A 144,051-nucleotide genomic window follows, 5' to 3' on the forward strand; every position below is an offset into this window, starting at 1 on the left:
AAAACAATAATGACTTTAACTAGGATAAAAATGTTCCACACTGCAAAAATGTGTCATACCTGCTAGTTTTTATTCCCCATAGTTTTATTTTTTCCATATTTCATAAACAGGTCTGACTGATCAGCTGCAAAGGTACGTTGTGGTCTTGCTTCGCTGGGATGGTCTTCATGAGTTTTGGAAATAAAATTGACAATACTGTTCTTGCAAAAACTTTTCCAGAACAGCTTACCTTTATGTTCTAAAAAACAATTGTCTGTTGTTGTTCCTTAATTAACTAATGAAACATGTTTGTGTGTTGTTTCATAGTTTTGAAATCTCCAACTATAACTATTGTTCTAGAATGTAGGGAAAAATAATAATTATATATATACAGTTACACCTTGGATCGCAGGCATAATTTATTCAGGAAGTGTGCTTGTATATTAAAGCATTCATATATCAAAGTGAAATTCCCCATAAGAAATAAGGGAAACTTAGATGATTCATTCCCCAACCTAAAAATATTCATATAAAAATAATTACTTCAAAATGTAAAGTAAAAAAAAGACAAATTAAAATAAATTAATGTTTGTTTGTGTGGGTGTAAGTGTAAAGCTGAAGTAAACCGAGAGGAGAGGAGGAGGGAGGGGCTTACTGTGTTAGACGATTTTTTATACAAACACACATGCGTGCATATGTGCGCACACAAACACACATACACAAGCATGTGCATGCACAAACACACACACACACACACTAACCGAAACACTGCTCTGTCAGAAAAATTTAATGACACTTGCGCGGGCACACAGAATGTAAACAGAATCACTGCTTTCTTACAGCGAAAGACTCTTTAACAAGGAACTTCTCTTTTGCTTTATGCATGTGCACACACACATGGTCACAATGTTATAATAAACAGCACATGTGCGCACGGATGTTGACTATATGAGTGACTCACGTACACTGAGACTGATCATGGAAGATGATTACCTTTAATCCCATAGTGCGCGAGAGAGAAGAACCACTGGCTCAATTGTGATCAAATGAAGTTTTACTACTTTTTCCGTTTTACTACTCGTATATCAAGTCCTCGCTCATTTATTAAGTTTATTTATTTATTTATTTATTTATTTTGCTCATGTTACAAAGCGCTCACAGACCAAGGTACTCACAGTCCAATGCTCCACTGTACATATACAGTATATGTACAGTGTATATAAATATATAGCAAACACAAACACCATGCCCCATGATTCAGTAGAATAGGATAGTCAGTAATTAATAAAATACAATGAGAAATAACCAGTAACTGTTATGATTACAAAATTACACACTCATAATGGAGCTACCTGTCATCAAGTAAAAATTCTGATTAACCTCAAATAAATGTTTGTTTCTGTAGAATTTTTCATATATTTCCTTCTGTTTAATCCATATCCTGGAACCATGGTCCACAAAAATCAATTACATTATCTCCCTGTCAATGTTTATTAATCATGAGAAATAAAAAAATAATTGGCAGTACCATGAAAGACTATCCTTAAAAAATACAAAAAATGGGAACACCCTGTGACGTTACTAGAAGCATGCAGTAGACATACTTTACCTTCCTATAGACAAAGGGGGGGGGGGGGAACTATAAAGGAAGGCTGCCAAGGGACCTACAGCAACATTATAGAAACTGCAGGAATATCTTTACATGAATAAACACTCTTTCTAAAAAATCTCTCATATTCTTCATTTCTACCTTAAACCACACTGCCTTGCCAACATGCAATTTGCACACTAATATTTCGTTCAACTTCATTAAGCTTTACCATATGCAATGTGGTGGCCAATTCATATGTAAAACTAATTCCACATGCTCTTAGAATCACTCTGCACCCAGTTTCAGTCCTGGAATGCACATGCTATAAGGAAAGAAAAACTCCATGAATGTGAAAGCCTAATTAGGTGGTCAGCTGACTTAATTTTATTACCACTTATTGTGGCAACTGAGCCTAGACCTGACCAATTGACAGTCGGCACTTTGCATGATGGTCCATAAAACTTCTCTTATTACTAATGCCTCCATCATTCTGGAAAAGGTTAAATCTGGACTCAACAGAGCACATTATATTTTTTGGCACAAAAATGTCCAATCTTAATGCTTTCTAGCAAACTGGAGCTTTTTTTTTTTCCAAATAGTCTCTCTAACAAGTGGTTTTCCAATAGCCACATATCGTTTAGTACCAATCCAAGTTCTCATTGCATTGTGTGTATGGAAATGCTGTTAATTTCACTATTGGTGATAATAGATTCAACTTCACCAAGCATTTAAATGATATCACATCACATTTTTTACCCACCACATTTCTTTCACTAAGTTGTCAAATTATTTAAACCTAAATTGTTTTGTTTAATTGACGAAGGTCAGAAAAGATTTTATGTCCTCTGAAATTTATACCTTTTGTGTAAATAACTGAGGTATGGTCAAATATCTAATACTCTAATTAAGCACAAATCTGCAAGGTTTTTTATTTTTTATTTTTTTTGCTAGTTAAAAAAGTTTTGATCCAGATGATAGTGTTGTTTTCCAACAGTTATTATCAGGCATAACATTAAAACCACCTATATAATATTGTGTAGATTACTCTCATCTTGGCATTGACACCACAAAACATCCAAAGGTGTCTGGCAACAAATCATTAGCAGCAGATCCTTTAAATCTTGTAACCTGTGAGGGGTCCATGGATCTGAACAATTTTCTCCATAGTGCATCCTTGTCTCTGAGGTAAGTGATGCACGAGTCCTGCCACTACCACAATTCTGTAACCTCCTAATCTAGCCATCACAAATCTGGCCCTTGTCAAAGTCATCCAGATCCTTATGTTTGCTTATTTTTCCAAAAAATCTGTGAGAGCTGAGTTTTCCTGATCATGCCTAACATCTTGACGTCCCATTGGAACAAGATAATCAAAGTTATTCATTATTAATAGTAAATAAGTGTTTTTAATTATGTTATCAATCGATCCTAATAATTACATTAATTATATTAGGATTAGTAAATAATATTTTTGGTAGTTGTTACAATGTTATCAAAGTTATTACATGAATATGATAATGTTTAGATCAGGATAATTTTTACAATACTTTTACAACTATAAACTATATAATAACATTTTATTCCGATAATCAAATTAGCCTTGATATGCAGAGGGGGTATATAAAGCAGTAGTATCAAGCAACTGAGATCACATAAAAGGCAGTTCATTGAACTTTCACTGATTGACTGAGGTCAAAATTGTGGGTTATGGGAAACATGTAAATACACATAAATACTTTAAATAAAAAATCTAATGTGGTAGCATATATATTTTTTATCGGAATGCCTACATAAATGTGAATTTGTAAAGAGTGATACCAGATAAGCTGATAAAATATGTCAGAAAGAATGGATTATAATGACATCAACATTTACTAAAAGTATTTATCACTATGGAACTATTGACATATGATGTCTGCTGTGATCTTGTCATTGCATATTGTCATATATATATATATATATATATATATATATATATATATAGGACTGTATGATCATTCTCTGGTAAAAAAATAAATAAATAAAAATACTTGTGGTTTGAGCTTCATTGGTAAACATTAATATAGTAGCCCATTTGTAAACACAAGTGCAGGTGCAGACCAAAACTCTGGCACTGTTGTCCCCTCCTGCTCTGGTCCTTCACATTGTTCAAAGAGTTAGCCTGAGAGGTTTGTAGAATAGGATCCATTACAGAGCGGTTCCTCTAAGTCCAGTATCCTTTGTATCTGGATGGAGGGGAAAGGCATGAAGAGTTTGTTTGAAGTTAAAGAGATGGTAATTCGCTTGAAGTTATGAAGCACATCAGAAACTCCCACACTTCTATGAGCTCATACACTGGTTAAGACCACTGTACACTTAAAACTTAGAAAATAAAATGTATCACTAGCTTGTAATAAATGAACCAAAATAATATTATTTAGGTCACAACATATATTCTGTTTTTTAAACCAATTGGTTTGGTGAATTAGCACAGTTTATATGATGCAAGTTATATTTGGAGTACACTTCGTGTCAGTAGAATAACATTTTAATGCATGCCTTACTCAACAGGTAATTTAATGCTTTTAGTCATATGTTATAAAGAATGGGTCTATTCGTTATTTTATCAGTGCTCTTGTTGTAACTTTTCCAAGAATTATTCTTTTTCTTTCACAATTTTACACTCATACAGCATGAAGAAAAGGGTCATTAAGCAAATTTTCTTACCTTATATTTGTTACTTTATCATACCTTCTTGTAACACTGTAGGTCAACTTGTCCTAGCATTAAATGTATTTAACATGTTATTACTGTTATTCATGAATGAACAGAAAAAGAAACCAAAATATGTTTGTGCTTTGTAAAATGTTTGGGTATACACACAAACAAAAACATTGTTAAAAATAATTAAAAATTATTGGCTATATTCACATATTGTCCTGTGATTGTTTTTACCATTATATGTTTTTATTATAGTTTTCATTTATTTAAAAAAAATTCAGTTTGTTAAAAGCTCATAGCCAATGATATTATAGTAATTATAATAATTATTTATTACATAATAATAATTAATATTTAGTTTTTAAATTGTTTAAAATAAAGCCAGAATACTGATTTATTCAGAATACTGTTTATTAATAATGGTAACTCAAACCTAATGAACATATTAATAACAATGTGTTCTGTGAGTCAAAAATAAAAAGCTATCAGACACTGTAGACGTTGTTTTGATGATTTATGTAACAGGGTTTATATAGCCTAAGAACACAAATGTGTGTTTAAACATATACTGCTGGACCAGTTTTACTTTGCCAGTATCATGCTTAGACATGCTAAATACAGACATTAGAAAGCTTTAGTAAGAAGTGGGGCTCGAATAAACGTTACTTTTTGGATAAAGTATATCTATAAAGTAATAGCAACTGCGTGAATAAGCCGTTTTTTTTTCATGAGAAAATGGCGGTTTATTGAAACCGTCATCTTATTAAAATCATTTATTACAAATCGAAAACATAGTTTACAGTGGATCAGGGATAGTCTAATGCATATAATGATTAGAAAAAGGAATACAATACTACCAACTCATTTTTGCTTATCTTATTTGGATTAAGCTATGCTTAATCACATTTTCACTCTTCGCGCCGTAACATGTATAGTCTATAAGTAAACGGTAAATTGCAATCTACACCGAGCAGCCATAACATTTAAGCCCTTAGCATTAAAATTTAGGTGTTTAATACTATGTCCCGGCAAAAGGGATGTGCGCAAGGTTCTGTGGGTGTGCTGTGATTTCTGGTCCCAGGATTTTGGCCGCGGATCCTGAGTTGAAGGTGGACCCTCGGTAGACAGTCCGGAGCATCCTATGGGTGCTGGACTGGATTAGGATCTGGGGGGTTTGGGTCGGTGACCTAGGGCTCTTTGCCTGCTGCTGGAGGGCTGTGGCGGATGTACTGGTGCCATTTTATCATTTGTCAGCCTTTTTTTTCGTCGATTTGTGCTGTGAAGTTTTTTTCTGTAGGATTTGACCAGACAGACATAGCATTGGGTGAGCCTAGAACCCATGATCCTGTCACTAGTTTCTGATATATAATTGATAATGTTAGTGCACCTGTCCGTGGTCATAATGTTATGGCTGATCAGCGTATATGTAACTTAAGCGCAGTAAGTTTATACAAGTAATATAAAATATCTACCCAGTCGTCTTTTATAGAAATGATGGGAAATTTGGGTCTTGTAACAAATATGTCTCTTGGTGTAAATTCCGGCTTTGAAGGGCAAATTTGATGTGATGTTAATGTGGATTATATCGGCCCAGGGAAAATAAATGCAGAATAATTGTTTTGCGATTTTTTTTCTGAAGACTGAAGCTTCACAAACTCCCAGTTGTAGAAAAGGGTACTCATTGTTAATATGATGAATATGTAGTAATTCAGTGCAGTAGACCAGAGAGGAACTTGTCAGTGACTTTCAAAACGAGCTTGGAAACAGGAGTCTAGCACAAACATGATTATGCATAAGAATGGACTTGTTCACTTTGACATATAAGGGAAATTGCCCACAAAGACCCGTGTGAACCATGGTGTTTCTCCAGCACATAGCCCTCAGGACTTAAGTTGGAGCCGAAACAAAGAGGGGAGTCTTCATAAATTATGGATGTACCTTCATTTATTACTATGAATTCCTCTAGGGATGAAACATACAGCACTAGCTGCATGGAGCACTGCTGCTCACCCCAGTCCCTGTCCTACATCCTCTTTGCTTTGGCGTTACTAATGCATTTCTTCCAGCGTGGCATCCCTGCCAAACTGCCTTGAGGTCTCATTTCATTGAGCTAGCGGCACCAAGCCGACTCTGTTTGTACTTATACTGTGTGTGTGTGTGTGTGTGTGTGTGTGTGGAGGGTGAAGAGAGCGTGCAAACGTCTATTATATTCCCTAAAGCTATTTTAATTAGCAAAAAAGTCTACCAAAAAACGCTAATGCCGGTACTAAGCAACATCATTTAAATTTATATTTCTCCGTCAACACTAGCAAACATCAGAAAACGGATTATAAACAGTGCATTAATAATAATAATAATAATAATAATAATAATAATAATAATAATAATAATAATAATAATATGCGCTTTAGTTGTATTATGGTGTTGTATTATTGTATTTACTTACTACCAGGAAAACGGAACATTTTATTTAACAATTTTCTCTAGTAAATAGCCGCAAACTCAGCAGATACTGAGTATGATGCTTTGCCTTTCCTAAAGATTTAATTTACAAATTGAAATAATATAGTTTAATAAGTACAAATTTCGCCCCTTCTCAAATAAAAAATAAATAAACTTAGGTTTGAGCATAAGGCATTTTATATAAAGTTGCGCAGATGTCTCTTTTAAAATCGCGAGTTTTTCCTTGTATTTCTTTTTGGTATAGAGAGACGTTTCATAAACAGTTAATAGGGGGAGCAGCAGAATTGTGAAGGTCGCAAGGAGCACTCGCTCGCGCTCACATCTAAGAGGTCATGACACGCGCGTGACAGGTCCAGACTCGAGCGCCATGCTGCTGCACAGCGCGAGCTAACTGCATGTAAGACACAGAGCCGACACAAACACCGGCCTGCAACCTTACTAACATGGAACTGATGATTACTAGATTATTACTAGCATGATATTAAACCTTAACAATACAAGCCTGTCACATGGCAGCAGAAACTGACAGTTTGTTTGAAAGCATGTTTCATTATTTAGGAATAGTACGGCTATTTTCGGCATTATTTTACGTAATATCATATTTTACTAGATGGGTGATTGTATGTGTTGGTTACCAAAGATTATAGATTATAGATGATTAATGAATACAATATCGATATATGTAGCAGAAACTAAATATAAATAGATCGTAAAGAAAAGAAAAAATAGACGGTAGATAAATGTCTAAAAAATCTTAAAAACAAATTAAAAAAAAAAAAGTTGACAATGTGAATACTCTCGACACTGTTTTTACAATGGGAAAAAGTCGTAGCAATTTACACTTTCGTTTAATTTCACAGGTCACATACATTTTCCTCTGTATATTATTTGCAAATCTCTTTTTTAAGCGCGACATTCATATACTGCATTCATATGCTGTTTTAATAGTTAATTTCCATTGTACATATAATGTATATGAAGTTATTTCAAATTTCACACGTTTCGAGAATGTATCACAAAAAGGCACTGATAAAAGAGAAACTCGTTATTATACTTTGATATTATTAGTGTTACTTAGGCTCATTATTCTGAGACTGGTACTCCCATCGTTGCCCCAAGTATGCTTCGTTGTAACAGTAGCATATAAGACACTGGGGCGGTCCGATTTTTCCGCAGCGTCCTGCTTGGGTCCTCTTTTCAATGAGTCTCTTTATTCAACTCGGGACGCGGATTTGCCTTTTATTCAGCTCGCTATGGTAACGCGGATCGGGAGGGAAAAATGTGCGTCTGAATAAAGGGCCTCGGCCTGAGAGCAGCATCTGTTACACTTGGAAACTTAGACTATGGCGTGAGGACGAGGCGAGGAGCTCGGTCTTGTTCATTCCCATAGCTTCATTTTCCTCTATTTATCAAATCTTCTAGAATATCACAATATGTGAATAAAATATCCGTATCTTGGTCGGTATTATTTCCACACAGACCTTCACCTTTGTACATAAAACTCGAATATTTTACTTAATACCTCGCAAAACCCATTATTAACATTAAAATATATATATTTATTTATTTGAAGTCTACGAGACATAAGACATATATACATTTCTCTCACCACTTTAAAGGTTTCCTAAATGTTCTGTGCTTTCGTAAAGCCTATAGGATGCTGTGATAAAATTTAAACATTATAAAGGATACTGACTTCTTAAACATAACAACAAAACGGTGCCAGAATTGAAAAAAAAAATCTAGCAATGTTTATATAACACTGCCTTTAATTTCTTTTCACTGTTAAACTATTAAACATTGTATAAGTTCATTTGATGAAATTGTTACCTAGCTTTTAAATTATATGAATTTCAAGTGTATCTATGCATTTTCCTTTTCCATGCCCTCTGTACACACTGTCACACAAATGTATGTAAGCTAGGATTTGTCAGAGTGCGAAACGCTCACCTGTTAGAAGATGTTAGGTTCCTCACTATTTCCTCCTGATCTCTCTCCTTAGAGAAACTGCAGTCTTTAATGACTTTCTGGTGGCTGGTAGCCTTCTTTTATTTCTGCTAAATGTATGAAAATGTATGCAAATTTAAATCAAGCTTAACCTGGGAGCTCTTGCAATATATTTAATGGAATTTCAAACCAATGAGGGGACTCCAGTGCAGTCTTCTAATGGCAAATATAATTACGCAGCTAGGTAACCTCTGAAATATGCAGAGACGTATTTTTTTTTAACTCGGTGAAGACTTGCCGAGATTCCTAAAGACCTATATACGAGCAAGATTTCTCAGTGTTGTCATTTATAAGGCACTTAAAAAAAAAAATTAAAATATCCCCCAAAAAATCTAATATTTTAAGTATTTTGCTATTTATTGGATACATTTTTTTTTTGCAGTCAAATTTCGTCTACATTACTAATTTGATATATACATGAGACTTATTCGTAAGTGTAGCTTAAAAATGAACGGAACCATCAAAACCTTCTGTTTTTCTTCTGTGGAGCTTTTATAGCTGCGCTTCTAAAAATATTAACTTTTCTAGAAAACAAATTACATGGAAAATTAGCAATCAACGTCTTCAACGAAGCAAACAATTGAACACAGTTCCAAGTTAATGTCTGTAAAAGTGAGCGAGAGAATCAGGGTAATGACAAGGCCATAATACTACAGTATACAGGGGATACTACAGTAAATACGAGACGTTTTGGACGACATCTCTGCTCTTCAAAACACAGCATATACATGGATTCACTTCCTGTTTTGTGTCGTTTTACTCTACAAATGCTCGGGTATCGTCGGGATTTAGAGGCCTCCCACTTCTCCAGTGGCTGTGACACACCAGAGAGACGGTAAGCCTCGTTTCGATTGGCCGTCGGGGCTGCCAGTCATTTTGCAGGCTGCCGCTTTGGCTCCAGAGTCTGGGAGATGTCAAAGGCTGAAGCTGCTCCCTTAGCCACATTATAACTAGTAGGGGGGATCTCTGGTAAGCAATGGCCACAGCTGCTTCGAATCCCTACAGCATTCTCAGCTCGGCTTCCATGGTCCATCCGGACGCCTCGGTCATGCAACAAGGGGGGAGCCCTTTCCGAAACCACCAGAAAGTGCTCCAAAGCGATTACCTACAGGGCGTACAGAGCAATGGACACCCGATCGGGCACCAGTGGGTGAGCAGCTTAGCTGAGGGCAGTCCTTGGTCGGCGGCGCTCGAGCAGCAGGACGTAAAGCCGGGACGGGAAGACCTTCAGCTCGGGGCGATCATCCATCACCGCTCGGCGGCGCATGTGGCGCATCACTCGCCGCACACGAATCATCATGCGGGCGTGTGGGGCACGCCCGCGTCTCACAACTCGTCATCCATCAACCTCTACCCCCAAACGGGTTTCTCTGTTAACGGAATACATGGTGGTTTAACGCCGCCGCCACCTCCACCGAGCTCTGCACCGACTCAGAGTTTGCATCCCGGACTACGCGAGACGCCCGAACCCGGTGAGCTGGGCACGCACCACTGCCACGATCACTCGGATGAGGAAACGCCGACATCCGACGAGCTCGAGCAATTCGCCAAACAGTTCAAACAGCGCCGGATCAAACTGGGTTTTACGCAGGCCGACGTCGGACTGGCACTTGGCACGCTTTACGGCAATGTCTTCTCACAGACCACGATCTGTCGCTTCGAAGCGCTGCAGCTCAGCTTTAAAAACATGTGCAAGCTCAAACCGCTCTTAAACAAATGGCTCGAAGAGGCTGACTCCTCCACGGGCAGCCCGAGCAGCATCGACAAGATCGCCGCACAGGGCAGGAAGCGCAAGAAAAGGACGTCGATCGAGGTGAGCGTTAAGGGTGTGCTCGAAACACACTTCTTGAAGTGCCCCAAACCAGCGGCACAGGAGATCTCATCTTTAGCGGACAGCCTGCAGCTGGAGAAGGAGGTGGTTCGCGTTTGGTTTTGCAACCGACGGCAAAAGGAGAAACGCATGACGCCGCCGGGAGAACAGCAAGGACACGAGATTTACTCACACACCGTAAACGCGGACAGCTCGTCTTGCCGTGATCTCTGACCAAGATTGTTCTCAAAAAACGCAGATCTTGGCTTTTCATCTTTTATTTTTTTACGGTGGCTTGCTTCTCCAACTTTTTTGCCTTTTCGCTTTCGTAATACATTATTGACAAGAAGCGAAACTCACTGAGCCCAAAAAACAACGAATGAGATGTTGCCCTTCAGCTTTTGACTTCTCTGAGACTTGGGCATTAATACGACAAATAAGAAACAATGTTTATTTGAAGAAAATGGACGTTATTTACCAAAATGTTTTCTTTTGTATCACAACAAGAATATAAAAAATTGTGCCTATTACAAAAACCTCCCAGCGCCTTGGTTTAAAAAATAGCCTACAATTAATACATCAGGTTGAGTAGGCTGGTCAGTTTTACGCATATTATCGCGTGGCCTTTGTTTTAGATAGTTTTCCATGCGCTAGTAGTTAATTTGCACATTTCAGTAACAAGAAGACAGCTTACAGTGATTGTAATCTGATTATTAATTTCAATCGATTTTTATCGCTGATGTCTGAATTCTGACGACGGCCATTTTATGCCTCGCGCTTTCATCTCAAAGCATTTTAACACTTTTGTTTCATTTTAGTCGTGTCACTTCGCTGCAATCATTTCGATATCGAGTACTTTTATTTCCGTGCGTTATTACAAGGCAGAAATAAGTACAGCACTTCAGAAGCACGTCGTTAGTTTATAGAAATGTTGCTCTAAAAAGCAACGCACAAACAAGTAATAGCTATTTTATGGTTGTGTGGGTTGTTTTTAGTCATCCATCACTGACCACATTACTGTGTACTGAACGCTAAAATCGAACAGAAAGCTTGAAAGCGTTGCGCTACACCTATAGCCTAGACTTATTTTATTGTACACGTTCAGTATCTAAAGTTTTATAATCTTAAATACTCCTGTTATTTGTTCGTTTCCTAAATATTTTTTCCAATACTGTACAGTTTTGTATATTACAAACTTTTTTGAATTTATTAATTTAAACGAAATACTGTTCACTTATTCATGTACTTAGTGATATAAGAAAAGATATTTTCATTAAAGAAATTGAAGACATTTTCGGCAGTACAATTCCAAATTTAAGAACATGTCAAGCGATTATTTATTTTCAGTATAAAGCTTGTATAATGTTTTTGGAGCAAACTGTATAATGTTTGTTGGAATAAAACAACTTGTTGGTATAATTTGACTTTACCTTACTTTGTAGCAGTGATTCGTTACGGCATCGGAATTATATAATCATTTAATCAATTATCGGTAGATTGGATTTGCTCAGGTTAACGTATAAATGTGAGTTGGCTTACTTAATAATAATAATAATAATAATAATAATAATAATAATCTAAATTATTATTTTTACCAGTAGTAGTAGTAGTGTTTTTGTTGTTCTTGTTGCTCTCTTATTGCTTTTTAACTCAACCGTCTGTCATGCGTTTTAAACGAGGGGAACTGTATTTTATACTGGGAATTGAAATTACCTAAAATGATATAAAACTATATTTTTTATTAAAACTAGAGCTCTAAAGCACACGTGTTAAGGGTACCGTGGCCGTAAGACTAAAATAACTACTTTTCACCAAAACTGAGTCCTAATGCCGAAAGTCAGTATATTTGTGTGTGTGTGTGTGTGTGTGTGTGAGAGAGAGAGAGAGAGAGAGAGAGAGAGAACGGTTGGGGGGGCGGGGGCGCTTTGCTTGAAATGCAGCGCCTGACTTGAATACTAATTCAGACTAATATATGCATTTTCTCAGCCTGCAACCTTCAGGCCCATGGGAAGGTTCGGATATGGAGCCAAGCAGCTTAAAAAGCATAGTGTATTTGGTTAGGAGAAAAATATGATACATTTCATTTGCTCTTTCGCCTGAAGGCCTGCATTTATTATTATTATTATTATTATTATTATTATTATTATTATTATTATTATCACAGTAGTTTTGGTTAGAACAAGTGACCACAAATGACCCAAACGCAAGAATTTCATTTGCAGACTGTCTGCTGTGCAGAAAAGTTTACAGGCTTGTTTACAAGCGGAAAGTGATGTCTGGGATTTGCATAATAACCCTTCGCGCGCTGCGTCCTTCCGGCTAATTTGTCCAGCGCTTACGGAGTGTGAACTTCACCACAGGAGGTCGCGCCTCGCGCGCCCCAAGCCAAAATTAGTAAGATTATCTATATGTTAAACTCAGATGTACTTTAAATCAGGGTTAAGAAAAATAGTCTAGGAAGACTTGCAAATTCCGTAACTCTCATGGATGTGATCCGGAAAATTGTTTAAATAGGCTAAATAAATAAACAATCAATAAAATTATAAATCAAAATATAAAAAAAAAAATATAATCCCAGTGTAGTCCCTTTAGGCATGTTAGAAGTATAGCAGTAAAAAGTATTAAGTGATTGTACATGTCTACGTTAAATAATACACCAAATAACTATTCGTGCATTCCAAATGATTTATCCTAGACCTATTTATAAGATTTCTGTTGGCTAGCAGCTTTTGTGTACTTTGAAGTACTCAACTCAGTTGTTAGGCGATGCTGTGTATGACTCTTTTCACGCTTTTCTGCGTGAGACGCCCGTCACACGTGACAGTTTACACTTATGCTTCCTTATTAACAAGAGTTATTTACACTCGTGGAATAGATACACTTAAACGGTGGTCTGTGCGTCGTGTTGCGCACGCTGCCGTTTCGATTTTCCACACTCACGCGTCAGTGAAGCGAAGTGTCTGTAGAAATCCTCTGCATTACCGTTTTCACTTCTTATACACTACGAGCTTTTTCTTAATCTGGGTCTGACGCCAATGTAATCTATTGTTTTTTATACAGATTGTGCCACTTTAAATATGCATTTAATATATACAAAATATTTGATCTAATTTGTATATGAAGTTTTGAAGTTGATTTAAATCAAACTGGAACTGTATTTTATCAATTGAATTCGTTTACAAGGTTTCACATTCAATTTTTGAATAACCATGCATAGAATGTTCTTTTTATATATAAAAACTAATTCAAGTCTTTAAAAAGTTTTTTTTGTTAGCACAAACAACAAAACTTCCATTTTTTGTATTTTAAACTTCCATTCCATTAAAAAATAATAATAAAACATGCAATCCCGGGACTAGAAAAAAGTGAAGGAGCACATCTCATCACCTTTATTTCAGCCCGTGAGCATAGCAATAATCCAAGCAGAGAGCAATGCAGGAAGTTAAGTCGAGCATTATCATAACTGTTACTTTAAATTACACACCATCAAATATGTCAAATTCAATTTACAATATAAGACCATTAAAACTTTTATCTGAATTAACAGATTCAGTGCTTTTTAACATATTCAAAAAGGAAAAAAGAAAACCAAACATGTAAACTCACCCATGGAGTATAACTTTATTTTGATTTAATACAACTTATTTAACATTTTTTTTTTATTTGAACTGCAGCAGCTCAATCAACAGTATTAGTTATGTATTAAATTTGATTCTTTGAAGTAAATACAGCAAAGTAAAAGGAGCCTGTGAAACATTTGCAATATTAAAAAAAGCAAAACTCAGACATAGACATACCTTCCAAAATCAAACCTAGCCGATCAGCCACAAGGATAGTTAAAATTGAAGTATACATTATCACCAAATTTAGACCTTAAAAAATAGAACACAAATGCTGTGCCTATATAGACTGTATAAACCCAGTGCAACAGTATACTAAGCCTACTACTCTTGTGTAGCATTCAGTAGTAAGCCTGGGTGACAATCAGGACTACATAACCAGGATAAAAAAGGGAGTCCAGAATGTATATTGCCTATTTTTTGTCAATTATATAACTGATGTGTTCATTATTATGTAGACCAATCAGCCATAACATTATAACCACCTGCCTAATATTGAGTAGATGCCCCCCTTTTGCCACCACAGCACTAATTAAATTTCATTTGTATAGCGATTTTAACAATCGTCATTGTCGCAAAGCTGCTTGAATCAAAAGAAAATGTGTATGAAATGTGAGAAGATCTGTATGAATCAAAATTATCAGATTGTCTCTGATCAGCAAGCCAATGGGGACAGTGGCAATAAAAAACTCCCTGAGATGGAAATAGGAAGAAACCTTGATAGGAACCAGACTCAACAGCGAACCCATCGTCATTTTGGTGATAATGGATAGCAGAAATTATTTTGCCATCACACTGTGTATTAGGCAGCTGTAAGTTCAATATATTTGATGATTAATGCATTGTGTTTCCTGAAACCTTTTTTTTTATAATAACCAGCATTAACCTTTTCCTCAATTTGAGCTACAATAGCTCTCCTATTAGATCAGACTAAATAGGCCAGACCCTGACGCTTTTCTTCCTTGGATCAATTTCTGGTATGTCCTGACCACTGCAGACCTGGAACATCCCATGTCCTGACCACCGCAGCCTAAGAACATCCTAAAAGAGCAGCAGTTTTGGAGTTGCTCTGACCCAGTCCTTTAGCCATTACAATCTGGCCCTTGTCAAATTTACTCAAATCCTTACACTTGCCCATTTTTTCTGCTTCCAACCCATCAACTTCAGGAAAAAGGTTTACTTACTGCCCAAAAAATCCCACCTACATGTACTTATAGCTGCCATTGTAATGATATATTCAAACTGTAGCTATTGTGGGGAGGACCCACCCACAAATTGTGATGGCTAAACAACTTGGTCAAATTAACTCCAAAACTGCAGCTCTTTTAGGACCTTTCCAGGCTGCAGTGGTCAGGACATAGCAAAAGTGATTCAAGGAAGAAAAAACAGTGAATTGGCGACAGGATCTTGGGCAGCCAAAGTTTACTGATGCACATGGGAAGTTAAGGCTGGCCTGTGTAGTCCAATCATATAATATAAAGATGTCAAAACACACATATCATTAAGGTTTTGGTGGCAAAATGTGGGGCTACTTAATATTAGATGGCTGTGTTATGCTGTGTGATGTTATATTCACAATGAACAAACATATGCAACAATCTAGAGGGATAAAAAGGCTAGGTACAGTATTAAGAAAGTAGTGTTTACATTGTAACTAAAACAAATGCTTTTTTTATGCCTCAAGCATCTGGTGTTTACCATGTAAACCGAAACTAAAGTTTCTACAGGAGGACTTTAAACATAGTGAAGTTACCACAACCCAGACCATAGTGTACTAAAACTAAACATTAATACATTTATTTTGTTTATTTAAAAAATTTTATCAAATTTATTTTGTGTTTTTCCACAGTTCTATGGTCCTAAATACTTGAACTTACAGTTTTTTTCCCCTCTCACCCAGAATGATAGTTCTACATCTTAATCTTAATAAAGTTGTCAACATTGACACCTGCTTCATGAATCAAAATCAAAATCAGTTGCTGTTCAACCAGTACACACCCTACTGAGGAGTTGTCTAGGGTGGAAAAGGGGAGGAAGATACGGAGCAAGCGGTCCACCGGCTTTATGCAGCGTCTCGCAGCTTTACACAGCCCTGAATGCCAACAACACAAAGCCGATGTTTTAATACAAGTGTCCACTGAAAAAAATGTCTTTAAAAGGTGTCCTGTCTATAAATGATACTTTTTAGGTTTTTGGCCTTATTTAAGAACCTCCTCAGCAGTTTAGCTGTCTAATCGGTAATAAAATGTCATGTGCACTTTATGTTGTCTTTTCTGTATAAAAATGTAGACAGTTCCCTGCTATCCAGCTAATTAGGTCTCTAAGTTAGCTAGTTAGTTTTTTGTTAATTTATGTTGTTAATTTATGTTGTCATGTCAATCTGTCTTGTCTCAGCTAGCCAGCTAATTAGGCTTCTTAGTTAGCTAGTTAGTCTTCTGTTAATTTATGTTGTAAATTTCTGTTGTATGTAGCACCTTGGTCCTGGAGGAACGTTGTTTCGTTTCACTGTGTACTAACTGTATATGGTTGAAGTGCCAATAAAGCCTACTTGACTTGACTTGACCTTCAAACAATTGCTCTAAACAAATAAGTTGCCAGCTAGCTTACTTTCTTGCTAAAGTTAAAATGTAATGCTCCCATGTTTAATGCTGAGTTTCTCTACTTGTTCTTAATTTCAGTAGGTGTACATATGTGCTTATGGTGTCTTGCAACGGACAGAGGTCCCATCAGGGGTGAATGGTTGTGCTGCCAAAACTGATGTCATGAGGCATGGACTCCATATTTTTCACTCCATATAATTGTGCAGGTCCATGTAAGTCCTATGAAGATGTGCCATGGTATCTCGCACTTTGATGCAAGACATTAAAAGCAGATCTTTGTAGATCGGTAGATGCAAGGATGCAAGAACTTATTTATACAGCACATCCCACAAACAAAACTCTGAAGCTTCCTTCTGGAGGCCATTCAGGCCTTCAACCAGATTACCACAAAGTACTAAATTGATTACATTTGCTTTTTTTTATACTACACACACCCTACATTCCTACTAATAAACAAGAATCATGATGTAGCACATTTCTCAACCATTGCACATTTGTACATAAGATGAAGACTGTCTTGAACTTTAGGCCACTGACAATCACACAGTTGCTGACACACATATCATTCCAGACTCCCTGTTTCAAGTCATACTATAGCTGTTGTAACCACACTATACTTTTACATTTTTTTATATTTTTAAAATACTTTTATACTTCACAGTTTATACTTTAATTTTTTAATTACGTTCATGTGTAAAACTCTTTTTCATTTTGTAAATTAATTTTCAGTTAAATAATTTTTTTATTATTATTTTTTTATTTTATTTTGTGGTGTATTTTTTCTTTTTTTAATGCACCGGAAGTTATATAAGCAGTTTATTGCATATCATTCTGTTTATGGTTGTGTACAGTATGTGACAAATAAAATTTTAATAGGAATTTAAGATGCTTGATCAGACTGATATCTGGGGAATTTATAGGCCAAATCAATATTATAATCTCTTTGTCATGTACCTATTGTGAAATCATTTCGGAACATTTTTTCCCACTGTAGGACGGTGCTTTATCTTGCTGAAAAAGGTCACTGCCATTTGAGTAGTTCCTTCAAGTCAAAGTAACATACACATGAATGCCAGGACCCAAGGTTTCCCAGCAGAACATTGCTCTGAACCTCACACTGCCTATGCGGTTTGCCATCTCTTCCAACCTAAGGAACACACACACCCATGGGCTTACACTATGTAGAAGAAAAAATGATTAATGCAGGTCACTTTCTTGTACTGTTCCATGATCCAGTTCTGATGCTTGTGTTCCTACTGTAGATGCACTTCTATTTGCAGTAAGCTGCAGTGTTCTGACTATGATTTCAACACAAACTTTTTCAGCATTTTGTGTCACAGTAACACTTCTGTAGGATTAAAACAGACAGGCTAGCCTTCACTCTTCACCTACATCAGTGGAGCTTGACTCCATTGACCCTATACCTAGTTCAGCAGTTTCCCTGCCTTGGACAATTTTGATCAGTAATAAACAATTCATACTAGGACCACTTCATAAACCATGCAGTTAGCTAGCTAGCATAATTCAGCCCAAGTTGCTCAAATCCATATTCTTTCCCATTTGTCGTCCTTCAATTTGTCAACTTTCAAAAATGTCTGTTTACTTAGTGTGTTATTTATGCCACTCCTTGACAGATGTTATTGTATTAAAACAATATTATTAATTTTACCTGTCAGTGATTATGTTATGGCTGATCAGTGTATATCGATATAATTCACCGCATGATGTTATATAGCAATAATAAATCTAAATGCATGCGTTAATTTACACTCAGCGACTGCTTTATTCTGATTAAGGTTGTGGTGGATCCAGGGTCTACTCTGGGAACACATTATGAGATCAGAATAGACCCAAGATGTGATGCCTGGAGGAAACCCATGTGGACACATAGAGCACATGCACAGAATCTCTGCATAAACAGAAACCCAAAACTTAAAGTTGAACCAGAAAACCTGGAGCTTTCTTCTATACCTTCTTGCCATGTCTATCATTATATTTCATTCCGTGTTTAATGAGCATTTCTTAGATTTTGCAGCTGGATTATAACATGCTGTATACCCAAAGTGTAGAAATAAATATAATAGGTGAGGTAATGTAGAAATAGTGTAAAGCATGCTGATGACGTATTATATGCTGCTGATGTAGCTTTATTACAAATGCTGCATTAATGAATGCACATGTCATGTTTACAGATTGAGTGGATAGTTAATAAGGACCTTGATCCTATGATCAAAACAGGTTGGCAAGAGATGCAGCTTATGTTCTTTTCCCAAGAGAGGTGAACAGGTGTTTTTATCAATCAAAGTGTCCAAATGTTGGATCCAAGTTGCATGTGATGATAGTTAGTATTGTTTATATTTAAATTTCCTTTTTGGCAATTGCTATGACTAATGGTTCTCATGGGCCCCCTTTTTATTTATTACAAAAATGTTCAGGGCAAAAAGTAAAGAGAAGGTAATCAAATGATTTTAGGCAATGACAGCTTTTCTAAGGTAGTTATTTATGTTGGAGCTAAAGATACTGTATGTTTTTATCAGTCAGAGCTTACCAAGAGTTATTTTGCAAAGGTCGATGTTGCTGTAATGTGTTCTGGCCCCATCCCTATGCAACATGGCAGGTTGTGGTATAACTGCTGGAAGTTCAGGTGGTGCACGAAAAACTATGTGGGCTTTAAAGATAATTGCAGTAGGTTTTAGGGCAAGGCTGGCCTATTAATGTGGATGGTATCCATCCCACTTGGAAAGGTACTGCTCATTCCTTAGCTCGTAGTCTCTGAATAGGTCTGTGACAATCCAGAGTAAGAGCCAGGGAGTACACAACAAGGCTAAACCAAGCAGCTGTTAGTTGCACTCAGTAATCACTTACAGTAGGTTCCACCATACTGAGACTGTGTTTCTCTCCTAAACTAATCACTAAAATAAAAAGAAATAAACAAGAAATGTAGTAAAAAGTAGTTTTAGTAACCTATTCTACATGAAAATTACACCATAGCGAATGCACTGGCAGCTTGTCTATTCCCAAGTTAGGACTGTTAAATCTTAGAGCTACATCTAAAGTGCTTATTGTTAATAAAAGTGTCACTGATCAAGCATTTAATGTGCTATGTTTCACAGAAATGTGGATTAAACTTATTTAGTAAGTAGCATTAAATGAAGCTAATTCTCCTGGATATACAGTGGTGTGAAAAACTATTTGCCCCCTTCCTGATTTCTTATTCTTTTGCATGTTTGTCACACTTAAATGTTTCTGCTCATCAAAAACCGTTAACTATTAGTCAAAGATAACATAATTGAACACGAAATGCAGTTTTAAATGAAGGTTTACATTATTAGGGGGAAAAAAAACTCCAAACCTACATGGCCCTGTGTGAAAAAGTGATTGCCCCCTTGTTAAAAATAACTTAACTGTGTTTTATGACACCTGAGTTCAATTTCTGTAGTCACCCCCAGGCCTGAGTACTGCCACACCTGTTTCAATCAAGAAATGACTTAAATAGGAGCTACCTGACACAGAGAAGTAGACCAAAAGCACCTCAAAAGCTAGACATCATGCCAAGATCCAAAGAAATTCAGGAACAAATGGGAACAAAAGTAATTGAGATCTATCAGTCTGGTAAAGGTTATAAAGCCATTTCTAAAGCTTTGGGACTCCAGTGAACCACAGTGAGAGCCATTATCCACAAATGGCAAAAACATGAAACAGTGGTGAACCTTCCCAGGAGTGGCCGGTTGACCAAAATTACCCCAAGAGTGCAGAGACAACTAATCCGAGAGGCCACAAAAGACCCCAGGACAACATCTAAAGAACTGCACTTAAAGGCCTCACTTGCCTCAATTAAGGTCAGTGTTCACGACTCCACCATAAGAAAGAGACTGGGCAAAAACGGCCTGCATGGCAGATTTCCAAGGCGCAAACCACTTTTAAGCAAAAAGAACATTAAGGCTTGTCTCAATTTTGCTAAAAAAAACATCTCAATGATTGCCCAGACTTTTGGGAAAATACCTTGTGGACCGACGAGACAAAAGTTGAACTTTTTGGAAGGTGCGTGTCCCGTTACATCTGGCGTAAAAGTAACACAGCATTTCAGAAAAAGAACATCATACCAACAGTAAAATATGGTGGTGGTAGTGTGATGGTCTGGGGTTGTTTTGCTGTGATAGATGGAACCATGAATTCTACTGTCTACCAAAAAATCCTGAAGGAGAATGTCCGGCCATCTGTTCGTCAACTCAAGCTGAAGTGATCTTGGGTGCTGCAGCAGGACAATGACCCAAAACACACCAGCAAATCCACCTCTGAATGGCTGAAGAAAAACAAAATGAAGACTTTGGAGTGGCCTAGTCAAAGTCCTGACCTGAATCCTATTGAGATGTTTGAACCCTCAAAAAAAGCTGAATTACAACAATTCTGCAAAGATGAGTGGGCCAAAATTCCTCCAGAGCGCTGTAAAAGACTCGTTGCAAGTTATCACAAACGCTTGATTGCAGTTATTGCTGCTAAGGGTGGCCCAACCAGTTATTAGGTTCAGGGGGCAATTACTTTTTTACACAGGGCCATGTAGGTTTGGATTTTTTTCTCCCTAAATAATAAAAACCATCATTTAAAAACTGCATTTTGTGTTTACTTGTGTTATCTTTGACTAATAGTTAAATGTGTTTGATGATTAGAAATATTTTGTGTGACGAACATGCAAAAGAATAAGAAATCAGGAAGGGGGCAAATAGTTTTTCACACTACTGTAGTTATATAAATAAGTATTGTTTAACTGGCAGTGGAGGCATTACAGTTATATACATTATAACGATAATCTAACCATCATATAAAAACAGACACTTTTTAAGATCTTTATACTAACATAACATGCATACTCCAAATATAAGTCTGAATACCTGAGGGAAATTTTGGTATTCTATTATCCACCAAATATACTTCAGTCAGAAGGTGCAGGCTACGCGTTGGTATCTCATATAATGAAGACTACAACAGGGGCAAAGCTTTTTCTTACAAATCTCCAAATTTTCTAGGTGGACAAGCTGTTTGTTTAGTCCTTTTTGTGAATCAGAGCAGATCTGATTCCCAGGGAGCTCTCATGTCTGTGCTTCTTTTTGGCTTTCTCCTTTTATTTATGCTGTAATAGCTTGACACAAACAACTTAAGTAACCTCAAAAAGTGTAAGCATTTCCTGTTATAGAATTGCAGTTTCTCCATAGCACCATATTTATTTATTTATTTATATAAATATTTACAATATTTATTGTACATATGTATGTACATACATATTTTGTATTATCCAAATAAGAATGGTTCCTCTTAAGATTCCTTCTCCATCTCAAGGACATTTTTCTTGCCAACGTCACCTCTGGTTTACTAAGGGGGAAAACCAAAATAATAATAATTAATCAATTAATGAATTAATGTTTCCTCTTTTTTTAATTCAAAATTTTTATATTTGTAAAATTGCTTTGCAACAATATCCATGTCATAAATTGGATAGAAAAGCATTGAAACCAAAGCAATGTTTAGTATAGCTTTGTTATGAAAAAAAAAAAACATCCATAACATATGTATAACAACATATAACATATGCAGGTGTGGCCCTAAGGAAGAAAGGGTTATTCGTTGCTGTGTAATTTCCAACAAGCATCAAATGTACTTGAAACAAAACTATTTACTACACAGCAAGAAATATTTTCCAACAAACCACTGTCTCAGTGACATCTCTATTTAAGGTGCCAGACTGATCAGTCTTTGTCCTTTATGTTCCACATTAAGTCATTATCTATGCTATTCACTCCATTAATTTTGCTGGTTTTATTAGCCAAGTGTTCTGCCTGTATGTACTGTTGACAGGCATTTCCAAAAGCTAATCTGACAGCTAATGACTTCATTACGCTCAGCACATTAATTGGCTTACTTCAGGGGCTCATCTTTAATTGGCATAAATAGATTCACACCTGAGCGCACCTCCATCTAAGCTTTATTGCAAACAGGAGCAATTTCACAGTGAAGACTCATACTATCCATTAAACAGTGCACAAAGCAAATAAGGTGACTCAAAAATACCAATGCACAAGCCCAAATATAAACAGTAGTCTCTAGAATACTGCAGTAGACATTATAGAGTAATTAATGTGATGAGACCCAGAATGAAGTGTCTGAAAGTGTAATTAACACCACTGTTTACCTTGCCATACTGTGATCAGTGGCATCCTCAGTGGGGGTTTCTCAGATTGAACTGACAGTAGCAAAGGTTAGACATACCGAAGGTGTGCGTCTCAGCAGAATGTATTTTAGCACAATACAGGAAGAGTTTGTGGTGAAGGACTAAGGCAGATATTAAATAAATTGGTGAATGGAAAAATTGGTTAATGAACTTACTTGTCTTGGAACTAAGGAACATAAATTTACTTAACTAAGGTAGAGCCTGAAGATACATTGCCATCTAGGGGAATCTAGTGACGTCTTTGCCACTGGAGACAGTCTGTGTGTGTGTGTGGCTCCTAATTAATTATGACTAATGAGGCCTTCTTGGATTCTTCTTAGAATATTGGGCCTTAATTAAATCATACTGCTTCTGGTTGTTTCTCTTTTTTTTCTTGGGCGTCTACATTACAGAAAAACAATTTCTCCTTTTATTAGCATGTGTTATAGATGTAACCGAACAGAAACACAGTATTCAGAATAAATACTGTGCTTGAGGAAACATTTAGCCTTTTTTTTTTTAAATAAATCTTTGCAAACCATATAATTAAAAAGGGTCCATCAGGACTGTGACTGAAGCTATCCTGTACTGTAGAAAGGAGGCTTTTATGTGGTCAGATATGAAACAATGACCAGAATCATGGTGGTATAAGGCAATTAGTTTAGTATAGTATTCTAAGAAATTAAAATGAAAACTACATTTGTTAGAAATAATCATTTTAAATAAAGTACGATACCACCCATGCCACACAACTTAGAACACGCATATTAGGGGATCGAATCCAAAGCCAGATATGCATATTTGTCCCACAGATGTTATGTTTTAAGTTTTATGTCTTCTTTTTCTGGTCAGGACATTTCTCTCTCTAAAACAGTCACCAACCTTGGTGTTATCTTTGACCCTTATCTTACTTTTGAAAGCCATATCAAGCACATTTGCAAAATTTCTTTTTTCCATCTTAGAAATATTGCTAAACTTCGGCCTGCACTCTCCCTCTCTGATGCAGAAAAACTGGTCCATGCCTTTGTCTCGTCCAGATTGGATTACTGTAATGCACTTCTTATCGGGATTCCTGGCAAAAATACACAAAAACTTCAGTATGTGCAGAACTGTGCTGCCAGGGTTCTGATGAGAGTGAGGAAACACGAGCACATCACTCCTGTGCTACGTTCCCTTCACTGGCTTCCTGTTACTGCACGGATCACCTACAAAATTTCTTTGCTCACCTTTCAATGTCTGTATGGAGATGCGCCTGTATACTTAAAAGAACTCCTTACCACTCACTGTCACCAGCGTACTCTACGCTCCACTAACACACACCTCCTTTTACTCCCTAGGACTCGCTCCCGTACCACTGGAGATAGAGCCTTTTCTTGTGCTGCCCCACGGCTGTGGAATGCCCTTCCTCCTCATTTAAGGGCTCCACAGTCTGTGACATGTTTTAAGACAAACCTGAAAACGTTTCTTTTTAATCAATGTTTTAACTGATTATTTAACTGTGTAATTACTGCTGTTTTTAATGTGATGTTCTCTTAATTGTTTGACTGCACTCTGAGATTTTCCTTGTAAAATGTAAAGTGCATTATAAATTAAATTCATTATTATTATTATTATTATGTTTAGGAAAAAAATGCCAGTTTTGTTACATGCTGATTATTTGCAACTATCTGATAATGTATTCAGTAAAGCAGTATGCTTGTTTATAAAAGTCTACAATTGCAAATTCGACAGAAAAAAAAAGCTAGGTACAAAACATGAATATATTATTAAGATGACAGGCAGGAACTGAAGTCATGAATTCAGTCAAGCCCCAGAGTAAATGAGTAAAAACCATTGATATTAAACCCACCAGGGCAGCTCTGGCCAATTAGGACCTCTGGGTTTGCTGTGGTATCTGGCATTGGGACATCAGTGGTGGATTCTTTGGGTGTTGTGTATCGGGCTTGTTTGTCTGGTGCATCCCATTGATCCTCAGTTGGATTGGAATCTGGTGAATTTGAAGACCAGGTCAGAACTCTTTGCCTGTGATATGTTGAGGTTTCTGATACCTTTCTGTAATGAGTAACGTTGGCTTTGCTGTTGGAATGGGTTGGATCTCATGAGAGCAGCTGGGCCTTAAGTGACCATGATCATGTCACTAGTTTACCGGTGTATAGTAATTATTACTGTTAATAAACTCACCTGGCAACTATTATGGCTAATTAGTGTATTTTCTTCTTAATGTATTTTGGCCTTTGTACTTACTATTCTTTTACCTATTGTCTTAGATCCAAAAATATTTTAAGATAATTTTTTCTTTACAAGCAGAAATTGACACTGTTGCTCAATACACCTGACGTGTGTGTGTATATATATATATATATATATATATATACACATACATACACACACACACAACTCCCACAACAATAATATGCTTGAACCAATAAATAAAAGTTTGTATGTACATTATTGCTTCTTAATCTGCACTATTTATTACAGTTTTTTGTCAAGAATATATGATATGTATTGATTCTATCTAATCTTCTTGACTATTGTACATAGTTGACAGTCAGTACAAACAAAAAATCTGAAAAAATGAACTCCAAATCAGAGAATGCATGTTTTGTGATCTTTAATGCTAATATATACAGAACCAGAAAGAAAAATAGAATCTTAAAATTTAAATGAAATAAATACAATATGATACAGTTTCCACAATTTCTTTTTATAGTTTATATATATATATTTATATATATTTATATATGGATAATCTGCTGCTCTGGGAGATTAGGTTTGCCTTCTGCAAATCCCATGAGTCCTTGGTTTGCCCCAATACTGGATCCAACACTATAAATTCTGGTCCATATTCACTGACCTTTGATGGTTTCTATTATTTAATCTTTAGCTTATTTTTTTATTTAACACAAATAAAAAACTAAAATAAGATCAAGGTGGGGTATGGGTGAAAAAAAAGCAAATGCAACAACCTGACAAGCTTCAGTGCAAATGTGCTTAAAAAAAATTGATATGATGAGGGTTGATCAGGTCGGTGTGTTTAACAATCTCTCTGGCGCTAAATTCTATATACACTCATTGAACTAATAAAAATGTCTTCGCTCTCAGCTCTTCAACTCATCTTGAGGTAACATTGAGTGGTTCAGATACACCGATTCCTCCAGCCGCATGCTAAATGGCTTTACAAGACAAGAAATTTCCCAAACATATTTTCCCTCCCAGATAAACTGTCAAAAGAAATGAGATGGCAAGACAGAGTAGAAAAAGAAATCGCAAATGAAAAAATGTTTTAAACTAGGGAAAGGCAGAGCACAGTTTACTTAAAGCAGCTTTAGGTCAGCCAGTCACAGTGAATGAGAGTAGGCGCTGGTGCTATTTTTCCACTTAGCGGAAAAGAGGAAAAGAGAAAATGAAAAAATGACTGAGAAAAGACAAAAAGGATACTTCCAGAGAATGCATACAAAAGGAAATGGGAGAGACAATGTCACATTTCAGCCTGCAGCAATTTGGATTTTTGGATTTTTTCAGCCATGTTCAGTTCAGTCCCTCAGTCTGTAGTTTGCTAAACAGCGTCCCTGATGTACATTGACCAATAAGACTGTACACCTAATTATAATGTGCAAGAGCTGAGGAAAAAATGTCAAACAGTTGGGAAAAGAGCAAACAAATAAATAGACAAAATGGGACAAGAGGGCACAGTGATATGAAGACGCCTCGGTTCACAACATGTCAGTGGAAGTTAATTTCTTCATGCTTCTGCGCTGAGCCAAACTGGAAGCTGCCACAGGTTCCAGGACTGGCTGGCATGTTTTATGATTCAATGCTGAGTATGTGGCAGCCATTGCTCCCTAAAATAACAAAACAAAAACAAAAAAAAGTTTTTACTTCAAGTGCAATAACTTGAAACCAGTAAGATCTGAATAACTTTTTTCCAACAAATGTAATATTTAATCTTTCTTATTTTAAGTTAAAGGTAAAATAGTATAAGAAGCTGAAATAACATTATTTAAAATGTACTGTGAACCGATGGTCTGCTGCGTACTAAATAACGAGCGAGGTTTTGATACATGTGTAGTATGCATGCGCTTTGTCTGCGGCGTGTCACATGATCACCACCGAGCCAAAGATTCTTCTCTTGCACGCAGCACCATCATCCATGTTCAGTCTCGGTGCATGTGGGTCACTCGTATAGTCAAAGTCCGTGTGTGCATACTGTTTATTATAACATTGTGACCACGTGTGTGCATGCGCATAAAGTAAAAGCAGGTGTCATTAGCGAGGCTCATTGTTAAAGATCCAGTTTCCAGAGGCTCTCTGTAAAAATTAAAAAAATTACCCTGCACTTTACCTTTGAAAGAATCACGACAGAGCAGTGTTTCTGTTAAAGTGTGGTTGTGTGTGTTTGTGTGTGAAAGTCGTCCTATACAGTAGACCCCTCCCTCCTCCAAACACACACACACACTCTTTTCAAAGTTAATGTGCAGGTTATTTATTTTATTTACTTTATAATTTGTAATTATTTTATTTAAATATTTTAGGGCCCTGGAACAAATTATCAGAGTTTAATGGGAAAACTTGCTTTGATGTACCAATGTTTTGATATACAAGCACGTTTCCAGGACGAATCATGCTTGCAATCAAAGTTTGACGGTACCTGGTTCCAGATGAATCTACACAGAATGTGTTTGGTCTACATAAATAATGTTTACATCGCAAAAAGCTCTGAGAAATAAAATCACTTATTCTTCAGGGCTAAGGTGTATCTGGAGCCTGGGACACATTCTAAATTTGGACACATGTCCATGCACACACATTAACACCATCTTATTTACAAATGGGGCAATTTAGCAAGGTCAATTTGCCAACTAATAAGTTTTTGGGATGTGGGAAGAAATCAGAGAACTTTGTGAACACTCGTGAGCAACCAAACCTGCCTACCCAGAGTCACATTAATTTGTACAGTGTACTATGTGTACAATGCAATATCAATGTGCACAATTACTGCCCAAGGACCTCAGTAATGTAAACAACTTGGGCTCTGCATGACCCTGTACAGAGAGTATCGTGAGCTCTGGCTTGAAGAGGAGACCCTAGAGCTGTGAGCAACACTACCCAGTGCATCACTTAGCAGCCAGATTACACAATGAATGTTCTAAAATAATATCCAAGAGGTAATATGAAAGTAAACAATTCACTAGTTCTTAATGTAAAAAAATAAGTATTTTTACAGCAGTCCATTATCTCATCCATAAGGATCAGTTTTACCTTAACAAGATGAGGTGCATCGTGTCGGGTGAGCTGGAAATGGGGCAGCTGGTCTCGGCAGGCAATCCACGAATGCTTCAGTACCTGCTCGGCCGAATACCGCTGATGAGGGTCCACATGAAGCATGTGAGACAAGAGATCCTGCAGGTGAAAAAAAATTGACACTGCAAAGTCTAATCATCATTTGTACACAAATAAAGCTTAATCAAAACAAAAAAAAAATAAGACATTGCTAATCATTAACAAGGCATGAATAATCAAAATAAGCAAAAACATATTTTATTAGGTCAAATTTTTTTTTTTTTTTAAGGCTGGTTATATTAGTACAGGTATTCACCCTCCCAATGCGAAATTTCTTTTGTAAGATCTATTTAAACAAAAATAAAATTACATTACACATTTTGGTACATATATTAAATTATTATTATTTTTTTTTAGCTCTTTGGCATGTTTACACACTTAATACAGAGACACACATGAGTCCTGTCTCTGAGCAATGTAATAAGCATGGTAAATGCTTATTGGGTCACTCCCTGATGGCAATTACATCATTAGGTGTCAAAACTTGGTACTGAATAGCAAGGCATTTTTTTCCATAATCAATAGTATTCAAGTAATTTGGTCTTGGTCATAAAACTATCATTGTTTGGTATCCAGCCCTAGCTGATGATTTTGGGAAAAGAAAGGGAGTGTTTATTAGTGATAAGATGATTATTGCTCTACCTTCGAAGAGTCAGATACGGCGTCCCAGTTTCCTCCACTGAGAGAGAACTTGCCACTTCCAATACGTAATAGAATCTCCTCTGGGGTGTCATTTGGGCCATTAGCGAAGGGGGTGTACCTACACAAAGCCGAACCAAAAGATATTAACAGAAGCTAATGGGTACTGGCTCCTTTTTGCATTAGTGCCATAAAACTTTTCAACTCATTACACATAATTAATGCTAACCCCAATGAAATCCTCAAAATATTTTTAAAGGTAGAATATGATGATTATTTGTTGTTATTTAACTTGTACCCTATCATTTAGGCTGCCTTACAAAAGAACAGTCAACGGAAACTATACTCCACACAAGCAAGAAACATTTTTACTTAGATCAACTCTATAAATGACCTATAGATATTACTTTGGTAACAGCCCACTATATTAGGCCCCATGCCACTGAAAATGACATTAAGAGATCTGCTACAATTTCCAAGAGTGTGTTTCTTACTCACCCAGCTAACATTGTATAAAGAAGAACCCCCAGACTCCAGATGTCACAGGCTGCATCATAACCCTGACGCATCAATACCTGCAATCTCATACATACACACAAACAAAAAAAAAGATTTATTTAGGATGGGAAAATTGTTACCACTGTAAGCCAGTGTTCAGACATTTCTATAGTACTGTATATCCAGTTTAGGCTGAAAAGTCATCTGCATATTTAAGGGTTGGGTTGTAGGAAAAAAAAGTGCCAGATTAAAATAATGTAATAACATATCAGCTTTTAACTGAAACATTTGCCAACAGCTTGGGGACCCTTTCTTGAGGTTGCAAAAATTATGTTCTATGTTAAAAACTAGATAAGAAGAGGAAACGTACTATGGCTGCATTGCCATAATCTCCTTAGTGATTAATAACTACATTATATAAAATAAGTCAATATTAAAGCACATAGCTTACAGAAAGTAGTACTCTTTAGTGAGTAGGGGTGTAATAGTATGCAAAAGTCACAGTTCAGTGTCTACTTGGGTTTTAAAGTTATAGTTTGGTACATTTTCATAAGTACAGTGAAGTGAAAAACAATTCTGTTCAGTTTCTGAATTTACTTTTAAACGAGTTGCACTACTGTATATAATCAGGGTCTGAAATTAACACCCAAGAGCCAAATGCAGGTAGATTTTCTATTTGAAGAGTACATTCTGGAGGGCTCCACTCCACATGACGGGTAAATGTTTGTACCAAACTAGTTGTGTTCTAGTTTGGTACAAACATTTAGTTCTGTGTTTAAATTCTCAGTTTGGGGAAGCTGCAGCTTATTTCTACTGCACCTGTGCTGTCTGTACATTGGAGATTTGTAGTGGTGGGCGGACACAAACACAAACATTGGAATGCAAACAAAGTGTTATAAGAAATGGTGGTTTGGAGATGATTGCAGTTACAGTACAGAAACTGGTTACAGTGTAATGCAGAGGCTGTGGTGAAGAGCTGTTCCCTGTGTCAACAGTATCCAAAAGACAAAAACTTGCATTCGTGACCCAGTGAGTCTATTTCCCGGGCTCATTCTGACCTCTCGACACCCTCTCCAAATTGATCAGTAAAACCAATTTTGCCTTAAATTTGCTACGACTTCCTCTTTAAGTTTCCAACATAATAAGTTACTATATTTTTGGACCCAGTATACAAGCACTAGCTTTAGATTAATCAATATAAAACATTTGTTAAATCTAAAACACTAAGACAATGCATTTAACTGTTTGATGAAGAAAATATACATCACTTATCCACATTAGTTGCCTGGCTAGTTGCTAATAAAAACCCTTATGGTGGCGTCCAGTTTCCCACTTCATCTGTCTAATCTACTCAAGTTGGAAATGGCTAACTGTTAACTACAAATTACCACTCTTAATTATACTGTAAAGCTATATAGTATCTTTTAAATATATTTAAATCTTTTGCTACAAGTCCTCAGCAGTTTTCTGTCCGTTTCTTTAAATTTATTTAACGGCATTAATGGAGAGAATCTCCCAGCACCAGGTGAAGCTAGACTGTATTTTTTCATATCACAACCGCACCGAACTTCCTTTAAAAAAAATGGAACGTATTCAAATGGGTGTATCATTACACCACTAATATGTAAGTACAGTGAAACCTCGGATTACAAGTAATGCGGTTTACGAGTGTTCCGCAAGACGAGCAAAGCACTACACATGCACTGATAGTTATGACTATGGACACCCTGAAGATGATTTAGGACACAGCATAGCAGAAACTCCTGTAACAAAATTAAAGTTACATGTTGCATTTCCAATGTTTTACATGTACAGCATGTGTGCTACTTTTGCATATACAACTGGCAATGCAATATGCACGTTAACAGACCACACGAGGAATTTGACCACAGTGAATGATTTTTACTAACTGAGTTCTCTGCATGCAATTACAGATGTAACAGAACACTGTAACACTACCAAGTCGAGGTTCATTTTTAGTAAACACTGATTATAATTTGGGTCTCTCTCACCTCAGGTGCTACAAAGTTAGCAGTGTAACAAGGTGTGAGCAAAAGGCCATTATCCCCCCTCAACTGCTTGGCAAAGCCGAAATCGCAGATTCGAATGGAGTCAGGATTCCCTGAATCATCCATGTACAGAATGTTGCTGGGCTTCAGGTCTCTATGAACCACCTGTGTACAGGAAATGTACAGTATTGGTTTACAGTACGGGGAATGTACAGTATTACTTTTTAACTTACATTTAAAGCTGCTTTGAAATTTTTACAGACAGACAGTTTTATAAGAACAGAGAACAACGGTACTGTTTGTATCCACTAAATTATGTATGCATATTCAATTCAATTCAATTTCAATTCAATTGGTCAATGACAATTGCTAAAAGCGCTATACAAATAAAATTGAATTAAATTGAATTAGTATTTTCTCCATAACCAAGCAGACAAAAAAGGCATTTTTTTATTTCCTGATTTTAAAATTACCATTCCAATCTTGTTATTTTGTAAAGATATATAGTTTTTTTTTAAATCTAAAATAATATGATAAAAAAAAGAATACTTTGATCCAGAATATACAAAAGTAGATTAAAAAAACTCCCTTAAAGATATAAAACAATTAAGTGTGGCAGATTTTCAAAAATAATTTCCTTACCCCTTGACAGTGCAAATAGTCCACAGTTTTGGTGATGGTGTAGAGCACAGCGCTCGCTTCCCGCTCTGAGAAGAACTTCTGCCTGAGAATTTTATCCAGTAGCTCTCCTCCCTTCATTAGCTCTGTTACCAGATACACAAATCGCCCCTCATCATACACCTGATGCACATAAGCACGCACACCCACCCACACAGACACACACACACAGACACATACGCAAGTCATATTCACAGACAGAACTACACTGGTCTGCTTTGGGGACAAAATGATAATTTAAGACTTACATCCTTTAATGTGATGATATTTGGGTGCTGGCCGTACCGCATAAGAATTTCAATCTCCTCTGAAGGGTCTCGTTTACTTTTGTCAATTATCTGTAGCAAAGCAATACAGTGAGTGGAAGGACAAAAGTCTTTATCAACATTACAACTTAAATAAGCTTTTCAGTATACTTGTTTGGACATTTTGTAATAAATAAATGTTTTTACATTACACAAACTAGGAAAAAATCCTGAGATTGAAACAAATATGAATTTTTACAAAGTCTGCTGCTTCAGTGTTTTTAAATATTTTTGTTAGATATTATTATGGTATACTGAAGTATAATTACAAGCAGGTCAAACGTGTCAGTGTCTTTTATTGACAATTACATTCGCTGATAGAAGAAGGGGGAGGCTCTCGGGCTGAAAAACACCATATTAAATAAGAACCACAGGGGTATCATCATCATGTTGTGGGGTGATTTGCTGCAGGAGGGACTGCTACTCTTCACACAATAGATCAGCAGCCAAGAAAAAAAAAATGGGTCTTTAAAATGGACAATGGACTTCCAAAGTTGTATCAAAATGGCTTAAGAACAACAAAATCGAGGTATTAGAGGGGCCATTACAAAGCCCCGATGTCAATCCAATAGAGAATTTGAGGGCAGAATTGGAAAAAGTGAGCAAGGAGGCCTACATACCTGACTCAGTTACACCAGCTGTCAGGAGGAATAGGATAAAATTTTAGCAACTTAAGGCCACCTGAAACATTTGACCCAAGTTAAAAAAATAAAAAAACTCTTTTCTACCAGATGGCACAATTCCTGACAACTGATTCACTTGCAGAAACTTCAACACTAGCTTCATCATTCTGAACTAACAGCAGTTTCCCTCATAGAACATCATGCTGGGATATAAACAGGCCAAATGCCCCACTGTGGGTTACAGTACTTCAAGGGTTTCTACGCTGCAATTTTTGAATGATTATAGACATTGCCATGATGCAGTCTTGTGTATACTCTAGGAGTGTGCGTTTCCATATCCTTTCCTATCTTTGTATCTAGGGACAAAAAAGAAAAAAAGACTACTGAATGGTTGAACAAACTATTGTATTTGTCCTGAGTTTAATGCACTATATACTACAATATATAATGCACTAAGTCCAGATTCTGCCTTTAGGCCTACAGTGATGTTCAAAAGTAAGTAACACTCTACCTTTTTTTTTCTTTCTTTTTTTAACATCATCTGATCATAAAATGGCTTCTATAATTAGCCAAATTTCTACAGAAAACAAATCTCTACTAGACTTGCACATTCATGTTGTCAATTTCAATTGTGATAAAAAAAAATGTTTTTATCAGTAACTTGTTTGGATAAATATCCAGAAAAATGTGGAGTACTTCTACTTATCAAAGTAAATTTTAGAGCACATACTTAATACATTACCTAATACAGGTAATAGTACCTGGCTAAAAATGTACCACTTTAATCTTACTCAAGTTCAAGAATTGCACTTGTGTACCTCTGCCACCTTTCGTGATAAGGATAATCTTCTCAATTAAATAATAAATTAATACTCCTGTATTTCTTTAGTCAGTTTAACTCAAGCTACACTCTTACACCAGCTAAAAACAATTATACTAATAATACAGATTATAGTTTCAGTGTGCCACTTAATTTTAAACATTGTATTTTAATCTGTCAGGGTTTGTAGATAAAAAAAAAATTCCTAGATGCATCGTATCTTTCGGTTCACAGATATGATTCCAAATGCTTTCTTCTCCACGATGGTTAGCTTTATTACATAATATACAGCGATCTTAGTTTACTATGATTAGCCAGCAAGTTAGCATTAACTTTGCACTTACACATTAGCTAAGCTACTTATGCTGTAACTTTAATTTATAACTCAGTTGAAACAGAACTTTTTTAGCTGAGGAAACTTTAACACCAAAAGCACATGGGAGTCATTTGTGTTAACTTCTAAGCCATTATCTGTCCGTAGTGCTGGGTGCTGTCCTGTCAAGTTTTGCAGCATTTACAGAATCTTAGCATATAGGCCTTTCCCACTATAATTGGTTAAAAGCATTTAGTATGATTGGTTAGATGTTTTTATATATGTGAAATGCAAGCCAATCAGTTCTGCTTCCTCAGCCAGAGATGCAGTATATAACTGAATTTGTTTTTTTAGCTCTTATTAATAATGTATCTTAGTGTGGAAAAGGATTTCAACAGAACTGAACAGAATTGAACATAAATGTTGTGTAAAACAAATATGTTCAAAAAGTATCCTTTTTTGTGCCTTCAGGGAAATCTTTTGTCTCCCTTTTATGTGACTTCAGCAAAAAGTAGTGTTGGGAACTCAGTTCAAGAATGTAAGAAACTAAATTACATTGTAGACTGATGATAATGTGGACCTGAAAAATTTTGTCCTTGTATCCTCTTTTACGTCTGAGTAAAATTTACAGGATTAATATAAATGTATGGGGCATGTAGAGTTACCAATTAATAAATCATTACCTTGTTACATAAACACTGCAATATCAAAGCTATTCACAGTTTACTCAGATAATTTAGTAAAATGTTCTTCCGGGAATAGTGTTTAGTACATTCATAAAATCTAGAAATAAGGGTAAATTACCTCCCAAATTTGCAGGTGTATTATTAGGCAGGCTAGATAAAAAATAATTTAAGATTTGTAGACCATGATGCTAATTTAAGGCATGAACCATTGAAAAACTTGAGTTAAGGAGGACAGATGTTAAGGTTGATGATTAGTAAACTGGTGATGCTGAATGCTGAGTGGTTGAAACAGAAGAAAGGGGTAATGAGGTTGCTGCTGAGGTTGTGACCTAAACAACCAATTTTTTAATTGTATCTTTAGGCAATTTTTGTTGCAATGAAACATTTGTTCCAGTTTCTTTCATTTAAATCAAAAATTGAAATTGAAATTGAAACAAAATAAGGAGGGGAGCCGGGGCTTTTGCAAAGTACGGTATATTCTTGCATTTGAGGTAGTAAAATGTTTCAGTCCTTCTATAATCCTGCAGGTTTAGGTGTTCTAAACTGTTCACACTTTGGCAGAAAGCACTACATCCTGTGTGAGGGAAGTGAATTATTTGGAAAGTTTATTTAGAACTGTAACTACATCTGAAAAAAATATCAGTACTACATCCTGATGATTTACATTCATAAAATCATGATACTTACAAAATCGCAATACAAATCAAACTGGATAATATCATATTGCGTGGTCCATAGTGATTCCCATCCCAAAAAATAACAGTTGTTGTAATAAACTAGTTTATTACTGCTTGATAATCAGGCATTGGCATGCTTTCATAAAGTTTAAGTCTCTGATTTCAGTAAAAAAAAAAAAAGCTAATCTTCCAAAAATATATATGCTGTGTACTATAAAGTAAGTGCTTCATTATACAAAGTTGAGAAATTAACTGTTAGGTGTTCTCTGATATGTCATTTATGGTGAAAAAAACCCAAAACAAAACCATATACAGTACTCCTCATTAATCAACGGCATGATGTCAAATGTTAGGAGCATCATTTGTTCATTAGCATCATATACACTTAAGTGTTATACATATGCATATAAATTGATAGCTTAATTGGAAAATATGATCTGTTGAACAAATGTGGTGTGGCTACTAGGGTCTGGGTTCGATTTCCATCTCTGTGTGCATGGAGTTTGCATGTTTTCCCCGTGCTTAGTGGGTTTTCTCCAGGTACTCCGATTTGCTCCCCAAGTTTAAAGACCTGCAGATTAGGCTAATTGGCATTCACAAATTGTTCGTAGTTTGTAAATAAATGTGTACATGTGTGCGCCCGGCAATGGACTGACACCCTGACCAGGTACAGTAGTATTCCACCTGCGGTATAGACTGTGAGTGAGTGAATATGTGAGTGAATACATTTTTTTAAGCCAATGAACTATCTGCATATGTCACAGTCTCTGAAAGGGATCACATAGAATTTGCTGGGATTTTACTGCCCTCTGCTGGCAATGACAAACTATCATCAGCCTCTATAAAAGGTTTAATTTGTAATGTCTTACCTTCACAGCGAATTCCATGGCTGTGACTCTGTGAATGCAGCGCTTGCATATGGAGTATGAGCCAACACCAATGTCTTCTTTCAGCTCGTACACGTCCGAGAACTGTGCTGCGTCGCTATGCATCTTAACCAAACAAAGAGAGCAACATGAGTACACAATCATTGTCCCTTATAATCAATACAGGATCATTTGCAAAAAGTGATCCTTTCATTTACTATTGCTCTTGAAATTCTTCAATACATTCAGAATAAATGATATTAACGACAAGAGATTTCATTATAATGTATATATGTAATCTGGCAATCCTTATGTAAATGTTGTTATAAGCACTTAGTGCAGTGTATAAGTGGTCCATAATAATTTAATTAATTATTTTTCATTTTAAAGCCCTGGTGCTGGAGAAGACCTTATAGAGTAGTTTGACTCTGCTGTCATTAGTACATTATCTTGTCAAAAAACTCTGCAACTCTGTATGGAAATCTTTTTATCAATTTTAACAAACTGTTACTGGGCCTAGACAGACCAGCTGAAGGACCCCAGATTGCAACAATGCCTCCGCAGATTTGTACAGTGGCACTATGAATGGTGGTTGCATTACATCATGTGCTTGCCATCTTATCCTACCACAATAATCACTCTGATACAGGGTAAATCTGGACTCATTAATATATATATATATATATATATATATATATACGGTAAAAATATTACAAAATACCTGCAGCACAAAAAACAAGGTGGTAATTGCTTATGTGCATCCACAGTTACCTGAACAATGGGGAGGATGTTAACAAGAGGGGCACTCTTGCTTTCCTCCAGAGAGACTGGGGCTACAAAGCTAAAGCCTTTAAAAAGCTGGTGTGCATTTGCACTAGGAGGAATGCCTGGAGAGTCTGTGAAAGTGATGGGAAAAACATAATGCAAATTATTTGATTACACTGTAGAAAATTGTTAAAGCCAGTGGAGAAATTACTGGTCTAGATGTTGACTACTACTACTGTTAAATAATTTACAAAAATGTTCACTATTGTGTCTCCTAAAATTTATAATAAAACTGTTGGCATATAATAAAAGTTGATTTATTATTATTTTTTTTTTTAAGTTTTGGTATCTACAGTACAACTTAAATCCACACAGTGGAAATTCTTGTTTTTTTGTGTTTTTAAAAAATTGTAAATCAACTGTTAAAGACATTTCATGTGTCTGTTTAATTTATCTGCATTATTGCCTGGCACCCACTGATTCCTGGAAAAAACTCCAGTCATGAAAAGTTTAAATGGAATCAGTTTTTGTGACCCATCATGTAAAGGGGCAGTTTAAGAAAATCAGCCCTCACAAGATTCAAAAGTGAAACTATTAACCTTTCAAAAAGCGAGAAAACTAAATGAAAAAAGATTAATTTAGAAATAAAGGTACACAACAGTAAAAACCATCATTCAGAAACAAAAGAACCAAAAGCAAAGAATGAGAACTAGAAATTGCAGGGGGCCCAAAGATTCCATAAAAGAAAAGTCTTTCTACACATTGAGAAGTACAATTTTGGGGTTAATCCAGCTGATATCCACTATGCAGATTCCTAATATAAAATTCAGTTTGCATTTTCATGTTTGTGAGGCAAATCATTATAAGTATAAAATTAACTCCAAAGCTTGCATTAGAGTTTGATTCCTTGAGGAATCAAGGAATTGACATCCGATTTTTTTATTGTGTCACTATAAAGTTGAATTTGCCCAGTTCTCAAAAACTACATCACAAACTCAAGTGGAAATCCGTCAAAGATGAGTATATGTTATTACAACAGCAAAGAGGAGGCTATTCTGGAATTGAATGATCAACAAGCACATACGGCTCTAATGATCAGGTGCCCACAGTCTGTCGTTTGGCTATATATTGTACACTACAATTGTTCATGAAATGAAACTTTGAAACGGCTACAATGATACTGACTAAAAAGTTTGTGACTACTTGCAATATTTTTTTCTTCTATTCTCTCCTTAGTTTGGTCTAGTCCAAGTCCCACCCACACGACAGCTAAAAAACTGTTAGCCACACTGTGTTACGGGGATCTTAACACAACTGACAGTAAATAAAGAGTATGGCATCCATCACACCCTGCCACAGATTGCTGTGCCATTGTCAGGATTAAAATGTGATATCTGAAGAATTTCTGCCTTCTCTTGCCAAATTTACTCTGACATAGCCCAGTAACTGATCATTAAACTGGTTTTTATTTTTTAAAACCAAATATCTTTATCAATAGTGAAATAAAATGTCCTGTAAAAATCAGTAAAGGTTAACTATTTACAACACTAAACTGTATAAGTTATTAAAAGGTCATAAAACTTCAAAAACTATTACACAATTTATTTATTTTCTAAAAAAATAAAAAATAAAAAAATAAAAACTTACTTTAATGTAAAGTTTCATCATTTTTGTGCAACAGAAAAAGCAACTCAATCCAATAAAAGGTGAAGTTCAACTGTAAACTTTATGATAGAACAATTCTTACCCTTTGGGGTTTTTGCTGTGAACTCAGGGTCAAAGCAGAATGTGTCATCTGGTTTTCCTGCTGCTGGTTTAAAAGGAGGCTGAAGCTCACACCGGTACAGTTTCTATACACAGGGAGAACGAGAGAGAGAGAGAGAGAGAGAGTATAAGTATAAACAGATAAGAACCAACCCATGCTGTTATTCTTTTTATCATGGAAGACCTTTTAAAAGGTCAGCAATGTAAGACACATACAGGACAACCTGGGGTGATGACAGAGTGACTTTCCAGCCAGTATCCCTCATGGTAAAGTTTTGTGGGTAATGGTGCCTTTCACACCTGCTCAGCCTGAACTATGGGAAGCTACAGGTCAGAGTCCAGGCTTGCTCAAGCTGTTGTATTAGAAAGGATGAATGGAGACTGATTAACAGTTGCCTCTTTCCATGAGCACCCTTCCATCCACTTCACGCTCAATCAAGTCCCACTGGTTTGTAAATGGTTCTTGCTGTGGCCATTACTCCATCACAGCAAGACCTGGCTTGCTGCCTGGCTGACTGCTAGATACTAGAGATAATTAAAGCTAGTAGAGCTTAAATGACACTAAAATGCAAACCTGAACTTGAGACAAACCGCAAACTTTTTGATTGATTATTTTTATAAGGTTATGGAACTTGTGCAGAATAGTGATTACCCTAAATAGTAAACTAGAATTACTGCTTTCTGGTTGTATGCCTCCATCAACCAGTCTTCACTACATATTTGAAGGAAAGACTTTGAAGTAATGTAATAAAGGATATGATGTGTATTTTTAGGTAAAGTGGAAGTTATTGCTACAGTATGTTGATGGGTATGAGTCTAATGAAAACACTTTTGAAAAATAGTACACAGGACTCATAGAGATGCCTATCATATTGTCCAATGAAAATCACTGAGTTAAATTTAAGCCAAAGCTTAATTGTCGTCACCATGAGAGGGAAAGGAGGCCCCTTGTCCTATTATCCAGGGAAAAGAAGTGAAAAGGTTTGGTTTGTACAGGTACCTTGGGGTCCGAACCAATACTAAACTGGCCTTGAATCACAACACTCAAGCTCTCTTCAGGAAACGACAGAGCAGACTGTTCTTTCTGGAGACCTTGTGTGCAACAGGCTCCTGCAGATCACTCTGCAGTTGCTAGTTTTCTGTTCAAAAGTTACACATTTTACTATACAGTGGGACTTTGGATTCTGAGTAAGGCAGAGTGTCCCGCAAAACGAGCAAAGATTTTTAATCACTTTTGATTTGAAAAACGAGCATTGTCTTGGTTTACAAGTATCACGTATCACGCATGCGCTTCTTGTTTTGACGCCAAGCATCACGTGATCACAACTGAGCCAACGTTTTTTCTCTCTTGCGCTGCAGAATTGTGGATAATCGTCTCCTTGCTGGGTCTTAGTGCACGTCTTTTACTGGTATAAAAGTAAACTGGTAAACATCTGTGTACACTGAAAAAAGTGAAACTGCTGTGTCATTGATACAAAGAATGTTTTTACATTGATCTGATGGAAATTTTTGATTTCCTATACGAAACTGATATTTTTACGTTGCTTAAAAGCAAACAACGAAGCCCCTGTTTAAACTTAAATGTATCCGTTCACTCAAAGGACATTTCTGCTTCCAACCAAAAGTTCGCCGTGTCACGTGACCTCATGACGTAGTATTATCGCGGACTGAATCACGTTTGCTGGCGGCCATAGTTTTTCAAAGAAAACAACAGGTAAGAAAGCAAACTCATGTCATTTTTATGTTAAATGTATCTCTTCCATGAGCAAATTTATGATTTATGTCAGGAACAACTACTTTGTAGATTGAGTTTTGCGTCTGTGTTTACTAGATTGCATTTTGTGTCTGTGTTGACTAGCTAAAAACACCTATATTACCTACAGTAGCATTAGCAAACTAACGCGGTTATTTTCAAAAACACTGGAGTTTCTACGCTAAGTCGGCTGTGCCGAATAACATAAAATTAATTACATTTGAGTACTGTGAAAAATTAATAGGAAAGTGACCTAAACACAGAACAAGCCAGTTTGAAGTGAATGATGTTTGTAGTGTACTTATAGTCGTGTTTAAAATCTTTTGGACTTGCTAACGTGTAAGTAATGTAATATCGCTAAAACTATATTCCCTTGTATGAATTGGGGCATTAGCACATGTCCCGGACATACTGGTAACACTTTATTACACGTTTTAAGGTTATCAGTATATAAACACTGGCAGCAATTTTTGACACGTTGATTTAACGTTACTACAAGTACAACAGGCCAACCGATTAAATTAACCATGTAAATTAAATGTGAAATAAAACTCAAAACAGTAAATTATTTATATATACAATTATATAAAAACTTCCAATTTGCTTGGTAGTATTAGGTTGGATTAATGGGCAGAGCACTGTCCCACTTTCAGCTAGTGTTTACACAGAACAACAAGCTGAGGTTAGCCATTACTGTGTCATGAAGTTTAAAAGTAAACATGAAATCTTTATTCACTTTTGTGTTTACAGGTTTTTTAGTTTACAATAAAATTGCCGAGAATTTAGTAAATGTCAGTGTAATCTAAATATCCTAAAATAAACTCCCTGAAAATGACGAAGCACTGAAAACTAGTAGTTGAATTATCTGATAATATCAGAGAATAATTTAAATTATCCTGCGAAACTGAAATATGTTCATGGGTTTATTGTATTATCAGTAGTGAGCACAAAGCAACAGAATGCAGTTATTTTAAAGGTCTGTGGGGGGGTGATTTTTTTTTCTATACACACTGTAATTAAGATTTGCTAAGAATTTTTTTTTTGTTCATTTTTTTTTTTTTTACATCAGTAATGAGTTTCTGAAATTGCTGGTTTCCTCAAACAAGCAACACTACAAACTCATTGAGATAATCAGAAACAAGGAAGGAATGGTCAGAGAGAAGACCAACGATATAATCTTCATCTTCAAGTTCTTGATCTGGTATGTACTTGCTCAAAAAAGCAGAAATTAGCTTGGTGTCAAATTATATATATATATATATATATATATGTGTGTGTGAATGGAAGCCACAGGAGCTGAGCAAGGCATCCAAATCAAGTTGGCTGTGACGCACTAAATTACTAGCACAATAAAACATTTTAGTTTAACTTTTTCACAGGTTAGTGTATGCTGTCTGAATACAGGTTTCAGTGAATACAGCCTAACATAACCAACAATACTGTGTTTGTTTTTACATGCTTAGAGCCTGGAGGTGAATGTATGAAGAGAGTATCTCCTGAAATGTCTTATGGTGTATTTAGTGGAAGATGTGGACTAACTGATTAAGCACTGGTAAGCGTTTTTTTATAAAGCATTTCAATCTGAGAACTGAAAAATATTACTGAATTGATAAATTAGCCTTGCTCTAAGGTTCAGGTGGCAGCTTTGGTGGTGCTCAGGTTTGAACCTGTGAGCTTCCAATCAGTATACTTTTTACAATCAGTAGTTTTTTTGCACTTATATGGAGCATTTATTTATTTTTACATGCATACATCAGACACTGTTTTGGCAAGTAGAGCAACTTGTTTAACAAATGTCCTTTCTTTTATTAGGTTGTTCAGAAAGATGACGCTCAGGCAGAAATAACCCTGTTCGTCCTCAGGGAGGAAGAAGACTGTCTTCAGCCACCACATGAAATCGGGATTGTGACTTATTGAGTTTCTATCAGTCGCAAATGAATGTTCCATGTTGTTTGGGCTCATCTATGCGCTAAACTTATGCTATCTTGGTAAACTCAAACACACTTTTGTGGCCCTGTAGAAAATATTTAGGGAATGTATAGCTTATTGACAGTTAAATATAAACTTTTTGGTCAGTTCATTTGTCAAACAATGGTCAGATTTTTACATGGTTGGCAAATAGGTTTATACAGTTCTTAAGATTAAGTTATTAAAAATGCATTGTTTTATTTATTTTATTTTTGTTTTCTGTCTTTTAATTGGAGAAACAATAGTACAACAAAAAGAAAAGGTAATGTATCGTTTCAAGGATGGTAATAAATGTTTTTGGAGAAGAACTTGTGTGTTCATTATCTTCGTTTTTAAACTTTTTTTTTTTTTTTTAAAGGTTGCTTACTTCATTTATAAATGTAACCTCTACATAAAATAACTTTTTTGATTCAAAGATAATTAAATTTTTTTATTTCAGAAAAAGACTATATATTGTATAATTCATAAAATTAAGTTTGTACGTAATCATATTTTTAACTTGAGAATAATGAAAAAGATTACTACTATAATTTACTCCTATTACTTTATACTACATGAGTTGTTTCTCATGTAGAGAAACAACTTTAAGTTCACTAAACTTAAATATAATGTTAAATCTTATGTTTTTCTAGAGTGATATAATCAAGTTTTTAGAAAGTAAAAAAATAAGTTTGACTGGCCTAAGGCATTGTAATAACTTTTGTTTCTGATTTGGATGGATAAATTTCTTTTGCTTTGGGAAAACTTAAAAATCTATTTATATTTAATCAAAATTAAAGAATAAAATTAAAGAATATTCTAACGTTTGATTTGAGAGAAAGAAAAAAAATTGCTTGTAACAACTTGATTTTTTTTTTTTCAAGTTAATCCAAAGTATCATTTTCTTCAGTGTACTTAAAATTTTAAATGTTTCTAAAGTGAAAATCAAGTTGTTACAAAGTCGAAAAATTTGTTTTACTGGCCTAAGGCGTTGTAACAACTTTTGTTTTTGATTTGGATGGATGAATTTATTTTTGCTTTGGGGAAACTTAAAAAATATATTAATATCAAATAAAAATTAAACCTATGACATTTGATTTGAGAGAAAGTAAAAAAATTGCTTGTTAGTTGATCCAAAGTGTCATTTTTTTCAGTGTACGCGTGTACTGTTTACTATGACACTGTGGCCACGTGTGTGTGTAAAACATTTTATTTTGTGTTTGTAAGCGTGTTTGTACAGCGCGCGTGTGTGTTTTTAGTAACGGAATCACTGCTGTAAAGTAACAAAAAAATAAAATAAAAAAAAACCCTATTGAACCTGAACTTTACCTTTAAAAAGAATCGCGACAGGGCAGTGTTTCTGTGTAAGGCAGAGAGTGTGTGTCTGTATGTGTGTGTGTGTGGGAGGCCGAAAGGACAATTTTAACCTTAATAAAAAGTGATATACGAGTAATATGCATGCGCTTTTTCCGCTGAGCGTCATATGATCCCAGCTAAGCCAATGGTGCTTCTCTCGCTCGCGCTGCTGTAAGTAATCGTCTCCCATGCTCAGGCTCGGTGTAGTCAACATCCGTACACGCATGTACTGTTTATTATAACATTATGAACATGTGTGTCCAAGTATAGTGTCTGTAACTGTACTGCAACAATAGCACCTGTGAAGAAAGTAAATTGAAAGGCTGCAGTAGTGCTGGAGATTAATCTGTTTAATGACAATGCAACGTCACATTACCGCAAAATCCTCAAACGGAAACAAATGCAAGTGTCAGACAGAGCAGTGTTTCCGTTAGTGCGCGCGTATATGTGTTTGTCTGCGGGTGCGCGCGCGCGTGTGTGTGAGAATGTCGCCCCCATCCTCCTCCTCTCCTCACTCCTCTTACTTCAGCCATAATTCTTTTTAAGATAACATGCAGATTAATTTTTTTTATTATTATTTTTTATTTTATTATCATTATGTCAATTATTTTATATAAATATTTTTTGGTTGTAGAACAAATCACCTGAGTATCCATTATTTCTTATGGTAAGTTTGCTTTGATATACAAGTGCTTTGATATACAAGCAGGCTTCCAGAATGAATTATGCGCGCAATCCAAGGTTTAATTGTAAATACATTTGTAAAATTGCAAAGCAATATATCGCATTGCTTTGTGATTTGTCAAATGCACGTCCATTACTTGATATTTATGTTTGTGGCTGCTCACTGATCCCGTTTACAAGTGACCTACATGAACACAAAGACATAGCAGCCTATGAGAATGTAGAAAAATAGCTTGGGCATGTGACATACCTAAATGCGAGTGACACTTGAAGCTTGTGGCCCGCTAGGTCAGAATTTAAGACAAGACGTTGTTTACAGGATTCTTTAAAGTTGTAAATGAGAAGGAAGTAGACTCTTTTCATCAAACAAGCAGAGGTGGAGCGATAAATGGCAGTGTAAACCAATGTCTGTTAATGGATAGACAGGAGGACTGTTACCTAAGGTGTGTAATGGTGATTGTGCTCACCCAGGTCAAAGAGGAAGCTGTTAGTTTGATTTGCTGTTTATATGTAATAAAAACTATGGGAAAATAATGGAATCACAAACTTGGTCATTATACAGTGAAACCTCGGATTGTGAGTAACACAGTTTGCAAGTGTCCAGCAAGACAACAAGATTTTTTAATACATTTTGACTTGGTAAACGAACAAGTCTTGGTTTACAAGTACCGAGTATCTTGTATCATGCATGCGCTTCTTGTTTTGACATCGAGAATCACGTGATTACAATTGAGCCAACTATTTTTCTCTCGTGCTGTGGAATTGTGGGTAATCGTCTCCCCTGCTGGGTCTTAGTGCGCGCCTCTTACTGGTATAATCAACATTTTAAAAACACAAAAGTCTTATTAGCAAGTCTTATTAGAGACATTAAAGATCCATTTTAGACACACACACACACTCTCTGATCTACACAATCACTGCTCTGTCGCGAAAAGTTAAAGTGCAGGTTAATCTGTTTTATTTTTACTTTACAGCAGTGATTCCGTTAATGTGTTGCTCAATCAAGTGTCAGAGATTTTTCCGGTAAAAAATTGAAAAAATAAAGAAGAAAAAAATAAGAAAAGGGGGAGAGGGGAGCGTACTTTAGATTTACACACACACGCGCACGCACGAACGCACACACACAGAGCGCCTGTGCGCACAAACGGAAACACTCATCTGTCGGGATTTATTTTTACTTTTTTTTTAAGGTAAATTGCAGGTTAATTTGTTTTATTTTTACTTAATATTTTGTGTTCATTATTTTTATGAACTTATTTTTTTGGGCTGTGGAATGAATAATTTGAGTTTCCATTATTTCTTATGGTGGAATTCGATTTGGTTTAAGAATCTTTAGGAATACGAGCCTGGTTCCAGAATTAATTATGCTTGTAAGCCAGGGTTCCACTGTACTGTAATATACAGTACTATAAGCTAGGAGTGTGCAAAATACTGCTCAAACTCACAATATTTTTGTTTATACATTTTAACTTATATTCATAAGATATTTTCATAGATTTTTCCACATCTACATGATCATGGTCCCAAATCCTCTCAATGCTATTAAAGCCTTTATAACGCTGCAATGAATTCTAGCCCAGAAAAGCAGGCCATAAGGAGCCTGCATTGGCACTAATATTTATACACTTCAGATACACCATGCACTTGTATTCGAAGAATCTTGAGTATTGTCCTGCTCCATAGAGGTGTAATACATGAACATTTTGAACACTTGCTAAAGACACTCACATTCCAGTCTATAGTTGAAAAAAAGGCATGTCGTTTGATCTCCTCTACACCATCTGGACCGGCTCCTGCAGAAGACAACAAAAAGGAAAAGTAGGTAATCTAATTTATCCTAACTGAGTATATTACAGAATTTAGTGACGATTTACTATGCTCAAAGAAAGACCTGTTACCTACCCAAACGATTAGCTGGGTTTCTTTTAAAGAGCATTCTTAAAAGACTCTGTGCTTCCAAACTTAAAAACTGTGGCATTCCCAATTTAGCTCTAATATAAATTAGACAGAACAATAAAAAAGACAGCATGTCACTCATGTTCATTTGGGCAGATTTTAAATAAAAAACAAAATTATTTGTTTTGTATTAATTTTACAGCAGTCAGCTATTAGCTATACAAAGACCAACTGCATCCAGTTTTAAATAACAGAACACTGATGACCATAATGTGTGTTTCACACAACCACTTACTTAAGAATCATGTTCATGGTCTCATTCCGGTCTTTCCCTTGAAATGGTAATGTCCCTGTCAGCATTTCAAACTAGTAGTATAAAAATACAAAAATATGAAACCTGTGAATGTGATCGCATTGGTAAAACCAAATATATAACACATAAAAGTATATAAAACACTGATGTAATTCAACTAGAGAAAGAGTGTGGTATGACAATAAGCTCTAAAGAGCTCTGTCTTAAGTGTGTCAATAAATTACTTTTAATTGAAAAGGGGGGATAGAGGAAGGGAATCTAGAGCAAATCTATTCATAATACAAAATGGTGTAATTCAGCACTATGATAAATCATTATGCTTACATTTAAGAAATTAGATGTGCAAATGCCATGTCTGTAATTCTTACCATTAAAACACCAAGAGACCACCAATCAGCACTCTGTGTGTGACCTCTCCTGTTGACCACCTCAGGGGCCATATACTCCACAGTGCCACAAAAAGAGTACGCTTTCCTATCTTGGTCTACTGATTCTTTACTGAGTCCAAAGTCTACAACAGGAGCAACAATGCCTTAGTCATATGCTTGCATACAAACAGGCAAGTTAATACTAAAATGGTATAGAAGCGGACTGTACCTGTTAGCTTGATATGTCCAGCTTCATCAAGCAAAATGCTGAAAATTAAAATCAGATTCTCCAATACAGGTTCACAAGCACATGGATACAATAAAACACACACACACACACACACACACATACACACACACACACAAAAATAAGTTGGAATCCAAAACATTCATATCTAGGGTTGCCACCAGTCACTTATACTAGGGGATCATCCTGTATTGAAAAATATAGTTCTGTATGCCTTGCCAGCAAGGGAAGTGACTTATGTGATCATAATTCTTCACAGAGGCAAGACAAGAAGGAGCACAGTGTGAAAGATTGCGGCTATGTGTAATAATGGCAATGTTTAACATGGACCGTAAGATGACGAGAAAACATGACAAAGTCTGCTGAGTCAGGTTTCGTTATAAAAAGCTTTTAGATGGAAGGTTTAGATGGAAGGTTTAAATGGAAGTTTCGTTCTCTAGCTACCTTCAAGGAGAGCTGTTTTTTACAAAAATATATTAAATGTAAGACACAAAAAAGCTGTGAAAGTAAAAGACAGTTTGCAGAAGCTACTTTTGTTGCATGTACTGGAGACCACTGAATATTGGTAAGTAACAATAACTACTTTTGGGAAACGGCACACTTAATCAATGACAAATGGCAACTGCACTAATCCACTCTGGGTGTGTTAAAAACAAAAAAAAAGACATGTGCTAGACAATTTCACTAGTCAAGTTGAAAAAAAGACAAAGGATAACAGACCTGGTCCCTGCTATGGGAATAGGCAGGGCTCACAGTATGATTGCTGCTGCAATAAGTTTACCAGTTGAGAGATTCTAATTTAACATTTGTTAAATGTTAATGTTTAAGATACTATAAAACTGCATAATGTTTCCTTTAACCAGTTTGTCATGCACTTCTTCATTACAATATTACATATTTATAATACAAGTAAATAAAAGTATTTGTTATTGTGATTAATTCACAGTCTATGAATAATTATCTAGGTTAAATTTTAATTGATTGACAACACTTATCAGTGCCTTAAGTTCATGACCACTGTCTCCCCAGTCACTGCTCTGCAGTTCATTTGTAACTGTGGTTCAAGAAGCAAACTGATGCCCCACTTGGGATTGCTCCCACTTGCTTAAGCCCAAAGCATCCTATGAGGACCAGGACTCACTTCTGATGAAGAAGTGAAGACAGCAATGCATTCGTGGCTCACAGCTTAGCCTAAAACATTTTTGATGAGGGAATGCAAAGCTTGTTGCCAGATGAAATAAGTGCATTAAAAAGCAACGAGATTATCCTGAAAAATTATGCATTTGCTTTTCTACAATTTTATTATATTTAATTATGAAGTTAAAACCTATTAGTAAGGTTTATATAAAACAACACAGTGTGACAAAGTACACTGCAGTGCAATAAACATGACAATGTCATGCAGTTCCAATGTGAACTTTTTAAAAAATATATTTTTATTTAATTTTTTTTACTTAAAAAAGTTACATAAAGTGGCAACGACATACTCTTTTTCTATTTAATAATCCATGCAACATGAAATCATTACCTTACCATGATCCTAGATGTGGTTGAAATAATATTGTATTATCAAAACATCGGCAGAAGCAGGGAAAGGGTTTTAAAACAGCATCATCTTAACATGTAAAATTTAATGTTGACGGTCTAAATAAGGATGCCTTGTCCACCAACAAGTGGGGTCCTTGTTGCTAATCTGTCAGCAAAAAATTCTTATAATATATACTTCAAACAAAGAGGAACATTTTAAAGAAAGCTACTGAAAGTGGCAACCCTAGTCACATACTAACTGTAAACCATTTGCTATGTCCATGACCAGTATACAAAATGAAGAGAGAAAGAAAAAACTAATAATTAAGATTTATAAAGCACTCTTAAGCATACAGATCAATAAAGAAATATTAAAAATATAATTGTGGTTGAGTAATTAATTAAATAATCACACTGCAAATAAGAAAGCCCTAGCCTTGCTTAATTCATTATAGTAATTACACTGTCTGGCCAAAAAAATAATAATAATAATCCTAATGCATTATTTGAACTTCAAAAGAAAAAAAAAATCATGAACAACCATGACCAGAAATCATTTAATCATGTGATGAAGCTGCATCACTAAAAATGTTTTTTTTTAAACTGTAGAAAACAGCTATATAAATAGTGAAAGAAAAAGCATTTCCACATGCACAATGCAACAAGAATTCAGAGAACTGAGACTAAACTGCTGTGTTGCCACAACACTACTACAACAACTACTGCGACAATGACAATTGTGAAAAGCGCTATACAAATAAAATTGAATTGAATACTACAGTAGTGTTAAATTATTAGGAAAAAAAGGCTTTGATGGCTTCTCTGGGATCATAAAGATTGACAAGGTCTAAAATCAGAGTAAGAAGGGAATGCATGAACCAATGCACTGATCATGAATTTTGCCCACTGTCCTGCCTTTGAGGAGTTGCTATAGTTGGTCAGGTTTAGGCTTTGCAATATTATGTGGTAATAATCTGAATGTACTAAATAACTTGGTTATCCCATTTTTTTCTCTTTCTTCTTTGATGACAATGGCATGATTCTTAGGGCTCAATAAGACAATACATAGATAGGGCTGTAAGACTTTACAGAATGTTCAAAATCTCTTGTTATTAAAAGAAGATCTGGACCAAATATTAATGCAACTGTGCATAGAAATAAATGTTACAATGCTGCATGAGGCTGGTAATGCGTTGCTATGTCTAATGTGCTCCATCATCAAAGCTAAATAAACACAGCGTATCAAAATGTTGTTGTTGTTTTTTGGCCAGGCAGTGTACATTAAACATTTTCTAATCAGTTGCTGGCACCTAAAATGTTTCCTCCAAAGAATTTCAATAACACCTAGCCCTAGACCACAGGTGATGCTGTTAGCAACTAAACCAAGTTATTTAAAAGTGTAATAGTTTTTTGTGGCAGAAATCTGAGAATCTCACACAGGAAGAGATAAAAAAAAAGTAAGAGTGAGAGAGAGAAAGTAATGCCTCAGCATACTTAATGTAAAGACATCAGTAAGGGTTGCACAAAGCCAAAAATTGCTTTCAAGCCCTTTAAGCTTGGTCTTTTGTATTTTCTATCACAAACCAATGCACCAGTACTATAGGTACAGTAGTACGATTAAAATCTAATGATATTTTTTAGGACCACTAATACTACCTGCTACAAAGTGCACAGAGTATAAACAACTGTAACACAGGAGTTTTAGATGAATATAAACACACACCAGAGTGTGAAAAGGAAAAGCAACTTCTTATTTTGCTCCATAAATTTCAAACAGATCAGGAAATGAGAAATAAAGGCGCAGGTAATGTGAGACAACAAAAGAAATAGAGAATTGAAATTAACAAGTTTATAATGCTAGTGAAATTTGTGATCTTTGGAATGGGTTTACAAGCAAACCTTGTCTGTAACGAACAATCACAGGCTTAAAAATATTTAGGTTTTTAAATTTAAAATTTTCAGGTTTCCACGTGGGTCGTCCCACATGACGCCCCTGCGCAAAATATGTTTGATCCAAAATTGTGATGTAGAGTCTATGGAAATCGGCCAAGCACATGAACTATGCTGAGGACTTCAGTTACAGATGAAGTGAAATACAAAAAAGAAGGAAATACTTTACTTTTCAGGCTTCAGGTCTCTGTAAACGATGCCTAGGTTGTGAAGGTGATCCAATGCAAGGGCCAGCTCTGCAAGGTAGAATTTCACATCCTCCTCTGTAAACATAACCTAGTAAGAACTGGACAGATTTACTCTCTGATCTTTGCACAAAACATTATGAAACACATAAGAAAAACATGTCAACAATTGCATGTACAATCACACAAAAATTAAAATTACTATTACAGTATAGACATCAGACACAACAACCAAGTTTCATACAGAGATATTAGTAAAGACAGACAAGAGCATCAACATTTTAAACATGTATATACACATCAGTGACTCAAAGTTAGCCAAGAATACCACTAATTTAAATTAGTTTTTATAAATTGTTGCCTATACCGACACATTTTTAAAAAAGCTGACCTCGACCAAAATGGCCTTGATGGAGAGGCCTCTGCTGCCAACTAGTCCTTCTTGTTACTAATCAGTAATATCTTTAAAATATTAGAATAAGAGTTACTAGAAAAAATATTTTAGACATTTGACCTTGCAGAATAATAAAAAAGAAAAACCAAAATCTCGAGTTAAAAAAATGTAACCTATTTCCTTATGGACATTTACAATTTTCAGCAAAAATAAATAAATGAATAAATTAAAATAAATGCTTTAATGAATAATTAAAAGCCTTTAATTTTGTAAATACTGCAGTGAGTAGCATGTTTCTGCTAGCAACAACTCTTAACCCGAACAGATGTAGTGAGTAGCTTCTCATTTATTACACAGAAATTACTATTTAAGGTCATTTTTAAAAGCAAATACTTTTTTAAAGTATTAAATAAATTGTTTACTTCTTGTGGCCATTTCATGTCTAAAAATGATTCCTCATGCTCTCAATCATTATTTCACAATCTCAACACAATGAATCTTGGCACTGTCTGGAATATAGCCATACCATCAGGGGAAGGAAAAATCCCAAGTACATTTGGGTTATCAGCAGACTTCGTTTTATTGCCAAATAACGTTGCTGAGCCTAGACCTGACCAACTGAAGCAACACCAGATCACAACACTGCTTCCACAGGCTGGCACCGTAGGCACAAAGCATAATGAGTGTATCACTCACATGCTTCTCTTCTTACCCTGATGCATCCATTGCTCTGGAATAATTATATTCCATATTATAAATGCACAGATCCAAAGTTTACTCATATTTGCTCACAGGCCAGTTGTGAGAACTTGCTGGGTACCGCTGTCCATGGCGGAGATTAAATTACTATAAAGCACCAGCGATCAGCATTTCTGAGAGATTAGAATCAGTGGGATTTAAACAAGAGAAAAATATATTTAGACCCATAAAACTGCAGTAAAATATTTTAGTTGTGCAAACATTTTAAAGATTGCCGTCAATCAGTTATTGACGATCCTATACAATTCCATGAACAATTGGCATAAACCTTAAAAATCGATGAATAACTTAATGCCAACTTGCAAAAGAGAGGCATCTATGTGTGGGAATTGCACAGAAATGTGTCTCAGCATTTCAGGCCAGCATTTTTGACAGAAGCTGACAGCAATGTTCAAAATGACAATGTTTTGATGCTCTGATGTCATGAATCATCTGAGCAATTTGAGTTAAAAACTTTGAATGTGCGGTGTAGATGTCCCAATATAAAACAGACTAACACACTTTGAGACTGCACATGAACAGCTGTGCTGTTGTGTTTAGCTGCTTGTCTTTTTCGCCCACATTATAACCAAAATATCTTCATATTTCACTTTGGGTTGCCTCATTACTGGAGCAATCTCTTCAAGTCTCTAAAACAAAAAAAAAGTGCTCCGTTCTCTTTACTGTCGCTTATGACTCACTTAATGTGTCTTGTATTACAAACTTTTTTTCTCACTACTTTATGCACACGTCACTACAGTCAGCGGTGTGCTTAAAGAGACAGATCCATATTAGTCAGACTACACAGACATGCACATATTTGAAATTATTGATTATTTTAAATTGCTGATATAGCACCTTTTTTAAAATTCTACTAACAAGGTAAGATTTTTTATTACCAGTATATCTTGTGACTGTGATTGCTAACATTCAATAAATCAAAACACCTTAACTATATAAAGCAAATTAACAGTCATCAGATTCAAATATTTTAAGTCGATTAAGGTTATTACAACACTGCCAGAGACTCTTACCATGTGGGCAGACATGCTACTAAAATGTAAACAAGTCGCTTTAAATTTAAAAGTCAAAAGGTTCCAATGATAAGCCGTGTACAATATTGTGGACCATATTCCACAACATACCTCTATAAGCTAACTTCTACTTAACACAACAAAACCAGCGTGTACATGCACTTTTAGCACATTTCAACAGGTAGCATGTTTTGATTGAACGCCCCCACATGCTGCCATCTTCAGTCCCTACTCTTCTCAATCATAGAATTCATGCAAACCAGGAGCTTTAACACCCACTCACAAAAACTCATCTGAACTATACAATTTACAAACAAAATCCAATTCTAGATTCAAAATGGTGATTTTCAGAAAGATGATGAGTTTGCATTTTAGATTGTATATGCTTTAGATTTAAAATAAATTGGCTTAGATCTTAACTAAACCTCAACCCATAAAAATGTCAACAAAAAAAAACAAACAAACAAGGGATTGCATCTACTGTTGCTATCCATGGTGCTGAGTACAAACACTGTTTAACTGTCCAGTAAAAAGATATCTGTGAACATGACAAAACCTGTAAATAAGGAAACAGCTGCATGCATTTCCTGCCAGGCTAATCCTTATGGCATATAAAGTACAGTATGATGTTTATAACAATGAGCAATAAAGTAATTTGGTTAGGTAATTCAAAGATTTAATCTTCAACTTGGTTGAAAATTCTTATAAACTATCTTTTAAACCATTTTAATTTCTATTCTTTTACATCCAAATCATTTTATTACCTATGCATTTCATTGTTAAAAACACTATTACTGGTCAAGAGTTTAAATGTATGCATTTAACAGAAACATGGATTAAACCAAATGAGAATATATTTTTTAGTCCTCCAGGAGTTAGAATCAGCCAGAGGAGGTTTTGCGGTTATCATTCTAAGCATCACACAGAAATTTAACACATTCGCTTTTCATTAAGCTAACATAACATACTTGGCCACAAAAATAAGTCTGACTAGTTAATTTAGATAATTATTATTTAAAGATATTAAATCTGCCATATTCTGAATTTATTGGTGAATTTACAGATTTCACCTCAAACCTCATTATTTAGTATTTAGAAAAAGCATTAAATGTTGAAGACTTTAATATTTACTTAAAATCAATCATGGAAGACAATCACAGCATTTATATCATTTATATTCTTTCTAGACTCCACAGGGATTAATGAATACAGTCTTAGTCTAATACTAAAATATGGGTAAAATATAGACAATTGTGTCACATTTTTACAGTGTAAAGTTATCATAGATCACGCTCACATCTTATAAAAAATTTTCTTACTTATACTTTATGCACCCTGCCACACTATGTTAAACATACATCATTAGTTACTCTACAGAGCTTTATAAATAATCTTTCAGAGATATCAACTACCGTTGAACCATTGTCTGACCCTACAGACTCAAACAGGCAACTGAGTCCATGTCCCACTGTCCTCTGGATATTGTACCAGAGTTAAAAAAAACTTTTTTTAGGGAAGAACAAAAAAATAGCACCCTGGGTTGTAATGATCTCTCTCACACACACACGCACTTTAAAAGAGTCCATTTAAAATTTAAATGTAAATTATGCCAACTAAATTGGTAGCATTTTACACAGCACGGAAGAAGAGCATCCAGAGCTATTGTGCCATCAGATCAATGCATCTCTCCACTTTTATACAAGATAATATTATCTGTTGAGTGCAGATTTTACACCATTGATCATACAAGTCTCCTGAATAGGTAAAAAAAACTGTAGGTTTTAAGGAATCAGTGCTCTCTTGGTTCAGGGCTTATTAGACTAATCGTTATCAGATTGCAGAGGTAAATGAGGACTTCGCTATGCACACTGTTCTGACATTCTGGTTTAGGGCCACTGCTTTTAGGTAAAAACTTTTATGAAGCTCTGTCACTCCAGAAAAGCAAGCAAAAGCAGCAAAGTCTGTCTGTGACCACACTTACCCATAAACCAGCATATGATGCAAATACTCATTAATGCAGAAGTTTACATTTAGTCTTAGTGTGTTTAAGAAGTAGTTCGATACATTTTAATAAATGGTAATTAATTTTTTATTTAAAAAATAATAGTGAGGAAAAACTGGGGAAGAAAGGTATAAAAAGGTTAGCACAAAGAAAAACAGGACACTTACCTCTTTGGATAAGCGAGTAAATACATCTCCACCCCTGAGAAAATCCAAAATTAAATAGAGTTTTCCTTCGGTCTGAAAGGCTGTGAATGAAAGGGATAAATATAAAAGAATACAACAAAATATCAGACATACCATAGAGCCACTTATATTATATATAAGATATATTTATACTATAGACATTAAAATTATGAGAGAACAAATATGGAATTATGTAGGCTACGAAAATGTGCTAAATAACCCAGAATGTGTGTCATATTTTTGATTCTTTAAAGGAGCCACCATTTGCACCCCGAAAAGCATTTAAGTGGCTCTAATCGGAGGTGCCGTAAATCGCCCGTTTCTGAGGCTGGTCATTCTGCAGCAATTACAAGGCACACATGGGAATTTCAAACATTTCTAGGTGTTTACTTCGTATCTCTGTTGAGAGAATGTCATGAGTGAGGTAAGGTTTCATCAAAGCTAAATGTAGCTACTTTGGACAATATAAAATATAAAATATAAAATAAATTCTGGGTTGTTTACTACCTAATTCCATACATGTTCCTTTCATTGTATGGATGTCTGCAGTATTAATGTACAATGTTGAAAATAATAAACAAAGAAAAAAAAACACTGAAGGAGAGGGTGTGTCCAGACGTTTGACTGGCAGTGAATACGTCAGTCAGTTTCTGGCATATGGTGAACCCAATCATAGCACCAAGGTAAACAAGTGAAGCCTTAATCAGTATGATGATGTTGGTGCCAAGAGAGTAAGAACAAGTTCAAGGCAGGAAGAGAGTCATAGTCAAAAAAATATGATAACTATGACTTACCATAGTGCAACTTCACAATGAAGGGATGATTCACTTCCACCAGAATATCTCGTTCCATCTTTGTGCGAACTCTGTCCCTCACTGCCAATGAGATCAAAATTTATTGCTGCTGGATTAGTTCTAAAAACCTTTTGGGCAATATCCATCATAAACAGCTTCATCTCAAAAGCCAACTTACCTTTTAATGATGCCTTTTTGAGGACTTTCATTGCATACAGCTGGCCAGCATCTGGGCCCACTACCTTCCTTACCAGGAACACCTTAAACCAAAAATACATTGGCTGATGGATTCAGTTTGCACAATAATCGTGCAGCATAAATAGTATTTATTCTATATTTTTAAACAAAGTTTTAGTAGTTTGAATAGAATCAATGTTTCCTTAATAATTATGTTTGTGACATCCGATTTTAGAGATTTTACATTTATGACTCATAAGCTCAGCATAAAGAATCAAATTAATGCCTTAACTTACTTGACAACATTTGAGTGAATGTGTCTGTCTGTAGATCTCTCAGCATCCTTCCTGAATTATATATGTAAACTGTGACACTAACCTTGCACTAGTGATTGTGCAAATCAATGAGCTCAGGGGTTCAGATCCCAGCTTTTCAACTCTTGAAATACAAAGCATAAAACGATGATGCAAATGCACTGTGTATAAAGGGGTACACACCTTTCCAAATGATCCCTGGCCCAGTACTTTAAGCAGCTCAAACTGGGAAGGGTCAGCTTTTTCACAGCCTTCCTTTACATGATGAGTGATAGGAATCTCCTTATAGGACCCATCATCCTGTAGGGAAAAACATTTGTTAAACCACTACCCATCAATTCTTTTATTATTAAACTTGGTACATTAGGGCTTAGATTTTACTTTATAACACGCACATAACCCAGCCCTAAATCATTGTTATGCTATCCAGTTGATGAGCAAAATAATGTAAAATATTTTGCATTAGTGTGTTTGGTCTTTTTAAAATGAAGTTGGTTTTTAAGTAATTAAGCTCTATATACAAGGGTGAGTCAAAAATGATGACAATGAATTTAGGAGAAAATTAGGATATTCGGGTCTCAAGCGAGGCTCTATGTTTATGATACTTTCACATGGTATTAATGCAATTTTTATTCCCTTGCAATCATGTTTAGCTATCTAGGATGCAAGTTTATTAGAGCTGTATTTCAGTTTGAGTTAATTCAGTAGTGATGTATCAATTGATTTACTGCCAGACAGCTATACTTTCTGTCTCAAACAGCTACATTTCTTAGAGGTTTTAAAGTATTATAAACTATTAAAAAATTTTAACGAACATTAAAAGTCCGTGTAACTTATGTTGCTGATTGTTTAAATGTCATGCATCATACAAAGCACTAATCCTTTTTCCTGCCAAATGCCTGCTCCACATTTCAGTCCAGTAGGTGGAACATGCTTTGCTCTCGCAAAATCAATATTGGTCAGAATAAGCAGAAGATGGAAGCATTTTCTATTTTCTGCAAAAGCCGCAGTGCATTTTTAAGAATTTTTCCATTTTACACCATTAAGCATTCTTAAGTTTACCATAATCATTTAAAAAGTGTGACTCAGTTCTGAACCAAAATTTGACCCATCCATTCAATTAATTGAACTGATCAACTAAAGATTGATTAAATAGTTTCACAATTGATTAAATCGCACAGCACAAATTTATGCCTATGCGCAAAAGCCTTTGTGGTTCTTAATTATCATTTTCTATTTGCTTTCAGGGAGTTTTAGGGTTTATACTATATTAAAAGTGTTTATTTTACTGTAATGCTGTTTGCCGGAAGATAGGTGCTACCGTGTTGTTTCTGTCTTTCCAAAATGCCCTGACAACAGTACAAAACAACTTCAGTTGTTGGTAAGAAACCAAAAAATTGTTTTTAATTATTTTATTATTAAAATAATATTAATATATTTTAAAGATATAATATATATATATATATATATATATATATATATATATTAGTTCTGATCCAATACAACTGTCGATACCAACAGATTCTAAAACAATATCATATTTTAACTTTTATATTATTAGTATTGCTATTGTGTTTAAAATTCCATCATCAACTGAAATAAAAAAGTGCTTCTTATTAAAAGAGCAAAAAATATAAACGATACATTGTTACACTTTACATCTAAACTATAGTATTTTCATTCAAAAAGATTTATTTGAGGAGCAAACTCATAGATTACAATGAAGTTCAGTAGGTTCTCTGTAATCACTTTAGCCTTTGTGTTATCTACTGTAAATCTATCTCACTGGACAGCATCAGTGAGGCTTCCTGGTGGTGTCGTCTTCTTTGATGGCTAGCATGAACTCTTCTCTTTGACATAAACTCTGCAGGTGCTTCATTAAATTGACAAATCGACACTGTCGATAAGCTGTGTAGTTTTTCACTATTTCCAGAATAAAATATCTCTAAACAAACAATAATTTAGTCAAACCAGCAGCTATTGTTTTTTACTTCTTCAATACAGACTAAAGTTGCAGTGGGTTTTTTAAGATGTGGAATGCGGACACTGCTCTAGGATCGTCCCAGGCCAATCTCTAGCAGACCGTTCATGCTCTTGTAGGGTAGTCGTGCCATACTTGGACTACAACACCAATCGCAGTGGAACTAGCTAACCACAGGTGTCTGTGAGCTCTTTCAAATGGAAGTTTGCTGAAAGTGCTATTCTCTGAGTGTTTTATGCCACCACAGTAGAGCGTGAGCAGGAGGTTGGCTTCATGTGCTGTTGAAAAAAAAAACTGACAGCCTTCTCCCTTCCTAGTTGATAACTTTTTTTATTTTGAGATCTGTATGAGGGAGAGAAAGTGTTGTAACCTTGTTCATGTTTCGAGTAAAATGTAAAAGTTATTTAATAGTCTGTGTTTTATCTTCTCAAGTTTCTGTAAAGAAATATATTTGACTTTACTTGCTTAAAAATCAATATTTAAATACTAAGGAGAATATAACTTCATTTTATCACAGGCATGAATCAAAGACATATCATCTATCAGGAAACAATACGACTACTTAAACATGAAACTTTAATTTAATTTGTTGTAGTTAACTTGCAGTAATGTTTTCCTGTTGCTAATATTGTAGCATGGGTGGACAAATTAGTGGCTTGGGCATTCACAAAAAGGCAGACTTTTTTTTGTTCGGCTTGTAGTTTATTTGTAGTCATCTGCCATGCACTTCAATTATCAACCAGAAAAACCCTACTTCCTATTTACTTTTGTACAATATTTTTCTATTCTGTATGCATGTTTAAAGTCAACAAACGTCATACTATATTCAACTCTATGCTATACCTTTACACGCTACTTCTTACGAATTCTGAAGCCTGCTACATTACTTTGGCCAGGGTGTGATCTGGCTGATAGTGGAATGATGATTATTACTAGGTGGATTTATAATTGTACATGGATCGCAGATTATGTTTTCTGAATCTGTGATCCAGACAGGAAATGCAAATACTGACAAAACATAAGGCAAGGTAAATTAAGCTTAACCTGAAAAAGAAACTAGGCCTTTCTATTTTCCAAAATCCTGCAGTTTACCAGCATTCACCTACACCCAACTTCCCCAAGCGTATACACACTGACGCACATAAAAACACAAAAGCAAGCATGTACATGCAAACACACCAATACTCACACAATGTGTGCAGGGCTCCCCTTCTTCCATCGGCTCATCTGCAACCTGATGCCCATTGATCTAGAAAAAGAAAATAACTTTTTTTTTTACTATTATAAAACATTCCCTATGAATTTGGTCTCTGAGCTAAAAAGATATATTTTTTATATTAATACTTACTAGTAAGAACCTTATTTCAGATTTTACTTAATTTTTGTATTTTGCAGTGGGCCAAATTATTACACACACTTTGTTATTATTCGGCTATAACTCCACTATAGAATTCCAATACTTTCACTGTGATGTTTTTAAGTCTCAATTCTGAGAGGTCTCATAGGGCAGGGTATCAAACTTTGATGCTTTTATGGCAATGATAAAATTGCTTAGATACTATGAAGCATCGAAAAATTCTCTGTCATTCAGTACAAATTTCGATACTCAAGGTTTACGTACAATTAGTGTCGATGATGCTGATTATAATACGCAGAGACAGAGCTCACGTGTGCTGTATTTTAAGAGACCTGACTATAGTGTGCATGTCGGTCAGCCTTGATGATTTTATCAAAGCAACGAAAATCTTAAATGTGCGTGAAATAAATTAAGAAGCAGAAAGTTGCTCTGCAGAAAGTTGCTTCAACTGCAAGAACAAACAACCACACTCATCTTGCTTTCATAAATAAACCCATCTAACTTTATAAAAGATCAACATACAATTAAATTTAACATTTAAGAAAAATTACCAAAGAATTGTTTGCGTATGCCGTCAATTTTCTTGAAATTAAATTCTGTCAACAACATTCTACTCATCCCAAATTCTTTTTTTATTACTGATTACACAAAGAGAAAACAGAAAACGTTTAACATCGTCCCCATATGACCCTAATAAAATAAGCTTTCAACATTTTTACGCAAAATATAAGAGATGAGAAAAATCTGACAAATGAGTTATGTATATTGTGATTCTTTTGTTTACGCTTCATGTATCGCCACACGGACACTAAAATCTACTTATATATATTATACTTATTACAGAGTCAATCAGACACTGACCAGAACTGGCTGGTTTTAGTTTAAACCGCCATGACTGGTGATCAGGCGATCAGTCTCAGATATAAACAATTCTGCATCAAGCACAAAAGTGGTGCAACAGAAACACATTTTTATGGTGTAAAACTATCAAAAATATTGTGTGTTAAAAGCCCTGTTCAACTGTATTTTACCTGCTACCATTCATTTACACCGACTGATTTCTGCAATAAACATCTATCTGACTTAATGAGAGAAGTAAAAGCATGAGCATGAATTTTTTTCTGACGACTTTTGGTTACATTTCTTTAAAATATTCTCGAGGTGTGAAGAACTTTGACAAGCTGAATGCTGCTTTAAAGCAACAACTGACGTGGCTTAGCACCTAATTTATTGCTTATGTGTGAATTACTAATATTAATATTCTTTCTTTATAGCATGATTTCTGTGTTAAAATGACTTGACTTATATTTTTGCAACCTATTACTATTATTCAAAGATGACCAGCTACCAGTGTAAAAATTGATTAGTGAGCTTTTTCCCTTGTACAGTCAGGTTAGTTCATTTTCTGAAGTGGTCAATTCTGAATGCTTTGTATAAAGGCATCATAATACGAAGTACAATGTTTTGTCCCTAATTGCTAAATAGATAGAGAAAACAGGTATGCCTGACATGCATCACTTTCCTTGATGTGTACACACAAACTTAAATGAACAAAGGCCACAAATCACACACATACTCAAGGTTCCCCCACCCCTTTCAAACATAACTTTATTTCCTTTAATATTAGTAAGCTGGAGCAAGCAGAACTTCAACAGATAGTTTGTATTTTTTTTTCCAAGTCTGACATAAATAAAAATTTGATGTTCATATTAGTACATTACAACAGGTCTTAATCATTATACATTTTCCTGCTCGCCACACCTACTGTAAAAGGTAAAGGCAAAAATTGAACAACTCTCGTTCCACGCGCAATTTTTTGTTTAAGATCAGCTCAGACTCATACATTTTTTGCAGTTGTGCTAAGCTAAACCGAGTTGGCAAATTTAGTGTGTATTTAGTTCAAATTTAACTCCTCTTCCTCCAAAACTAGTCATACTAAAAAGAGAGTTAAATGTTTTTATATGTACCTTACATTTTATTTACGATAGATATGAAAATATATAAATTTTTTAAACTGAGCCATAAACTGCGCCATAAATGGCCTTAGAGTTAATGTTATAGTGCACCATTTGGAAGGAGAATATGGCACACATTTTCCTACATGCTTGTATCAAGCTATTACCGATGCAGCACTGCAAGTCAGCCTAATGTGTTTGGCCTGATCCCTCAAGAGGATGACTCATTCCATTTATCATGACCACTGAATGAAGACACTGCAAGCTCAAAAAAAAAATCTAATTTCTTCTTACTGGCATCTCTTTCCTCCACAAGCATTTTGAACTATAGAGGCTCATCTAATATCATATTATATTAAGTCTTACATGCTTTTTCTTTAAAAAAAAGTTTTATTTTACAGTAATTTTATTCTTTTATACACAAACACGCCTCTGGTTTCTTGTTGTCCACATTTAAAACTAAAATAAGCAAGTGAATGAATGTCTGAATAGATGGATGCATGGATGTTAAAAACCTAAATAAAAAAAAAACATTACAAACTCATTTTGTAATTATTGTAATTGTAATTATCAACTCATACAAACATTACAACTAAACTCTGAGCTGAGGCCATAGTAGAATAGTGAGTGTCAATCATTTCTTTAAGTAATAGGACATTTACTCTAGTGTTTTCCATACATGCAGTCTGCCACATTATCAATATTAACCATCATTAGCCATGGGTTAGTTTTAGGTATACCGCAGTTTGAAAAAGTCACAGTTTCAAAACCACAAACATTTTCTGTCACGCCATTCCTGCAGTATGACTCATCTAAGACGAACATCAGGGATCCCTTGTGTGCAGAGTAACAGGACTTCCTTCCCTCTGTCTGTCCGGTTGGTGCGAGCAGTCCATCAGCTGTGTATTGATAGCTGAAAAATCTGAATTCTCTGAATAAAGCAATACTTTAAACATGATTTTATCTATACATTGTGTGTATACCCTGTATGCACTCCGCTACTTGAATAAATAGCACTACATCCATGTTACTTAAATGTACTGTGCAAAAGTCTTAGGTACCCTGTGTTTTTATTATGACCTAAAGTTTTTTTTCTTCAATTTTAGAACTTTATTATTTAGTTAGTACAAAAACGTTTCTAATTTTTAAATATCAGTATGCCACCTTAAAAGTGAACTTTAAAAATATTTGTATGCCAGAAAAAAAGAAGCATATAATATAAGCAAATACTTTTGGGACAAGAAAACCAAGTGGAAGCGGATAGGTTTTGCATGCAAAAAAGAAGCAGATGAAACAGTCAATGTGCTCAGGAGAACCGTGGGTAGTTCTACAAGATGCTCAGTAAATCTTAATATCTAATTTCCCTATAAAACTGTATAAATTGTACCTGACTTTAAAAGGTGCTTAAAGCATTGTCACACCAAATACTGACTTTGGTTCATTAAGTAAGACATAGTTGTTGTTTTTTTTAAGGCATTCTCGTTCTACACCTTTTATTTGCCTGAGACTTTTACACCGTCTGTATGGTTTGTATCTAGACTGAAATAATAGAATAAATAGTATAGCAGTATTTAAGATTATTCTTAGTTGTAGGGTCCCTAAGGCACCAGAATTAATTCAATTATTTATGTTCTAAGCTTGCTGAGCTGCAGGTTTATGATCCCTTAGGGGACTGCATTTATTTTAACTTTATTTAAAAGAATTTAATTATGTGATTATTATTTATTAAGATTTTATCATCCTCTGAATATTCTACATGTTTTTTTTTATATAAAACTGATTTTGTTCAATGGAAAAAAATTTAACAGCTGTAATTGCAATATCAAAATACTGGGAAACTGATATTTGCTTACGGTTACCATACCATCAGAATCTCATACCCGACACCTCCTATTGATTGTCTATTGTTTTTGTTACTATTTAAATGATTAAAACCATATTTAATTCACACAACAAGAGTGCACAGCGATTCACTCAGCCACACCCCCAACTCTTAAACACACAGACCCGTCTGTAAATAGCCCCTCCCCTCCTCACACTCTGCCAATCGCTGCATTTGGAAATGCTTATAAACATAAGATGGTTCAAGCTGTTACAGTGAATTTGCCAAAAGTGTTTAAGAATAAATGCAAACTCTTTGTGAAAATAAAGATGGCTGAAGGGAAAGTGGATTGGAGGCAAGCCCAAACAATCTAGTTCATTAATCTAATCTCTTTAAATAAGCTACGAGCAAGCGAAGCTAGTAAAAAAGCCTAGCTAATAAGGACAGGTTAACACAAATACAGCTAGGATGCTGTCTAATAAATAACGATGAAGCTGAAACTGTACCTCTGCTAAAGTTTTAAATTTCAACTTAGAAGTGACATAAGTCATTTTAAATACAGTTGAATTCAGAGGTTTACATACTTCTTAGCAAATACATTTATACATGTTTTTTCCTGACATTTAATTCCAGTAAAACATTCCCTATGTCAGGTCAGTTAGGATCACTACTTTATTTTAAGAATGTAAAATGTCAAAATAAAAATAATGATACAGAGAAAAAATTTTCACCTTTTATTTCTTTCATTACATTCCTAGTGGGTCAAATGTTTGCATACACATACAGTATTTAGTATTTGGTAACATATTCTTTAACTTGGGTCAAATGTTTCAGGTAGTCTTCCATTATCTTACTTCAATAAGTGGCTGGAATTTTACCCATTCCTCCTGACAGAACTGGTGTAACTGAGTCACGTTTGTAGGCCTTCTTGTTAGCAGATATTTTTTCAGTTCTGCCCAACATATTTTCTCATGGTTTAAAGTTAAAGCTATTTCAATACCCTGACTTTGTTGTCCTTAAGCCATTTTGCAACAAATTTGGATGCATGCTTGGGTTCATTGTCTATTTGGAGAACACGATTTTTATCATTTTAATATGTTGCAGCACGTTTTAAACAGGGATTGAAATCCTGTCATTGCATTTTAAATTAACCAGTCTGCTTTAAGAAAGGTGGTTGAGACAACTCACATGAGTCTTTCACTCACAATTTTACACTTTAATGTGTTAAAAAACTAAAATATATTTCTTTATTATCATTCAGTCTAAAAACACCAAGATATCATTTTTGGTATATATTGTCCACCCCTACTCTACTACATGTACACTCCAACACTGTTTTTGCACAGCCTCATTCTTTACAGACGATAAGAAAAGCAAAGATTTGCAAATGAAAAGCAGGCAAGATACACAACTGAACTTCTGGGTAAACATGATGTGTAGTTTACTGACATTAAGCAGGTCTAATAACCCACCTCCAACATCATCATTGAAAATTCAATGACGATGATGATATAACTTATTATTATTAATATTAGCAAAAATCATAAATGAAAAACAATATCTTTAACTTAAGTTTAAGTTCTTAGATATCATTATTATGCATGCTGTACAAAATGAGACAAATAAAATCCTGAATGAACTCTAACAAACTGTGTAATAACATGTTCGCAAATACCCAAAATAATAGTCAGATTACAATAAAAATCCACCATGTAACCACTAGTCAATCAAAATTATTTTTGTGTGTTGCTACACTCCATGAGAACAACTCTCTCCCACCTGTGTTTACTTCAAACTTTCATCTAATGGTTCCTGGTCCCTGACGGAGGAAGGGGCACTGACTGGCCCACATTTCAGGCTGTGACGCGCATAACCAATCACGGATAAGACTGAATTCTTGTAACCAATCATAACACAGAAGGCGGGATTTGCCAGAAAACTTGGGAAATCTATCCTAAGCTTAAAGTTGGAAAAATACTTTGTTTTCAGCAAGTTAAACGCTTCGCAGCAGGCAGAACCACAGTGCACATCTTAAAATGTTATATATTTATATAAAATTATCTGTTTAAATGATTTGTCCATGTAAACAGTAACTGGACTGTTTCATCAGAACGATTTCAATCAGACTGACGAAAGAAGCTGGTATACAGCTTCGTACATCTATTCAAATGACTGTATATTACCAATGCGAATTATAACGCTTTATTTGTAATTACAAATACACTGTAATTACTAACGAAGATAGTTATGCACGAGTCGGGATTTCAGTGTCGCCAAAGTGAACTGGTAGAAGCTGAGAATCCTGCAGCATCAGCAGCCAAGATAACTACACTATCATACCAGCTACTTTCAGTTCTTAGGTAGCCTTGCTCATGTCAGGCAGTTTGTGTGTGTAAATAAATAACTGTCCAAACGACAATACGGTCGAAAATGAAAGCTAAAGTGCCAGCTATGATACGCTACTTTAAATAATTACATAGCAACGCTAGATTACACTTTGAGAGTGTACGAGTATTCAGGTAACACTGAAGAAATCCTATTTTAAAAACTGGAACACAATTGAAAGTACAGTCAAAAACATCATTCGACGACTCAAATGCTGTCTTCGGTCAACATTTTTTTTCCCGAAGACATACTCAAAAGCCGGACAGATGGACAGTGTGTACTTGCGGGTTACACTAGCTGCTGTGAAGATTACAGCACCCGTAATCTCTGAAGATCAATCACTGGAATGCAGCTAAAAAGCTAACAAGTCTTGCATGTATTCCGGATGCATTCATTCAGCCTGGAATACACTGCATCTCCACAGCCACATTCACAGTCAGACCCTGGCTGGCTAGGGTTTCTTTTTCTTCTTCTTCGAAATTCCTGTAAAGTTTTTTGTGACACGCCAAGTGGAGCAGGTAAGTTAAAGATGCAGCACGCGAGACTGGGTAGCACTGAATAACTAGCTAGCCACTTTGCTACCCCTCTCTGTGCGAAGTAGCTAGCTAGCAAAGTTCACAGAAAAACGTACACAAAGCAGGCGAATACAAAGCCCTTGCTGTTTTTACATATGCATACATTCCCAGAAAGCGTAAAAAGCAGTTAACATACCTCGCCGCTAAAGCTGTGCACCTCCATTTTGTGCCAGGAATGCAATGGCCGGGCAAAAGGCATCATAAGGTAGAACTAAAGCCGCGTATGGCGAGCCATGCCTTCACTGCGGAAGCTCGACTAACCCAGGTTGAATGTGACACGCGACTCGGATATCAGTATTAACCCAGGTAATGATGTCAGGAAATCAGACTTTTGGGACGCAGCTCGGCCAGACACTGGCTTTAGGAGGCGAACGGACCCGACCGCCTGTTTACTTTCCCATTGACACGAACATGGCCAACATGGCCGCCTCCGCGCGCCCCATAGCAACACAGCGGCGGATTGACGTCGAGTTTGACGTAACTGAGTTCAGGGCTTTCCCTTGCACAATGAAAGAAAAATCAGTTTCTTATTAATAAGAGTATATCATTGTTTTATTATCATGTTGTAGCATTTTTAAATAATTAATCATATAATTCAGTGTCATTATATCAATCATAACACTACCACTAATAATAATAATCATCTCCTTCACTCATCATCTATACTGCCTTATCCTGTATACAGGGTCGCAGGGGCCTGGAGCCGATTCCCAGGAGGCTTAGGGCAAAGGACTGGGTTCACCCTGGCCAGGTGCCAATCCATCGCAGGGCAAACACATGCATGCACACACTTACACTCATTTACACTTTATGAGAAATTTGGAAATCTGCATGTCTTTGGACTGTGGGAGGAAACCAGAGCACCCTGAGGAAACCCACCAAGCACGGGGAGAACATGCAACTCCATGCACAAAGACCGGAGGTGTGAATCGAACCCGGACCCTGGAGGTGCAAAGATACAGTGCTAGTCACTAAGCTATGCCACCTTACTACTACTAATACTACTATTACTACTAGTACTACTACTACTAATAATAATAATAATAATAATAATAATAAGCAAGCTTTATAATAAATTGTGTCTTAAGTTGAATCACTTTGATCGCATCATGGCATCGCACCTCTAGGTTCAGGGTCCGGTTCCCTCCTTGGGTTTGTGTGTATGTAGTTTGCATGTTGTCCTACATTAGGCTCCAGGCTCCTGCAACCCTGTACACCAGATAAGAGGTATATAAAATGAATAAATTAATAAATTAATCACTTAAATCCTGGCCAAGGTTGCGGCCCATCATATTCTAGCCAATGTGTTGGTTTAGAGTTTTCTATGTCCTCTGTGTGTTCAGTTGGTTTCCTCTTGCAGTCCAACAACGTGAAAGAAAGAGATTTGCCAATGTTGCAGCTATCTTATTCTGGCTATTCTTCCTTCCTTTAAGGTGTTGGACAGTGGGAAGAAACAAGCCAGAGAAATCCTAAGTGAACATATGGAGGACATGTGAAACTCTGCACTGACAGACGCACTGCACCCAGAATCAGTCCAGTTGTATTATACCACTGTGTCCATGATTTTATATATTCACCTCTAAACTTCATTTTGATCTCAAGACATTGTTGACTAAATAATTATTCATATTTACAGTAGGGTAGTTGTTTTGTGTATACAGCATTGATATCATGGTGATTTAAACCCTGATACTGGTGCCAGTGCAACGCCCACTAACATTCCACCCCTTGTCAGCATCACTGCTGTGCTGCTGAGAACAGCATAAGCTAGATCCTAACCTCCATATTTAGCTTAGCATCACTGATATATTATGTTAACTCACTGCTTCACTGCTGCTCTGTCAACTCCTCACATAGTTTTAAAAACCACTGTTATGCTTATAACACCTTCTTTTTTCATCTTGCAGACACCCGTTGCAAAGGGCGTCTCAGTACCTGAAACAGAATCCCATATGCCATATTGAGCAACTATACATTATGGGAAGTCCATCTCCTTATTAAATCATGATCTCTCTCACTACATCATCTTTGGTGCAGCACAACTAGCTATCATTTCTCTATTTACAGCGCTAATCTAATCTGGTCATGTACAGTACATTGCCTGGCCCAAAAAAGTCACACACGAGTTTCACGTCGGATGACTTTTATCTTTGTTTACATCATGCGTTTGCTGTGGCATTGTTTTGACAACCGTATGCAACATAACAAACATAAATATATATATATATATATATATATATATATATTTTTTTTGGGCAATCCACTACATAGTCACCCCACCACATCCCTGTGACTTCAATGTGGTGAAATTTTATGAGCAGCCAGTGAAGGCAGCTACTTTAATTCAATTCAAAATTATTTGTATAGCACTTTTAACAGTTGTGTTAATTTTAAAATTGTAAAAATTTGTATTAGATTTAAAAAATGAATCATTGAACCAACAAAACAAAACAAAAAAATATTGTCCCTTTACACCATCAGGAATCTGGCCACTATCTCCATTAAGCACACTTAATTATTTCATCAGTCTCACGTCATCTCGAGAGTGGACTACTCCAGTTCAATCTCGACAGGTCTTCCCCTGCATGTCATTAATTTCTGCATCTGATCCAGTACTTTCTGCACACTTTAATCTGCACACGTTGTGTAGCATCCCACAAGTTCTCCTATATCTGCCTCCTTCCCATGGCCTACATTCAACTTTTTAAATTGTTTTGCTTGCTTGTAAAAATAACCCCTAAACCTCTGCATTGTACTACACCCCATTAAAAAAAAACATAACTTCCCCCAACTCTATTCTCTATTTTCATACTTTCTGTATATTTATCCCCACAGTAACCTGTAACAACAGGTTAAACTTTATTTTATAGTACAACTGGAATTTGTATGAGTGTGAAGATACACCAATCAGTAACTAAACATTAAATCCACTGACAGGTGAAGTAAATAACATTTGTTGATGTCTCCTTAGAATGGTACCTGTCAATGGGTGGAATATATTGGGTGATGGATAAACAGTCAGTTGATGTGTGAGATCTGAGCACAAGTGCTAAATTGTAATGGGCAGATGACAAAAAAAAAAACCTTGTGGGATGTTCCTGGTATTCAGTAGTTTGTGCCTACAAAAACAGCTGATGAACCGGCGATGGAGTCATGGGCACCAAAGACTCACTGATGGATTTGGGGAGTGAAGGCTAGCCCATCCGCTCCCATTCCACAGAAAAGGAATTTTAACATGCTGTCTTTGGAGCTGTGTAGATAGCCACAGACCGGTCAGAGTGACCATGCTGACCCATGTCCATTGCCAAAAGCACCTACCTAATTGGACCATGGAGAAATAGAAGAAAATGATCTAATATATAACATTTTATTTTACATCATGTGCTGGATATTTGTGTGTTACTTACCTGTGGAAGAGATGGCACCAGAGCATATTTTGGAAAAAAAACAAGTAAGGAGAAGCAATGTGATACTCTGAGCATTGTTCATAGTCATGATGTTCATTTGGAAATTATTTTGAGACACCCCTTGATTAAAAACAGTATTCTATAATGGCAGTGGGCTCTTTTAACAGGATAATGGTCCTGTCACATCTGCTGCCAATCTTGGTACCATATACCATAGCGCACCATTTGAGGTCTTGTCGTATCTATGGATCAATAGGTCAAAGTGGTTTCTTTGGGAACACTTAGAACTACAACTATAAGCTTTTTCTGTAAGACATTCTTAATTAAACCAGCTTTCAAACACTAAAAAATGCATCAATAATTGGTGTCTAATTAAAAAAACAACAACGGGTCAGAAAGCACTGTTGAGTAACAAACCTTGCATAATAAAAAAAAAAATTATATATTATGATTTAGTTACAACTGAGTACATCCACGCTTGTCAAATAAATACTGCAAAGTATGTATGGCTCAGGTTCACAATCTACTCTATATGTTATGTAAAAGATTACATTTATATTTAATAGCTTCAATACTAAATGATTGGATGAAATGAATCATTTCATAAATGAAATGTATAGCTTCAATACTAAATGATTATTGACAACAGAAATACACAGCAGCTTAAATAATACTTTACTCTAGAAATAAAATGGTCATAAGATAAAACACACTTTAGTTCTCCTACAAGCAAAGACAGAGAAGAAACTCAAGTTAGAGAAGTTTATTGACGTCGGACTGGATTGATCCATCTGAGATGCAGCAAAAAGGCTGCACTGGTTCTGTTACAGTTCTTGGGAATCTATCACAGGCATGGTGTAGTGAGTGTGAGTTTGTATACAGAAGAGAATGGACTACTGTCCATTGGGCTCAATATCCCCCTCCCCCTCTGATACAGAGGAATCCTTCTGATTGGAGCTCATCTCCATGCTAGACTCGGCATTCCGTTCTGGACTCGACACAATGTCTTCTTCCACTTGGTGAGGTAGGCTGGCTAAAAGCTCCTACAACAGAAATTGCATGATAAGCAAAAAGCATGCATTTTCATTTTTATCCATTTAAGTGTAGATTTTTCCCATAATGGTATTTTGTTTATACTGTACATACGTGCTGCTTTTCTGTGTCCTTGTTTTTCAGCGCAGTCAATAGGCTTTTCGTGAAGGTACTCAGCTCACGGTACTTCTGTTTTTGTCTTTCTAGCTCACTCTCAAGGTACTGGACTTCCTCATGCTAAAATATATACATGGCAGAATATGGTTAAACCTACTTTATGGGTATAGATGCATTATCTATTTTAAATTATGAGGTGTAAAGCAGTGCTCTAACCTGATAACAAAAATTTAACTAGAAATAAATTACCCTAAATAAATAAATAAATGCACAATATTACAATAGCCCATGCACTTAAATCTAATTCGTGGATGGTTTTGGATTGTTTGTCATTAAAATAATTACTGTATGATTCCACTTGCATATATACACTTGAAGCTCAAAATACAAATAGCGTTTTCTTTAAATAATGATTAGATGAATTATGATTTTCTAAAGTTGCAAAATATTGTAAGCTATATGTCAATAAATTATACTAAATTGAAAAAAGACACTTGCAAAGTATTAATCCCAGGACTATTTTTATGCACATCTTGGTGAAGCTCTTGGTGTCTGCAAACAGAACTCCTAATCTTGTCGGCCATGTGGAAACATATTTTTCCAGTGAGAGAATAAAAACACAGCCGGAACCTCGGTAAACATTTAATTTCTTCTGTAGGTGACTTCTTGAGGCAAAAATCTGTATTGCGATATAATTTTTTCTGTAAAAAGTTAAATGTAAATGCAGATAATGTAATCTGTTCCAAAAATATTACCAATATTACAAAGCCACTGGACGCAGTGCGGGTCAAGCTGTTGTGCAGGATGGATATTCAACAACAACAAAAAAATTGCGTAGCTTTTAAAGGCAACGTTGGGATCATGGGTTGACTCTTTCTTTAAAAAAAAAAAAAAAATCCATACAATTCGTAAAATTCACTTCACTTGGCTGTCCACAAACGCTCCCAGATGTCTGCGCAATTTAGCCGGCGTTCGGTTCGTTCGTAAGGGAGGGTATTCATAGTTGGAGTGGCAGCACAGTTTTAAGCATGACTAAACATGTGTCATGTGTGCCAAAAGGAAATGCACTTAAAGATCAATGCTGAGGGTAGCACGGTGGTATAGTAGTTAGCAGTGTCGCAGTTTTTTGTATAATAATGCTTTTATTTTGATTTGCTTCTCCCTTCTGTTCATGTAGGCTTTTAAGAATAGACAATACTTATTATTCATTGCATGTTTTGAAGTTCTCTGCAAAAAATCGTACAGCAATCAATTATCAAGAGTGGACAGGGGCAAGAAGAAAATTCATTAAAATGAAATTATGCACGATAGTTTTGATATCATTAGCAACTACTCACTTTGTACTCTAAAATATTATGCATGTGTTCCATATCACTGGCCATCACTTCACAGTCGTCTTCATCGTTTTCACCTTCATCAATTATTTCAATCTTCTGTAAAGAAATTGAATTACAATGTGAACTCATGCAGCTACTGTAAATACATGGATATATTTAATATATTTTCTTATTGTATATAGTATATAGGCTTATTAACTATGTGGATTAATATGTGGATTGCACAACCATGGACATAACCATTCTTTTATTACCATTTATTCGGCTGCTCTTATTGTTTTACATTTTTTCATTTATTTTCCATATATTTTCTATATTGTGTATTTTGTGTACAGATATTTTATTTCTAACTTTTATTTGTATATTTCTATTTTTATTTTATTTTTCTCTAGTTAAACTTACCCTTTATTTTAATTTTCATATTTATTTCCTATTCATATTCTTAGGTCACGAGCAGTTGTCTAAGCATTTCACTGCATACCGTACTGTGTATGACTGTGTATGTGACAAATAAAATTTGAATTTAAACTAATCTAGGCAGACATTTCTACATCAAATCTCTAATATAATGAAAAAAACACAAAACAGCAATGCTCAAACTTTTAGTTGTTCTTTTAACTGCACAGTGTGTAAGCAAGGCTGCACTAGAAAGAATTTAAACACATACACAATTTAAAGGTTTTGCATGCACGTATTGTCTCTTTGGAATTATAAGGTGCTAAATCTACATTCTAAGTGGTTTTGAGTTATTGAGCAGTTTTAGAGCAAAACTGTGCTGTGCTTTTTTATTTTACTGAGTAAGAACATATTAATAAACAAAAAAGTCAGAAAGAACCTTATAATTCCAAGGGTAAGTTGTGAAATGTCCTGCAGCCTACCACATTGTCGGCAATGGCAGAAATATTCAGTCCATCATTCTCATCATCATTCTCCTGCAGATAAGAGTCCCTTGGTCCATCTTCAATGACATGAAAACACAGACATTAATTCTTTCTAATCATCACAATGGACATTTTTTAACTCTTAAATAGAAGATTTCTCTTACCTTCAGATAAACAAAGAGACACCGCATCATTCTGCTCACTTTCCTGTAAGGGCTCAACAGACTTATCTCCCTCAGGGGTCAAAGGTGATTGGGGCTTTGCACTGGATAGTTTAGAAAAGGTTGCTGGCCCACCTTTGGGAGGTGGAATATCAATGCCCATTAGTCGATATTTCCTCCTACGATTACCAATCCAGGTCTGCCATAACAATTACAAGAAATGTTTAATAAGATAAAGTTCAAAATAAATATAAATGTTCAAACACCAATCCCCAACCCAATTCGGCTTCAACTAAACCAAGTTGCGTATTTTAAATAGTATTTCATTAGTCCAATAAGTATTTAATAGAATAATTGTGTGGCAGAGAGAGCATGCTCGAGCATCAGCTGCAGGCAGAGAGAAGTTGGTTTCAACCAGCAGGTTGAAACACTTGATGAGGCTTCACCTGCTTCTTGTTTCTGCCAGTTCATTTATTAGTGTGTTTTTGTACTTTTAGGGATGACCAGAATTAGATAGAGAACAAATGAGTGAACTGGCAGAGCATGCAACGCATGCATGCGTGCACGCCCAGTAGAGAGAACTTGAGTGGAGCCAAAGCCACAAGGGCCAAAAGGGCTCTGAAAAACATTGTGTTAATAAACGTAAGCCTACTAGACTTCCGCCTGCCTTTTGACACACACATACACCCGTCCTTGTTGCCCCAAGAATGCCTTTCAAAATCAACCAGAAAAATCCTTTGCCCGGATCACACATGTCTCTTGCATGTGTTATAAAATATATCAGCCAGAGTGTCACATCAGAAACCTAATCTAACTGTTGCTGATTCAGTGATGGTGAAAGCAATATATTTATTAAAGCCTTTCCACCATTGTTAATGTAACAAAGGGGAAAAAAAAGGTTAGAGGTAACCTACAGACCTTAATAATTTCACTGTCAACACTGAGCTCGATGGCAGCTGCCGCAATCTTCTCTTTGCACACAGAGCCCAGACTGGTCATGCCGTTGTCCCAGTACCTCTTTAGCGCGTATAGATCTCCGTCACTAAACTGGGTCCGATCCTGGAGCTGCACAGAAAAAGGGATTTTAGAAAGATGCTTATTCACATCCTGGACATGAGGACAATGCATCATAGGAAGTAATGAATGTACTCACTGTTCTTTTACGGGAGTTGCTAAGGAGCCAGGGAGATGACATGATACTTACCTAAGAAAAGACACAAAACATCTTATGAGTAACCTACAGTCTTTCAACAATGAAGCAGTCTTCCAACACATACTGCTGGCCTTTAATGCCATTTAAATATTCAACAAAAGACCGATTTGATTAACTTTTGTATTTTAATGATTAAGAAAATTAACTAAACATATTCTGAAATGTAATTCCACTGTAAGCTCAAAGTTTTTCAACAACACAGATTTGCAAAAATTTAGACATATTAAATGCCAGTGCAAAATAATGTTGCTACTTAATCCATCACTGATCGATATAAATCTATCCTATAAATGTTGTTAGATTATATAGTTAATGAGTAACAAAAACATACAAGCTAAAATCGGGTACTGGCATTATTTTGACAGCAAGTCAACAAATACTCACTCTCACGCAATCACTCAATGCCTAGACCACTTTATCCTGTATTTAGGGTTGCAGGGGGCCTGGAGCCTATCCCAGGGGACTTAGGGCGGGAACACCCTGGACACTGGGGGCAATCAATTGTAGAGCAAACAGCAGTTGCCCTAATCTGCATGTCTTTGGACTGTGGGAAACACCGGAGTCCCCAGGGGAAAACCACCAAGCACATGGAGAACATGCAAACTTTTTGCACACATAGGCGGGATTCGAACCTGGCCAGGAAAGAGTCCGGAGGTGCAAGGCGACAGTGCTAACATACTTGATCAGTTCTTAGTCTAACTTGTATGGAAACAAAACTGTTATGTAGATTTGCACAAATTAATAGTTCACAAACTTTTGTAGGCCAATGATAATTCTCTGGCAAGGTGGACTAAATTACTTATCCATGATTCAGTCGCTGAATGTGACAGCAGAAATTGCTTGCAATTGCAAGCTGAAAAAAAGCTGATAAGCAGGCAAAGCTTAAATCCAGGAGACACAAAATAATAAAAAAAATAATTGCTTCACTAAAATTTGGACATAAGTTTTTGACCATTTTAAGAAAGAACCATGCCGTTATCTCTCACTTATGGCCTAGTTTCCACTGGATTCACTTGCTACACTAGGTTTCTACTTACATTAAATGGACACTGCTCACAGTATATGACATCAAAAGTTATAAAATGTCAAAAATGTTTGCGAGACATGAGTGGGAGCTATGTCCACACCCATAACTTAGTGTCAGATTGTTCACTGCAAAAATTATGATAATGTATCATAAAGGGAAAAGTTTAATTTGACAGCAAGGACATCTAGTCTCAGACCATAGTGGCTAGTCATCAATCAACATCTACAATCATTCAGAATTTAGCTTCGCTCGCTTAGTGAGGATTTAATGAAAAAAAATACAAAATTATTTGCCAACACTGATGGTCAGATTAAGACTTTCAGTAACTTGGCACATACACTCTGTTTAGAAGGTTTTCAAACAGGATAGAATTTGAGGTAAAATGGGGCATTTCTCCATTACATGCAGGGCTGGAATATAGGTTTAAATTATTGTAAATATTTAGGCAAAAGATAGGAGAATAAACCGTGGAGGTTGTGGGCAGTCTTCTAAATCTCGCAAATTTCTCTTTATATTTTTATTTATTCTGCTTTAATAGCCACAGCTAATTAACTGTTCTGGGTGAAAATAAATAAAATAAATTACATTTAAAAACCTAGTCTGGGTTGAGTCCCAAATAATGTAAAATGGAAGCCTAGTGTGCGACTGTATGTAGGTGTAGATTCCCATGATTGAACTCTAGCACTGCAATCTGAGAATATTATCAAACAACAATAGGATTACTGATTTTTTTTTTGTCCTGTAAAATATTCCAGGAGAGCAAATGTACAATACATGGCCAAAACCAAAGGGGAAACTGCCATCACACCTATATGTGGGACTTACTCAAACTGTTGCCAAAGGTAGGAAGCATTCAAGGAGAAGGTCTTTATTAGGTCAAGTAGAAGGTCTACATTAACATTACAATTTCCCTTCACTAGAACTAAGAGACCTATACATATTCCAGCATGACAGATATCCATGAAAGCATGGTTCACCAAGGTTTGAGTAAAAGAACGCAAGTGTCCTGAACTGTGCCCTGTGGGGCCGTATTCCTAAAACTTCTAAGAAACCTAACCAGAAAGCTCCAACTTTCTTCTAGCCAGGTGTCTTAGCTAGGTACGACACATTCTTCTGAAGATTGTGATTGATTGTCCAATGACCAAGTACAGAACTAGTGATGTGCAAGTCAACCCGCAACTGGCAGGACCCACAAACAAGGCCTGTCCGGGTGGTCTTTGGAGAAAATATTGCCAGTTTTGATCAGGTGAGTGCATCACTGACAAAGTGGTTTCAGACTTGGCAAAATTATTAATAAACGTAAATAAATATTTAAATTATTAATTTTCTTTTCCCTGATTCTGTCACTCTCTCCGTCATTACACACCAAAGAAGATGAATTATTAGTGGCTCACTTTTTCCCCTAAATGGCATCCGTAGCTTTTGTTAATACTGCTCATACACTGCCAGTGCGAAAAGTCTTATGTTGTCATAAATGTGAAACAATTTGTTTAGCCTAAACTTTTTCTTTCTTATGAACTATATGTATTAGAACCTCCATCTTCTGCGAGCAAGGAACAAAGATTAAAGTTCTCCCTCGCTTCCTTTCTGTTGGAGAGTGCACTCCTCAGTGCAATTTATCAGTCTATGTTAATAAAGTAAAGTACATCATGTTTTTTGCGGGTTGGCGGGTGAGTATCGGTGCTTGATTTGCACAAATTAGAGCAGTTCAGGTGTGGGTATGACCCACTACAAAACACTCTTAATTATGATATATTGCAAAATTTTATTTTTAAAGAACAGGCCTATTTTACTTATTTTACCCTAATCACACATATTTACACATGATTTACTGAGTTTATTTACCATGCTGGTCATTTTTGTACTTAATCTATTTGAAAGTAACTAGAGGACAAATGGATCCGCTCTTTACTGTAATTGCTGGAACGTCCATTTAAGTGGAAGGGTTGGTTTAAATTCAGCAAATGAAGGTGAAGTATTTGCTCCCAGATCTTTCTGCCATTTTCTCCTCTGCTATAAAAACCCCTACGCATCTTAAAAGTGCTCACTACTTTTAACAGTTTTTCACCTAGAAGCTGTTTTAAGTGTTAAGTTGCTTAATAAATACCTTTCATCTCACTAGATTTTACTCTTTAATTTTAAGGAAAAGTCTTAGGAAATGCCCACAAATTTAAGATTTTTCATGTGTCATCATCACTAAGATCAACTTTTTGCACAAATAATTTTCATCAATATGGCCAGAGGTATTCTTACCGGACATCAGTGCCTGATCTCTCTGTTATGCTGTTATTTTTAAATTGAGTACATTCTTTGCTCTAAAATCTAGTGAAAAGTCTTTCCAAAGGTATTATTACAGCAAAAGGGGACAACATCTGTAATGGGATTTTCATAGCATATGTCCACATGCTATGAGATACTTAAATACTTTTTAAGACAGCTCCACATGTTAACCAACTGAATTTAGGAGATCTGCTTTTAGCATAAAAGTTGAACATGAGAACTAATTGTACATTATTGATCTGAACCAGCATGGACAAACATTGTGATCTTTCTAGTCTGGCTGAGCCTACAAACACATTTTGAGCACACACTTTTAAAATTTGGGATTTTTGATCACATGGCTGTTCCAATATTATCCGGGTAACAAGCAAGAATAAAGCATTTTTAATAACTGGTTTCTGAAAAATCATAGCCATAGCTTTATAGTGAGGTTTGGATGTTTAACCATAAAAGATTTAAAAATCTATTTGAAGCTCTTTAGATAACAGGTGCTTTTTTCCGGTGGTATATGTGCATCTAGTAAGTTTGTAATTAAATTCTTTATCATATAGTGCAACAGTGATGCTTAAAAATATTTAACAAGTACAGCATATACCAATTTATTCAATATTTATGAAGCAGCAAATCATGCAAATACCAAAAACGTACTCATCTTTACCTTGAGATTGGGAATTCGTGATGGAGAGGACTCTGTAAAGTGTCTTATTGGATTGCTGGCCCTTGAACCTGAATCAAACAGCAAAGCACTGCTGGTTTGGCACCCTTTTTCTCCAAAATGGGCAGAACTGGGTGAACTGTGTGCCACCTCTAGCAGGTTCCTTGACGTCACAGTGTACATACCCTGTCTATTAATTGTTGAAGGCTGTTCTGTTAAGATCCTACTGTTTTCCACTTCACCAACATTGCTACCTGCAGACTTGCTGAGCTGCAACTGGGCACCCATATTTGCCAACTCCTCTTCCCTTGAATACTCATCATCTGCGTCCCCTGTTTCCATTGCGATTGAAAAAGTTTCTGAGTACTCAGACGACACAGATGTTTTTTTTGTTCTGTGATCTTGACTTATTTCAGTGGAATGCTGCTGTGAGCCCTCTGCTAATCCGGCAATGGTGAACACCTGCTGGATCCTGACCCCGCTTTCTGCAGCACTTGCTGGGGGAGTTCGGTGTAGGTTTGTCATTGGTTGTTGGGTTGAAGTTTGGAGCCATTGCTGGTGCTGAGGAGCACCGCATTGCTTCGCCCAGCTGGGGGCAACTGATGCCAGGTCTCTAGGCATTCTTCTCATCTGATTAAACATTAAGGTGCTTGAGTTGTGTATATGAGGAGATTTGCGTTGAAGTGATACTTCATCTGGGGGCAAGACAAGCCTAGAATGCAAACTTGAATCACTACTAGGATTTAATGGTAGTACTTTTGCATCTGCCCTGCTCTGAGATGAAGACTCTAAGCGGTTGACAATGCGTGGGAGAGAGTAGGCACCAGTCACTATTACATCATTGTTGTTTTTGGATCCATTAGACGATGGAGAGGAGGAGGACGACGACGAAGACGACGAGGTGGACGATGATGAAGGGCAGGAGGCTTGGGGAGAAAGATGGTGAATTGTAGACGGCCCACGCTGAACACTACGCACAGCAGCCATATCTGCCGTTAATACCGGGCCAAGACATCCTCCCGCACCAACAATGGCATGGTTAGATAAACCCACCACTCCATTCTTATCAGCCCTGGAAGCCAGCTTTCGTCTTTTGTTGCCTACCCATGTCTGAAAAGCCACAAATAGGAAGCAATTAATGCAAAATACAATAAAGTTTTTTTTTATTACTAAGTGCTCAACTTGAATCCTCCTGCAATGGGGTCTATTCAAAGCACTCATATATTAAAGTGAATTTTCCCATTTGAAATAATGGAAACTCTAATATTTTGTTCCACAACCCAAAAATATCTAGATAAAAATAATTACTAACAAAATCTGAAGTAAAAATAAAACAAATTAACCTGTACTTTACTTTTGTTTCCGTTAGAGAAACTTCAACAACTTTTTTAATGAAACTCGTGTGCGTGCACACACTAACAGAATCACTGCTTTCTGACAGAGAGATCTGGATCTTTAACAAGGAACCTCTCCAACGACAACAACAATGCCTTTGCTTTACACTCACACACACAGGTGATCACAATGTTATAATAAACAGTACACATGTTGACTTTACGAGTGACGCACGCACACTGAGAATACTGTAAGCATGGGAGACGATTACCCACAATTTTGCAGCGAGAGAGAGAGAAGAACTATTGAGCCAATGGATCATGTGATCATGTTTCCATCATGTGATGCCATTTGAGAAGTATGTATCCACAGACAAAGTGGATACATACTTCTCAAATGGCAAGACTTCACTCGTTTATCAAGTAAAAAAAAAAATAATAATAATAATAATTTTGCTCGTCTTGCAAAACACTCAGACCAAGTTACTCCAAGGTTCCACTGTATACTGCTTATATGCTGTATATACTGTTCATTCATTAAGTCAATTGTGTGACAGCAGAACAAAGCATAAACTCATGCAGATACAGGCCAAGAACTTTGTTTAATGTTTACATCAAAAATCAGAATGCCGTGAAAACACAAAAGCATCAAATGCTGGCATTTTTTCAGGTAAAAAGTTTTTTTATTTGAGAGGTCATTAGCGAATCATTTTCTGCCCTTAGAATCACTGCTTATTTGTCACCAGTCTTCAAAACAAGATCATTTAAATAAATCACAACTTTTTCAACTCAAGTCCCTGAGCTGAACAAATCATTCCTGAAGACCAACTTAACCATAATGTCCACTGAATAAGACTTACCCGCACCACACTGAAGTCAAGCTTGGTCTCCTGAGCACACTGAAGAATGAGCTGGAAGCAGCTTTTGCTTTGATTGGTCATCCCATTTTCATAGTAACGCTCGAGGATACTCTGTTGCTCAGCAGTAAACACAGATCGTAGATTCATCTAAAGAACAAATGGAGAATATGAAAAAAAATATATATAGCAGCATACATTTTCTTATAATAAAATAAACACCAAACCTTTTTTATGTTAAAGCTACAGTGTACAATACTAAAAAAAAAGGTGATAGAGAGGTTACTAAAAGATGTTTCACAATTAGCGTGAAATATATATTTTGTTCCCATCAGTCACAGGGAGGTGGTGAGGAGGGGGGGATTAAAAGGTTTAAAACTCTCATGGCCAAATATGTCCAATGTGTTTTTTGATATCAATATGTCAAATCATCAAAATTATCTTACACCCAGGCATCACACTCTGAGGTTTTGATTCATGTATGCACAGTACTTACAGTATGCACACCCCGCTTCTCCTGCCATGCTTCCATGCTTCAGGCGAGGTGAAAATGAGATCCCGGCCACTGCACTCCGGTAAGCCATTCAGCATGCACAGAATCACAAATGAGCTCCTTTATACTTCGCTGATATATTTTTTTTGTACATCTTATTACAATATGGCAAGATCTAACATATCATGGGGCTATCTGATGAGTATCTTCACTCTGTGGCATGACTTGACTGTAGGTGTATTGGCTCTCAAGGGCACTGGATTAAACTATGTCTGTAAGACAAGACAAGGGAATAAGAGAAAGTGTGCACTGATGAAAAATAATATTCCACCATTTACATCAGTGTTCTGCTTTTTTAACCAAAGAACATTAAACAACTGAGGAATAACCATGAACACATAAATGCCTGGAATATCAAAAACTATTCATCTATATAAAGCAATCCATGGATACCTGGATGTGTTTTTATTCTTATCTCTATTCACCACATCTGTACCATACAGTGTCTAGCCATAACATCAAAACCACGGACAGGTAAAATAAATAACATTTACAGTGGAACCTTGGATTACGAGCATAATTCGTTCCAGCTTGTATTCCAACAGATTTGTAAATCAAATAAAATTTTCCCATAAGAAATAATGGAAACTCAAATTATTCATTACACTGGCCAAAAAAATAATACATAAAAATAATTAACACAAAATATAAAGTAAAAATAAAATAAATTAACCTGCACTTTACCTTTAAATATAGTAAAAATAAATCCTGACAGATAAGTGTTTTTGTTTGCAGGCGCATGTGTGTGAAGCTAAAGTAAGGAGCCCCTTCTTCTTCTCCCTTGTGCAAGGCCCTTCTTGTCTTACACAGTTACCCTTCCTCCACTCTTTTCACACACACACATGCGCACACAACGGAAACACTGTTTTATCGGAAAAAATAAACAAGAAATCTCTTTAATGACACTTGAGCGACACACCAACAGAATCACTGCTGTAAAGTAAAAATAAAACAAATTAACCTGCAATTTACCTTCGGAAAGAATCAGGACAGAGCAGTGTTTCTGTGTAGAGCAAAGAGAAAGAGTGTGTGTGTGTGTGTGTGTGTGTCTGTGAAGGCAAAAGTAGATGGGGTCTGTGTGTGTGTGACACGATGTCCAATGACGCACACAGACACAAAGAGCAGACTGAGCCTTGAGCAGAGAGAGAAAATAGATCTTCAACCTCTCTAATGAGACTTGCTTTTGCTTTACACGTGTGCTGAACACACACGCATACAGAGACAAAATAAAATACGTTTAACACATATGGTCACAGTGGTAAAGTAAACAGTACACGCATGCACGGATGTTGATTATACCAGTAAGAGGCGTGCACTAAGACCCAGCAGGGGAGACGATTACCCACAATTTTGCAGCACAAGAGAGATAAAAACCGTCGGCTCAGTTGTAATCACATGACACGTGGCACATGATACTCGGTACTCATAAACCAGGACTTGTTTGTTTTCCAAGTCAAAATGTATTAAAAATCTTTGCTCGTCTTGCGGACGGCGTTATTTGCAATCCGAGGTTTCACTGTATTATGTTGTTACAGTGGTACCTTTTAAGTGGGTGCGATATATTAGGCAGCAATGGTTAGTTCTTGAAGATTGATGTGCTGGAAGCAGGAAAAATAGGTAAGCATACCATTCTAAGAGATTTCAACATAGACCTCCAAAACAGCAGGTCTTGTGGGATCTTTCCCCTATGCAGGTGGTTAATATCTACCAACAGGGGTCCAAAGGAGGAAATTCAGTAAACTTACAATATGTATCCTTGATGGTGGATGTTGTGGAATGCGGAATGTATTGGACAAAGAAGACCTACCTTGCAAGTAACAGAACTCAAAAGATCTGTCGCTAACGTCTTGGTGCCAGATACCACAGCACACCTTGTGAAGTCCATACATTGATGAGCCGACCTACAAAATATTAGGCAGGTGGTTTTAATGTCATGACTGGTCAGTGTATATGGTTACCACACACATGAATTTCAGCTTTCAAAAAAAATAAAATAAAAATCAATCTTGAAAATCAATTAAAATGGACGTCTATTGGCTGATGTCAATTAATGTTTAAATCGCTTTCCTGAAGGTATTTGAATATCACTGGGTGAAACCTTTTAATGTTTAATACTGGTAATGCATAATTACAAAAGCAGTGCAATTCCAGAAAGGATTCACCAGATACTATCAGATACCATATTTTTACGATGCCTAGCTGTTCATTCGATTTAATTTCGATTTATTAGGATAAAGATTTTATAAATATACAAATACAATTTGTATTTTTATTACATTTTGTTATAATTTAAAACAAACCTAGCAAATAATTCCTACCAGAAAACAGCCAATGTCAGAATACTTGAGTGCGCCACTGGTAGGATTATAAATGAATGCCAACTCAGTTGGTAGCTCAGTGACTACGGACAGCGCTTTGGAAGGTCCCAGGTTCAAATCCCACAACCACCAAGTTGTCCCTGTTGGGCCCTTGAGCAAGGCCCTTAACCCTTAACTGCGTAATGAGATAAAAATGTAAGCTGCTATGGATAAGGGCATCTGCCAAATGCCTAAATGTAAATGAACCTACAAATGTTTCCTAAACAGTTATGAAAGCTGTCCAAAAAACACTATATGTAAATAATAAATCACACTACAACTGACGGAGAATTTCACATTACAAAGAAAATTTTCACCCTGAATGATATATTTAAAAAAATAAAATTCATTAAGAATATTTATCAAATATTATGAATTCTATTTTATAATATATTTTTATAAAATATTAATATTTTTGATTAACATGTGAAAGTAACATGTGTTACTTTTCTCAAGCAACAATTGGTTTTAATATTCATTTCCATTTTTTTCATCAATAGACACAGTCTATTTTCCCTTCGGTTAATGCTTTCCTAAATTGCAATCAATGTGAGAATTTAATTACTTTAAGCAAAATCTTGAAGAGCATGATGCAGCAGCATGTGTGTCCTTTAGTGTGGCCACCTCTATGCACTATGAACATCTTTACACCGGACATGTTTGGATCGATTTAAATGAACTCTGGTGCAGTTGCCCAGTTAGTCTGGTTCATCTGAACAAATGTGAACGTTCATGAGCCTACAACACATTTCTTAAATGATGTATTTTCGAGCTTTCTTATTATTAAATGCAGCCTGGCTGTACTATCATGCACTTGTGTGCTCTTGTACCAGGCAGACAGCCGCAGAAGAGGGGAGAGTCAGGTACAGGAAAAAGATCACTGCTTGCATTTTTTTCTTGCATTTCTTTTTAGTTAATTTATTTACTTATTATTTAGTGCTGGATAATCGCCACTGGTGGCTCACTGCATAAAGGCTAAACACATAATAAAAACATTATGCACATTATGTGCTGTTTTATGCCTATTACCTGAAACTGTGCTTGTGTTGTTCTCAATGTGTGACATTACATTTGTTAACTTTTCATGGGTTTTCAACTGGTAAAGACACCACCATATATTATCCACATGAATCCTATTCAATTTAATTAAATTTTATTTATATACCATTTCTAACAATAATCATTGTTGCAAAACAGATTTACAGAATCAAAAGAAAATTTAGGAAAATTAGTATAAAATGTGAGAAAATATGTACAAATCAAAATGATCAGATTGTCCCTGATGAGGAAGCCGAGGGCGATTCTGTTGTCATTTCTTATGTATTTGCTTTAGCCCAATCCAAAGGAACTAAACTAAAAGTGTGAATACACCCTTAGTCTAATGTTTCTGTTGTACAAATTCAACATTAAATTTATAATTGAATACTATTATATTTAAATTTAATTTAAATATAAATTTAATACTGCTTATCCTGTACATCAGAGGAAACACTGGGCATATGGCGGGGTACACCCTGGACAGGGTGCCAATCCATTGCAGGGTACACAGACACACTAGGGAATTTGGGAATGGCAATTAGCCCAATCCGCACGTTTTAGGACTAAGAGGAAACTGGAGTACCCTGAGGAAACGCACCAAGCACGAGAAGAACATGCAACAGACCCGAGGCAGGAGTCGCACCCTGGAGCCTGGTGGGTGTCATTAATATGACAATAGATGTTGCTGTGAAATAATGAGTCACAAAAGAAGTTTGTTCTCTTCTTTTCATGAGCAAACTGCAAAACCTGATTGTTATCCCTTTTGTCTGAGATCACTGAATTGCCTTTTTAATGCCTTTGTAATGTAACAGAACCACCAAGAGCACCTCAACCAAAAGAATCCACAAATATGTCAATATGAACATATGTATTATGTACTTCAGGGTGGAGTTTTTCTTTAAGGCATTTTATTTATAAAATATTAATACCCGCTAATCGGGACTTCTGAATTAAATTTTTTACTTAACATGTTGGTATTGTCTTTGAGTTATTTTTTTTTAAACATACATTACCAAAAAAAGAAGGGAAAAAAAGACTTTTAGAAAAGTGGTACCCTTTGTTCATTTTATTTAAGGGTAATTTTAATTCAGCTCTAAATAAGATAAAATAACTGTTGTCACAAATTTAAGCAGTCATCGAAACTACTCCCTCTAAAACAAGTCAAGAGCAGCAAAAAGTTTTTTTTTTTTCCCCAGTTTTTTTTAGTCAGGTTGATGAGTTAAACCAGCACCACAATCCAGTGTGCTGTGAGCCGCTTTACCCAGCAGCGGTATTCTGTCTCTTAGCGTACACTAAAAACACTCAATTTGAACAGATAACATAACACTAATATAATATGATCTGATGTGTTTAATGAAATATGCAGCCTTTCGACAAAAGTTTCTGCAAACCCATCATGTCGCTTATTCAAACTCGGTGTCTGTTTCTAAACAAAGAAACGCGCTGTTGTGTTGTAGCAAGTTCAGTTGGCCGGTGCACTATTGATGCACTCAGCGTTTAGTTAGCTCCAGTGCTAAAAACATTAGCGGGAGTAATATAATATCAGTAACCGACAACAAACCGGACCAAACACACATCCGGTTTAAATTAAATGGCTTTGTAATATTACACGAAAACGGTAGTTTTCCCAAAATGCGCTTCTTTTTTGCATTTCATTTTCAATGCATTTCATTCATGTACAGTTTTGTGGCTATAATGGTGCCGTCGAATAAGGTGACAGGCAAAGTAAGGGTTATTTTCTTTTCATTCGTGCTTGTCCAAGCTGCTCAGTGCGCATGGCTCGCGAATGAAATAATGATTACATCTCCATTGGAAGCGGTGAGGAAAACGCACATCCACCCGCCCGATTCAGCACACACTAATCATCACAGTCCTGAATGGAGAAAAACCCAACGCAACTTTCCAGACAACATTAACCAACCATCACAGCGAAAAACGACGTGCATCCCCACAAAGCGCCTGGATTTGATGAAATACGGATAATCGCGCGTTTCAGCAGGACGCTAGGCCCGGGAGATCCCTCAGCGAGCACGTGAAACTTTTTTTTTTTTTATTTACAGTGCCTTGAAGCCAACCCTGATTAAAATGTAACCCAAGCTATTCCGGGCCGTCCCTGTGTGTCACCGAAAGCTTTAATAAATCCCCGAGCATATCAATTTGATAGATACCTTTCTTTGTTGACAAATCAGCAGCTACTCGAATTCAGCAGATTTTTTTTAGAGCCCCTGCGCCAGACAATGAAATCAAAACGTCCGATCATCAATTCTAATCATGATCGTGACGTGGCAGCAGACAGGAGCGAATCAGCGTCCGAGATCAGGGCTGGGACATTTGCAGCTCGTGAAAACTGAGAGCTGTTGTCCCGCCCACCGTGACTTGTAGAGGAGGGAACCGGGAGGGAGGTCACTGCTAAACAAATACAACCCCTTACTTCTTACCCCAGTGCAGGACAAATCGAATCAATAAGGAAAATATGACATCTTAACAGATCTTAATGAGGATTTTATATACACACGTATACACACACACACACACGTTTTGAACAGTTATACGGCAGATGTTATAATCTACTGTAAAATAAGATACTTGCTCAATGTAAACAAAGACATGCATCAATATTAATAAGAAAATCTAAACAGAATATTTTTTTACTGGGAATATTTTCACCACTGAAATAACAGCATTTAAGTGAATTTTAACATGCTGGAGTCGTTTTAAAACAAAAAATCTTTATCCAATCTAATTTTTAAATTTCTCATTTGTGAATAATTCTCCAATGACTAAACAGGGAGTGTATTTTGCTGACGGCAAAAGGAGTACAACTTAGCGAAACAAAGTGTACAATATTTAAACTTACAAAATTTTATTTCTTTGTAAGTTAGGCTGAGACTTTTGCCATGCAAGAAGACAGGCAGACATGTTTTTTAACCTGAAATAATAAAATCATTTATTACATTAAAGCTGATCAGCTGATATTTATTTTATTTTTATTTTTCATACAGTATAATAAAAATGTTATATAAGTATAATAAAAATGTTAAATAAGTTGGCGTGTCTATACATTAAAGATATTTGCGGAAAAATTATTTGTGGGGATGTACTGTAAGATGTTTTGGGGAATTTTTGTCTGTCTGTTTCTCTGTTTGAGCATGCATCACATAAAAATGAATTACTTTTAATGGGGTTTTCACATGTGCATTTGATTGTGCTTGAGGTTTTATATACAGTAGGCTTTGGTTTGTCGCAATCAGCCCATGGAAAGAGAAGATATGCTACTTGGAAATTTAAATGCAAAATGTGGAGATCTCAAAATTCAACAGATGGTGCTGTACATTTTTAATACACGCTTATGAGTGTGCAATTATATTACATTCAAACAAAGTTGCAGGAACATCTACAGTATATACTGTGTGTGTGTGTGTGTGTGTGTGTGTGTGTGTGTGTGTGTGTGCATGTGAGTGTAGCAAGCTGGCAAATTGAAGCATTTTTTTTTCAATTAACCTCCCCACACACACAAACAAACACATCCACACAATCTGGTGTGAGAATGAACAATTGTGTGAGGACCCGAAAGTTCTAAGTAGCCTACCACATACCAGGTGTTCCAGAGATTTCAGTTCCCCTTCGTCTCCTTCTGCACAAGCTTAAATATTTTATGCTTTAACCATTGCATGTGTTAGTTTATAGCAGTATTATTTTCATGTTTTATGGCACATTTTTCATGTTAATTGTTAGTAATTTGCAATTCAATTCATGCATTAAAGTATATGATGCATTTTATTGTTTAATAGAGTTAGATACACTTCTATAATTATAGCATTCACAATGTTTTCAGAGTTTTTGTGTAATAGGGGAACTGAATTCTCCAGGACACCTGGTAAATAGCATACTACTTACAGCTTTCTGGTCACAGCAAAACTTACCCGCAAAATCTGAGAATATTTTTTTTTTTTTACAAACATTGTAATTAATGGTTTTCTTTCTATTTATTTATGATAAGTTAAAGACATTTAATGTCACTTAAATTAAAGACTGTTTTTTGTGGTATATTATTAACAGACAAAAATGAAAAAGAATGTGTATCTTTGCAACCCTGTCTCAAAACAGAAACTGAAAGATGACAGGTTTCTTTCTTTTTTTTTTTTTAATTTCCAAATAGCAGTTGGGAAATAGCATGGTTGCTAATTTTGGTTTTCTCATTTTAAAATGTAAATCGGGCACCAGCTTATTTTCCTAAGTTGGTTGTCTTGTTTTCAAATGAAATTTAATTGTATGTGTTACATGGATCTAGATATGTGGTGAAAATACCTTGTCAATAAGAAAGGTAGAATAAAAAAATACAAAAGTGTATAGTATATAAAATGTATTTATATTCATGTACATTTATGTAAAATAAGCATGTTTTACATATGGTGAACAGAAAAGTGTACATGTATACACTTTATTTTCATTATTTTCAATATTGTTTATTAATACCGAAGACATTCAAACAATGAATAAACATGTATGGAATTATGTAGTAACCAAAAAGTGTTAAGCAACCCAATTTTATATTTAAGATTGTCCAAAGAAGTGAAATTTAGTCACCTGGAATGGTTTTCAGACCAGAACATACAAACTCCTTGCACACTGACCAACTCCTTGCACACAGACGTGTCGCAAAATTGGTCCTGCAGACACAAAATCATCCTCCTCTCATGCCCATCTCAGTCCCTAGACCTCAACCCAACTAAAAACATGTGGGGTGACCTGAAGCAGGAAGTGCGTGAGAGAGATCTAGAAAGATTGTGCAAAGGGGATGGGTCAAAGATCCCTCTATCTGTATTCTCTAATCTTGTGAAATATTATAGAAGGAGATTAAGTGCTTTCTTGGAGTTGTACAAAGTATTAACATCAGGGTTGCCAATATTTGTGTATTTTCTTTCCACTAAATAATTAATTTTTTTAATGAATTTGTATGTGCAGTGTCAATTTGAGCTATTTTATTTTAGTATCTAAAGTGCTGTTTGTGTTTTGTGATTTTTTAAATTTTATTTGTGTAATCCACAAGTTAAACCTAAATATAAACCTAATACTAAGAGAAATTATATAATTAAAAAGGTAATACACTACAGGCATGATGTTAAGTTTACTTAAAAAAAAACAACTTTTATATACTTAATATTTTTTTATAAGCTTAACTTGGACCTATAAATTCACTTAAAGAATACTTCATAGTATAGTTGCAGTATAAAACTAAATTTCATGAATACTCAAAGTTTACTACTCATACATTTAAAATATAGTTCAAAGTATACTTTTGCGAATAAAAAGTGGGCTAGAAGAAAATAGCTAGTACTTACGAGTTCACTTACAGTATACATCATAGTACTGTTGCAGTAGAAAATAAAGAATTAAATGTAAAATATTTACTGTATGTACTCTGGATTTACTACTCTTACAACTAAAATACAGTGCTGGTCATAATTTTTGGCACCCGTGGTTAAGGTGTGTTTCTAGGCTTCTAATAAATTCATTTTTTATTTAAACAATATAGAACCACATTGCAAAAAGAGTTGAAAATCCAACCTTTTATTAAAGTACAATTATTCAGTGGAAAAAAAAAAATCCCACATTAAGAATTTTATTTTTGATCATCTGACCACAACACACGGTCCCAGCCTCCACACATATGCCTTACTTGAATGGGGTGTTCTCTTGTTTTAACCATGTTGAAAGTAAATAAGAGAAATAGTCCTCTGTGTCATGTCATATTTATACCACCTGCAAACAGGAAGTCATGAATTATTAATTCATGTTCTAAGTATCTAAAAGTATCTAAGTTTCTAGACACTCTCATTAAAAAAAAATGACAATTACATTTATTTTATTGGAATTGTTAGGGGTGCCAATAATTGTGTCCGGGTGATTTTATTTAAAAAAAATATATTTTTAGTCATGTATTTTTTATTTTTATTTTTTTTTATCACTTGAGTTAAAGGTTAGATTTTTATAAAAATTTTGAGTGTCAGATTATGCTTCTGCAATAAAACATGAATTTATTAAAAACATAAGAACACATCTTAACCAGGGGTGCCAATAATTATGACCAGCACTGTATACTTCAACACATACTTTTATAAGTTAAAAAGGGGGTCCAGTTTGGCCTCAAAAGTAAATAATGTAAAATAGCACATTTACAAGTCTACTACTATGGAGTATGTTAATGTTAGTATACTTGATAGATAAACCATACTTGAGAAATATATTTAAAGTTTACTTAAATGAAATAAAATTATATGAAAGGAAATTAATGAACATTTATTAGTATAAATTTTTGGTAAGGGTCATGAATTTATTTTGTATTTATTAATACATTAATACATGATACATCAATACATAGTATTAATTGGCAAATATGAATGGACGGTGTGAATCATGCCAAACTTTACCCTGGCTTTAGTCCTCTCCTCCCAGACACAATGAGACGGCCCCATGTGGCAAAATAAACATAAAGTACAGTAGGTTTAGCAATTATTAGATAAGCTAACAAGGCAGGTAATATCTCTAGTACTGTTACGTACAGTAGCATAGCATTTCCACTTATGCATTAATCCAAATAATTCCACTGTGTTAACCCCGTGTTTGGGGTAGGTCAAGCAGGAATAGAGCAACCTCTTCATTCCTTTTTATGGCTTCATGAGATCACGGAGGTCTCTCCACTGTTCAAATGCAAACCAGGGTCCACCAAGAACTCTCCACCACTGTATTAAAAGAACAGAACTTTGTATATGGAATGCTCTGGCTGGACAACTTCCAGGCCAGGGTAAACCGGGGAAAAAAGGCCGACTGAGAACATTCTCTTTCTACTTACTGTGAACTGCTTTTCAGGCATGGATCTTGACACCCTGACATAAAACCTTGCGTTATACTGTACCAGGGGTCTCATATTTAAACTTATCCCTCAGGAATAGCTAAACCTTTTTATCCTATATTGACGTGGCTCTTTGACTTTGTCTAATTTAATCACATACTCATTTTTTGCTTAGCCGATCTTATCTCAGGCTGTTTCTTAGACAGAAGCTTAACACCCCCCACGGACTCCCCTCCCTTAGTGCTCATTGGCTGAATCAGTGTTTTGTGGATCGAGTAGAATAGCATTGTTCATTTCCCAATTTACAGACCCTGGGCTACATGTAGACAGCACATCTTTTACCAGTGAGCACACAGCATTGACAGCTAGCAGACTAAGAGGAGATATTGTTAACTTAAATCTTCATGTTCATTTAAATAACTTCTAAATGAACTTTTAAACTGTTTTTGCTTTTAATAAACCAGAGAGAACATTCAGACACTGGCATCATGCATGCATTTTCTTTATTTATTTTCTTAGTACAGATAGGCATGAAGTTTGAGCATGAAGTGTTTGACACACTAAAATTGTTTGACACACTGGAAAAATGTGTTTTCCAGGAACTGCCTGTATTCACTATCATAGAATTTGGTTTTTGGTGTCTCGCGTTGAATTACAGTATTTTTTTGATGAATGTGTTCACCACCTCAGTTAGAATATTTTGTTAGCTGCATTTTTCAACTGCATATGGTGTGTTCAATTGTTGTAAAAGACATGTTAAGGTGAGTTCAACAGCCTTACTTGCGCATTAGCCTGTCTTAGCTAACATTATTTGAACGAACGGGCTAGCTGCTAGTCTAAATTGAGGCCCTATTTGATGAGGTCAGTCTTCTTGTATTTGGTTAAAGTTCAAATTAAGCAAAATCACACGGGAAGAAGTGTATGATGGAATTGTAGGGAGAAGTGAACAAAGATATAATAGCCATTCTGATACTCAGTATACCAGGGCAACCTCAAGTGTGATATTTGTTTTATAGAACAGTTTTACAAATACCATTTACAGTATTATGAACAAATTTTAATTAATTTGCTTATTTAACCAGTTATTTTGCTTTTGTGTCTGGTGGAACAAGTGTTGAGCTAGCGACTGACAGTTTGTGTAATTAACAGTTTTCCTTTTTTCACTGTAATATATAGTCAAAAGTTGAGGAGAATAAACCTTGGGGGTGATAGAAATACAAAGAAACCAAAAAGTTGTACTTTATATTTCGATTTATTCTGCTTTACACTATCACTATTCCAGGATTGAATTACAAATAATGTAAAATGAAAAGTGTGTATTACTATGTAGGATGCAAGTTAGAATCAACTGTACAAGTGGTTGATCAGGGTTAAAAAATCCATTTGGGATTTAGCCTTGTGTTCGAAGCTAGTTAGCTTTGTAGCCATAAATAAAAGAATATGTACAGTTCAGAGACAATTTGCAATAAGTTGGAAATAATTCCTCATGGGACAAAGTGTTGTTTAAAATGACATAACGTTATCAGATGTGTTTCTTGTTCAAAGAGCTTTCGTGACTGGTTTTGTATGTGGGTTTTGGCATGCATCTGCTCTTCACTCTTTCCAGCACTGCAGAGTAATACATAAAGTTAAACATCCCCAGTGCTGTTATCGCCTATTATCACCACTTGGAATGTTGTATAAAATAAAGTTAATTGCTCAATTTATCTGTATCTTCTTGATTCTCCATGTGATCTTTTTAACTGCTTTTCCCTTATCATAGAACAGCGGCTTTACCCATAGCAAACTGGTAGCTAATTTCTTGGTAGTGAGTTTATTGTATTTAGATTCTACTAGAAGAATTTTCTGTTGTTTTACAGTGTTATTTCCAGTGGTACAACTCCTGTTCCAGCTCCTTAATTTGTTCTTTAAAAGAGCCTAATTGGTTGTAGTGAAGTTTAGATTTGTACCTAGTGTAACTTGTGGTCTTACCTTTATATAAGCTTTAAATACTTTCCATCTCACTGAAGCACTTGACTGATTTGTATTTTACAAAATCAGGACATTAAAGCCATTTTGTTTGGAAACAAAAAAGCAGTGGGAATAAAAGCAGCTTAAATATTCAGATTTTTGGTGATACTGGTGCTTGATCAGATGAAAACAGACTCTCATTTTAGCAACCTATAATTTTGAACAATATCTATCCTGAAGCATGTTTTGTATGTGCTGGACAGCCAGGAGTTTTGTCTTTTGTTAAAGTTAAAATGTCTCCAAATCTCAGTTAGATGTAGATCAATTGGCAAACTCCACAACATCTTCTCCTCCCAATCCTGGCAAACTCCACAACATCTTCTCCTCACTACTCAACCCACCGACTCCTCCTGCCCCTTCCTCTCTGACTGCTGACGATTTTGCCACATTCTACGATGGGAAGATTGCAGCAATCCGCCAGTCCTTCGCTCTCAACCAAACTCCTACGGCAGAACCTCAGGACCTTTCCTTCCCTCCTTTAGCAGAATTTTCCAACTTGTCATCTGACGAGATTCAACAGATCATCTCGTCATCTAACCCCACCACCTGTTCATTAGACCCAATCCCTTCCACAATGCTCCAGGCCATCTCACGAGACCTCCTTCCCTTCACCACAGCCATCATCAACCAATCCATATCATCTGGTCATGTTCCTGCCGCTTTTAAGAAGGCGAGGGTTATTCCCATCCTCAAGAAACCCTGCCTGGACCCATCAGAAGTTAACAACTATCGCCCAGTATCACTGCTCTCTTTTATTTCCAAAATTCTTGAAAGAACGGTTTATAATCAAATGTCTCTTTATCTCTCACAGAACAACCTTAATGACCCAAACCAATCTGGATTCAAAGTGGCACATTCCACAGAGACTGCCCTTCTGTCAGTCACTGAGAAGCTCCATGCTGCTAGATCTGCTAAACTTTCATCTGTCCTCATCCTCCTGGACCTGTCAGCTGCATTTGACACCGTGAACCACAAGATTCTATTATCTATTCTTACAAGCCTTGGAATTTGTGGAACAGCGTGGCAATGGTTTGCTTCTTACCTTAAAGATAGGTCATATGAGGTAACATGGAGGGGATCTACATCTGCCCCACGCAGACTCTCTACTGGTGTCCCGCAGGGCTCAGTACTTGGTCCTCTTCTGTTCTCCCTCTATACCCGGTCTCTTGGTAAGGTCATATCATCGCATGGATTCTCATACCACTGTTATGCAGACGACACCCAACTTGTTCTCTCCTTTCCTCCCTCTGACACTCAGGTTTCCACCCGGATCTCAGCATGTCTGGCAGACATCTCATTTTGGATGGCTGCTCATCAGCTGAAGCTCAATCTCAGTAAAACCGAACTGTTGTTTATCCCTTGTGACTCATCTCCAGGTCAAGACCTTGTGATATCCATGGACAACAACCAAATCACTCCCTCAACCACCGCCCGCAATCTTGGGGTAACCGTGGACAATCATCTGTCATTTTCCCCACACATCGCTAACCTTACTCGCTCTTGTCGATTTCTTCTTTACAATATCAGAAGAATTCGCCCATTTCTTTCTTCACAGGCTACTCAGGTGCTTGTTCAGTCCCTTGTTATTTCAAGACTGGACTACTGCAACTCACTCCTGGCAGGCCTGCCTCTGTCCACGATTCGTCCTCTGCAACTGATCCAGAATGCAGCAGCACGACTCGTTTTTAACCTTCCCAAGTTCTCCCACACCACCCCACTCCTCCGCTCCCTGCACTGGCTTCCTGTAGCTGCCCGCATCAAATTCAAAACACTGATGCTTGCCTACAAAGCCAAAAATGGCCCAGCACCCACTTACCTCTCTGCGCTAATTACACCACGCACTGCACCACGTTCCCTCCGATCCTCCAGCACTGCTCGCCTCATCCCACCATCTCTCAGGGATCGAGGGCGGCATTCATCCAGGCTCTTTTCTGTTCTGGCACCTAGATGGTGGAATGAACTTCCTCTAGATGTCCGTACATCAGAGACTTTGACTATCTTTAAACGACGACTCAAGACGCATCTGTTTCTCCAGTACTTGGACTAACCCCCCCCAAAAAAAAAAAAAAAAAAAAAAAAACTCTTCTCAGTTGTGTTGGACTAATGGTACTTAGTTATTAACCTAGTTAACCCAGTGTAAGTATGTATCCAATGTTGTAAACATTAAAGCACTTTTTGTAAGTCGCTCTGGATAAGAGCGTCTGCCAAATGCCTAAATGTAAATGTAAATGTAAATTGTGAGTTCATTAATAATCTTTTTGTATGTTGAAGGGTAATAAAGCAGGCAAGCAATCATTTATTAAATCCAATGCACATCTGTATGTTAACTATAGTGCCACTAAATATAATAAACCTCTCTGATGGATCTATGTATTAACTTTTAACTAAAAAGGGACTGAATAAGGAATTAATACCTTTATCCTCTAGCATTGTGATGTGAAACTGGCTATGAAAACCTGTCATGGCCATCTGGTTTTAATTTTGGTAACATCTTTTTTTTTTTTTCACTAAGTGTGTTTTCAGTTAAAAGATTATGTTGGATTTAAACTGTTTAATCAAGCACAATACTTCTTTCAATTTTACCATTTTTTTCAGACTTCTCTCATTACAGATAGAGATTTCCACATCTGACATAATGTATAGGGCAGTACCATAATTATTCCTCTTATTAGAGAACTTTGCACCATTCACTGGTTGTATTCCCCTATAGTTTTAGAGTGCCACTACGACCCAACTCAAAGTCAAAACTGTGTCTTTTTTCCTTTTGACAAAGTGGTCAAACAGCCATCACTCAACTTATTATGTAGTTGCTTACTATATTATGTTAAAACCTTTTAGGATTTTACTGAGAGACAATAAATACTAGCAGATGTGCTCAGGTAAAAAAAGGCTAGTGACCTCCATGATCCCAACAACATTTATATTCTTTAGGTGAGGAAAATAAAAGAAAAAGAAAAGCATATGGATTTTTTAATTCAGTTCTTTATTTCATTAGAAGGTGATTGTAAAGCAGCATGAATCCTTTGAATGTAGCCCTCTACCTCTACAATCAGATGAGCTTGCTGGTGCTCCCAGATCTCCACCAACACATCTGGAATGAAGCTCACTCATTTATTCCTGTATCTTCCCTCTTTTGGCAGAATTCAGGATTGTTTTATGATCTTTACTGTATATGGCGGACAGTGATGGCTTAAACGGTTAAGGTTGTGGGTTACTGTGTTACTGATCAGAAGTTTGGGGGTTCAAACCCCAGCACTGCTGAGCTGCCTGAGCTGTAAAGCCCTTGTACAACATCCTTAACCCCATCTAATTGAAAATTGATAAATCGATCTATTATGGCCTTATAGAGTGATTCGGGTTAACCTGGCTGATTCTGTGTCCTGCTGTTCTTTATCACTTGTGTACAGTATGAGAGGAAGTCTCTCTTCATTATGTTGCTTACAACATATCAGCTGTTTTTTTTTTTGACTAAATCGTCTCCATGTGAATAAATAATCATGAATATTCTACTGCCTGTAGACACATTTCATCTGAAGCTTAAGCGATTATTTATTTAAAAGATATTTCAATTAATGTTTCACTTCACTTATGTCACAAGCCACAGATCCACAAGACTAATTAAAGAAAATAATTTCACAGAATTGCTGGCATCCATTAAAGTAGTAATCAGTTTTTTAAGGACATTATGGCGTGTGATTGTCCACAACATTGCCTTAATGAGAAAGGAATACCCACTACATACAGTGACCAGTGTCTGGTCCTTTAATGATCCTGAATACCCTGCTGATGCACAAGATAGAAGATCAGTCAGACACACTGTATGCTACCATCAGTGTTAATTGACCCTCACCTCCCCAGTGTTAAATAAAGACAATTAGGCTTGTCTTTTGATAAAGTCTTCTTTATTTTCTGAATGTTAGACATCTTAACTGATTTCTAATATATTTCTGTTTTTTAAGTTAGTTGCCCTTCTTTTATTTCTGTGTTTTTGTGTAAAACAATAAAAATCATCTGATGATAAGATTAGGCAAATACACCCTCAGATGAACAAAAATATATATTTTCTTTCACCTTGCCATTATTTATTTAACAAAAAAATAATATAATAAAAATGTGAGTAATACTATTTAATAGCCAGTAGATCCATCTTTTGCAGCAATGACTTAAAAGGATAATTTCCTTTATGACTTTATTAGTTTTTCACAATTGAGGAATTGAGTTTTTTTTTTTGACATTCGCTTATGCACAGCTCTCTTAAGGTCCCACCACAGCATTTCAATTGGATTGAGGTCTGGACTTTGACTAGCCCATTCCAAAACCTTGATTGTTTTCTTTCTCAGACATTGTTTCCTTTTTCAAAATGTGCTGGGGCAACATAAAGCTCACCTCGAAACAACTAAAAGTATTTTCTCTGCTACTGCATGTTATTAGTAGAAATAATAATAGTGGTTCTTGCTTCTGTTCACTCTGTTCTGTTCCTGTGCTTAGTGGGTTTCCTCGGGGTGCTCCAGTTTCCTCCCACAGTCCAAACACATGCAGTATATCTTTGTTTCCAAATTCCTTGTAATTTGTAAATGAGTGTGTGAGAGTGTGTGTGCTTGTGTGCCCTGTCATGAAGTGGAATGCCATCCAGGGTTTACCCCGCCTTGTGCCCAGAGTCCCCTGGGATAGGCTACAGACTGTACAGGATAAGAGGTATAGAGAATCAGTGAGTGGGAATTAATAGTAAGTGGTGAGAAAAAATGTTGGTCAAGAGCACTGCCTCAACCAATTTTTATAACAGTGGTTTTATTATAGTGATATAATACAGATATTACGAATAATAAATTGATAAACAAAAAATAAATTGATAAACAATAAAATTAATAAACAATTTAATTCAATTAGATTTTATTTGTATAGCAGTTTTAACAGTGGTCAATGTCACAAAGCAGCTTTAACAAATTACGTATTTCCGGGGAAAAAAAACCAACTAGAAAATGTACTGTACATGGGGAAAAATCCTAGACTTATACGTAACTATTAGATGGTCTCTAATGAGCAAGCCGGGGGGCCACAGTGTCCAGGGGAAAAAACTCTCTGAGATGACGATGGGAGGAAACCTGGAGAGGAACCAGACTCTACACGGAACCCGTCCTCATGTGGTTTATATAAAACGGAGTATGAATCAGTCCCTGATATACACTATCTGCGTGCTGTAAACTAACTGCTAAAAATCCGACAGATGGCAGTAATGGAATTAAACTTCAATGAAATGTGGAAACCCGTAAATCCGGTAGATGGCATTAGGTCTCCACTATGAAACAAACAGCAGCAGCAGAAGAAGCAGTTGCACCGCAGTTTTCTGGATTGTAAATTTACAGTAAGGAGACGCATGATGTCCAAGGTATTTTTTTAAGTTTAAGGATTTTAACATTTAGTGAACTGAAGATTAAGTTAAATGGTAGACTAGACAGATATGAATTGTTTCGTGTAAGACATTGCATATCCGTTTGGTATGGTTAAGTTAGCTAAACATGCTCGTTATCTGTTAGATTAACAGTTAGCCACAGTCAGTGTTATAATGTTTCCCATGTGTATTTCAGGTGGTGAAGGTAGTGGCCGTGCCTGTAATGCTGGGATTCGCTTCGATGCGCGTCTACTGCATGAGTGAAGATAAAACGGAAGTACTTCTCTCACCTCAGCAGGTGATCCATGTACATAATCCGTTAACAGTGTGATGTACAGCGGGGAGGTTGGAACTGATTTTCAGAGGGTTTGCTGCATTTGTTCCGGGTGGATGGACGGCTAGCTAAATTTGACCGCAGCCTTCGTTTTGATGCGCGTTTTAATACAACAGGTGTTCTATCATTTTTCCGACCCTGGCAGAATATCTTAAAATGTTATGTCAGTCCGCAATAGTTTCTCAATATCTTCTACTGATAGTTTAGAATACTGATGAGCTATAGTACAGTTTAGTCAGAGGTAACGTTTCCTGACAATGGAAGCACTTTGTTTTAACATTATCAGAATATAATAGCTAACACTGGTAGCACCATGAATAAGTTACAGTTTCTTTTATAAAAAAAAAAAAAAAAAAGTGAAACTCTCATGTATTGTAGATTGATTATGTGCTGTTGTTGTCTTACGTGTGCTCCGGCAAGGGGTTGCCACAGCGGACTATCTGGTCCACACACTGCATCCAGTGGCTGGGAATCAAACCCGGGCCTTCCGCATGGAAGGCAAAACATTTACTACAGAGCCACCAGTGTCCACGTAGATTTATTAAATGTAACCCCCAAATATATCTTTATGATAAAAATGAAAATGACTATCTACAGTATATAAATAAAAGGTTTTGTCTGTAAAGAATAATCTGGCACATAACTGCTTATAACTTCACTTCTACTCAGCATTTTTATTTAATTTATGGTGCAGATCTAACCAGGTTCGCATGGTGCTGGGACAAGATTGGCTGGACAGGCACGAAAATGTTTCGGAGACTGGTCTCAAGCCCCCCTATCTATTAATGAAAAGATCATTAACAGGACGACTTCTGACCAATGTACCGATTAAGTCACACCATCTAGCTTTTTTTTTTTGTATACTTTTTAAGTCATTTAGCACTTTTTCCCTTGAGGCTATACACATCACTAATCAGATATAATTAACACGTTTATTTACTGTGTGTAGACTGAGCTACAAGCTATCAAAAGACTCAACAAGCAGAAATAAAAGTGTGACTTAGCAGGGCTTACTCCAAAAAAAAAAGTAGACTATGACAACTGAACCTTCAAAGTTTCTCGAAGGAAATGATGTAAATGCAGATAATCTGTTCTGGCCACCCAAAAAATATTAACAATATTCAAAATTTCCAACACTATAATCTTATTTTTGCATGTAAAAACAATATAAACTTATTATATATGTATTAAAATGTAAAAAATAAGTAAAATATAAAATAAATAGACATTAAACCTCACTGCTTTTCTTTTTTCTTTTTGCTGCCACAAAAAATATATAAACCTGCTTCGCTCTGCTTACCAATTACTCGAACAAGTTTTGAACGGCTCCTGGACATACGACACAACTTGGGTGCAAGCCCATGTGCAACCTAGGTTCAAGCTGGCATTCAGTTTGGCTCGACTGGTTGTCTCATAAGCCTAAAAATGCTTCACATGCCAGTGCAAAGTAGTCCTGAAATAGAGTATAGGGTATATAGAGCAAACATATCCACAGCAGTCTGAGATGAGGCCATTTAAAATACCAGAACTGAGAACCCAGCGTTATGCGCTAAAATGCCCCCCTGGCACGCATTGCCCCTTCCCTACATAATCACTATGGAAATATTTTTTATAACACAATTTTATCACACAAAAACTGATTGGACTGAATTTAATGCAACCGGAGTCATTTTAAGACTTTCTTAAAATTACTTTTTTAAAGACTTTTTCGATGTCTCATGTGTGATTCACTCTCTGATTACCGAACAGAGAGTGTATTTCACTGTAGATGAAAGAAGTTCAACTCTACGATTTTTTTTCTTTGTAGTAATATGTTAGGCAGAGAGTACTGCCATATAGAACGGCAGGATGTATGTTGCATTCTACATTAAATAATTATCACTGATAGCTGCAGGCGCAAGCAACAGCAAGTGGATAGACGATGAAAAGAGGAAGCATAAAAAATTTAGATTATTTTTGGTATGTCAGTTTGTCCTAAAATGAATGTGAAACAGCCTGTTTGTTAAATAAATAAGAATAAAAAAATAGCTGTGCGGTGTGGGGCTGATGTCTTCAGATATTGCTGCATTGTTGGAAAGCTCAATTGTTGGAGAGCCCGATTGTTAATGTTTTGGTTTTGTTGATGTTTTTTACTATTGTGACAGGTGTCCAAAGGCCATTGGCTATAAACTCACCAAACACTTTACTAGTAACAGTGTACTATGTGAGGCTCATTTTCCAAAAATGTTGAAAGCAATCCATGAAGACTCTGGTGCATGTTGACACGGTAGCTTTATAAAGTCACTGCAGATGTTTTGAAAGTGGAAAGGCCACTGAGGAACATTTTAACTTATTCTTAATTGGCTGGTCACAGCCACGACATAATGGGAATGATAATATTTAATTTATAAATATATAGATCAAACTCTAAACAGAAGGATCAGGAATTGGACAGAAACTGAAAAACAGTGAAAAACAGATGCAAGACCAACACTTACAGTAATCAACCAACACAAGTGTCCAAAGAGCAGCTCTGAAATGGAGGGCAGCTCTGAAATATGTTCATGAAACGAATGGTTATGACTATAACCTCTGTTCCCTGAGGGAAAGGACCGAGGTACAACACATAACGTATCGGATATCACGCCCTTTCATGTCCAGGTTGAAGCCACTTACACTGTGTTCCAAATTATTATGCAAATTGGATGTAAGTGTCATAAACATTAACTGTTTAGTTTTTAAATTAAACTTATGGATTGTGTTGTGTCTCGGGCCTCTTTGGATCACTGGAATGAATCTCAGACACGTGTGATAATTAGTTTGCCAGATAACCCCAATCAAAGGAAAAGTACTGAAGAAGGTTGTTTCACATTATTAAGCAGGCCACAGGTTTCAATCAATATGGGAAAGAAAAAGGATCTCTATGCTGCCGAAAAGCGTCAAATAGTGCAATGCCTTGGACAAGGTATGAAAACATTATATATTTCAAGAAAACTTAAGCGTGATCATCATACTGTGAAGACATTTGTGGCTGATTCAGTGTACAGACAGGTTCGTGCAGATAAAGGCAGAATGAGGAAGGTTTCTGCCAGACAAATTCAAACATGTATTTGAAGTTACTGGTGCCTTAAAAATGTTCATAAATCTACTATTCAGCCACCCCTAACCAATGCTCACAAGCAGAAACGGTTGCAGTGGGCCCAGACATACATGAAAACAAATTTTTAAACAGTCTTGGTTACTGATGAGTGTCGTGCAACCCTGGTTGGTCCAGATGGATGGAGTAGTGGATGTCCCAACAAGGCTGCGACATCAGTAAGGAGGTGCCAGAGTCAAGTTTTGGGCCGGAATCATGGGAAGAGAGCTGGTAGGCCCCTCTAGGGTCCCTGAAGGTGTGAAAATGATCTCTGCAAAGTATATTGACTGACCACTTTCTTACATCATGCACGACAATGCACCATCTAATGCTGCAAAGAATACCTCTGTGTCATTGGCTGCTATGGGCATAAAAGATCATGGTGTGGCCACCATCCTCCCCTGACCTCAAACCCAAAAACTTTGGAGCATCCTCAAGCAAAAGATCTATGAGGGTGGGAGGCGCTTTGCATCAAAACAGCAGCTCTGGAAAGAGCAAAGAAATTTAAGCAGAAACTGTCCAAAAACTCACAAGTTTAATGGATGTAAGGATTGTGAAGGTGATATTAAAGATGGGGTCCTATGTCAAGATGCAACATGCCCTGTTAGGATGTTTTTGATTAAAAAATTTCAGTAAATATGACCCCCTAAAGCTGCAAATTCAACAAAAGCCCATTTTCAGTTCTTTACAGCCTATAAAATGTTTTAACTAAATGTTATAACTCAACAGTTATAAAATGTTTAACTGTTGTGCATAATAATTTGGAACAGTGCATTTTCAGTTTTTTATTTTTGAAATAAATATTATCAAAAGGATGTTTGTTCAATAAAATTCCAATTATACACTTAATAATAGTTGATAACTAGAAAATTATACTGACTGTCATTTGCATTGACTAATTATGAAAATCAGAGAAAGATATCATTTGCGTAATAATTTGGAAGGTAGTGTATATTCACACTGTAAAAGCAGTCAAACTTATGGTGACGTAAGTATAGCCCCGCCTATCCCTATAAGCCATCGCCACCACGGTTGACTTTCAGTTTGACAGCCGCTCTTTGCCGAGCTAAGCTGTGAGGCGGGGCAGCAGTGTGTTCAGGGAACAGAGGTTATAGTCATAACCATTCGTTCCCTTTCAGTTGATTCACCCAGAACAACACATACAGTAACGTATGGGACATATATTCACGTCCCGCCAAGCATCTACCAAAGTTAGGAACAAGAACCTTGATAGCTACTCTACTACATAATGGACCCCGCAGAGAGGAAACAATGTGCCACCAAGGGGGCCGTTATGTCAAGATGGTAGAACCGGACAAGAGTGAGCGGTGAAGACCAACCGGCTGCCGCGCAAATATCACCCACGGACATGCCTTTGAACAGCACCCAAGATGTTGCCATAGCTCTCGTGGAGTGTGCCTTCACACCCTGAGGCAATGGGACACCTTTGCTGCTACAGTATAAGGTAATAAAATAGCTTACACAATCCAATGGGAAAGCCATTGGAAAGCAGAGCAGACAAACAATTGATTACATAAGTGCATATTCATTGTACAGTCCATATAAACCCGTAGTGCATCTACCAGTCACAAATTATGCAATTTTCCCTGCTCCTGCTTCCCAGCTATGAAGGTCAAAGACCGAAGAGCTATAATCACTGGAGACAACCTTAGGTGCATAGGCTTCGTTCGGCCATAGAGTAACCTTTAAACCATTAGCAAACTGCATACAAGATGGATGCACAAACAAAGCGTGGATATCATCCACTCGTTTAGCAGATGACATCCTGCCTATTGAAAAGCCCTGGGGTAACAGCCTGGGTTCCCTCCAGGGCAGAAGAGCTGACATGCATGACAGTGTCACTGTCAGCCTGCTGTTGAGGTGGCGTGCCGCACATAGGCGGTGGGAACACATGTAGAGCTGAAACGCATACATGTTCAACAGCCCGAGAGGCACCACAGCGATCATAAGTGCCATCACTCCCATTAACTGTAAAAAACACTCAGAAACAAAGTTTGTGTTGCAACTAATACAGAGCAAGGCAGCACTGAAACACCGCTATTTTGTGCTTTGACAGATGTGCTTAGTTGGTAACGGAGCATATCTCCAGAACCAGGACCGGAAACTGAGTCATTTAGCTTTTACACTGCATGTTTACTAAGAACCCTAGAGTCTGAATGTGAGACAGAACTAGCGCTGTCTGTTTCTCCGCCTGCTTGCTTGAGCTCTTTATTAGCGCCCAGTCGTCTAAATAGGTCAGTATGCGAATGCCTCTCTCCCGAAGAGGAGACAGCACCGCCGTTTGGGAAGCTAGCGACAGGCCAAGCGACAGCAGTTGCCTCAGTGTAAGCATTTTGAACTTGTACATTCTAACAAGTTTAATGTTCTCAGATCCAAAACAGGACACGGTCCTTTCCCTTTCTTCGGAATGACAACATAACGGCTGTACCAACCTGAGTTCGCTTCCGAAGGAGGAACCACTTGAATCGCCCCTTTCGCTCAGAAGAGAATTTATCTCCTCCTGAAGCACCGCTACGGTGTTGCCAGATACCACAGTGTTGACGACGGAAGAAAAACGCGGAGGCTTTGTGGAAAACTGTACTTGGTATCCCATAAAGACTGTGTTTTGCACCCATGTCAAGACTGTGCATGCACGCCACATAAAGTGGGAAGCCAACCAGCTCACATTGAGCACTGAAAGGGGGCTGCTGCCTCATAGATGTCACTAGGCTGTTTTATTTTGTACATTGTACAACATTGTAAACCGGAGAACTCTTTATTGGTTTTAATAATGGAACATTTACACAGTTTACAAAAGGCACCATTTCTGGGGCAATCAAACTGTAAACATCAAAGGTACTTGCTGTAAGTCCCTGAGAATTTTTTAACACGCCCAAACTGGTGTTCATAACTTGAAAAGATACACTTGTGTGCGAGAGGGGCAGATTGTGCTTGGAAGAGTGCTTGTGCTAAAGAAGTCCAACACCGTTTGGGACTGATTCCCATAACATAGCAGCCTCTTTGGTGACATTGTGAGAGGAGAAACAATGTCTTCCTGCTGCCAAAGCTCCTCTCCCTCTTCCTTTAAAATCTGAGCTCAGAGGAGTGAGGATTCTTCCTCCTAGTCACTGAATCCTTCCGGAGGCACGGTGGGGGGCCCATACTCCAGGCTGACTGCTGTGGGTTTTGCCTGGGAGGTTTTTGTTTCACTGGACAAGAGCCCAAGCTAGCTGACAGCGGTGGTCTTTTGTGAGGGGGCCGCGGAGTGGTCACTTTTCAAGCATGTTCGGGCTTCACCTCTCGTCGAGGAATGATGTCTCGCAACGCCTCAGTCTGTTTTCACTTGAAGTCAAACTTTCCCTAAATGAAATCGAGTGTCTGGCCGAACAAACCCTCAGCAGACAAGTAAATGATCTAAGTAAATGGCCCTGTCTCTATCTGGGATATCTGAGAGCGTGAGCCATAAATGCCTCTGTGCTACCACTGCGCTCACCATCCCCCTGCCGAGGGAGAGAGCCGCACAATGAGACGCGCAAAATTTAGTCTGTTGCTGTCCTGACCTCGTTAAGCAAAACACATTGCCTGATACGTTTGAAGCAGCGTAACGAAATTAAGCGCACAAGCAGTGCCTGCTTATACTAGCTAGCACGGTTAGCACGGCTAAATAAAAGCCAACCAAATTGAGATGTCGCTAATGCACTGACTGCAGTAAACGTATAGTCAGCGCTCCGCTGGTAGACGACTTACCAAATTAGGTTGTTGTCACTATCAACAACAGGGACAGTTAAGCTGATCTTAAGCTTAGTTTTATAATATAAAATGTAGAGTTGACTAGCATCACCTAGAAAACTCTACGGAAAAAGGTGTTCACAGCCAGGTAAGAGCGTAAAAACTGAGAGACGACCGTGATGACGATAGCTTATAGATATGTATAGGCGGGGCTACACCTACGTGGTGTAGGTTTGACTTCCTTTACGGCGTGAATATAGGTGACTTCAACCAAGACACGAGAGGGCATGATATCCCATACATTATGTGTTGTACCGAGTAAATCGACTAAAAGGGAACCAGTTTAAGATGACTTTGTGACATGGCCTATTATTACATTTTTCCCCATTCTGATGGTTGAACTTTACTAGAACCTGCTGGCCCATATCAACATGATTTGAGCCATTGTACGTACTTTCATGACACTTTTGGCTGATTAGGTAACTGCATGAATTTTTTGGCATATATAGGTTTTATATATATATATATATATATATATATATATAGGCATGTACTAACAGCGATTATATATGCCAACAGTAGGTGTTTCTTATAAAGTGCTGTGTGAGTGTCCACATCACTCATTAAAGTTAGCTGACTAGCACATTGCTAAGAATAGATGAACATTGAGGCATTCCTCTGAAAGTTGAATTAGTTCAGCTTGTCAGTTTACATTGTAACTGTACCACTAATTATATAATTTTTTTGTATACATTTTGTGTTGCCATTTTTCTAATATTTTTCTTTATTCCTCAGCTCTCAATTTACTCAACCCTGCCACAGGAGAGGCTCCACTATTCAGAAGAACAACCAGGAACTCTCCAGAGTAGTCTTGGTAAAATTAGAGGGAGACTTCAGTCTTGTTTGCGGAAAATGGAAGTATGACTCCTGTCTTTACTTGGTCATAACATACAGTGGTGCACTATACCAGTTCTGGAGTTCAGCATAATGTGATTTCCCACAGTATTGATTGTATTGATTACATATTACATAATTGATTTTAACAATTTTTCTAAATGAGTCACTTCTATGATTAAACTCAAATCAAATTGCTTCACAGTTTGGAAAGCTTATTTTTTTCCATAAAATTAATGGTTAATATAGAAGTGTAACAATGCACTCTACTCTCACTTTTGTTTGATTTACATTAATATGATTGATATTGCCTTATTTTACAATTAGATTTATTTCTTAGAAAACTTTGAATAAAATTTAAGTATTTAGTTAAATATATTTTTAGTAGTTCACTCAGGTACTGCGGCCCAAGACCATTAAATTTTTTATACGTTAAAAGTTCACAGGTTTTCACAGGTGTGCCTTGTCAAGAGTTAATTTGTGGCATTTCTAGCTTTCTTAAGACCATCATTTGTCTTTTGCAGAGAAATGGTGGGTACAATAGCCCTATTAGTGCTACTAAACTACTGTAATTATTCATATTATGGCAAGAAACACCCAGTTAAGTAAAGAAAAAAGACGTGCAAGAGTGTGCAAAGCTGTAATCTGAAAATATAAAACATATTTTGGCTTACAGTATTTGGCACATTTTGTTGATTACATTATTTCATATTTGTTCTGTCATAAATGTTAAACCATTAAATGTGGTTAATAATGAACTTTGTTCCATGTGATTCTGTTTTTAATTCAGAGTGCTTATGTATCAGTTAAAGTGACAGCTGTGAACCTTTACCATGGTGGAGAAGGTAAGAGAGAAAAGTACAGACTTGATGTTTATTTCCTGACTGTTTTGAACCAGGGGTTCCCAACTATCAGACCAGGTTATTTGGAGCTCTCCTTATACATTCCCATCTCCTCTGCTTCGTTTACACTTTGGGTGTTTTCACATTAGGATTGTCCCCGGTATCATTTCCGCAAACATTTGAACTTGTCTAGTTTATTTAAATTGTCCCAACCCAATCACTCCAGGGTTAGAAACCATGCCCATGTTGGCTTAAAGAAGTGGTCACAGGCACAGTACAGCATACTTGGACATGGATTGAATAAAATATATTGAAGTTAATTGTACCTGAGCATGAAATTTGATTGCTGTTTAGACACGACATCATCAGTGCTGCTGGTCTGCTCTGAAATTTTTGTAGCTTGCGCCAATCTCAACCTTTGACCTACACAATCATAGCTTATGAAGTAGGAAGGCACATAAAAAATTTTTTATTAAAATTTTTTTCAAAATATAAATAATATTAAGCTTTAAAGTTAACTGTGCTAAAGCTATAATATTAAGCTTAAAAGTTAAATGTGCAAAAGTTAACTTGCTTTTTCCCTTCTTCACTTCTGTTTAAGGGTGGCTCACCAGCCAAGTAGGTGCGTACTGCCACCTGATTTATCTGAGAGTATTAAGTGTGCAGCAAGTGTACATAAGAACAGGAAACAAACCAAAAAAAATACGAGGAATGGGGAGGTGGATGCAATTGTTCCTAGGCATGGTACAAATCAATCGTGCCTAATGTGAAAAGTGTAAGTGTATGGTAGAGTTCTCAGCAACAGCACACATTAAGCAACAACTTAGTTATATTTATATACTTATCATATATTTATATTTATCGTTATAATTGTCTAAATATTCCATTGGTGCAGTGGTAAAATGCTCGCCCTATAATCTGGAGATCGCTGGTTCAGTTCCCAGGTGAATTGAAGCCAATTAGGGGCGTCTGTAAGCTCGTGCAAGTGGAAGGAGCGGATAGCGCTGTCCTCAGAGTGTGTTACGCCGCCCCTAATGGTGCGTGAGGGAGCAGTTCGAAAAGATGTGGTCGGCTGGTGTAACGTGGTTTGGAGGAAACACGTGATAGTCTTTGGCCATCCTGACTGAGTGGTAGTAGTAGAGTTAATGTGGGAGCCTCCTAGTGACGGGGCGGAATTGAACATTAAATTAGGAAGAAAATTAGGCAAAAAAAAGGCTCATAATCGACGTTTGGCTAGAATATTTTTAATAAATTTTTACTTAAAAAACGAGCATTGTCGTGGTTTACAAGCACCGAGTATCATGTATAACGTATGCGCTTCTTGTTTTCACACCGAGCGTCGCGTCATCACAACTGAGCCAACGTTTTTCTCTCTCTGGCGCTGCGGGGAAATCATCTCCCCTGCTGGGTCTTAGTGCTCGTCTCTTGCTGGTATAATCAACATCCACGTGTGTGCATGTGTGTGTGTGTTTTTTTCTTTTGCGCTGAAGAGTGTGTGTGTTATGTGTGCGCACATAATTTGACACTGCCGGTTCACACACAAACACACACATACGCTCTCTTTCTTGTGTGTCAGTGTTTGAGTGTGTGTTATGTGTGTGTGTTTTTCTTTCTCTTGCGCATAATTTGACACCGCGCCTGTTCAAACACAAACACACACGCTCTCTCTTTTTCTCTCGTCGTTAGTGTGTGTCAGTTTTTGAGTGTGTGTGTTATGTGTGTGTGCACATAATTTGACACCGTGCTGGTTCACTCACTCTCTCACTCTCTCTCTCTCTCTCCTAAAATGTTTTTGTGTGTGTGTGTGTGTGTGTGTGTGTGTGTGTGACAACCGGCACGGTGTCAAATTACGCTCCCTCACACCCATAACATACACTCAGCAGCGCAGGAGAGAGAAAAACACACACACACGGAGCGTCTGTGCGCATAAATGGAAACACTTATCTGTCTGGATTTATTTTTACTTTTTTTAAGGTAACATGCAGGTTAATTTGTTTTATTTTTACTTTATATTTTGTGTTATTTGTTTTTATGTATTTATTTTTTTGGGCTGTAGAACGAATATCATCAATTTCCTTTTTTTCTTATGGGAAAATGTGCTTTGATTTACGAGTGTTTCGAATACGAGCCCGTTCCCAGAACGAATCATGCTCGTAATATAATACTCTATTCCCTAATGCTTTGCCAGTTTGTATAACACATTATTTATTGTAAATGGGCCACTTATGCACTTCTGGTTAGATGCTAACTGCATTTTTTAACTAATCTAAATTAGCTTTTTATTTTCTGCCACAAACACCCATGGTGAAAGGTTGGGAACCCACCCATAATGTTCATGATTCTTCCTCACCACAATGCTTTTTTACAGATGTGTACCACTTCCTTAAAGACCCTCCCTCTGGATTTATCCCTAGACTTTCTGTAATTGCAGTGTCTGGCCTCACTGGTGTGATTCTTGCAAGAAAAGGTAAATAAAATACATTGACGTAAAATACAATAGTTATGCTTCACTAAATGCTTATCTTAGCTGTGTAAATGACTGATGAATTTACTGTATGTATTTATATTTATGTTGGCATGTACATGCATTGCATCTCAAGATATTTGAATGTCAATGGAAAGTTTTTTTTGTAATTTAATATAAAAAGTGAAACTCATTCTATATTCATTACATGTAATGTGAAATATTTTAATATTTCTTTTTTTGGTTTAATTTCAATAGTGATGGCTTCCAGCTCATGATCCATAATAAAAATAAAAAAATTACAATACAGATATGTCCAACTTTAGTAAAAAAAAAAACAAACTTTAATTTATGCACTCAATACTTGGTCAGGGCTCCATTAGCACGAGTTAGCATTAATGTAGCATGGTGTAGAGGCAATCAGCTTGTGGCACTGCTGAAACAGACCAGGTTGCTGTGATCATTCAGCCCATCTGTATTGTCGGATCACGTATTTGTCATCTTGCTTCTGACAACAGCCCATGGATTCTTTATGGAATTCACGTCAGGCGAGTTAATTGTAAAACCAAGCACAGTAATTTCATGGTCATCTAACTGGTTAGTGGTAGTTTTGGCATTGCCGGCAGGTGCTAAGTCCTGTTGGAATAGAAAATCGGCATCTCGGTTAAAAAACAATGGACCAACATCAAGATGACAGGACACCCCAAATCATCACTGACTATGCAAACTTACCCTGGACTTTAAGTTACTTGTATTTTATGCTCCACAACTCTTCCTCTAGACCTTGATTTACTTTCACCCTAAAAGAAGACTTTGGACCACGGAGAAACAGTTAATTTTTTCCTCCTTAGCCCAGGTAATAGGATGACATTGACACTGGTTCAGGAGTGGCCTAATACTGGGAATGCAAAGGTTATAGACCATTTTTCCGAAGATATCTGTGTGTGGTGGCTCTTGAAGTTCTGACTGCAGCCTCACTTAATGAGAATATGTGTTTAGAATAATTAAAATCTGGACCTTGTTCTCATTCTGGGTGCAGGGTCATACCTAAAGAGACTGGGACTGCCAGTGAGTTTGACCTCTGCAGCATTTGCTGTGTGTTACCCTGTACAGGGTATAGCCATGCTCAAGGTGAATTCTAAAATCTAAGTGCTATCCTTTTTAAGATTTTAGTGCTATAGTTTTTTTTTTTTTTTTGCTTTTGTAACTGGTATGTCTCCAATCTGTAACAAACTGACTCATTCCATTCATTTAGGTAAGTGGCAAGAAGATATGTGCAACCTCACAGTGGACAAGCTCAACCATTGCATTGCTGTGGAAACATGATTCCCTGCCAGATGTGCCTGCTAGTTTAGAGGTGATTCATACACATACATGTATGCAAATTATGATTGCTATGTCCAAACAGTTTAGCAATTTGTTTCAGTGTATTCATGTTTATTTTAAAATTAAGTAAGGTCATGTAGTGAATCAGTCTTTAAGCTCTCTGAGGATTTTTTTTTTTTCACTAAATAAAAATTAAATGGTGTCTAACCCTGGCTACATCACTGAAATCTGCACAGATCTGTTAAAGAAGATATGATGCAGTTGAATGTGTTAGAGAGACAAGAAATTTCTAGCAAAGGATCTAGACTTTTAGCTCTTATTCTTGTAATCAATTGCTGCATTCTTTTTGTCAATCAAGTCAATACCATCACCTGAAACTGTGGCAAATACTCAGGCCGTCCCAGTCAATGAATTGCCTCAAACTACAGGAACAGAGGATATCTTCCATGAGGCTCAACATCCATCAGAGTCCAGGTCTAGCTTCATTCCTGATGATAATGATTGCGTCCCGGCATCATTTTCTGTTCCACAAAGCAGCATTTACTCTGATGGTGATGAACTCTCAAGGGTGAATGTTGAGGAAAAACTGTCCACAGCATCATCCCTACATGCTGAGAGCCAACCAGAGATGCCACTTTCACAGTCCTCAGGAGTGCTCCAGACTCACACAGGTGACCAGTCATTAAAAACATAAAATATGAACTTTAATTAAGCCCTGGTTTTAATGCTCCTTTACAGGCAGATTTCTTTTGGAGTTTGTATACCTAAATTTTACCGAATAAAAGTGTACAGACAAGTTGAATGGAAAGCTTTTCACATTATTATAAACTCTGATGGATTATGTGTATGGTGGCACAGAAGTATAATATTGTGCAACATCTTACAAAACAAAACCACTTTTTACAAAACACAGTGACATTTCACAAAACACAAAAATAAAACTTTTTACAAAGCACACACAAAAATTTCACAAAACACAAAGTCAAATGTGTTTTGTAAAATGTCTGAGTTTTGTTAAATACCATTGTGTTTTGATAAATTCTGTGGTGTAGTTTTGGGCCACTGTAGTTGTTTATTTATAAGTGTTGTTTTTTTTGCGTACAGTTAAACAAAGCAATTCTGCAAACATTATCAGAAATATACACTGCCAGTCAAAAGTTTGGACACACCTTCTAGTTCTTTGCTGATTTATTTATATTTCTTTCCACATTCTTAAATAATGCTGAGGGCATTCAAAATATACAATAATCTGATTTGAGATTGACATTTCAATTCCCTTCTCCTGCTCTGTAAAGATTTCATTTGAAAAAATAAAAATTTAAAATGAAAATTGTCTCCAAACGTTTGACTGGTACTGTAATTTTACCATGTTCCTCTGTTAGAACAAACCAAGAAATGGGGGGATCTTAATACGAAATTTATATGGTTAGGGAAATTAATATAAACTTGCAAATATTTAATTTTCTATAAAATGATATGCATGAATTTAATGGAAAATTAAGACTAATGTTAAAATCCTCTCATGTTAGCTATCCTGGAGAGGCAGAAGCATGAAGCAGATCTTAACCTAATGGACTTTGGACAGTCTTCCCCAGAAGACGCTGACCTTTATAGCACACGCAGCTGAGCAGGGCAACAGCAAAACTAACCATTCATTTCTTCAGCAGATTCACTTCGTCATTTATTGTCTACCCAAATCCAATTTTAGCAACTTGTTACAGATGTAATTTATCAAAGTTTAATTCCAGTAATGAACATTGTAACAGGCAGTACTGATGTTTAAAAACAGGTGGTATAGTTTGACTCCCTAAATGGCAACATTTGTTGCTGGAAACATTTTCAATAGTATCTGTTATTCCCAAGCACTGCTAAAAAAGATGTAAATGATTTAACTTTTAAAATGAAACACTGGTTGGTAAATAAGATTTTTTTTTTTGTAAATAATTATTTAGTGATGTACAAATGTAATTAACTGATCTTAGGTCAATATAAAAATCTCTCTCATGTGTCCATTGATAACATAGCCCTTGCTTGCAGTTTGTTACTCATAGACAGTCCCCTTGAAAAGTATTTTAACATCATTTGTCCTGTTTTTGCTATACAGTACATTAAAACATTTGGGTTCGGGACTAAAAGATAAATAGGGGACAAAAATGTGTAGTTTGTGTAGTCTGTGTAATCTAAACGCTAATGGATAAAAATGCACAAGCAAAATAACTGGAAATGTGCTCTTCTTTGTAGACTCCATCTACATGATCAAATAACATATGGTTTTTGTTTAACACAAGTTTTGCCATTTATCATCAGTTATTAAAGTGTTCCTCTGCTACAACAAACTAGTAAACCCCCAATAGAAAAAAATATTCAAAATAGCATGCAATGTTGGGCTGAAATTTTATTTCAGAGTTATTATCTGTTGTAACCATGTTTCTAGGCTGGAATGTATCTTATTATGAACAGTATATGGGTAGGGAGAGTTCTATACACACATTCTGCTTTAAATAAAATCATTCACACTAAACTCCTGTGAGCTTTTATTAAATTCAAGATTCAAAGAACTTTATTAATCCCTGAGGGAAATATGATCCCCTCGAAAAAAGTATTGGAACAGCAAGGCCGACTGTATTGTTTTAGCCCTATTCAGAAAATAGTTGGGACCAACATATAAATAAAAGACAAGCACCAAAGGTAATTAGTTAATTATTAATTAATAAAAAATTAATGCCTATTAATAGAAAAAATATATGAATTAATTACCAATAGTCCTCCCCTTGTGCTGATTTTAACAGTCCCTTTGACATTGAATAAAATCATAGTTCTAGTGTCATCTGTCTTCTGGAATTTTCTAATTTTCCATCCACTATTTCTAAATTTCCCCTATTATACAAAAGAGGATGTTTAACTATATTTCAGCAATGCTTTGAGATTTTTGCAGTAAATTTGAGGGGCCATTTAAATTTGGTCTCGTACTGTCACGTCTTAAACCTTACATTGCAATGTAACTTTGCTGTCATTATGTATTTTTGTCTTTGTGAGTTTATAGTAACATTGTATTGATTATTGTAAGCCAATTTTATTTTAATTTTTTTTGTAAAAACCTACAGTGATAAAAATAAGCTGTTTTGTTTCTGAATCCTTATGATTTTGTGTCCATTGAAATGTGAGCCAAAGTCAGAGGTGGACAGAGTACACAGGTTCATTATTGAGTAAAAGTACAGATACCCCTTGCTAAATATTACTTAATTACAAGTAAAAGTATCACAGTCAGATGCCTACTTAAGTAAAAGTACTGAAGTACTTGTTTTTAAAAGTACTTGAGTATCAAGAGTACAAGAGTAAGCTTTCTAAATAATACATTACTTCTGCCACAGTGCTTACATTTATGTACAGAAACATTCTACATGGAGTACATCTAAGTGGCTAGCTACAGCTGGCAAATTAGTTGGTGTATGTGGCTTTGACTACCCAAACGTAACCGAGAATATAAAAAGCTGCATTATCGCAGCTAGCCAATTATTTAGTGCACTTTTCTGTAGCTAAAATCTAGCTTAGAAATGTAAGGAAGTTTATTTCAATGTACGTACCATGACATGCTTCCGCAAGTTGGAGGATGAATTTTTGTAGGCGGTGATGAAGTTCTGTTTTGGTAAACACAGCAAACACTTGTAGCGAAAACTATCATTAACTTGTTAAAAAAAATTGAAATAGTTTGGCGAGGTGGGGCCATGGGTGGGGCCATGGGTTGGCTCACGCTTATGGATGAAAATGTAGCGGAGTAAAGAGTACAATATTTGCCTCTCAAATGTACTTAAGTAAAGTCATGAGTGAAATGATACTCAAGTAAAGTACAGATCCCTCAAAATTGTACTTAAGTACTGTAGTCAAGTAAATGTACTCCGTTACTGTCCGTCTCAGGCCGAAGTACTGTACTAAAGCAATCTTTTACAGAATCCTTTATGAGAAAATGGAGTACCAAGTAATTTTTTTGTATATAGTGCATCAATGATTTATTGCTGCTTTGAAACAGTAATTCAAATTGTGCATGTATCATTTAGTTGCAAAAATAATATTATGCTAAAAGTTTTTGTCAGGTTTAGTTTGCATTTAGAGTTTCATTTTAGTGTATAAGTGAGATCTCCAATTGATACTTTGTTTGTGAGCAATTGACAAAACTGCTATTGTTTAAACATGTGTTTCCCGAAGTGTGGTCTGGGAAAGTATTGCAGGTGGGCCATACACTGATCAGCCACAACTTTACAACACAAAACATTATGCTGTATATCGTTTACATTCCTCTTATGCCAACTGGGCAGCTCAAGTCCCTCAGTGTATGACTCCACAAGATCTTTGGTGGTGTGCTGTGGTGTCTGGTACCAGGAAGTTGCCATCAGATGCTTTGCGTATTGTGGGTTGAGATGGGGCCTCCATCAATTGTTCTTGCATGTCCGGCGCATTCCATACTGTAGGATTGGGATGTGGGGGAGGCTGGGTTCTTGGCCTTGGCCTCCTGCTGGGCCCATGTGGCACTGTGTCTATAGTTCACTGTGTGTTGTAGTACCTTTCTATCAACATCAAGGCCAGCATCAAGTTTTTGTCAGCAGGTTTTGCTACATTAGCTTTTCTGTGGCATCAGACCAGACAGGTTACCCTCTGCTCCCCACAGGTGTATGGTTAAGGAAATAGTTGACCTGTGTGTACAGTATGTGTGTGTGTTAGTTTCACAAATGCTGAGAATAAGTAAAAATGCTTTACATATATATTTGTTTGTGTGTGCATGTCTACATACTGTATGTGTGCAATAGTAAAAATTTAAACAAATTAACCTGCACTTTACCTTTAAAAAGAGCTGTGACTGGTGTTAGATGAGGGCAAGTGCAGGGGGGCTAGGACACTTTCACACACTTGCTTGTTTATTTACCTTTAACTCTTTGACAGTTTTGTAATGTCTTTGATTTTAACTTTATTACAGTAACTTATATCAACTTGCTGATGGTTCTGGATACAGATCTCCACCCCAGTATTATAATTGCATAATATTCTTTTTTTTATATCTACAGTGTCTGTGAATGTGTTGTCTTTTTTATTATTATCCCTATTGATAATCCTCCTACCTTTATTTCACAATTAAAACAAAACAAAACACTTCTAATAGCAACCTTTTAAATAAAAAGTTTAAACAGCAAAAATAAGTTTTTAGTTTTGTCATTCCCAATTTTTTTTTGGCTGGAATTTATATGAATTGTAACTGTTCTGTAAACTTGCATTCTTCCATGGTTTTGTACAGCCATCAGAGGGAGACATTTTGTAATACAGTAATTGGATTATTGTGTTGTTCATTACACATGGTTTTGAGAAGCAGACGTGCTCTAGAATGACTAGTCTATCTATCTATCTATGAATCATTTGATTTGCTTTCTGATTTGCACCCATTTAGCTCTATTTATTTATTTATTTAGCAGAATAAAATTACACATATTTCAATGTAAGTAGAGTTTATGACTAATTTAACAGACTATATTTAATAATCGTAATATATATGTATAATTACGATTATTAACCATACAGTGTATATATAAAACCAGTTTACTCTCACAAGAGTTAAAAAGAAACAAGGATTTCATGTAAAATAAAGTTAATTCTAAACATCTTAACTATAAATCATTCTAGTCATTATATTAATAACAGGTACATCACACTTTTAAAATAATTATTTAAATCATTTATTTGTTAATTGATTTTTAAATAAGCCCTGAGATCTTTGTGGATTTTCCATTGAGTCTATTTCAAGGAATACTTTCCTAAAGTATGTGCTTTTTTGTTTTTTAAACACTTAATTAATTATACAAGCTCTTCTAACATTTAAATTGTCAAAATATTACTATTTTTACTTTGAAAGTGAGTGTTTTCTATTTTAGTCTACTTTATTAAAATTGTATGTATAACTGCAGACTGCAGTGCACATTGCTTAACCTCTCAAGATACAAAAGTCCGTATATAAAGACATGAACTTTTTTACCAACTGCATTGTTTATATATCTTGTGCGATCCTCAAGGACCATTATGTATAATTTTTTTCAGAACTGATTTCTTTATAAAGACAGTGATTTGTAGGTATTAGGTCCTAAAAAAGAGAAATGTTGTTAGTTTTACAGCTGTTCCTGTTATGGGGTCGCAATAAGCGGACCATCCAGTTTGCACAACAACTTGGCACAGGTTTTACACCGGATTCGCTTCCTGACACAAGCTTACCTGTTTTATCCGGGCTTGGGACCAGCACTGCATCCAGTGGCTGGGATTTGGGCATTGGCTGTGAATCGAACCCGGCCCTTCTGCTTGGCAGGCGAGAAACCTATCAATGAGTGGTTAACTACCACCAATGCCCCTCTCCTAAAAGAGAAATAATGAGGAGAAAATATAATGTACACAACAGGAGAATCTGGGTACCAGGAGGTTAAGAAATATGCATAATATTAAAGTGCACTATGCAAAAGATTTAGAACTATCAATAATGTCAATGATAATATTTAAAATGCACAATATACGGTATTCAAAATACAACATGCATAACCTGTAGTTGTCTATGTATAAATACCATGTTTAAATCCTGCAAACAAGTTTGCACAAATGTCACCTTTGCTAAAACAAAATGTGCTTTATCTTTTCAAGTCCACACCTCAAACTGTTTAACTGACATTTTCCTCACTTGCACAAACCTTTCTTGCGGAAAACATCTTTTGTCTTTTGATGTGATTTCCTGCCTTCACGTCATTTCCCGTAGAAGGAACCACTACCTCTTGGTACTGCTCAGATAAGGCAGAGAACCACAAGAAGCGGCACAATGGAATCGCTGGCTGTTTATCATGGGGCCATCAGCCGAGAGATGTGTGAAAGACGCCTGGGTGAGGCAGGCAAGGATGGTAGCTATCTAATACGAGACAGTGAAAGCGTCCCTGGTGCTTACTGCCTCTGTGTCCTGTAAGTTTTAAAAAAAAAAACAAAAACAGCTTTTTTCCCACTAATTTATTTCAATCACACTATATTGGAACATTAATTGTTACAGGCATTAGATTTGTAATTGGTGATAACTTAATCATAATGTATATATTATGATTATGATGTATATAATTATAGATAAATTAAACCAATTTTGGTGTGTGTGTGTGTGTGTGTTTAAAATCATGTTTAATTATGTTGAGTTTGATTTGACATTGCATTCACAGGTGCAACGGCTATGTCTACACTTACCGTTTACAGCAAAACAATGCAGGCTCCTGGGCAGCAGAGGTGAGATGTCTATTAAAAAATTTTTTTTTTTATAAAAGATTTCTTATATGTATGATTACCTGTTTGTATGTTTCACCTTACTACTTTTTGCAACAGTTTAATGTAAATGCATATCAGAACAAAGTCATATTTTGTGATGGGGAAAATATATAATAATAATAATAATAATAATTACACAAAGTTGTATATATTTTCTTTTAAAGTAGATAGTAATGGAATTTTAATAAAAAAAATAAAATGAAATGTAAAAAAATAAATAAACACACGCACATGGTTGTTTTTCCTTTTTCTTCAGTTTTTAAAGTATGCCACTCAGAAACTGTACCTCAGAAAATAGCTTTTCAGCTTTTTTATATAAAACTTATGCAGGGATTTTTGCCTTCTGGTAAATAATGGAAAACTATATTCACATGAAAACAAAAACACTTTAAAATTAAAGATGCAAGAACACACAAATCACACATTATGCATGCATGTGGAGTGCTGACCCAGTAGTTTTGCATATTGGCTGAGCTGATTAATTTTAATTTTCATATTTTACAGTAGTCTAATATGAATCAGTATCAGTGATAAGTGATACTTTTAGTAAAGTATAGTTTGAAATAAATTAAGGTTAACAAAAACAAAAAAAAAGGAAAAATTAAACAATAATAAATAAATTAAAGTCGACAGTAAAACCTCTTGGTTTCCTTGGAGTGCACAAACAAATAGGCTGTTTATAAGAATTTGGGATTAAACCCACTGCCTACAAAAAAAGATTTTTTTCATGAATTATTATTATTATTATTATTATTATTATTATTATTATTATTATTATTATTATTATTATTATTATTATTATTTATTATTATTATTATTATTATTTACAAAAAACTCATGCAGTCTCTATAAAATATGATAAGTAATTGTTGGAATTATTTTTTTAACATAAATAGAAACTTTTGACATGACAGTTCAATTGCTTCACTTAAAGAGTCTTAGAAGGTTGGTGACCAAAAGTATGGGTTATAAAGTTTGATCCAAGTCATGAAGTCCTCTGTAACAGTCTTTTTTGGTAAACTATATTAATATGTATCTGCTTGGAAATGGGATGCTTAATTATTAAAATGAATACTCAACTAGCATTGCAGTTCAGCATATATATTGGCATGCACTGGCCCATTAATAAGTACAAAGTAAAAATACGTTTTATTTGTGATTTTCCAGACAGCACCTGGTCAACAGAAACGCTTGTTTCGTAAAGTGAAGAATCTGATAAGTGCTTTTGAGAAACCAGACCAAGGCATTGCCATTCCACTACTCTACCCAGTGACGGTTCAGAATCATAATAACAGCCCAAATACATGCCACATAAACTCTTCTGCATAAGGAGCATGGACGAAGAAATTGTAACAAAGTGACACTTATTTTTATTATTATTATAATTATTATGACTATTAGTAATAGTAGTAGTAATACTGAGTATGGCTTATTGACTGTTATAGTCTTGATTCTACAGGATTGAAATTTACACCCAGATTTGTATATATTATATGTTGGCCATTTGTCTGAAAACAGTTTAGTTTATTTGCAATCGGAAATTGTACAGTAGATGGTAATTATTTATATATATATATATATATATATATATATATATATATATATATATATATAGACCCTTAATATGTTTTTTTTTTAATTAGGCTAAGTGAAACCTAAACCTGTGTCTATAAATGCAATAAACATGCAAAATAAAGACATTGTCTGAAAATTCCTTTAAAATACTCTGATAAAAGGTGTTAAATCCAGCAAAAAAAAAAAGATCACATGTTCAGTATATGAGTACATACAGACGTATGATATTGTGCAGCTTGTTTTGCATCAATCTGCACAAACCAAACAAGCTCCACAGGAAGAGCGCCTCATCTCCTAGCAACCGCACTCTCAATTTTCTGCTGGTGCTCAGGGGTGAAATCAGACTTATTGCATGGAATGAAATATCCCCTTCTCAGCTATTTTTGAAACTCATGGATTCAGGCATTTACGCACAGACATCATCGACTTCAGTAGTATGATGAGTAAGAGCAGATTTTGGAAACCTTGCCGAATTTTCAGTTGAAAGCCTTATGAAAACAATCTATAGTAAGAATAAACACTATAAGATCAACATACAGTAAAGGTAACTAAGCAATATTTACACATTTTTAACTTATAGGCCACATTTTATGAAGCACCCAAACAAGCACACAAGGAAGTTACAAATGTGCGTTTAAGTTACATCGCTTAAGAATGTTTATTAAAAAGGAAAGGGCAAAATAAGATTATGGAGACAGAAACTCTGTAATAGTAATTTATAGTCAGACCTGTCACAGTCAAACAGATATGTCCGTCACCTTCAAGCACAAAGGAAGTCTTCTTCTTTTTTTTTTTTTTTTTTTTAACACAACATTGGCAGAAGCCAGAAGCAATTAGGAAAAAATGTTTAGGGATTCTCATTTTATAATCGGGGGGGAATCATTAAGGTATAATGGTGTTTGCTTAGTTCTTATTGAACAGAAAAGATTAATTATTCTCCTGTTTGGTGGGGAGCAAGCATTTGACAGATCAGCCAATATTTCCTTATTATTGAATTTTGTAAACCAGTATAGAATCAGTTCTATAAAGAACACATGGTAGTTGGCTTTGTACTGTATAATGCAACATTTGAGTTTCTTTAGTTTTTTTGTATTTCCTATTTCAACATTAAACAACAAGATTTGATTCCTCTGCTTGCCTGTGCTATGTCTTGACTAGAAAGCAGTATATATATATATATATACTTCCGATGTACATGGCATGATATGCTTTGGCACACTGACTTATGAAGATCGGTGCTTCCTGTGACTGAGTGTGCAACCTTGTGCTGCCATCTGTTTGGCGTGTTGCACAACTAGTCTCTAAACCTTTTGATATCACCTTGTATAAAGCACAAAATGGTCTTGTGACATGGTACATGAGTGAATTGCTAATATTTTTAAATCTGCCAGGCATACTTAGATCAATAGCTGCAGGCTGCTTGTTGGTACCTCGTATTATGAAATCGACAGCAGGGGCAGAACTATAAGGTAAGGAATAGCCAGCCGTCCAATTACAGTAATGTCTGGAACTCATCTACAGTCTTGGTGTGTTTGAGCCTGAGCTCAATTTATTATTTATTTAGTAAATCCTTTTGGGAATAGATTTGGGCATAAGCATAGAGGTTTATGGTGAAGTGATGTGTGATCAGTGTGAGTGCGTGTGCTTGTTGGCCTATGGCTCCATACTTTTGGATCAGCCTGTATTTTTGGCCCACCATGTATATTAGTTTGAATGCTCTGCAACAGAAATATGCTTAATTTAAACCATATAATTGAAAATAATTTGCATTGTTCATGTTAAACATTTTGGGTAAAATATTTTTCTGTTTTTACCATAGTCTTTCAGTACAAATCCAAAGAAGCAAACATTTTTCGGTTGGTGAGCTACATTTGGATTGATGGGGCTTGGATGCTTGTCTTGGGGTGATGGTCGCTGCCTTAGGGCTTAATACCAGTTTCTACTTTTATGTACCAAGCCATAACCTCACCAAACACAAACTCAGAAGTCATAAGCAGTTTTATTTAAATAGAAAGTACGTAAAAGAAGAACTCTGCAGTCATTTTGTTGGGACCACATGAAAGAACTCTGTCAGGCATGGGTGGGCTGTCTCTTACCCACATAGCTGCCTCATTCATATTCCCCTGCAGTGATTCATTGTTACTTGTACACACATACTTGAATGTGGCTTTCAACTGACATTTAATTTTCTCAGGATAACTGCAATGTAGAAGTTTTTCTTAGAGAAGATAGATGTGTTAAAGCTACACATTGAGAGAAAATCATAGACACCCTACACACTTCGGTTAAAATGCCAGGTTTTTGTGATCTAAAAATTTGACCAATAAAAAAACTGGGGATGTGGCTATGCTCAGAATTAAGCAATCACATTCAAACACATCCATGAATGAAGTGTGTATTAAATACACTCCTGACACTATTTAAAGTATCTCTTGATCAGTTTATCTATCTAAACTGGTCAGCTGCCAGAAGGCCTATAGAAACTTTACAGCAGGAATGTAAAGTTTTTATAGGAATTTCTGGCATGCACTGGCGTGTGACAGTAATCTCCCGCATTCTTCATGTGTCTGGGCTATGGGGTAGGCTGAAGAAAAAAACCTCAGAGTCCGGCTAAGTTTTGCAAAAATACATTTAAAGTCTCCCAAAAGCATGTGAGGAAAATGTGTTATGATCTGGCGAAACCAAGGATAAACTCTTAATTCCGAAAGGTATGTTTGCCACAAAAACAACACTGCACATCACCGAAAGAACACCTTACCAACAGAAAGCATAGTGGTGGCAGCACCATGCTTTAGGGCCAGCTGCAACTGGGCCTAAGTCAGGGGGAGGGAATTATAAACAGTTTCAAATATCAGTCAATGTGGGCACAAACCCTTCAGGCTTCTGCTGGAAAGCTGAAGATGAAGAGGAATTTTATCTTTCAGCATGACAACAACCAAAAGCATACAGTACATCCAAATTAATAATGTAAATGTAGATGGCCTCACAATCTGACAGATTTGGAGCATTTTTGCAAAGAAGAGTGACCAACTATTGCCAAATCAAGATGCGCCATGCTGATAAACTCCTACAGAAAAAAAAAAAAAAACTAGCGTGCTGTAATAAAACTAAAAGGTGCTTAAACAGTATTAATTTAGTGGTGTGCATCTGTATGCAACCCCATTATTTAATTTTTGTTATTTTCTCTTCCCCCCCAATTTTTTCCCCCTCCACACACACACACACACACACACACACACACACACACACACACACACACACACACACACAAAACTTGTTTTTCAATTTAAGTTGTGGGTTATACTGTAGGTCACATTAAGGGTGGAAAAAATTATAATTCTAGAAAAATTTATCTTGGTCTCATTTTTTTACATCACAAAAACCTGGCATTTTAACATAGACTTTAATGTCCTTCAATGTTAACTTTTAATATATCCACTGTAAGTCTATAGGGAATTTATTTTAAGGAATTTAAGTTCATTTTAAGTTAATGCGAGGAAGTTCATCAATCTCACCAAGTTGAAAAGGTTTGGCAGGGTGGAATGAGTCATCTTTTCTCTAGTTATCAGAAATGTTTGGTTTAAGTAATTGCTGATCAAGCGGTCACAACAGTTACTTTAAACACAGGTTTGTCTGCCTAAATAGACAAATATATTTAATTTTAGATAATACATAAATGTAAATGTATTATAATGTTTTGATAATGTCAATCCAATTTCTGATAAAATCCAGATGGCCTAATGTTAGCCTAATGTTCCTGTTCTGGGGTGACAGAAGTACAGTAGAAACCAATGTTGTTGTAGGCCCTTCACCTCATCCACCGAATTAAAAGTGATTATTTGAGTTATTACATCCTTCCTGGCAGCTCAAATCAATATGTCAATTTTCCTATGACCTCTTTTATCAACAAGGCTTTTCCACCCACAGTACTGTTGTTCATGCAATGTGTTTCCCCCTACAATTCTGGGTAAACACTGGAGACTGTTGTGTGGGAAATTCCCAGGAGCTCAGCAGTTTCTGAAATACTCAAACCAGCCCTCAAGCAATATCCATGCAACAATTAAAGTCACAGAGATCTGTGAAATATGTTTCTGTTTTTACCATAGTCCTTCAATTCAAATCTAAAGAAACAAACATATTTTTGTTGGTGAGCTACATTTGGATTTATAGGGCTTGGATGCTTGTCTTGGGGTGATGGTCTCTGCATTAGGGCTTAATATCAGTTTCTACATTTATGTACCAAGCCATAACCTCACCAAACACAAACTGTCATAAGCAGTTTTATTTAAATAGAAAGTACGTAAAAGAAGAACTCTGCAGTCATTTTGTTGAGACATTTTGCAGTTTCTAAAATACTCAAACCAGCCCTCAACCAATATCCATGCAACAATTAAAGTCACAGAGACCATACATTTTTAGTTTGTTTTAACTGACAAAATTAACTGACATTAACTGTGTATCTGCATGTTTGTTTTTCTCACATTGCACTGCTAATGTATGCCTAACAGACTTTGAGTTTAACATCCCTTGTCTAAAAGGTGCTTTTGAGGTATCTTTCTTCTACTTTTTGCTTTGCACAAAGTAATGAGGTAATAGATTTAAAAAATATATAGACTAATTTAACTTATCTTAAACTGCTGCTTTTTCTAACTAGAATGCTAGTGTTAGTCAGCTAATGGAAATGTGATGTATTTTGTTTTGTATTTTATGCAACTCAAATTTGATCATATCATGCAAGGTAGTAACCTAATGCAAACTACAGTATGTTTCCCCAAGGGCAAAAAAACAGCAGATAGTTATCTTCAGAGAGTCGACTAACCATTTGAGTTTGTTAAAATGGGCATGTCCCAAATTTTACTATTCATAATAGTATGCTAGTCAATGCTATGCTGCCAGTGCTATTCTTCCATCCTTTTTTTGTGCATAACATATGGTTTGAGGTTTACAATCTAATTCAATGTAAATTACTTCAGATTAATCAGCATAGAGCAGAATGCAATTCGAAATCTCAATGAGTAAACTAGAGAATGGTTAATCGTATGTAGCTTGTCACTGAGCACTAAAAGAGAGGGTGAAAAAAAGTCATCTTACAGTCTTTAGATTTAAATGCGTCATCATATCAGGAGTAAGTGTGTGTTGGAATCTTTCACTGATGAGCTAAACTGTTAAAATTACAGCCTTGTGTTAAATACCCTGGTGAGGGTCAATCTTCAGTATTAGTGGCAACTAAAGGAAAAAATAAGTATAATAATCAATAAAATACACATAACTTAAATGAGCTATTTAAAACTCATCATTCTCTGACTTCCAGGGTAGATATGGTCATAGTACAGTGGAACCTTATACTGCGAGAAACTTGGTTTGTGAGCATTTTGCAAGATGAGCAAAATTTTTTAATCAATTTTAACTTAGTAAATGAGCAAGGTCTTGATATACAAGTACTATAGTAGGCGTCTGCTTTGTCTGGCAAGCGTCACATGATCACAACTAAGCCAATGGTTCCCTCTCACGTGCTACAGAATTATGCGTAATTGTCTTCTATGCTTAGTCTCAGTGCACGTGCATCACTCGTGCACATTGTCCACATCCGAGTAAGCTTGTACTGTTTATTATACAGTAGTATTCTGACCACGTATGCTTGCGCATAAAGCAAAAGCAATTGTCATTAGAGGTCCCTTATTAAAGTCTCTTTGTCAGAAAGTACTGATTCCGTTAGTGTGTGTGTGTACATGAGTGTCATTAGTGAGGTTCCTTGGTAAAGAAGTTTCCTGACAGAGCAGTGTTTCTGTTAGTATGTGTGGGTGTTTGTGTGTGAAAGTCATGTGTTAACCTAAAGTAAAAAGTAGCCCCCTCCCTTCTCTCAAATGAGAGAGGAGGGAGTGGGCCACTCCTTACTTTAGCTTAACACACACGGCCATGTGCTACACACACACACACACGTGCACACACGCGCGCACACACACACACACACACACACACACACACACACACACACACACACACTAATGGAAACACTGCACTGTCTGGATTCTTTTTAAAGGTAAACTGCAGGTTAATTTGTTTAAATTTTACCTTATATTTTGTAAAAAAAAAATTTTTATATAAACATTTTAGGGCTGTGGAATGAATCATCTGAGTTTCCAATTATTTCTTATGGGGAAATTCACTTTGATATGCGAGTGTTTTGATATACAAGCATGCCTTCAGAATGAATTATGCTCATAATCCATGGTTTTACTGTATATAAAATCTAGTCATATAATTACTTTAGTTTGCTTACTAACGTTGTAATAAATTGAGCAGTTTGTTTTTAAACATCGACTTTACAGTGCCCATGTACAATATATGTTTTAATATTTCTTTCCTGACAGTACTTTTTAATGTGCCTAATAGCTCTTTTAAGTAGGGATTTCATATTCTTTTGTTACTTCATTGTTTCATATCATAATTTGGTTAAAAGGCCCCTTTTGCACAAAATTTATACTCTATTGTATTGAGGTGGTCTATGTAACGTAACAAACACAATATATTGTGCAGAAGACAATGATAAAGAGATAAAGATAATGCACTATTAATTCCATGGCTTCTTTTATCTTTACAGGTTTATATACAGTGGGACAAAAATTTTTTTGTCAGCTACCAATTGTGCAAGTTCTGCCCATTAAAAAGACAAGAGAGACATTTTGTAAGTTTTATCATAGGCATACCTCAACTATGAAAGACAAAATAAAAAAAAAATTCCAGAAAATCACATTGTAGGATTTTTTATGAATTAATTGGTAAACTACATGTGCCATATACTATAAAGCAGGCCCTAAGTCACATTTTAATAATAATATAAAGAGTCTTATTACAGTAAAAAAAAAAAAAAAAAAAAGGCAGTCTTGGTGAAAGGGCCAAACAGCATAATTTCTACCACTGTTACCTTTGGCCTAATCTGCTTTGCCTCATGAAATAAATGTTGTTGGCACAGCTAGCTCAGGATGCTGTTCTACTGACAGCGCAAAATTACCATCATAGCCAGTAGAAAGTAGTTGCTGCTTCTCACTTCTGGTCCATGTTTGCCTTCCACCCTAACCACTGAGAAGTCAGCTCTTTCCCCTTGCCCTGGCCTGCACCGCTGCCCTCTCTGTCATTGATGTCATCTCTGTCACTGTCAAATTGATTCCATTTTCCAGGACATGTCCCCCAGCACTCATTACAATAAGATCCTCTTTTAGTTGCCTAAGCTTGATGAAGTAGTGTGTGTCTCATCCATCCACAGTGTAGTTCAGACCTTCCAGGTAGACAGCACCATGGATAATAGTGGACAGGCGATGACTATCCTCACTGGCAATACCAGTATTGTCAGCCAAGACAACTTCATTCAGTATTAAGAATCTTATGCCCTTGCCAAAGATGGTAGGGATTGTCGAAAACAAAGGTGCATCCTTATGTTGGTGTCTGGGCTGAGAAATTGTTAGCTATTCTAATGAGATGAAGGATCATAGTTGCCTCTGTAAATTTAAAACATATAATAATTATAAATTAATAAACAGATTTTTCCCCAAATTACTGTATGCCAGACTCTAACAACATAGAAATCCAACACAATCTGCCATTACATTATTATAACAGAAAGAAACGAAATACAAACATTATTTGTGCATTCTACCAAGCATGTTTATAAGTAAAAAGTGGATTAATTGTAAAGAACAAAATAGATGAGTAAGGATAAATGTTTACATCAAACATCATAATGGAGAAAATATGATCTCAGTGGCTTTGACCATGCCATGATTATTGGTATCAGACACATATTTGGAAATTGGACAAAGACAAGTCAATGTTTTCCAATATTCAACTGTCCAATTTAGGTGACTCTGTTGCCCACAGTACTTTCAGAAAAAGTATTTTTGGCTGACAGGAGCAAAACCCAATAGCCTCAAGGGTTGACACCTGTCTGAGATTCTATTCTGCACAGCATGGCTGTAATGAGTGGTTATATAAAATATTTTAGCCATCCTGTCAGCTTGAATCTGTTAACAAGCCACAGTACATATGCAGAGCCGATCCTCAGTGAATCTCCATTGTAATATTCTGTGTAAAATCTTGTGAATTCATGTACTTTACTACCTTGTTGTGTTTATAGTCCTGTTGAGTATTTAAACTTAAACATTTATTATATGCAAAAATGTTAGTTAAATGTTAATTTTACTTTATGGTGTTATTCTTGTATAGGCCCAAATTTCATAATTTTCTCTTAGCAGTGGTAACTGGAATATTACGTTGATTAAAGTTGGGTCTTGCATTTATGCCACAGCTCAGGAGGTTGATTTTTTTTCCAATGATGTCATAGCTGTAGTACCACTGGGGGTGGTCATTTATCAGTACAAATCTGTAGCTGAATTAGACGATTTCATACTGTACTTCCACAACTTGCCCATAGGCAAATAAAATTATTGTAAAACACTTAAGTTTTCTAACTGCTTGATGCATCCAGATACATCTGCATAACAATAAAGGTGAATGGGATGAGTGGCCTCATCATTGGCTGGGTGCTGGTCACATGAAAACTGTTGTAGGCAGGTTTATGCATGATGAGTGCAGCGCTTCATGCAGTTCTCTTTTTCCCATTACTTCTGCAGTTGATAATAATTATTTTATCTTTCTGAAATAGAAAGATTCTGACACAAATCACTGCAGTAATTATCCAATCAAAGGCTCTTAAGTATTGGTATATTTAAAAAAATAGTGACTTTTTTGTTAACCTTAATTTACTAAATTACCAGGTTTTCCTATCAGTGAATTTTACTTTCCTGATGAAAGGACATCAGGGTGCAGGGTGGACTGAAATAATGCTGTGGCATTATATAAGTTTGTCAAAACAAATCTATATTAAATGCATTCTGCAAATCTAAAAATGGTCCAATGAGTGTGTGACTTTATTTTTGGGCAGAAGTTTTCATACCAATCACACAATTGAACAAAAAAAATATTTTGTCTATGCCCCCCTTGTGCCACCAAAACAGTTTTGGCACTCTATAACCCCTCTAAAGGTTTAATTTGGTCACAAAGACATTAGCAGCAAATCCTTTAAGTCCTGCAAGCCAAGTTTAGCCTCTATTGATTGAACTTGTTTGTCCAGTACATATTGCAGAAGCTCTTTTAGAATGAAAACTGAGGAATTCAGATGTTAAGTCAAGACCTTAAACATTTTGTCATTCTTAAACCATTGATAAACAAGTTTTGCAGTTTAGTATTATTATATAATAATCCCACTGTATACATTAGATAATAAAATATTAATATTAGATAAGATAAGATAAGATAAACCTTTATTAGTCTCACAAGTGGGAAATTTGTTTTGCCACGGCAGCAAGTGAACAGTACAAAGTTAAAAATTAAGAAACAGAATAAAGTAAAATAAAATAAAAATAGGGGAAATAAAATAAAAGACGTTTAAAGATAGTCAAAGTCATGGTGTATGGACATCTAGAGGAAGTTCATTCTACCTCCTAGGTGCCAGAACAGAAAAGAGCCTGGATAAATGCCGCCCTCGATCCCTGAGAGATGGTGGAATGAGGCGAGCAGTGCTGGAGGATCGGAGGGAACGTGGTGCAGTGGGTTGTGCGATTAGAGCTGACATTCCATAAATATCATCGTAGGTAAATGTGTTTGTACAGGAAATAAACAAAAATGGCAGTTATGAATATAGGCATATTACAAAGTTTAAAAATGTATGCACAAACTTACACACATACTGTGTACATATTTTTGCAGCCAAAATAAACACAAAATGGTTTTGCTTTTTTTTTCAGAAGAAAAGACAGATACTTCTTTAAAGACCACAACTGTGTATTTTTTCCTTTAATATAAGTTTTCATATTACAGACATAATTATTACAGACTAATTCTGAAAGTATCTATGTGGTGTATGTCACTCTATGACATACACCACTTACTATATAAAGAAAAACCACATTTCCTTTTGCATTGTTTTAAAAAGGGAAAGGTTAATGCACTAAAAGAAAAAGTGTATGCATAATCACTAACAATGACAAAGGAGGCATTATCATGGTACCTTACACACGAATGAGTAGCTCCAGATTTTGCCATTGACCCATGTTCTGGACACCACCAATTTCGATGCTGTACTGTATGATGGCGATGAGTCCTGTAGTTGAGTAGGTAATATTCACTGTATTTGTTTCTGGGTGACAACAGAATGGGTCATCCCACCTCATTATATAAAATTATTCAAGTAAAATTGCTAGGGTCATCATAAAGCATGGCTGTATGTGTGGTGCAGTCAAAGTCTATGGACAGTAGATTTCTGTTTCTATGCCGGATAATAAACACGACAACAAAAGGGTAAGGGACTGTCAATAGTAATTATCAATTTTAAAGCATCTCTATTAGCTATAACCTTTGCTTGCCTAGGGTTAAAGATCAGCAAGTCTTTTAGTAAGTAAAACAATTACTAATTAAAATCTGTATCACCATAATCATCATTATCAAGTCTCAAGTAGAAAAAAATCTGTACAGTGGTTGCCAAAAGTATTGAAACAAAAGTGAAATGCAATGTTTTAATGACATTCTCATTATTTTAAAACAAAGTCAGTTCAGTTCAGCCTTTATTCGTCACACATACAGTACATTACTGCACAATGAAATGCTTATCCTTCGTATATCCCAGCTTCTTGTTAAGGGTTAGGAGCGCAGAGTCAGCCATTTTATGGCACCCCTGGAGCAGATAGGGTTAAGGGCCTTGCTCAAGGGCCCAACAGCGGAGATGGGGCTTAAACCGTCCATCTTCCGATCCGTAGCTCAGAGCCTTAACACACTGAGCCACCACTGCCCCAAAACTTAACTTTCCTGACTGGGAATGGAACCCAGGCCGTGGCTGTAGGAGCGCGGAATCCTAGCCACTAGACCACCAGGGACGGAATGCCAGATAGCCTAGAATTACTTGTCACCTGTTTGGTGCACTGTATGCAACTGTATGTTGCCTTAGAACTTTTGTCCACCACTTTATGTATCAGTCACCTGTTCTGCGTTTTCACCACGAGTGGAACTAAATGAATTTGTATTTCCCTTCCGATAAAATGAAAAATGATTAATAGAAAATTTTGTCTTTTGTTCTTCACTTTTCATTTAATATGAACACACAAACAACATTTTTTTTCATTTCAACCAGCTAACATTCTGTGTGACTTAAAGTAACATTGTAATTTTGGTGCCTGGTGATAATTTTTTTGCACGAGTGATAGTGTGATCTGTGGTAAAGCATGTTGATGAGTCACAGACAAACCCCTCTTGGCAGGTATTGGGTAACCAACAATGCATACCTACAGCTTGCGTTCATAGGTTGTTCGGTCCTTGAGTTTTCTTGCCCCTGTCTCCATTCATTCAGAAATGGATTGTGTTTGCTGGATATGGTGATGTTGCACCTGCTTACTGCTGGTTTAACTGTCCCAGATGATACATGTAGTTCAGTAACAAGTGTCAATGCCACTGGCGAAGGTCATATGGAAAGAGCCATCTGTCTTCACACTGTTTGTGTTTTGTGCAAGGTCTGCAAAAGGGGTGGTTAATGTGTGAAAGGTTCTTGCCCTTAGAGAATTACAGGTTTGTGCAAAGGTTTAAGATGGCTAAGGTGTTGCTTCTGCTTTGCAAACAGACAACGTTCTTTTTATCTTTTTCAACAAAGTAACATGGTTGACACACATGGTTTGAGCTGAAAGAGAAGGAAATACAAATATCGTGCTGCCAAAAACGTTTGAAACGGTGTTTCCTAATGTGCTTACTTTTATTTCGCAGTGGGAGTGTGTTATTTCACACCTCTGCAAAATGTTCTCACAGGCAGGAAAGTAACTGAAATAACAACAAGAAAGGGAATATGTGCACTAAGATTTCTACCCTAATTGATTTGTCACTCATCCTGACTGTACTCTGATCTAATGAACTAAAAAATGTCTTCTGATGAAAGACTTCCGGGCATGTTCAGTTCTAACCAGAGCACTTCAGAATTAAGCACGACATTAAACATGCATTCAGAATAAGTATTGGATTGGTACATAAATAAATGGTTTTATTAATAGGAAACAAAGCAGTGTACTATAAGCAGTGTGCTCAAAACAATAAATGCTATTGTGAGGTACTTTAAGACAAGTTACACACACACACACACAAACATTATAAAGATTTGATTAACTAAGTGTAAAACAATACATAATTATAGAATAAATAACTTATACCTGGTTGGAGACATACCTCTGCGAAATGTAAAAGTGGTGTCAGAGGAGGAAAAGTTAGTGACAATAATGAATTTCTCAGAGTTAGTGCCCACTACTTCTACCAAGACTTCTCCATGTTGCCATGAAAATTGCTAACTTCTGCAGTCGGAAAAGTGACAGTGACACTGTGACCTACACTGTTGTACCGGTTTATAAAAAATTTTTAAAAAAGCCTTTCTCAGCAAAATCACTGCAGCAGAGATCTGATTTACAGTATGTAACACAAAAGAGCAAATAAGAACGTTTGCAAGACTATGAAGACCCTAAAGATACCACAAGATGGCACTGTTAACACAATGACACTCAAAGCTTTCTGGAAGAGAGCATTCGGAAATATGATAATTTGTGTTTAAGGGCTATATTCTGCAAATACATGCACTCAATATTTCTTTAAAGACTTATACTTTTCTGAAATTAAGATACTGTTCTAAATGAAGACAATCCTAAATGGCATGTTAGTCTTACTCATATCCTGTGGTCCTTGTTGCTAGGTGACTAGCATTGCCATAATAAGTGAGTTGGGCTAAAGTGAGATGTCATGGCCTTGGGTAGAGACACTCTTAAGCTGGTTGTTGCGGATGGTAAGCCAGAGAACATCCGCGGGGGAGGGGGGAGGGGGGGTTTAAAAAAAAAAAGCACTAAAGATCTGTTATCTCCCTGATAGGTCTGAACTTTGAACAGCATCTTAAGGCTCTCAAGCTTTCAAGTGCAAACCATTTGGAATCAACTTCAGACCTTTAATCTCCTTAATTTGTTATGAAATATTTAAAAACACGCCACAACTGGCCATTACTCTGTTTAGCTAGTTATCCAATAACTTTTGTATTATAGGGATTGGTTGCAGTGGATAAATGGAATCACCCCTCTCATGGAGGAGATGAAAGAGGTAAATGGAATTGCAGTAGGTGCAGGGATTAGAACAAATGATGGTGGTGGTGCATGTGTGACTGGGAAAGAAGATTGGATGCTGAGAGGTGGTAAAAAAGACCCGTGCTCTCATGGATGGAAACTAACTGTTATACCATCATGAGGCTTTCAGTCAAAGCCCCAAAAGTGACAAGAGCTCTTCTGAAGTGCAACATAAATCCAAAATCTCAGAAGAGGCAAGTTGATCTTTCCTTCAATAAATCTTTCTCTAAATTTTACCACTAACAAATATGCAGAGTGCTCATACAAATGGCACAGCGTTATGACCACGCCATGTTATTTAAAGCTCCTATAAAGGCAGTTGTGTCATTATGTTTTGGGCCTGTGGCTGTACAGATTTCCCAAAGGGTTCAAACATTTTCCCCCCCAAACCCCTGTGATTAAAGCTGAAAGTCTACATTTCTTAAACACTAAAAAATCAATCGGAATACATATCTGAATAAACTTTCCTTACATAAATAATTATGTAAAAACCCTTCAAAAAGCGCTAACTCTGCTTGCACAGTATTGTACAAGACAAGTACATAAGGCCAGATGCGTGTTTTGTTCACTGGCATGCCCTAAATGTTTTTATTGACCACTCACCAGAAAAGCAGTTGGGGTCAGTTTTACAGTCACAATCCGTTGGAGAAAAGAAATCTCACCATTGGATGAAACCTGCTGGATGTGTTTGATCTGCCAATTTGATGTGCATAGAGTAATCAAACCCTAGGACTTGGCAGTGGATTGGTCGGCCAGCTACTATATGCACCTCTCCATCACCTGTAATATGATGTTGTTGTCCAGGATATAAAAGAAATTGTCCATGGGATTGATGGCCAGGTCTGTTGGCCATACCAGATGAACTCACATTCATAAAATGTGGCCAATACAGTATATGTAACAATATGGTTGTAATAATTGTCAACCTTGCAATTTTGTCTTGTAAACAATTTACACCACATTTTCAGATTTATCTAAGTGCTTAAATTAATAAATACAATGTAATTTAGATTTCAAATCACTAATTTAAAGATTACTTGTTTCTTCATCGTCACATCAGAAGATGAGTCGACAGTTTTTCGGGCAGAGCAAGGTTGTAATGATAAGTAAATAATATATATATATTTTTAAAAGAGGATCTTATGAAGTGGCTGGTATATATATACAGTGAGGTCAATAAGTATTTGATCACCCTGTAAATTTTCAAGTTCTCTTACTTAGAAATCATGGAGGGGTTTACACTTTTCAGCATAGGTGCATTTCCACTGTGAGAGACAACATTGTATGATTTTTTAACAATTTATTTGTGAATTACTGTGTCAAATATGTATTTGATCACTTGCTTATCAGCCAGATTTTTGACCCTCAAAGACCTGTTATTTTGGTTATTTTATATATATATATATATATATATATATATATATATATATATATATATAAAAAAGCAACCAGTTGAAATGGAACCAGATGAACTTTTAGAATGTTTAGTTTTATTTTACACAAAACGTATGTTGTCTAACTTATGCTTCCTGCTATACATGCAGACACATGCTCTCTAAAGCACATATAACACACAACGTGAGCAATACTATGCTGCGGAAATTCTATGAGTCTGTGGTGGCCTGTATAATCTTTGATGTGGTGGTCTATTGCATCAGCATTAGGAGAGTGTTGACTGGCAAATTATTCAGGAAGACAAGCTTTATTCTAAAACAATGATCAGACTATGATCTAACAATATACATGTTAAATATGTATTGTATCACAATAGCATGGCAGCATGAAGTGCAAAGACATATAGGGTGAAGTGAAAGGGTTCACTGTGCCAGGACTAATAAATGCCATGCAAGGGATGCTGGAGCTACAAGAGCAAGGCGAGCTGCTCACCATTCCGCTGGCCCATCTGCAGATGAAGGCAAATTCTAAGTCAAATCTCAACCAGAGTTAAAATAAAATATAAAATTTCATTTCATGATAAAATTTTCTGCTTGCCTGTTGGTCTCTCTCTAGTATTTGCATTCATGGAAACCCTAGCTTACGTTGTCTGTCAGTAAGAATTTATTTTTCCTAATACTGTTAGAAACACTTATCATAGGGCATTACATGTACAGTAGCTCATTTCCTGTTATTTACTCATAACCCATCTCTGTCAGTTTTTCATGGTATGACACTGTTAAAAGCTATTTTAATCATTCTGCAGGTTTTATTCTTGCTTAGGTCTTGCTTTCAATCTCTCAATTTTGATGTACCGTAGCTTCTTTATTGTGCACAGACATGATCCAATTGTCAGTTCTTTTAGATACAATCAGGTCCATAAGCATTTGGACCTTGATGCATGTTCATCTTTTCAGGTAAACATGCTCTTGATCAGTGATATATGTTTAACTAATGCAACCACGGGGGGGGCGCAATCCAGTGTCTTCTTGTGCCAGTCCCAAGTCTGGATAAATGCAGAGGGTTGTGTCAGGAAGGGCATCCGACGTAAAACATTTGCCAAATCAATGATGCGAATCAAGAATATAATTCCCATACCGGATCGGTCGTGGCCCGGGTTAACAACGACCGCCACTGGTGCTGTTGACCTACAGGGTGCTGGTGGAAATTGGGCTACTGTTGGTCGAAGAAGGAGAGGAGGAAGGCGTGTTCGTAAGCAGAGGGAGAGGAGGAAAGGCAAGAGTTTAGGAGTGATAGTAGGGACTTTGAATGTTGGGACCATGACAGGGAAGGGAAGAGAGTTAGTTGATATGATGCAGAGAAGAAAGGTGGATATACTGTGTGTACAGGAGACCAGGTGGAAAGGTAGCAAGGCTAGAAGCTTAGGATCGGGGTTCAAATTGTTTTACCATGGTGTGGATAGGAAAAGAAATGGAGTAGGAGTTATTCTGAAAAAGGAGTTTGTAAGGAATGTTCTAGAGGTGAAGAGAGTATCAGATAGGGTGATGAGTCTGAAGCTGGAAATTGAAGGGGTGATGTTAAATGTTGTTAGTGGTTATGCCCCACAGGTAGGATGTGAGTTAAAAGAGAAGGAGAAATTCTGGAGTGAGTTAGATGAAGTGATGCAGAGCATGCCCAGAGGTGAAAGAGTGGTGATTGGTGCAGACTTCAATGGACATGTTGGGGAAGGGAACAGAGGTGATAAAAATGTGATGGGCAGGTTTGGTCTTCAGGACAGGAATGTAGAAGGACAGATGGTGGTGGACTTTGCAAAGAGGATGGAAATGGCAGTAGTAAATACTTTCTTCCAGAAGAGGCAGGAACATAGGGTGACATATAAGAGTGGAGGCAGAAGCACTCAGGTCGACTACATCTTGTGTCGACGTTGTAACCTGAAAGAGATCAGTGACTGCAAAGTGTTGGTAGAGGAGAGTGTAGCCAGACAACACAGAATGGTGGTGTGTAAAATAACCCTGGTGGTGAGGAAGGCGAAGAGGACAAAGGCAGAGCAGAGGACAAAGTGGTGGAAGCTAAGAAAGGAAGAATGTTGTAAAGTCTTTAGGGAGGAGTTGAGACAGGCTATGGGTGGTCAGGAGGTGCTTCCAGTTGACTGGACAACTACAGCCAATGTGATCAGGGAGACAGGTAGGAGGGTACTTGGTGTATCATCAGGTAAGGGGAAAGTGGACAAGGAGACTTGGTGGTGGAATGAGGAAGTCCAGGAGTGTATACAGGGAAAGAGGCTAGCTAAGAAGAAGTGGGACACTGAGAGGACTGAAGAGAGGAGACAGGAGTACAGGGAGATGCAGAGTAAGGTGAAGGTAGAGGTGGCAAAGGCCAAACAAAGAGCATATGAGGACTTGTATGCTAGGCTAGACAGTAAGGAGGGAGAGGGGGATCTGTACAGGTTGGCAAGGCAGAGAGATAGAGATGGGAAGGATGTGCAGCAGGTTAGAGTGATTAAAGATAGAGATGGAAATGTACTGACAGATGCCAGAAGGGTGATGGGAAGATGGAAGGAGTACTTTAAGGAGTTGATGAATGAGGAAAACGAAAGAGAACAAAGAGTAGAAGAGGTGACTGTTGTGGAACAGGAAGTAGCAAATATTGGTAGAAGTGAGGTGAGAAGGGCGTTGAAGAGGATGAAGAGTGGAAAGGCTGTTGGTCCTGATGACATACCTGTGGAGGTTTGGAAGTGCTTAGGAGAGGTGGCAGTAGAGTTTTTGACAAGTTTGTTTAACAAGATCTTGGAGAGTGAGAGGATTCCAGAGGAATGGAGGAGAAGTGTATTGGTGCCAATTTTTAAGAACAAGGGAGATGTGCAAAGCTGTGGCAACTATAGAGGTATAAAGCTAATGAGCCAGACAATGAAGCTGTGGGAAAGAGTAGTGGAAGCTAGGTTAAGGGTAGAGGTGAGCATTTGTGAGCAGCAATATGGTTTTATGCCTAGAAAGAGTACATCAGATGCAGTATTTGCTTTGAGGATGCTGGCGGAGAAGTACAGAGAAGGTAACAGGGAGTTGCATTGTGTCTTTTTAGATTTAGAGAAAGCGTATGACAGGGTGCCAAGAGAGGAGCTGTGGTATTGTATGAGGAAGTCTGGAGTGGCAGAAAAGTATGTTAGAGTGGTGCAGGACATGTATGAGAGCTGTAAGACAGTGGTAAGATGTGCTGTAGGTGTGACAGAAGAGTTTAAGGTGGAGGTGGGTCTGCATCAAGGATCGGCTCTAAGCCCCTTTTTGTTTGCTCTGGTGATGGACAGGATGACAGATGAGGTAAGACAGGAGTCCCCATGGACTATGATGTTTGCAGATGACATTGTGCTCTGTAGCGAGAGCAGGGAACAGGTGGAGGAAAATTTGGAGAGGTGGAGGTATGCTCTGGAAAGCAGAGGAATGAAGGTTAGCCGCAGCAAGACGGAATACATGTGTGTGAATGAGAGGGACCCAGGAGGATCGGTGAGGCTACAGGGAGCAGAGGTAAAGAAGGTGCAGGATTTTAAGTACTTGGGGTCAACGGTCCAGAGCAACGGAGAGTGTGGAAAGGAGGTGAAGAGGCGGGTACAGGCAGGTTGGAATGGGTGGAGAAAAGTGTCAGGTGTTTTGTGCGATAAAAGAGTATCAGCGAGAATGAAAGGAAAGGTGTACAGGACAGTGGTGAGACCAGCGATGCTCTACGGCTTAGAGACAGTGGCGCTGAAGAAAAGACAGGAGGCAGAGTTGGAGGTAGCAGAGCTGAAGATGTTGAGGTTCTCTTTGGGAGTGACAAGGATGGATAGGATTAAGAATGAGTTTATCAGAGGGAAAACCCACGTTAGATGTTTTGGAGATAAAGTCAGAGAGGCAAGATTGAGGTGGTTTGGGCATGTTCAGAGGAGAGATTGTGAATATATCGGTAGAAGGATGCTGATGTTGGAACTGCCAGGCAGGAGGTCTAGAGGAAGACCAAAGAGGAGATTTATGGATGCAGTGAGAGAGGACATGAAGTTAGTTGGTGTGAGAGAAGAGGATGCAGAGGATAGGGTTAGATGGAGGCAGATGATTCGCTGTGGCGACCCCTGAAAGGGAACAGCCGAAAGACAAAGAAGAAGAGTGATATATGTTTAACTCATTGGCAAAAACATAAACACTGCTTGGTACAGTATAAAAAAAAAAGTCAACAGATGCTAATATGGAGTATGGTAAACATTCACCATGGCATTTTTTTTTTTTTTTTTCCCAAAGATCTTGTATTAATGATTAAAGAGTCAAACCACTCCATAATGTCTTCAGAATATCACAAAAATTTCAGTAGGGTCGAGATCGGACTGCACTTACACTCTTTCTGACTGGAAGAGAAAGACACGCCTGACGGAGGATTTAATATTCTCTACCTAATTAAGAGCATAAAAAATATTTAGGTCTTGTGCCAAATGTCATGTAATCAGTACATCTGTTGCATCAAAGATTGTAAGCTTTATAAAATGTTCTTGTAAAATCTGGGACCCCAAAAAAAGAAAGTTGTATAGAAATCCTGAGACAGGACACCATCGGAAGTATAACCATATAGGAATGAGGATTATAACTAACAAAAACATAACAATGACCATGTCACCAGGGAGGTGAATGAACAGAATGATCTGAATCACCTGATCATTTAGTAGATTTAGGTAGTCAGCTGACTGTAATTATATTGTCCCATATCATTGCTTAGCCTAGGCCTGTCAAACTGAAGCAACAACAGATCATAATACAACTTTTAGTGGCTTTTACAGAGGACACTATGCATGATGGGTGCATTGCTTCATGCATTTCTTTTCTCACACTGCCTCACCAGTCTAGAAGTCTGGAATAAGTTCTATCTCAATGCCTTTGTATTGCTTCTTGGCAAATTGAAGGCTTTTTTGAATTAGCCTCGCTATTTGTTTAATGCTGTAAGTTCTCAGTACATCTCATTAATTCAAATCAATTAAATTTTATTTGTATAGCGCTTTTAACAATTGACATTGTCGCAAAGCAGCTTTACACAATCTAAAGAATTATAATTAGAATCCCATTACACTATCTTAGCTGTGGCAACAGGCATGTGACACCATAAATTGGGTCATTAAAGCCAAATATGTATTATAAAAAGGTATATTTTATTGATAATATATATTTTTATCATTGTTCAATCCTCTGAGTTCTCCTTACATTGTGCTTGTCAAATTGCTCTTACATTCAACAAAACACAGCTGTAATTTCAACTTCCCAAGTGTATAATTTAATTCAATTCAATTCAATTTTATTTGTATAGCGCTTTTAACGATTTACATCATCACAAAGCAGCTTTACACAATTAAAAGAATTAAGTTTGTATGAAATGTGAATGTGTATGAATCAAAATTATATGATTGTCCCTGATGAGCAAGCCTTGGACGATGGCGACAGTGGCAAGGAAAAACTCCCTGAGATGGTAATAGGAAGAAACCTTGAGAGGAACCAGACTCAACAGGGAACCCATCCTCATCTGGGTGAAAACAGATAGCAGAGATTGATGTGCATAATAAGCGAGACTGGAAGTTCAGTATAAGAGGAGATGTGTAAGATTAAAGTCCAGTTTGTTCCTGGAGGCTCAGATAGACTGTGAGAAATTCCAGTCCTGAACTATTGAGCGACTAAAGTCACAGGTTCTCAGAGAACAGCTGTCTGTATCAGTCGAGGACAGGACCACCTTCATGGAAAAGTGGAACCATCCCCAGTCACCACATGCATTCCAGGCAGACTACATGGGGGCATCCATGTGATGAGATCTCCAACCAGAAGCAGGACTCCAGGATGAGTTAGACAGGTCCAGAGGGGAGAGGAGGTCTGGATCACTGGCAGCTCAGAAAAGACATGTAGAGCTCGACAAAGAGATAGGTAGAGGAAAAAGGAGAGACGGAGAGAGAGAGAGAGAGGATAGAGCAGAAAAGGAGAGAGCAAAGAGATGGAAAAATAACAGTTAGGTATGGTCACAGTCGAACAATGTAAAAGGTGAATGTATATTTAGTGCAGAGTGCAAGCATAAATATAAATGGTCTTAGATTGTGAACATCATCCATTTTTTTACAACCACATTTCTTTTACAAAGTTCATGGTTCATCCCTATTCTTCAGGGTTTAATAATGTGTTGGACAGTTCTTTGCCCAGTTCCAGTAATATTAGCAATCCCCTTAGTTGTTTTATTTGTTTGTTGTACTTAAATAATTAGTTCTTTCGTTGTAATAAAACCAAAAGCTACTCATTGCATGAGTTATAGTTAAAATGGAAAACCTTATATAAGTAGGAATAAACTTTCCTAACTAGTAGTGTACATGTTTATCTTTAAGGCCAAAAAAAATAAAAATAAAAATAACCATATCTACATCTGACATTAAGCCTATGTCTACACTGGATCACATTGATAACCTCTTTAGACTCTCCTTGACTGCTTTACCATTACATTCTCCTCACTGATCATTTAACTCAAAATTACTCCATGGAGAAATATTCTGTTTTTCTGTTGGTCTCTGTCTAATATTTGCATTTATGGAAACTCTTGCTCAGGCTGCGTGTCAGTCAGAATCTATTTTTCCTATTACTGTTAGAAACACTTATCATAGTGCATTACATACAGATCATTTCCTGTTATTTACCCAGTTCTTTCAGTTTCTCATGTTATGACACTGGTAAAAATCAATTGCAGTCATTTTGCAGGTTTTAGAATTAAATAAGTTTGCTTTCCACCTCTTAGTTCTGATGTACTGTAGCTTCTTTATCACTTTCTGACTTTCAATTGTCAGTTCTTTTAGATACAATCAGGTCTATTAATATTTGGAAAGTGACACATTCTTTAGAATTCACTCATGAGTCTGTTAAACTAGATGGATGATGTAAATTGGTTGTATGTTAACACAATATTTCGTTAATTTTGTATAAACCCTTGTTTTGAAATGAAAAAGTAAAAGCATCTTGACTGCTTTCTTTTCAAATTCATTGTGGTGAATAGTGATTCCATCCCTCTTGTCTACTGAAATTCCTGCAGATGGAGACAGTAGAGTTGTCATAAAAAAGTGCCAGAGGAAGAGAATCCAATTGTAATTGTAAGTGCCAGTCAAACACAGTGGGAAAGGAATTTTTTATTTATTTATATTTATTATTATGTAAGTACTAGAGAACACACGCACGGACGTGTGCATGCACAAACACCCAAACAAGGTAAAGTGCAGTTTAATTTGTTTTATTTTTACTTTAAATTTTGTATTCATTAATTTTATATGAATATTTTTGGTTTGTGGAATGAATTGTTGGATTTTCCATTATTTCTTTGCTTTGAAAATTCGCTTTGATATACGAGTGTTTTAATATACAAGAACGCTTCCGGAATGAATTATGCTTATACTGTATATAACGTTCGACAAAACCATTTCAGCATAAAATGCAATTTTGAAAAAAAATTCAAGAACATAACGGGCTTAAAGCAATGCAAGAAAACAAGAAGAAGTAATTTGTAAGATCATGCTCTAAGAGTACCAAGAATGCTTCAGACTACATAAATGGCACGTAGAAGCACAAGCAGTTTTCTTTTACTTAGTGGACAGTAAGTCCACTTCATTGGAGTGGGTCAATGGAGAGTACACATGATGTAAATGTTGAACCCGCAATTAATTATTTAGGATAAGCAAACTTTTATTTTTTAGTGTTTCTTATAGACTACATCATGATGATTTACACAATTAACAGGGACAATTCCTTGAAATGTATAGCATTCAGCCTTACATGACAGTGCTTTCTGGAAATCAGAAATTTCATAGAGCTTCATAGTAAATCATCATATGTGTAAACTGTGGGGTCACACTTTAAAAATACTGACTAGGTTAACTTTGCACAGATAAAAAGGTAACAAAGAATAAACAAAGGGAAAAAAACCTGGACAGTTTTTACTTTCTGTTTTATCTAAGGGCTTCACAGTGTACACTTTCCCAGTGATAAAACTGTTCTTTCTCACATGGATAAGAAATTTAGCAAGCAACCAAATGCATCAGTGCATTGCTCCACTGTGGCAAGGATGAATTGCTTCTGCTGCCTTCTTAACCCATTAACATTTTCTCAACATTAAATGAATCTTTTCTCAGTGCATACACTATCTTAGCTGTGGCAACGGGCATGTGACACCTTAAGATGTCCACCAAGACCTGTATAGCATAAATTGGCTCATTAAAAGCCAAATGTATAACATAAAAATTTGCATTTTAATAATAATATATCTCTTGCATACAAAAACATATTACTAAATCATTATTTTAATCTTATTTTAATAATATAATATGAATTTATAATAAGATTAGTTCAACAAATAACCTCTAAATTTCTAAGCAAGGAGGCTTGTGTTGTTGTAATATGATAATATTTATTTCACCACTGAATATTGACAGTTTACTGTTAAATATTGGCA

At 36.4% G+C, this 144,051-nt stretch overlaps 5 protein-coding genes and 1 long non-coding RNA gene across 11 annotated transcripts; 3 read left to right on the top strand and 3 right to left on the bottom strand.

Moving 5' to 3' along the window:
- Positions 1–9,673: 9,673 nt before the first annotated feature.
- LOC128531967 (POU domain, class 3, transcription factor 4-like) lies at positions 9,674–11,781 on the top strand. The gene has a single exon (XM_053506159.1). It carries the CDS (start codon positions 9,714–9,716, stop codon positions 10,779–10,781), a length of 1,068 nt encoding a protein of 355 aa, XP_053362134.1. The 5' UTR covers positions 9,674–9,713; the 3' UTR covers positions 10,782–11,781.
- A 13,785-nt stretch (positions 11,782–25,566) lies between these two features.
- rps6kal (ribosomal protein S6 kinase a, like) lies at positions 25,567–67,321 on the bottom strand. 2 transcript variants are annotated; one of them, XM_053505391.1, is made up of 22 exons: positions 67,031–67,321; positions 59,990–60,049; positions 57,003–57,119; positions 56,507–56,588; positions 56,329–56,409; positions 55,517–55,596; positions 51,166–51,272; positions 47,502–47,539; positions 47,273–47,415; positions 46,887–46,957; positions 46,598–46,686; positions 46,424–46,488; positions 38,939–39,041; positions 37,198–37,322; positions 36,430–36,552; positions 32,385–32,474; positions 32,101–32,259; positions 31,462–31,623; positions 29,450–29,526; positions 28,955–29,072; positions 28,232–28,372; positions 25,567–26,814 (listed from the first exon to the last, which is right to left on the bottom strand). In XM_053505391.1, the coding sequence occupies exons 1-22, from the start codon at positions 67,094–67,096 to the stop codon at positions 26,686–26,688; spliced, it is 2,226 nt and encodes a 741-aa protein (XP_053361366.1). In that variant the 5' UTR covers positions 67,097–67,321; the 3' UTR covers positions 25,567–26,685. The 2 variants fall into 2 exon arrangements, 1 of the variants encoding a protein (XP_053361366.1); XR_008361203.1 differs by lacking the exon at positions 25,567–26,814 and having other exon boundaries at positions 28,331–28,372; positions 29,450–29,533.
- Positions 67,322–71,049: 3,728 nt separating this feature from the next.
- hdx (highly divergent homeobox) lies at positions 71,050–87,405 on the bottom strand. 4 transcript variants are annotated; one of them, XM_053506633.1, is made up of 13 exons: positions 87,312–87,405; positions 83,556–83,649; positions 81,692–81,960; positions 81,199–81,345; positions 79,190–80,114; positions 79,008–79,075; positions 74,983–75,033; positions 74,748–74,894; positions 73,833–74,028; positions 73,666–73,745; positions 72,788–72,883; positions 71,448–71,570; positions 71,050–71,344 (listed from the first exon to the last, which is right to left on the bottom strand). In XM_053506633.1, the coding sequence occupies exons 3-13, from the start codon at positions 81,725–81,727 to the stop codon at positions 71,195–71,197; spliced, it is 2,019 nt and encodes a 672-aa protein (XP_053362608.1). In that variant the 5' UTR covers positions 81,728–81,960; positions 83,556–83,649; positions 87,312–87,405; the 3' UTR covers positions 71,050–71,194. The 4 variants fall into 4 exon arrangements, with proteins under 4 accessions (XP_053362608.1, XP_053362606.1, XP_053362607.1 ...); XM_053506631.1 differs by adding an exon at positions 83,290–83,346 and having other exon boundaries at positions 79,008–80,114; XM_053506632.1 differs by having other exon boundaries at positions 79,008–80,114; positions 81,692–81,760.
- An 11,908-nt stretch (positions 87,406–99,313) lies between these two features.
- Positions 99,314–114,316, top strand: LOC128531727 (MICOS complex subunit MIC27-like). Its single transcript, XM_053505836.1, has 9 exons — positions 99,314–99,392; positions 99,592–99,693; positions 107,369–107,491; positions 108,258–108,312; positions 110,678–110,776; positions 111,813–111,904; positions 112,029–112,130; positions 112,458–112,770; positions 113,629–114,316. Exons 1-9 carry the CDS (start codon positions 99,381–99,383, stop codon positions 113,724–113,726), a joined length of 996 nt encoding a protein of 331 aa, XP_053361811.1. The 5' UTR covers positions 99,314–99,380; the 3' UTR covers positions 113,727–114,316.
- On the bottom strand, positions 111,085–118,815 carry LOC128531729 (uncharacterized). Of its 2 annotated transcripts, none has more exons than XR_008361216.1 (3): positions 118,692–118,815; positions 118,349–118,486; positions 111,085–111,409 (listed from the first exon to the last, which is right to left on the bottom strand). It is a non-coding gene; the product is annotated as an uncharacterized LOC128531729 (long non-coding RNA). The 2 variants fall into 2 exon arrangements; XR_008361215.1 differs by lacking the exon at positions 111,085–111,409 and adding an exon at positions 114,698–116,787.
- An 87-nt stretch (positions 118,816–118,902) lies between these two features.
- On the top strand, positions 118,903–121,001 carry sh2d1ab (SH2 domain containing 1A duplicate b). The gene is made up of 3 exons (XM_053505838.1): positions 118,903–119,074; positions 119,320–119,383; positions 120,590–121,001. Exons 1-3 carry the CDS (start codon positions 118,938–118,940, stop codon positions 120,749–120,751), a joined length of 363 nt encoding a protein of 120 aa, XP_053361813.1. The 5' UTR covers positions 118,903–118,937; the 3' UTR covers positions 120,752–121,001.
- The last annotated feature ends 23,050 nt before the right edge of the window (positions 121,002–144,051 follow it).

The sequence above is a fragment of the Clarias gariepinus genome, chromosome 10 (genome assembly GCF_024256425.1).
Source record: "Clarias gariepinus isolate MV-2021 ecotype Netherlands chromosome 10, CGAR_prim_01v2, whole genome shotgun sequence".
NCBI classification, from domain to species: domain Eukaryota; kingdom Metazoa; phylum Chordata; class Actinopteri; order Siluriformes; family Clariidae; genus Clarias; species Clarias gariepinus.

What these genes read in the sequence shown, in the direction of transcription:
- LOC128531967 (XM_053506159.1), top strand. Translation starts at nt 9,714, where the DNA reads ATGGCCACAGCTGCTTCGAATCCCTACAGCATTCTCAGCTCGGCTTCC.
- rps6kal (XM_053505391.1), bottom strand. Translation starts at nt 67,096, where the DNA reads ATGATGCCTTTTGCCCGGCCATTGCATTCCTGGCACAAAATGGAGGTG. An exon ending in CACAGCAAAAACCCCAAAGG is followed by an intron (nt 37,323 to 38,938) that starts GTAAGAATTGTT and finishes TCACTTTCACAG; the next exon opens with ACTCTCCAGGCATTCCTCCT. An exon ending in ATGCACCTCATCTTGTTAAG is followed by an intron (nt 26,815 to 28,231) that starts GTAAAACTGATC and finishes TTGTTATTTTAG; the next exon opens with GGAGCAATGGCTGCCACATA.
- hdx (XM_053506632.1), bottom strand. Translation starts at nt 81,727, where the DNA reads ATGGAAGCATGGCAGGAGAAGCGGGGTGTGCATACT. An exon ending in AGAAGCGGGGTGTGCATACT is followed by an intron (nt 81,346 to 81,691) that starts GTAAGTACTGTG and finishes TTTGTTCTTTAG; the next exon opens with ATGAATCTACGATCTGTGTT. An exon ending in GCAACTCCCGTAAAAGAACA is followed by an intron (nt 74,895 to 74,982) that starts GTGAGTACATTC and finishes TTTTCTGTGCAG; the next exon opens with CTCCAGGATCGGACCCAGTT.
- LOC128531727 (XM_053505836.1), top strand. An exon ending in CTTGTTTGCGGAAAATGGAA is followed by an intron (nt 107,492 to 108,257) that starts GTATGACTCCTG and finishes TTTTTAATTCAG; the next exon opens with AGTGCTTATGTATCAGTTAA. An exon ending in AGGGTATAGCCATGCTCAAG is followed by an intron (nt 111,905 to 112,028) that starts GTGAATTCTAAA and finishes CCATTCATTTAG; the next exon opens with GTAAGTGGCAAGAAGATATG.
- sh2d1ab (XM_053505838.1), top strand. Translation starts at nt 118,938, where the DNA reads ATGGAATCGCTGGCTGTTTATCATGGGGCCATCAGCCGAGAGATGTGT. An exon ending in GCTTACTGCCTCTGTGTCCT is followed by an intron (nt 119,075 to 119,319) that starts GTAAGTTTTAAA and finishes TTGCATTCACAG; the next exon opens with GTGCAACGGCTATGTCTACA. An exon ending in CAGGCTCCTGGGCAGCAGAG is followed by an intron (nt 119,384 to 120,589) that starts GTGAGATGTCTA and finishes GTGATTTTCCAG; the next exon opens with ACAGCACCTGGTCAACAGAA.